At 37.2% G+C, this 142,527-nt stretch overlaps 12 protein-coding genes and 1 long non-coding RNA gene across 23 annotated transcripts; 8 read left to right on the top strand and 5 right to left on the bottom strand.

Annotated features, from left to right (window-relative positions):
- The first annotated feature begins 8,478 nt into the window (after positions 1-8,478).
- Positions 8,479-10,061, top strand: LOC106635797 (protein dj-1beta). The gene is made up of 4 exons (XM_014347941.2): positions 8,479-8,767; positions 9,025-9,180; positions 9,500-9,692; positions 9,773-10,061. Exons 1-4 carry the CDS (start codon positions 8,585-8,587, stop codon positions 9,898-9,900), a joined length of 660 nt encoding a protein of 219 aa, XP_014203427.2. The 5' UTR covers positions 8,479-8,584; the 3' UTR covers positions 9,901-10,061.
- MED24 (mediator complex subunit 24) lies at positions 9,954-14,772 on the bottom strand. Of its 2 annotated transcripts, none has more exons than XM_014347940.2 (11): positions 13,810-14,772; positions 13,599-13,724; positions 13,177-13,513; positions 12,657-13,088; positions 12,388-12,571; positions 11,946-12,315; positions 11,414-11,862; positions 11,246-11,326; positions 10,883-11,173; positions 10,355-10,799; positions 9,954-10,283 (listed from the first exon to the last, which is right to left on the bottom strand). In XM_014347940.2, exons 1-11 carry the CDS (start codon positions 13,936-13,938, stop codon positions 10,137-10,139), a joined length of 2,991 nt encoding a protein of 996 aa, XP_014203426.2. In that variant the 5' UTR covers positions 13,939-14,772; the 3' UTR covers positions 9,954-10,136. The 2 variants fall into 2 exon arrangements, with proteins under 2 accessions (XP_014203426.2, XP_089448991.1); XM_089592865.1 differs by having other exon boundaries at positions 12,648-13,088.
- A 2,816-nt stretch (positions 14,773-17,588) lies between these two features.
- On the top strand, positions 17,589-27,020 carry LOC106635790 (uncharacterized). 3 transcript variants are annotated; one of them, XM_014347930.2, is made up of 9 exons: positions 18,570-18,589; positions 20,341-20,517; positions 20,711-20,828; positions 20,980-21,261; positions 21,462-21,597; positions 21,723-21,842; positions 22,006-22,109; positions 23,331-23,756; positions 24,738-27,020. In XM_014347930.2, exons 4-9 carry the CDS (start codon positions 21,049-21,051, stop codon positions 26,364-26,366), a joined length of 2,628 nt encoding a protein of 875 aa, XP_014203416.2. In that variant the 5' UTR covers positions 18,570-18,589; positions 20,341-20,517; positions 20,711-20,828; positions 20,980-21,048; the 3' UTR covers positions 26,367-27,020. The 3 variants fall into 3 exon arrangements, with proteins under 3 accessions (XP_014203415.2, XP_014203413.2, XP_014203416.2); XM_014347929.2 differs by lacking the exon at positions 20,341-20,517 and having other exon boundaries at positions 17,589-18,589; XM_014347927.2 differs by lacking the exons at positions 20,341-20,517; positions 20,711-20,828 and having other exon boundaries at positions 17,589-18,589.
- Positions 27,021-32,003: 4,983 nt separating this feature from the next.
- Positions 32,004-36,632, bottom strand: Zyx (lipoma-preferred partner zyxin). 2 transcript variants are annotated; one of them, XM_089592676.1, is made up of 7 exons: positions 36,492-36,632; positions 36,237-36,356; positions 35,076-35,281; positions 34,164-34,689; positions 33,599-33,783; positions 33,068-33,483; positions 32,004-32,983 (listed from the first exon to the last, which is right to left on the bottom strand). In XM_089592676.1, the coding sequence occupies exons 3-7, from the start codon at positions 35,214-35,216 to the stop codon at positions 32,734-32,736; spliced, it is 1,518 nt and encodes a 505-aa protein (XP_089448802.1). In that variant the 5' UTR covers positions 35,217-35,281; positions 36,237-36,356; positions 36,492-36,632; the 3' UTR covers positions 32,004-32,733. The 2 variants fall into 2 exon arrangements, with proteins under 2 accessions (XP_089448802.1, XP_014203441.2); XM_014347955.2 differs by having other exon boundaries at positions 32,007-32,983; positions 33,599-33,930; positions 36,492-36,630.
- Positions 36,633-37,391: 759 nt separating this feature from the next.
- Mvl (solute carrier family member malvolio) lies at positions 37,392-50,646 on the top strand. Of its 5 annotated transcripts, none has more exons than XM_089593475.1 (13): positions 37,392-37,665; positions 37,743-37,835; positions 43,557-43,777; positions 44,928-45,050; positions 45,120-45,346; positions 45,966-46,104; positions 46,200-46,355; positions 46,443-46,601; positions 46,692-46,742; positions 46,807-47,189; positions 47,267-47,489; positions 47,588-47,658; positions 50,276-50,646. In XM_089593475.1, exons 3-13 carry the CDS (start codon positions 43,574-43,576, stop codon positions 50,352-50,354), a joined length of 1,815 nt encoding a protein of 604 aa, XP_089449601.1. In that variant the 5' UTR covers positions 37,392-37,665; positions 37,743-37,835; positions 43,557-43,573; the 3' UTR covers positions 50,355-50,646. The 5 variants fall into 5 exon arrangements, 4 of the variants coding, with proteins under 4 accessions (XP_089449601.1, XP_014203537.2, XP_089449600.1 ...); XR_016293100.1 differs by lacking the exon at positions 50,276-50,646 and adding exons at positions 49,121-49,297; positions 49,999-50,030 and having other exon boundaries at positions 37,393-37,835; XM_014348051.2 differs by having other exon boundaries at positions 37,392-37,835.
- An 890-nt stretch (positions 50,647-51,536) lies between these two features.
- LOC106635871 (Acid phosphatase 1) lies at positions 51,537-54,278 on the bottom strand. Of its 2 annotated transcripts, XM_014348056.2 has the most exons (7): positions 53,904-54,278; positions 53,043-53,141; positions 52,529-52,948; positions 52,330-52,453; positions 52,057-52,268; positions 51,804-51,984; positions 51,537-51,721 (listed from the first exon to the last, which is right to left on the bottom strand). In XM_014348056.2, the coding sequence occupies exons 1-7, from the start codon at positions 54,021-54,023 to the stop codon at positions 51,600-51,602; spliced, it is 1,278 nt and encodes a 425-aa protein (XP_014203542.2). In that variant the 5' UTR covers positions 54,024-54,278; the 3' UTR covers positions 51,537-51,599. The 2 variants fall into 2 exon arrangements, with proteins under 2 accessions (XP_014203542.2, XP_089449603.1); XM_089593477.1 differs by lacking the exon at positions 53,904-54,278 and having other exon boundaries at positions 52,529-52,944; positions 53,043-53,102.
- Positions 54,279-58,225: 3,947 nt separating this feature from the next.
- On the bottom strand, positions 58,226-62,622 carry LOC106635754 (uncharacterized). The gene is made up of 4 exons (XM_089592525.1): positions 60,222-62,622; positions 59,628-59,970; positions 58,963-59,336; positions 58,226-58,845 (listed from the first exon to the last, which is right to left on the bottom strand). The coding sequence occupies exons 1-4, from the start codon at positions 62,620-62,622 to the stop codon at positions 58,226-58,228; spliced, it is 3,738 nt and encodes a 1,245-aa protein (XP_089448651.1).
- Positions 62,623-65,587: 2,965 nt separating this feature from the next.
- On the top strand, positions 65,588-66,383 carry LOC149374521 (uncharacterized). The gene is made up of 3 exons (XM_089592526.1): positions 65,588-65,944; positions 66,013-66,090; positions 66,324-66,383. Exons 1-3 carry the CDS (start codon positions 65,588-65,590, stop codon positions 66,381-66,383), a joined length of 495 nt encoding a protein of 164 aa, XP_089448652.1.
- A 1,352-nt stretch (positions 66,384-67,735) lies between these two features.
- LOC149374522 (uncharacterized) lies at positions 67,736-71,920 on the top strand. 2 transcript variants are annotated; one of them, XR_016293083.1, is made up of 6 exons: positions 67,736-68,096; positions 68,228-68,275; positions 68,370-68,486; positions 70,241-70,387; positions 70,490-70,716; positions 70,794-71,920. It is a non-coding gene; the product is annotated as an uncharacterized LOC149374522 (long non-coding RNA). The 2 variants fall into 2 exon arrangements; XR_016293082.1 differs by having other exon boundaries at positions 67,737-68,096; positions 68,247-68,275.
- A 977-nt stretch (positions 71,921-72,897) lies between these two features.
- On the top strand, positions 72,898-74,315 carry LOC149374523 (uncharacterized). Its single transcript, XM_089592527.1, has 4 exons — positions 72,898-73,082; positions 73,490-73,615; positions 73,679-73,908; positions 73,991-74,315. The coding sequence occupies exons 1-4, from the start codon at positions 73,074-73,076 to the stop codon at positions 74,313-74,315; spliced, it is 690 nt and encodes a 229-aa protein (XP_089448653.1). The 5' UTR covers positions 72,898-73,073.
- Positions 74,316-79,261: 4,946 nt separating this feature from the next.
- LOC149374524 (uncharacterized) lies at positions 79,262-81,037 on the top strand. The gene is made up of 5 exons (XM_089592528.1): positions 79,262-79,371; positions 79,828-80,125; positions 80,304-80,381; positions 80,464-80,544; positions 80,978-81,037. The coding sequence occupies exons 1-5, from the start codon at positions 79,262-79,264 to the stop codon at positions 81,035-81,037; spliced, it is 627 nt and encodes a 208-aa protein (XP_089448654.1).
- A 2,237-nt stretch (positions 81,038-83,274) lies between these two features.
- Positions 83,275-85,353, top strand: LOC106635752 (uncharacterized). Its single transcript, XM_014347889.2, has 3 exons — positions 83,275-83,706; positions 84,104-84,564; positions 84,691-85,353. Exons 1-3 carry the CDS (start codon positions 83,325-83,327, stop codon positions 85,351-85,353), a joined length of 1,506 nt encoding a protein of 501 aa, XP_014203375.2. The 5' UTR covers positions 83,275-83,324.
- A 1,159-nt stretch (positions 85,354-86,512) lies between these two features.
- LOC106635749 (uncharacterized) lies at positions 86,513-109,822 on the bottom strand. Its single transcript, XM_089592532.1, has 6 exons — positions 109,722-109,822; positions 96,065-96,122; positions 95,289-95,800; positions 94,854-95,147; positions 88,572-94,686; positions 86,513-88,486 (listed from the first exon to the last, which is right to left on the bottom strand). Exons 1-6 carry the CDS (start codon positions 109,816-109,818, stop codon positions 88,381-88,383), a joined length of 7,182 nt encoding a protein of 2,393 aa, XP_089448658.1. The 5' UTR covers positions 109,819-109,822; the 3' UTR covers positions 86,513-88,380.
- Between the last annotated feature and the right edge of the window lie 32,705 nt (positions 109,823-142,527).

A 142,527-nucleotide genomic window follows, 5' to 3' on the forward strand; every position in this document is an offset into this window, starting at 1 on the left:
AAAAAAAAACAGAAATCTAACTTGGTCCAGCAACATTGTAATATATTCTGAATTATTACTTGAAAAAAATGAATTTGATACCTATTCAAGCAGTTTTCCGTACTTTGGAAATTGTGATCAATCGCATGAAAAATAGTAGGTATTTATTTTTTCTTTGCTCCTGCAATACTTTATCTACCTCACCTACAACTTTCGCCGTTACATGGGGGATTTTACATTGACTTTGGCGTTGGCGAGGCGGAGCGGTCTACACCGGGGAAAATTGGCAGTAAATAATAAATACGTGGAGTGGTGCGTGGCTGATGTGCTTTGTCTGCTCCTCGAACGCCTGCTCCTCCCGCACAACCTCATACAGTACGTATTTATATTATACACCCCTCAAAGTAATAATAAATTGCATATACAGTTATGACACAGCGAATGAATAATAGAAACACGTAAGTACGAGTCCAGGCATTAAATACAAGGAAAATTGTGTGTTTTTTTTTTTTTTTTTTTTTTTTACGTCACATTATACGCGTTAAATATTCGTTTGAAAAGTATCAGCAATGCTGAACGAGCAAACATGATTATAAAAAAATATCGTCTACAGTTTTATACATGATGATGCTTTAAATAATTAACAACTTGACATTTCTACTGTATAGGTTGGTAACAGGTGAAAGGTATTTTAGCGCATACATTTTCAATCTTGTTAGATTTTTTTTCTTTGCTTCATAAGTTTTTCTTTTAATATATAAATAAGAAAATTTTTTTACATTATTCAATAAGTGTTACTATTAATTGAAATATTTTTTGAAAGATTCAAACAAGAGATACCTTTATGATTTTTTAATACACACCTTTTTTTCAATAGCCATCAGTTTATTAGAAATTCAATAATATTGTGAATTAATACCACTTCCCTATAGATGTATATTGTGCTTCCATATAAAGTATGGTGCATTTCTAATAATGTTTCTTATCGACTAGTACACTTTTAAATGCACGTACATAAAATACATCAGCGTAATACGAATTTTGAATATATTTTCGAGGGCCGCGATTTTACGTATTTATTTTTGTAAATAATCATAAAAATCAACGTCAAAAAATTATTATCATAGTATTCATTATTTAAATAATAATAACAATTGTAAGAATGATAAATTAGCCATGTATTTTAAAAAGTTCAATATACATAAACATCCAGGGACATGTTTATAGGACTACAATAATGTGCGACCAAAAGTGAAATATTTTTTTATTAGATCCATCAAAATTTGCAGTGTCACCTCATGTATTTGTTTGGACTAATGAACTCTTGGTTTTTAAATTAAAAGCTGGTCGAAGCCTCAAGACTCATTTAGCAAAAAATTTGAGGTGAATAATAATTAAGTCACAGTTTTATTAAACACGAGAATTTTATACACTGAAAAAAAATAACTTTGAATTAAGAAAATATCTACTGTAGAATGGTTAATAATCTCTGTAAGTAAGATTATATTTGTTTAGTTTCAGGAAACGTTCATTTTCAAAGAACAAGTACTCTCGATGTAAGAAAGTGTCATTTTGTTTTAAAAAAATATTTACTTGGAACTGTACTATTAAATATTTTCTTGATTCTAAGAATTTTTTTTTAGTATGAATAATAAAAAATACAATACAAGAACTTAATTTTCTCTCGGCATCGAAGAAATCCAGATTTCTTTCAATAAAATAGGACAGGTGAAACTTTGGAACAAAATTTCAATTCATTTTCGAGCTTACTTTGATAGGGCGTTCTTTAGCAATCGACTCTCTACTCCAACTGCTTTTGAAGCATCCTGGACTGGTCGACTGAATAACAATGTTCTGTCACTGCACTTTAACGCTCAATTAAAATTACCATATTAATTTCTTTGTATTACCACGGTTTTCACTATTTTACTGACTTCTAATTTTTTAAACTCAAATCAACAATATTCATGTCATCCCATTGTGAGCTTTTTTTTGTGCACCTAATTAGAAAAGTCCCATTTAATTTTGTTTTGCACTGCTATTACCAGAGTCCTCAGCACTTGAATAACCAATCCGAATCTGAAAATCTCTCCGTCTCCTATACTTTCATTGAACGATCCCCGTAAGAGCTTGTGAGAGGTGATGGTATGAGGGTGACGTACGTCGACTCTGAAAGAGAGATATGAGCGCGGACAAGCACATGAAAGGCTCGTGAAAGTGAGTGATACAAGGCAATGACAATTAGTTTGAGATATCATTTCTAACACTTTTTTCCTTTTCAGTTTGAGGAAGTTTGTTTTGGGTATACGTTAATACAATACCACGGTATCACGACGGTATGAAAAAAAAAAAAATAATAATAATAATAATAAAATAAAAAGGTAACAACCAATCATTAGTCGAGTGCCATGTCCACTCAGGCATCCACAATTAAGTCACAATGAGCAACTGTTCCCAAATGTTTTTTCAACAGATGTGGTCCGATGTTTCTTCAAATGATAAATAAAATACATTCTAGACTTAATCACAAGACTTATTTTTGGTTGATCCAATGAACAGATTTTGGTGCGAGAGTGTGAAAAGAGTAGAAAGACATAACGGGGAAGAGGTGGCTGGACGAATAGTCATAATAACCCGTACGTGTCTAAATATAGCGAAAAGCTGAAAAACGATTTTCGATGTGATTTTTTTTTTTTTTTTTTTTTTTTTTTTTTTTTAATTATATCGAGAAAACCAAGGGGTCACATTTGTCATGCCAAAAATAGAGTTGTGCGATTTATACTCTTAATTTGTATATTTTGTATTGGCGTTGGCTCACGCAACGCGCATAAATTACGTATAGCGCGGTGTAAGGTGTATCGTCTTTTTTTCGCGATATTTTATTTTTCGACCCACCTCTGCTGCAAATAACTATACACACGGAGAGAATTAGTATGTGGCATAATAAATAAACAACCACATATAACTTAAAAGGCATCGAAATCATTATTATACTTTTGGAGGTACTCGTGAAAGTGCTCTCATGTTTATTGGGTGTTCCTCGTAAGTTTTTTCTGAAGAAAACTCGTTTTGACGTACGTATATACCTTTGAGTTATCATCAATCAAAAGTTGCACACGTACACCTATGCCTCGAATATACACATTTTTTGTGGAAATTTTAAATTTATTAATTAAAAATCAATAGCTATAGGGCACGGAGAAAAGCACCACTGTTAAAATATTCTTGTTCTAATTATCATTAAAATTTTAATTGTAATTAATGTGAGACGTTATTACACGGAGATAAAGTTATAACTTATAACATAAATTGTGCAAGGGTGTATTACTTTGATAACATCCTCAGTAATTTTTATCGTGAAGCTAAGGTAAAATTGAGACGCCACGACAGTCGCTACAAATTTCCAATCTTTCAAGGGTATAATAATAATATACTGTAGCCGTGGTTTTACAGTAAGGATTTTCGAATTTGCACAATGTTTGCAGAAGTAGCGTTCAGTTGTACATAAAAAATTATTGCGATTTTTTTTCCAATCTCCACAAGTTATATAAATGTAAAAAACAGTGCAGCAACACTTTCAGTAATCGTTCTCGTACGCGTAAAAATTTCTTGGTTTTGATACATTAGTCTACCGAAACATTAAAATTTTCAAAAACAACGAACAAAAATACATTAGCCCGTACATGTGAACGATTTGCATCGGGCAATAATTACTATTAGATATCTTTGACACTCACGAGCAATCCCAGATGTTTACGTTTTTCCTCGTCAAAGAAACAACTACGTTATTTTTGCCAGTATCAAATAACAGTTGTCAAAACAAACCAAGTTTCACAGCCAAGAGAGTTTTCTTTACAAGTGTGAACATGTATACTTGCTGAATTCCTCTCTCTCTCTCTCTCTTGCTGTTACATTTTTGTGCGTTATACATGTGGTAGTAACTAAGTATGTGAGATAAGATTTATTTTTATCGAATCTATATGTGTGTGTCATGTGTGTATTTAAAAGTAAAAAATAAAAGTTACTGTACGCTTGTGTGTTGGCTTCAAGCTCAAACTGAATGGGAAATACCATTTCAATACATAATTATTGGAGCGCCTTTCGGAACTCCCTCGTTTTAAGTTTATAACAGTTTGTTATATAAAAAAAACAAGACCAAATTTTCACGAACGAAGTAGCGTTGGCCATCCACTTAGTGTTTCGAGTGCATGGTGACACAATAAAGAACACTAAGAAGCTGAGTGTGATATTTCCTATCTGAAAAGATTGATTGTCACGTGACTGAAGCCTTTTTGTGCGATTGGATGAAACATGTAGAGTGTGTTGTTTGGCGAAATTTTTAAAAAGATAAATTGCATTAAATTGCAGACAAAATTAAAACGGAATTAGTTTACCATACAAATATAATTGAATGTTGCTTGTTTTGTTTGTACTCTGAAAAAATATTCACATCAAAAACTTTATGTGATTTTAGTTATGATGAAATAAAATTAAATGTAGTTTTCGAATATCCCTTACATTGATTACACTATGTCAACATAGATTTATTTAGAAAAAATATTTTTTAAATAATACTTAACCATTCCTGCCCGAAAATTGCCTTTAAAAAGATTTCTGTAACTAGTGGTAACATAAATTATGCAGGAGTCAAATTTAGAGCGCATGTATTGTGTATACGTTTAGGAATAAAAAAAAAAAAGAACGAAATTCTGTGCTTACTGAATAATATAAGTGAGTAAAAGTAGCCACAATAATTAAGGCAGATTGCTCGAAGTGCAATGCAAAAAGTGATGCGTCGCTGTTTTAAAACGCGACTTGATTGGCCGTCGATGTTTGACCTCATTGGGAAGTTTACATTATTATTGCCTTGCCACATACAGGTATACTAGGGTGTTCTATTAGTGTGGTTACCGGTCACCTACATTATCAAAGAAAAGCCAATTAATATACAATATAAATACTTACCAAAATATTATTATTACTTGGTTATCGACAACGGATGGACATCGCTGCCATGATAGTAACTGCATGTCCTACCGCATGGCGGCACTTGGCCCAACAATCAATGAATATCATCGTTTAGGGTCAACTCCCGCAAGTGGCGAAAAAAGTGTTTGGTTAGTATAAATAGACAAAGCTTTTGAGCATCAATAGAGATATGTGCACACTGGCTCGCCTATGACGTAATCTCTAGGGTCACCCACGTGGCCGGGATCGGTTTGAACGGTTTTCTAAGTTGACAAACGTATAGTAGTAGCCCACCGATCAACAATACCACAGGTAAGTGAGGTAAGTTGAACGTGGGTGACTTGCTAGTGTGTCATATTTTTTGTTTTTATTTTAACAATTTTATCAAACGCCAATACACTACCTTATTATTGCGTGTTTGTAAATTCTTCTCTTTTATTCACCTCCTCGTCTTGTAAAAATTCACTTAATAATCAAGCCATTGATTTTTTAAATAAAATTTTAATGCATTCATTAACAAATTTCATTAGATATTTTCTTCAACATTAAAAAAAAATATATCCAACGTAGTATTTTATTATTTACGAATACTTTGCACTTTCTTTGTCATGGGAGTCCAGAATCAATGCAAATTTCCAATAAAATTTTTCATTATTTTTTTCGTGGCTCCCCTCACTGTCAGTGAATTAAAGACCTTACACTACTCCCTACTCTATATTTAGATCCCCTGAAACAGCTTCAGCCCCCACCCCATAGATATTTTTCATGTATCTTACTAGTGCATTTTTAATGAGAAAACAACGATTTCCGTCCAAAAATTGTCAAATAACATTAAACGGAGATAGAAAAAAAAGAGAGACCTGCTTTGGCCGGAGTTTTATTTTATTACCTTAAATTTCTGCTGATGGGGGATTAGCGCGCTGAGCGTGCAGGGAGACGAAGAAACCCTTATACTAGTATAATATACATACCTATAAAACGAATGGAGTAGAAACAAGTTTTGACTTACATGTGTCTCGTCTTGATGGTCATTTGACATACATATAAATATACATCCATATATATACGTGTCAATAATATGAATTACATGTCGAAATCTTTGAAAGATAAATATGGTCGCGGAAAATCCAAGTTTAAAAAAAAAAAAAAAAAATAACTTTTACGTTTCACATTTTTTAAACTACCAAAGCTCGTGTAGGTACAACGTAATAATTATAGAGATTTATGTGGGGCTTTCCCCGCAGTCTCACCACAATATAAGTGAAAATTAGCTTGATTTCCCCGACATTATAAACGTATATTCAATATAAAGTGCAGGCCACCAATACCTTTTCCCCTATACACAATACATAAGCCCGTCATTTTTTGTTGCTACGCTTTTTAATTCCATTGATCATTTTTATACAGTGTTTTGGGAGTGATGATGGTTGTCAAGAACAAAAGTATGTAATGAAAGTTTTAAAATATTAGTTAAAAATGCACAAAAGAAGATATGGATTAAAAATGGAAAAAATAAATAAAAAATTTTTTTTTAAACTTATATTCTAACGTTTCAAAGATTTCAACGTATACGTATATACGTGTACCATACACACGTAGGTATCTGATGTATTGTAACCCGCCTTTTGGGTTCGGCTTACAAGCTAGGCTATATACGTATTATATGCCAAACAGCAGCTTATCTCTTTCTTCCCTCTTTCTTTATTTCTTCGTGTTCTCTTCTTTTTTTTTTTTTTTTTTTCTTTTTTTTCTTCTCGCTTTTATATATGGCCGGAGATTTCGAAGAGGGACTAGAGGGCGACTGGGCGTCCTAGGCGACTAGTAAACTGTATAAGTATAGGGTGCGTAAAGTGTCGTGTGTCCACAAATTTACAATACGTACATACATACCTAAATACCTACTCGCATACTTTATACATCAGCACGATGGCGTCACTAGAGTGAGGGATGTGTATGTGGTCGGGTTTTGCTCCCATGTGCCCGTGGAATTTTTTTTTTTTTATTCGATACTTTTTTACCCCTTCAACATGATAAACAATTGTTTTTCAATAATTAATTTTTTGTGACATTTCACAAAATTGTGGTTGACGTCAATTTTTTGTCCAAGTTTTTGACTTATTTCACACGAAAATGATTTTCTCGTAAACTTGTCAATTTTTGAGTAAAATATTTCTTAAAGTTAAGAAAAAAAAAAGCGTATTTTTTGTCATTTGTCACTCTATTGTTTTCAATTTACCTGTACCCAAATGTACCTTATAGCGTGTACTTATGGATAAAAAAAAATTTATGACGTTTCGTTCCTAGACAACTACGGTATTGCTGATCAACCCATGGTCGTTTTTATTATTTTTACGTGCCCTGGATATAATATACTTCTGTATACATTTCATATACCTGTGTATGAGTACAAGTGTTATGTTGATCAACAATACTGCAAGCTTTTTTGTCTAAAAGTATACGCTATGGTACAATTTTTTCCTCGAAAACTAACAAGTTTACGAAAATTTTATAGGGAGATCATTTTTGTTGAAATAAGTCAAAGAATCCAAATAATATCAATTTTTATATTTTTTATTAACAATTGATTGTTAAAAAATTAGGGCAATTATAATTTACCGCATGCAGGAAGTCAAAGCTCTTAGTTTAATCTTTCAATAATCAATTTAGCTTAATAACGCATAAGGGTTTTAGTCAACAGAAAACCATAGCATAATTTTAACAATTTTTCTATCTCAGCTATTTACGAATGATACCCATGTTTAAAGATTGAGTATTTTCCACATTATCAAAATTTTTTTCATTTCTTTTTGTAACTGTTTCGACTGTTGACTCCAATATATCAGATATCTTTGCAAACCGATAAACTTTTGTATTAAAAAAAAAAAAAAAAAAAAATCCAATTGTCTTTACAACCTATTTCGTAGACACACATGGTACATTCAATCACGTGTGTGTATTTAACATATTGTATTTGTTAAAATCTATCAACTCAGGGTTATAAGTAGTAAGTAACTAAGGTTCAATGATTAAAGACACGTAGGTTTTTATTATTAGTCGACGCGGCTTCCACTAACTGTGAGTGCCACACCTATATGCATGCACAAGAATTTTGTTAAGCTTTGTAAATGATACATTAGTGGCTAGTGAAATCAATAAATTAAAATACACAAGGTACTTGGCACGTTAAGGTTTTTGTTTCCCTCATTAGCAAAATTTTAACTCTAGAACGTATTTTAAGAGCTTTAAATATTAATGACAACGTCCTAATGTATCAATCAAGGCCCTAACGTAGGGGAGCACCTGTATAGGTACACATTTGCTGCTTCAGCTAAATGAAAATCCCAATATTCAAATGAACATTTTTGACGCTACCGGGTTATCGGGTATCGTATACTCTCAACCAATCCAATCAAAGTGTACCGAGAGTATAGTCTCTAGTTAAGCGATACAAATAAATAGTATTACTTATCCATGTACCTATCTATGTATATACAATTTATACACCACCATTGGTGTCAGTGACAGCGCTTATACCGGCCTGCAGGCGGCCAATACGAAGTTGACAAATAGTAATACACGTTATTGTTGCAACACTACATGCAACACTTATAACTTTGAGTATGTGTTGTAATTGCTAATGCTGCTCAGTTTCACGTTCACCCGGCGAGTGTTAGCTTGTACATCAGTCAAGAAACAGTTATTCCCGTGTAATTTCACATTATTCTCAGCCATGGCAAATAAAACGGCGGTCTGTTTGCTGGCCGAGGGTGCCGAGGAGATGGAGGCAGTTGTCACCGTTGATATTTTGCGGCGAGCTGGGGTAAGGTTGAAATTTTAGAGCACCGCAAACGTAACCTCTGCTTCCGATGTTTATCACCACGTGCTAAATTTTTTTTTCTTTTTTTGTTTCAATTATAAGTATACCTTGTCGGTTTTGTTCTTTTCGCACTTGTTACCTATGCAACCTATCTGTTTTTTTTTTTTTTTTTTACCAAGAGTTAATAAAAAATGGCTGTGCCAATAGTCAACTCGCATTAAGTGGGGCATAACATTTTTCAAGTCCATTTTTGTTATTAGGTCGATGTAACTGTCTCTAGTATTACCGACGAAAAGTGCATCAAATGCAGTCGAGATGTAAAAATTTGCACTGACGCCGTAATCGCCGATGTCGCTAGTAAAAAGTTCGACGCTGTCGTTCTTCCTGGTGGAGTTGGTTGGAAAAACTTGGCTGCGGTAAGTTGTTTTTGAGTTTAACTTTATCAAGTTTTTTATACATCAAAGTCGAAAAATTTCGTTGAGAGAAATGAGTACAAAAACTCATCGATTTTATCTTGGAGGTTTTTCACTGCAAAAAAAAGTATCTAGTCAAAATAACTTTTTTTTTGTACCATGATTTATGCACCAGTGTACTTCCTATAAAATGGTCATTGATACATTGTTTTAATGGCTTCTATATCATTCCCGACTGTTTTAAAAAAAGGGGAGTTCAAGACCATAAAAGCTTACAACCAAGGAATGCAAATTACTCAATAATATTTGTATCCCTTTACAGTCAGCCAAAGTTGGTGAAATACTGAAGGCGCAAGAATCGGAAGGTAGAGTTATTGCTGCTATATGCGCTGCTCCCAGTGTTTTGAAGGCACACAACATTGCTAAAGGAAAGAAAGTTACTTCTTATCCATCGGTGAAGAAGGATCTTGAGAGCGATTACAGCTTCGTAGAAGACGAAATCGTTGTCACAGATGGTAATTACATTTAACTATGAATTAAAAAAACAAAATTAAAAGAAAATCTTGTGTTTATTGAATTTTTTTTTTTTTTATAGGCAATCTAATCACAAGTAAGGGTCCAGCTACGGCATATGCTTTTGGTTTAGCGATTGCAGAAAAGTTAGTCGGCAAAGAAACGGCCAAGAAAGTATCAGATGGTTTGCTGTACAAAGACTATAATTAAAGTTGGAAAATAGAAAAACATTTTTATCTTATCAAAAGTTAATGCATTACGTTTATTTTCGTTTGCCATGTAAGTACTTTTTGGAAGAAAAACCATGTTGAATGTAATTTTTCAATTTTAAAAATAAATATCACACTTAAAAAACTACAGTTAGTATCCGTACATAAGTGCGTTTGGGTATGATTACATCAATCATACAAAAATAGTTTCTTAAACTATAAAAATATTTTAATTAATTACTTGGTGGGCTTCAGTTGGATATTTCTTAACATACATAAATCTCGAGCTATCGCTTTGCGACCCATTATTGTTTGCACATCATACAATCGGAGTAGTAAGTCAGTCGTGAAAAATTCGGGAAGTGCTTTGAGTAAACTTGGAACCTAAAAAGCATGAAATCAGAATGAGCATATAAAGAAAATAAAAATTTATGTTAAAAAAAAATTGCATTTACCAGTGTTGAAGGCATTTTCTGAAGAACGATCCGAGCCCTGTCTTTTCCACATTGTACTGTCAATTGCAGGAATTGTAGAATAAAATGAGTGTGCTGCGAAACTTCCCCGTTTCTGCCAGCCAAAAAGTTGAAATTCGTAAACAGTGTGTTTAGTGCGCTAAGTAAAGGTTCTCGAAGAACAATAGATTTTTGGCTATTTGTTGTTCCTTGAGACTGAGGGGAATTCGTAATAAATATGGGATTTGAATCGTTTGCTTCGTTCAGTCTTAAAATCTTTGCAGCTGGCATTCCAAGGTCCATATCTTCGGTGTCGACGTCTTTTCTAGCGCGCTTTCGATTATGTACTTGCTGTGGACTATTATTACTAAACTCTAAGCTAGAAAATATACAATAAACACAAAGCTTTGCGAGAGCTGATGCTTGTGGTTCGACCAACTTTTTTCCTCTGAAATTTTAGTAACAATAATTACGATTTTGGCTCTAAATGTTTAATTAATGCTTGTTCCTCACAAAAATATGTGTACTTACTGCAAGGTATCATACAAGTATTGCGGGAGGACCTCGTTTATTAGGTCTAATGTGCAATTTTCGATATCTAGATGCAGAATTGCAAAGATCAAATCCAAAGATCGGTCAAGTTCCTCTTGATACTGTATTTTTAATAATTCTTTGACCAAGTTTGAAACGAACCAAAGCGGTCCACCAGTCTTAAGCAGCGATTCGAGTGACTGTGTCGCTTGAATGTTGATCCAACCGCGTTGATAAATTCCTTGCCATATTTGCTGAAGTTGTTGTAAAATTGAAAACTTACACACGACGCTGTAACACACATATAAAAATGTTATTTCTCGTAAACTTGATTAATCGTAAAGTATGAAGCTGACATTTTACCTGTGAGATATTGAGAGTACTTTTGTTTTAGACTGGACTTCGTACTGCATTTTTCGAATGATTTGAGACATCAAATTCGATCTGAAATGTATAATTCAATTGGCAATCTAGTATCACAGAATGAAATAACAATTTAATCAATGTAGTAATGAATAAAAATGATCGTACCTCTCCTTAAAGTTATCCTGCATTTCATCGTTGGGACTGGATGACAACAGGACTTGTATCATATTGTAAGGTTTGACTTGTGCATCCTGGTGGGTGATACTCATGTAACTACAAAGCCACGCCGCTGCGCAAACAGACAAGCAACAAGAGGAGACGCGTAGGCCATTGAGCGTACGCTTGACGTCTGCGTTGCTCAAGGCTCCGCTCTCCCAAGCATTCAACAGTTCCCTTGCAACACCCATGACTGTTTGGCAAGCTACATGCCATTTTGTATTATTATTGGATTTAAGGTCCGGCTCAAGAGAATTTATTTGGGCGAGTAGAAGGTCCACCTTGGATGGATCAACGTTTTGCACCATCTTATAAGGAGACTTGGGCTTATCTTTCAGAGGCATGCACTCGCGCACCCATTGCTCAAAGAATGAATCACCACCTTCCTCCAGAACCACCTGATAACCAGGTATCGTTTGATTTGTAAATAAAATAGTATGTACGAGTACGAGGTATCTGATTATGGGTTGTGATTTCTTACCTCAGGTCCATATGTTTGAACAATTGAGCACAGCATTAAGAATGAAATTTCAAAAAGCAATGCACGGGTCGTTACAGCTTTGCCAGGCACGTCGTTGATCTGTTTACTACACTCATTGCACTTGATTAATCTTGATACGAATGTTTTCATTTTTCCTTCTACAGTTGCAATGGACAGCATCAGCTCAAAACTATTCCCAGTTAATACTTGACAAAGCATACTCAGCAGGGCATCTTGAATTTTTGTGTATTCTGCATTCAAAGTTTTCAAAAAACCAGCCAAAGTTGGTTCAGCCCGGATTATTATAGCCCGAATGGATGAGCTAGTGTTAGGTGAATCAAACTTTTGCATGGAAGTTAATAAGCCATCTCTGTAATGTGGACGAAAAAATTTAATAAGAAAGTCTCGGTGGTATTTTGAATGTATATTAAAAAATTATTACCGTCTACTACTTATTTGCTTAGCTTGTTTTTCCGTCACTAAATTTACTTTTTGTAATTCATTCAATAAAAACTCAACGCTATTACCAGCGCAAATTATGTCCATTTTGTCTAAAAGTGGTGTATACCTAAGTAATAATTCGAAAGCGTCTATAACATCTTGAGAGTATTCAAAATTATCGTTTTCTGTTGGAGTAATATAGCATAATTAATCGATGCTCAATAGATGTAAAAAAAAAAATCTACAAAAAGATTGATCAACTGAACAAACCGTTTAAAGTGCTTGCATGCAATTCCTTTAAAATTTGAGGGAGTTTGAAGAATGAGAATCCACCCCAATGTGATTCTTTGAACGTACCAGTAACATCATGTAAACACATCATACATGCACGAATCACCTCGCAATACAATCTAGCATTGGAATAATTTTTCAGTCTTTGAATACTGTGTAAATGACTAATGTACAATGATGTCTCTGTACCAGGATTGACTAAATTTTGTACTGCCAGCAGAGGTTGCAAGCAATACGTGATAGGCTCGGCATCAACTTTTACATATTTCGAGCTATTCGAAGCTATATTCTCTATTTCTAAATTGCAAAGCTTTTTTAAAGAATCATCAATTGCAATTGAACATTTGGCATTACTTTTTTGTTGTTCCTTTTCTATCTCTTGACATTTCTTAACAATATCAACATACAAATCTGAAAATTCAATACACGCGTTGGAAAAATAATTATACACTACTAAAAAGTTGGTATTTTTAAATAGTATTTGATATCACAATCGTACCTTTGTTGTCGTGCTTAGCAGAATACAGCATAGCACAAATAAAATCAGAAGCTGAAAGTTCTTTCAAGAGGTGAGCTGGTTTATCCATCAATTCCGTTGGTTGAGGAGCTAATGGATTACCATGAGGTGCTTTGGTCAATGCGTAATGATAGCATTGTAACAACCAGTAGACAATTGAAAGACATGCTGCTGCTAATGTGTCCTCTTCTGGTTTACCTCTACAAGTTATACCAGCATAAATCATTTCCAAAAACTCTAAAAGACTCAAAATACAATGCGGTTTGTGAAAAGCATCGTATTTACTGATTCTTTGAAGTACAGCAGCATAAGATACTAGCTGTAAATAGGGAACAATACGTTTTTCATAGTCATGGAGATTATGTCCTCTTTATAAATAAATAGTATTAAACAGCTTAACATACTTGAGAACAAAGTGAATGCTTCAGGTAAGAAAGAACCAGTTCATTAGGACCTGGACCTACTAATGCCTGTTGCAATATACAATCAGCTAAATTATGTACATCTCCGCTCACTCCTCTTGGTAAAATCTGAAAATTTACAAAATCTAACCTGATGAAAGTGGTAAAAACTTGGAACTCTTGAAAAATGAAATCACAGTTTGAAGAAACTTACCGTTTTAATATTGATGCCCCACTGGAGATCGCTCCATCTCTCCCGCCATGCTCTTAGCAAGAGAGCTTTGAGACTGCTTGTTTTACTTGTAACCTTGCTTTCCATGGCTAAGCCAAGCAAATTGCACATACTTCCTCTTAAATACTTATCACCTTTCTTAAACGAGTTAAAATTTTATGCTAGACTTTTTGTTGGTATTTTTAAATGACATATTTTTTCACTTCAACACATTTTTACTGTATCAAAACGTGAACGTATTTTGCCAGTCTTTTCACGGAAATGCACTCGATTTCAGTAAATTTTCACACAAGTAATGAGTATAATTGAAGGGACAGAGATTCAGTATATCATTTAAAGTTCTCTTTTACACAATTTATTCCTTTGAAATAACACAGATATTTAGTGATGTCAATGATGTAACTATAAACACACATCTGTCCAGTAAACTAAATCATAGAGTGTCGATGTAACAAAAAATGTTCACTAATTGTTTGCTAGCTAGGAACAAAAAACTTATTGTTTGAGCCTCGTAATTTTTATACATTATTCAAAAATAAATGATACTTTATTGTCATTTTTAATGATTGTTCATTATGGCAAAAATATAAACTTAAATGGTAAAATAGTTACAAAAAGTATGAGTTGCTTTTGAAGAAAAGGTCAGAGAGAATAATAACCAAAAATTAGACTTCCTTTGATAATTTTGTTTTCACACCGCCTCTTCAACTTTTGTGATAAAAAGCTGGTGTATACCTGTACGCAAGTAACCAACAACTGTTTTAGGTATGCTTGACTTGACGACCATTGGCCATAAAAACATGCAGCCGCTTTTCGCAAAAATTTTGTTGGTCAACACAGCCTCTAATTTTTATTTATCATTCTGTTAAAGAGAGAGCACGGTGTAAGATATACGTGGAGTGTTATGTGTAGTAATTACAGTAATCACTACTAATTAGTGCCATAAAGTCGATTTTACTAAGCTATGTAAGTATCTATACTTTTGGAGGTCGATTTTCGGGTAGAAGATAATTTGTAAACTTGCCGCAAACAGCACAAACAATGTCAACTTATAATTGTCTATTTGTGAAATTAGTTGCGGCTGGTTTATATGTGATAAAAAGACATTACTGTAAATAGCAATGATTATTTGGATCAGCGCCATCTAGCGGTCTTTATTTTTTGGCTAAAAGTGGCTCCTAAAATTCTCAATCAGAGCAATCAGGATTAGAGCTATTTAATCAGTTATAAACCAGCCGCAACTTATAATGAAGCTATAAAATGAAAAAATAACGATACATGTGTTTTTAGCGGCAAGTTAACAATCTATCTTTTGTTCAAAAATTTATCTTTAAAAGTATAAGTACATAGGAGGTCGATTTTTTGGTAGAAAATAGATTGTTAACTTGCCGCCAAAAACACATGTACCATTATTTTTTCATTTTTTACTTTCGTCATGAGTTGCGGCTGGTTTATAAGTAACTAAATGGCTCTAGGGCTAAGCTGCCTAAAGCTCTCCTTCAGAATTTCAGAAGCAATTTTTGGCCAAAAAAATCACGACCGCTAGATGGCGCTGATCCTAATGATTATAACTACTTATAGTAGAGCCATTTAATCAATTATAAACCAGCCGCAACTAATTTCGTAGATACAAAATAAATAGTTAAAGATAATTGTGCTACTTGCGGCAAGTTTGCAGTGTATGTTTTATACGAATATCAACCTCATATATATTTATACTTTTGGGTAATAGATGAATTGTAAACTTGACGCAAACAGTGCAAACAACGTTAACTTTTTATTTTATATTTATGAAATTAGTTGCGGCTGGTTTATAAGTAATTAAATGGCTCTAGGGCTAAGCTGCCTAAAGCTCTCTTTCAGAATTTCAGAAGCAATTTTTGGCCAAAAAAATCACTACCGCTAGATGGCGCTGATCCAAATGATTATTACTACTTGTAGTAGAGCCATTTGATCAATTATAAACCAGCCGCAACTGATTTTGTAAATACAAAATGAAAAGTTAACATTGTTTGTGCTGTTTGCGGCAAGTTTACAATTCATTTTTTACACGAATATTGACTTCCTATATATTTATACATTCGGGTGAAAGATAAATTGTAAACTTGCCGCCAATAGTGCGAACAATGTTCACTTTTTATTTTGTATTTATCAAATTAGTTGCGGCTGGTTTATAAATAATTAAATGGCTCTAGTATAAGTATAGTAATAATCATTTGGATCAGCGCCATCTAGCGGTAGTGATTTTTTTGGCCAAAAATTGCTTCTGAAATTCTGATGGAGAGCTTTAAGCAGCTTAGCCCTGGAGCCATTTAATTATTTATAAACCAGCCGCAACTAATTTGATAAATACAAAATAAAAAGTGAACATTGTTCGCACTATTGGCGGCAAGTTTACAATTTATCTTTTACCCGAAAGTATAAATATATAGGAAGTCAATATTCGTGTAAAAAATGAATTGTAAACTTGCCGCAAACAGCACAAACAATGTTAACTTTTCATTTTGTATTTACAAAATCAGTTGCGGCTGGTTTATAATTGATCAAATGGCTCTACTACAAGTAGTAATAATCATTTGGATCAGCGCCATCTAGCGGTAGTGATTTTTTTGGCCAAAAATTGCTTCTGAAATTCTGAAAGAGAGCTTTAGGCAGCTTAGCCCTAGAGCCATTTAATCAGTTATAAACCAGCCGCAACTTATAACGAAGCTATAGAATAAAAAAATAACAATATACGTGTTTTAGGCGGCAAGTTAACAATCTATTTCCTACCAAAAAATCGACCTTCTGTGTGTTTATACTTTTGTAGATTAATTTTCGAGTAAAAAATAGATTGTTAACTTGCCGCCAAAAACACACGTATTGTTATTTTTTCATTTTATAGCTTAGGCATGAGTTGCGGCTGGTTTATAATTGACTAAATGGCTCTAATCCTGAATGCTCTGATTGAGAATTTTAGGAGCCACTTTTAGCCAAAAAATAAAGACCGCTAGATGGCGCTGATCCAAATAATCATTGCTATTTACAGTAATGTCTTTTTATCACATATAAACCAGCCGCAACTAATTTCACAAATAGACAATTATAAGTTGACATTGTTTGTGCTGTTTGCGGCAAGTTTACAAATTATCTTCTATTCGAAAATCGACCTCCAAAAGTATAGATACTTACATAGTTTAGTAAAATCGACTTTATGGCACTAATTAGTAGTGATTACTGTAATTACTACACATAAAACTCCACGTATATCTTACACCGTGCTCTCTCTTTACCAGAATGATAAAATCAGAGGCTGCCATCAGCAGTGTTAGGTACGTACACTCGCCGTACTTCGATTCGCAAACCGCGAAGTTTAAATTCTTAAATTTTTTAATGACAAATAAACATAAAGTATGATTTTAAGATTGTTCAATAGTTGTTAATATGATAGTTGTTTATCATCATATTTTTATTTTATGGTTATGGTTGTTCCTTGTGTTTTAATACGATAAATTACTTCAAGAATTCAAACTTCGCGGTTTGCGAATCAAGGTACGGTGAGTGTATATAGGTCGTGGTAACGCTGCATGGTCGGGCGGCGCTAGCGTTAACCTGTACTATAACTATATAAAAACTAAAACTGTCATTATATTTTACCACCAGAGCAGTAGGTAATGTAGATTCATTGATGTAGATTCATCCCAGACCAACTGTAAGTATAGTTGGGTGAGCTTGAGTCAGCGTTATCTAGTGAGAGTAGAAGCAAAGACATGGCACAAGGGGATCGAATTAAATCCTAAATCTCGTTCTCGGTATCTCGGTTAACTTCTTGTCTCGCTGATCGGCTGATCTAAGTGATTTTGCATCCCTGGCGCATGTGATTTATCTTTATCAGTGACAAGTTTATCAGGATGTCCGATTATTTTATTCAGTCTGTTTTTCCGTGGAAAGTGCGTGTGATGTGTGCTGTGCACCCTGCATGACAGAGAACAACAATAACAACAACCAGCTCCAAAAGCAACATTAGTATAAATAAAACTTTAGTACGAAGCTACTTGTAAACTCTTGTATTGGCATCTGATTGTGGGCGATACACACAGCTGGGCCTGTCTGGCCTGTTCCTGGTGCACACTAACGCGCTCATTGACTCACTCTGAACAGCTAAACAGCTTAGCTTAACTGCATATTATAGAGATTGACACAGTTGACACAGATGAGAACGAGTCAGCCAGAGGTAGACTGGAGGAAAGAGGAGGACGTCCAATTTAACGGAGTGTTATACATATAGATACAGGGCAAACGAGGACGCGCGCAGCAGCAGCAAAGCATATAGCGCAGCAGCAACAGCAGTGACAGCAAAGATTAGGTGGCAGAGGAGTCCGGAGCGGAGCTGGATCGCCCGAGCAGCTTTCCACCTCCTCCAGGGCGTCGAACGCCCCAGCTGACGGCTTCGCTGCTGCCTCCTGCAGGCGAGCTGCAGCTTGTTATACCATTCGAGTCAGCCAGTCCCCCCCCCTCTCACTCTCTCTTTTTCCCTTCGTCCTGTCTCCTTCTAAAAAAAAAAAGTACTTCCCACTAGTACCCATATTTTTTCCCAGCTTTTGCGCACCGAGGGGGCTACAACAAATAGAATAGCTCTCTCGCTTCGCACATTGTTTTTTTTTCTCAAGCTCCATTTTATCTCTTTCTCTCCCTCGTTACCCTCCATTTATCCATTCTGCTGTGTGCCTCGGCTGCGCGCTCAATGGATTCACCCGCGCGACCGCCCCAGCCAGCAAAGATGGTGAGTCTCGTGCGCGCTGTTGGTACATGATCAATGATGTATGTGTGTGTTTGATTCGAGTGTCCAATGTCCAATTCTTTAGATTGCTTTGCCGTTGCTGTTAATACATAAATTTGATCCTATCCCCCTGTCCTTCTTTTCCCTTATTTTCTTGAGGCTCCATGCATGCAGGTGGTGATAAGTGATGTGATGTATCGTATCCGATAATCCGATGGTCCTTTTATTTCTTTGGCTTGCTGAACACACGCACTCGCGTGTCAGCAGGAAAATTTGGATCGAGCAGTCATCAAAGGATCCACTGTTACTCACTTTGTTTTATTTTTTTTCTTTCGCGCGTCGGTATACCTAATACCTATCAGTCTCTAGTGTCTCTAGATAATGTATGCGAGTGAATGTGTAAGTACAGATTGTGTGGTCAGTACATGAGTAGTGTATATTTATCTAGGTATCTAATCTATACGACCTGTGCTTTACAGGTATTAGGTTTAGTGTACTCTCGTTTTTTTTCTCCTAGTATACTTGTATCCGTACTTACTATTGGAGTAAGTAGTATGGTGTTGTAGTATGTATGCCAATCTTGCGACCTCTCAAATTCTCATTCTAATAAACCATTGCTATTTGTGCTGTTAAAACGCTTGACTTGTCCCTATACTTACTTTCTGCGAATTCTGTATTTTCTTCGAAGTTTTTATACCTATATAGACAACCAAGGCAAGCATGTTATCCGTGTCGTGGATAGTGCATATGCCCTTGCGGTTAGTATACACTTTAATAAAAAATAAAAAAAATCCGTGTTGTGGCACTGCACCAAGTATAAGTTTATGGATCAATTCGGATGACCCGAGTGTCTGAAAGTCTGTAATAAATAAATCTATAAAAAATTTACCCATATGTAACGCATAAGTACAGACGTACCAAATATACACATAAGTACGTTGCACCGCTGCGAACTTTGACCTCCAAGTGATGAATGTGCTGAAAAAATTCCTGTTAGTTATTTACAGTTTTGATGTATTTCATTGGAAAATCTCTTCATGTTATACAGGTAGTTGCCTGTATGCTTACCTCTTTTGTACGACTGTTATACTGTTATAAGTAGCGCCATGATAACAACGAGTTGAAACTGTCACCCGAGTCAGGGCAGAGGTGTGATACGTAGTGTATTTTTTTTTGTGCATACTAAGTACTCACATTAAGTCAAGTTAACATTAAGGAACCTATATCATCACCATATTATAACTTGAGACCGTGCTCGAGACGTAAAAATCATCCTCCATTACTGTATTGGAATATGTGACAGCCGATAATACTCATAATACACATGCATGTACACAGCTAAAGGAGCACTCTTCCATTGGCAGTGTTGTGTCACCCGTCGAGACAGTTTAAAGTTTAAAGGATCTAGCCCCTGCATGCAGTCATATATAAGTACTAAGTACCATCATACCCTATATACCTATCTATTGTAAATTGTACAGCAAGTGAACTACATATATATGCTCGATGACTGCGTGCTTGTGCAATGTGTGCACATATTGTACAGTGTGCACACAAACACACATTGTTAAGTTACGTTTATTCGCTCACATTGCATGCTGATATTAAATTTGCTCTGCATGCATAGCAGCAGCATGGCACGTGAGTTGTTGTTTCCGTGATCATCAAACTCTAGTAACGTATAAACTTATACTTATCCTTGCCAGAGTTCTCGACTTATTTCTGTTTTGTTTTTCTTCTTTCGAAATTCACAGCGTTCAATTTCGCACGAAAGAAATAGAGAGAGAGAAAGAGAGAAAGAGCGCGCTATATAGGAGTCACCTGAAGTGCCCAACGCTCCTCGCGGAAACAACGAGTAGACGAGGATCCTCACGTCGACTGTTTTTCTCGGATTTCGTGTGCATGCGTGTGTAGTTGTGTACCCATAATCTGTAAGCAATTCCCCCGTGACACACCATCACAATTACTATCTCTAAAAATGTCTTTTACATACAGCTTACGGTTATTGTGTTTGTCAGGCTAACGTTTTGCATATATCTCTTTTTTTTTTCGGCTCGGCGTTTCTTTCCTTTCCCTGTGGATGTCGTCTCTGTGCAAATTCTTCTTCTTCAACGACGTCTGCAGTGTGTGCGGAGCAGTGTGTGGGGATCTCTCGCGCTCTCCGATAAGAATATGTTAATCGACTGCGTTTTCACATCGATTTGAATCCAGAAGTGTACAGTCACGGCTTTCCGCTCCGCAGGTATCGATAGGTCTCTCTCGGGGACCGCTCTCTCGCGTCTCTCCGATGTCCATATAGTATTATTTTTAATAAATCGAAAATCGTACAATTGACACACATTACATGGTAGTATTAAATAGCTTTGTTTTCGTCTTTTTCTGACGGATTACAGGCTTCGCCTGGCACAGAGGGCTCCAGTCCAGCCTCTAGTCCAGCTTCAGCTGCCAGCCTAGCTGCAGCAATGGCTGCCCCGAAATTCGGTACCCTCGTGCCGAACCGCATTTTCGTCGGTGGGATATCGGCGAGTACAAGCGAAGCGGAACTGGCCCAGCTATTTTCCGCCTACGGTAATGTCAAGGCCACGAAAATTATCGCTGACCGAGGTGGTGTGTCGAAAGGCTACGGTTTTGTCACTTTCGAAACGGAAGAGGAGGCGAAGCGTCTTCAACAGGAGGTATGAATTATCATCGCTTGCGTCATTCGCTTTGTCGTGATCCTTTTTCACTTTCTTTTGCTCTCTCCAATAACTTTTTTTTTTCCCTGTAACGATAAACTTGTTTATTTACCTATCATACGATAAAGTTACTTTGACCTAAAAGTTCACCTTTACAGCTCGACTAATCAAAGCTTGCGATTTTGATACTTTTGTTGCAGTCCGAGTGCATTGTACTTAGAGAGAGAAAGTTAAATATTGCTCCTGCAATTAAAAAGCAGCCATTTAATCGTTCGTTTGATGGAGGGACTGGATCTCCTCCCGTGGCACCCACTAGTACATATTATTACACAAATGGTAAGTAACTATAAAATGTCATTATAACTTTTGACGGCTTGCAATCGTCTATAAATACATACTTTTATCTTAAGAGTGCTCATTGATAAATTAATATGAATCAATTTTTTTTTTTTCTCTCCTAGGAATGGGTATTCCTTACCAAAATGGCATGACCTTCTACAATGCAGGAGCCACAGCGCCAGGTGCTGCGATAGCTCAAACTGCAGATCCAGCCGCGCTTTATCAAGCTGCAGGAGTTTTCGGTACCTAAAATAATAACGCCGCTTGTCCATTGTCAAAAGCAAGAGTTCAAAAAGCATGCTGACTCACGCACACGTGTTTTTTTTTTTTTTTTTTTTTCTTCTCTCTTTACGGCTAATTTTTCTTGTAACTTGTATGCAACGTAAATACTCTCTCCTTTCCTAGGACCTCAAGCCACTCCGGGTCATCAGACTTACGCACCCATGATGTACCCGGTGCCAGCGCCCTCGCTCTATATGCCGCAACAGTATCAGTATTCCCCAATGCCGGTAAGTTTATCTTTGCTTTAGTGAGTGTTCTTGTGTCTCTCCCCCTTCATTTTTTTTTTTCTTGAGCCCCAAACATATTGGTGATTGTGTCGTTTAAGGAGAGATGTGAGGTGATATAGCGTGTTGGGTTATTTTCCTTTTACACTTGTTGAAGTTGTTGAGAGAGCAAAGAAAAAAAAAAAAAGAAAAAAGAGAATGGTTTCACTTGTATTTGTTGATTTAAATGAGTTGTCGTTACGGTTGCGGTTTGACAGACAAACAGTCTAATGGGAGAAGCAATACCACCGGCGTTTCTGCCCAATCCGCAGCAAATGCCTACTTACGTTCTTCTCGACGCTATACAGTATTGAGGTCTAAAGGTACATGGTTAATGCAGCTACACACGTGTCCAGCATGCACGCGAAGATACCTGCTCTGATTAATTTTGTATATTTCTTCTAACTGCACTTACAGCATGCTCAGCAAATGTCGCATGTGCCCCAAACTACAATGCTATTACTGAGTGTTTTTTTTCTTCTTTGTTTTGATTTAAGGAGTTTTGAGTTTAAATACAGCTTTTGAGTAACTCTAGATGCAGGTCTACATCAACGTTATTTTTAATAATTAATTTTATTTAAGCAGTACCATTTATTCACGTTAATTTCACAAGTTTTTTTACTTGCATATTCGTGTAACTTTTTCTTTCTTTGTATAAACATACACTAAAAATATTATTTGTAAATACACGTTTCTTTTTTTTATTTTCCTTTGTCTATTATGACAGACTTTATTTTTCAATGAATCAAATTTATAAAGTCACGGATGTTTGTACATGAAAACTTATGTGCTGTTGTTAACAGTACGATTTTTTTTAAATATCATAAACTATTCAGTTTTCTAAATTGATTTCTTATAAAAGTTTCCAAAATTTTGTAGTATATTTAGCATCTTTGTTTATTAAGTTCCTTCAACGCCAAGTCATGACACATTTAAACAACTTTCTTAAATTATCGTAAAATTTAAGTATTCGAGCGTACCAAACATTTTATAGCGACTTTTAAGACTGTTGTTTTTTTTTGTTTTTCTTTTCAAATTACGTACACCTTATTTCAACTTATAATTTTTCAAAACAACGTGACAAATAATTTTCATGCTACTGGATGTTTGTTACAAGTATAAGTTGTCCCGTGCTGTAAGCTGAAGAAAAATCAATGATTTACTTTGATCACTTGTTCTGTTTAGTATGAGCCGTACTTCCCAGGGACAACCGCTGCCGGGGCGTCATTCATTTACACGAGCAGTGTACCGCAGTCACAGACGGGCGGAAATGGCTCAGGTAACGGTAGTAGCGGTAGCACAACAGGAGCGGCCAGTTCTGGCTCAGCGTCTGGCCCTCCGTCAATGGGTCCCTCGCCACCTCAGTTCCAGACGCACTTCTATGGGCCAGCTAGTGCGCATCATCATTCAGCAGCCATGGCCACTAGTACACCTCACGGGCTGCCTCCGCCGATGGAGCACATTTATTATTCCTATCCACCACCTCAACCGCACGCTCAAGCACCACCCCATCATGGCCCACTTGCCCTTGCATCTGATCAGTTGCTTGTCTACACCACAGAGATAGCTGGTCAACCTATAGGAAATGATTTGCAAGTCAGCCAGCATGAGGTAGGTTGAATTTTGCTTTTGCACTTGATGATTGGCATTGATATTGTATTTTATGATCAACCTTGTTTTATTCCTGGGACTTGGTGCATGTGAATCGCTGTATTTCGTATGACTACATATACATATATTTATTAAACGTAAAATACATCTATTGAGAGAAGTATGTTCTAATCAAAGGGTTGATCAATCAACGCTGTTTTGAATTGATTGTTCTTTACACGGATGAAAATAATCAATCAGAAACTCACACGTTTTACCAACTCTACTACATTGTATTATTTGATCAAACTTCGTAAATTCATGTAGTTATATTGAGTAACTTATCTAAAAATGTAATTTCATCTCGTTTGTTTGCTTTTAAAATCCTTTAACAATCACACATTACCATACTATCGTTTTCTTTACATACTAATATAGTCGAAACAAATTATCGAGAAATATTTTGTTTTTAAATTGAATCCTAATGTAGTGTAAATATAATTTAAATTTCATGTAGTATTGAGTTAAGCTTTGCCTCAGCGCGTTTTCCGACTGTTAACAGTATCTTTTATTGACACGTTAGATGTAAAAAGTAAGGTTCGGTTGTGCATTTGCATACTTATGTGTACGCTTTGAAAGTTTCTTACATTTATATTACGCAACGTAGAAAGCACGCAAAATTTTTATTTCGTTTGTAATAAAATTAATTTTGTTATCCTCAAATTAAAATTTTTATAACGAAACGAATATTTTGCATGACTATGTGATATTACTTAATATGATAAGTTTATAAGAATAGAGTTATATGTTGGACTTACGAAAATAAAAATCCAGATAAAATTATAGCATACATAAACTAACGGTGTTCCGCATTCCACAAAAAACACATGAACGATGCATCCTATCTAGCTGAATCTCCTGTCATGTGATTGTTCTAGTCCCGATCATTCAAAAACAGCACCAAATCGCACAATTATTACAAGTTACAAACTAAACCCATAGGAATCTCGATCGACATCTAATCACTCGGAGCAGCTACAGACAAGCACAACGTCGGACAGTGGCGGAGGCCCCGGTGGCGGTAGTTCCAATCATCATCAGTCTAGCGCACACTCATCGGACCCCCAAAACCTCACTCACAAATATCCCGCAGTCAATCTCAGTAACCGTTATCCAAATTATCAGAGTATTCCCCAGTCAACAAACACCTCCCTAGCACAACAGCAGCAGCAAGCCATGAACAATGGAGTTTGCACGAGCGACGAGTCGACAAGCGCTGGTGCCCCTCCTATGCACCATTACCGTATCTACTCGACCCCCGTGTACGTCCCACCTCCGGTCACCCAGTACTCCCCCGTCGTTTCCAGTCCTGGCGCCAGTCTCCTTCCCACCCCGCCTCCACCCACGTCTTACGAAAAATTCCGTTCCGACTACTCCCCTGTGAAGCCCGCGGGCGCCGGCCTCGTTGGCAGCAGTCCCTACGCCAAGGGTGCTCCGCTTATTCACCAGTCGCCGACCTACGTTAAGCCATACGGCAGCCTGAACCTCCAATCGTCGCCGTCGTCGTCCACCACGCACAACGTGTCAGGCCACCAAAAGTACCAGCCTCGGTTACCCCAGCAGCAACAGCCACATTACGGCAAATCCCGAACTGGAGCCAGCCATCAACAACAGCAGCATCAGCCGACTTTTTACTACTCGGCCAAGGCCTGCCAGTACTCACCGGCAAACGCGCGATCCGGTCAACCACCGGCCTTCGTTTACAGAGGCCCGCAGCTCTCTGCTTACGCTCTACCGCACATGGGTTCTCCTCACAAGGGCTTTCTGAGCACGGCTGGCGAACACCCGGGCCCCGGGCGTAGGAGTGCCGAGCACTCGGACAAACAGCAAAATGCCCGTCACAAGAACCTGGTCAACAGTTACCGTGGCTCCAATCTCACGATGAGCCCCAAGGCAGGGGCCCCCCCGGCCGGCAGTGGACAAGAACGCACAGCCAGTCCTGCCAACAGCAACAGCGGAGAAACTAGCGCGACCGGGACGACAACCACGGCCACGACGACGAATTGCAGTAACTGCAGTAGTAGTAATGTCGCCGCTACGAGTGGCCTCGAGGTGGCGAACGCGACGGCCTGCAAGCCGGCTAGCGGCGCTCCTACCCCTCCCCCATCCCCGTACTCCCCTACGACGCATCCTCACCCAACTGTCTCACCGTCTCCCAATCCCAACCAGGTCCAACTGTTTGGTTCGAGCGGCCAGCAGCAGCAGCAGCAGCGCTACAACACCCCGGCATCCGGTCTCTCGCAGCAACAGCAGCGCAACACCGGAAGCAGATACCAGTCCTCCTCGTCGGTTGGCGGGCGCGTTGGTGGTGCCGGCAAGTCCTCGGGCGTTGTGCGCCAGTCGAGTGGAGCCGGAGGCGGCAAGTACAAGGTCAACGGTATGGTTCAATCCGGCAAGCTCGACGAAACGCCGACGAACCTCGGCGGTGCCGGTGACGCGCCGTCCATGAGCAACCGGCTGCCCTTGACGCCTCCCGGTACACCTCAACAACAGCAACAACCGCAGGGCGAGCAGACGCAACAGCCGCAGATCGGTGAGGCGTGCCATCAGATGCAAGCGCTCAGTCTCTGAAGCGAGTCCGGATAGTAGAGCCCAGTGGGGCCGAGCTAAATGCGCCCTCGTGTCTTCCTCCCGCGTTTTTCGACCGCTGCTCGTGCTCATTCTCGCCCTGACTTCGAAAGCGCGCTCGCGAATCAAGCGGCTCTCGTCGTGTTGTTACGTTGTTATGCTTGTTACGTTCGATTATTACGCGACGTAGTGAGTCCGATCGGCAAGAGGACGAGCCGCGCGCTCTATATACGTATAAATACTGTATGTGATCTCAGAGTCCTTATCGTTCGACGAGCTACGTAATTATTTATATATAAAATTATAATATATAATATATACATCGTTTACGGCTGTCTGAACAAACCGGTGTTGTTGTTGTTGATGACGATAATGACGCTGCATCGTGCTCAAGCTCACGCGAAAACGATAATTGCAGCGAGGACGACGACGACGACGACGCAGTGACGATTTACGGTGACTTGTTGAATATTTATAGTAAGATAATTTAACGAAAATTATTATGAAAACTTATATAATTCATAAGGTGAGAGAAGTATATCTATATATTAATATAAAATATATATATAAATATACATACATAAAAACATATGTTATATTTAATCTATGAGGCACGATGTATGCAAGAAAAAAAACTGAAAAAATAATGTATGTACATGCGTATGATATATATATTCAATCTCGCGTATGTATTGCAAGGCTACATATACCTATGCATTAAAAAAAAAAATACAAAAAAACAAAAAAAAAATACAACTATGCTATACACATTTCAGAAGAAAAAAAAAAACTAAAATCCATCTTTTTTTGACTTTGTTATGATCATACAAGAGCAAAACAAAAATATCGATTATTGCATTAATTTCAGTACATATAACAATTAAACATTACTGCTAAATAACAATAACCGCGCCTTTACGTGCATGCGTGTAACGACAAACATAAAAAAAAAAAAACTGATTAGAACGATTAGACTCGACATTAATGGAAGTAAAGCATGAATCTCGCGAGCAAGGCTAGAGTAGGAATAGATGGATCGGGAGAAGAAAAATATAAAGTTATCGTACAAATATATGATCGATCTGTCATGTGTTCAAAGGATTTAAACGAAATCGGGGTCTTAATTGAGAATAGGCACAACGAGGTCGGTTCAAATGAACGATGAAAGATTAAAAAACAAACAGTGGCTCAATGCACTGCCATCATCCTTATTTTCTACGTAAGTGGTACATAGTACTGACTATTGATTTTCTAATTCTTTCATCTCTTTTTTTTTTTTTTTTTTTTTTCCTTTTCACAAGAAAGAAAACGGCCTTTTGATTCGAACAGTTATAATTTGTTTTCATTCATTTTCCAAGTGCAAACAAAGTGTTACACATACTTGTTTACTTGTGTTTTGTGATGTCGCTATTTATTGATTTATTATATTATTTATTCCAATGATCGTAATTGGTTATACTTACTGTTATGTTTCGTCACGTGTAATAATTTGCTTAATCGCTCTATAGTTGTTGGGTAAAATCGAGAGACGGTGATTAATAAGAAATAATAATAATAATAATGATAAAAGGAAGCCCCGTGCCCAAAACGAATAAAGGATAAAATATTTAAAAAAAGAAAAAAAAAAAAACAATGGTGAATTAAAATGTGTTGGCTGTGAGCTTCCAAGCAAATAACAATAATTAAATTATTATAATATTGTAAAAGTTTAAATAATAATAATCTACCTAGTTGTTAAAAGTATAAATTTCATTTATCGACAAATGAGAAAATTGTTAAGTAGCTCAGTCGCGAGCATTGTAGCTTCTATTGCTCAAAGGAAAAAAGAAGAGATGAGAAATAGCGAGGCAAAGTTGAAAATGAGCCACAAAAATAGTGCGATTGGATAAGCGAGTATAGAAAAAAAGTCAAGTTAACCGTAGTCTTAGTATAATTTATAAATGAACGAGTATAAAAACGTTGAACGTTGGATATCGAGGAAACGAAAAAAAAAAAAAAAAAAAAAAAAACGACAGCGAAATAATAATTTGACATGGCCTAGAACAAAAATTAGGAAAACCAAACTTGTAAGTTGTTACAAAGATGCTAATTTATTGAAAAAGAAGAGTGCCTTCTACTTGTTTTCGTGGTTGTATTGTTGAACGTTTGTTACGTTACGTTCCAAGAGCCTCTAATGTTGTTATAATGATGAAAAAATAAATAAATAAATAAAAAGAAAGAAAGAAAGAAAAAGTAATATGAAAACGTTTGAAGATTGTTGTTCCTCTATTTATTTATTGATTTATGAGCCCATCAAGACTCGGTGTTGATCAGCTAATTCTCGGAAGTACGCCAAGGTCCGCGTCGTTGTTACTTTGTTGGTCATATAGATGACAGTCGCGAGAAAAGTAGAAACAAAGGTTGATAGACAAGCGAGAACAAAAAATAAAAATTCATTCAAACGGCATGATAATCTGACGCTTTCATGTTAAATAGCCAATCTTACGATATTATACTCGACGGCGTAAATGTGAAAGAAAAGATGGTTATCATTATTATTATTATCATCATTATTGTTGTTATTGTTATTATTACACATCGAGCGTCAGCTGCTCATTTTGGCATCTATTTATATACATGTAATTTGCATTGACTGAGTTCTCACGGACACCGTGTATGGCAACGGGCGATCGACTCGTTGTATACCATTGTTACTAAGTCTACGTATATGTATATTTTAATGCGCTAGAAAAATATTGTTCATCGTTTTGAATATACTACCGTGTATATTGCATATGGTAAAAGCAGCGATGTGGAAAGAGTATTGTTTGACTTTTGACTGCAATATATAGGCGTGGTTGTAATTTAATTGACGATAATAACTAGACGTGCTTTAGTCATCTGTGTCAACTCAGTCAATAGTTGCAGCAATATTTCAATAGTAATACATGCCATTGGGATTTAGGGTATGAACGTAATTTGAACACGTGCTGTGTCGAAACGTGGCGAGAGAAAAATTAAATTCATCGACCCTTTGTGTGTAAGATGCGTCTAATTATTATTATTATTATTATTTGAATGCGGATAGAGGTGGCTGTGACTTATGTTTGTGTACACGTGGAAGAGAATATAAATAAAATGAAACTTGTATGGAAAACCCCTCACGATACAAATGTACATCAGTATGAAAAAAATATGAACTTATGAAACAAAAGCATATACCTTATTATACATATATATATATATATATATATATATCTAATAAAAATGATACTTCGGTTTTCCATGATAAATTTAGCATTTACTTGCAGAGTCATGTCTCCAAAGACATTGACGTTTGTTAATTGTTATACGTGTATGCAAATAAATACGCGAAATTTAACATGGAACTGTATGAATGATAAAACAAAATATATATACATTAAAGTACTTCATAATACTATATCTATAAAGATGCTAGATATACTATAGTGAAATATGAATAATAGGATATTATTAATGTGTTATACACATTCGAAAAAAATACGATTTTATAAGAAAATAGAACAAAAAAAATGATGAAAAAAAAATACATTGAGTATGTTTTATTCAAACAGAGAAACAAAACATCTCAAGAAATCGAACTGACACTGCGGGCAAGGGATAAAGTGGATATATGTTTGAATCTAAAACCTTTGTACAAAACTGCAGATAATTTGAAAAAATATTGTTTCGAGACCTTAATGTAGTACTTATTTTCCGTACATGTTTAGTTCTTTTTTTCTTTTCTTCATTCGCTTGATAAAAAAATCGAAGCACAATGTATATACTATACAAGTGACACAAAGCTCTCACTTGATTATAAAAAAGTAGAGAAATAAGCACATGTTACTAAAGGCACTAAAAATCGTTAAAGTAATGAAATATATACAAAAAAATGCATCATATCTACTTTATCCCATGAACACACTAATAATACATTACTATTACGATAATTATATTATAGTTATAAAAATTGATTATCATATTTATCATGAAACCAAAAATATATTTATTACAAAAAATATTGACGCGTAAAGAGAAATAAATTTTTGAAATTGTACGAATCAAATATGTAATCTGCCTAAAACTGATACAGATAAAAATTGAAAATATATAGGATGCAAATAGAATAATGTAGCAAACATCAAATAAAGATTAAGTAAATGCTATTGAGCAATGATTTTAGCACGAGTACATGAAAAATGGGAGTAAGTGCACGAACGATGGTAACTTTTCCTTTTTTATTATTAATATCGTGATTTTACAAAATATTCAATATTTTCGTCGTTCTTACTGTGATTTGCTAATAAACCGACAAACAGGTAAATTTTGTCAAAATTTTCATACTTTCATTTATTTTCTTGTCAAACTTTATAAAAACCCCATGGTTTAAAGAAAACTTCAAGTCAGATTGCATCAAAATTTTTAAACATTCTTTAATAGCTGATCATATTTTAAAATATTAAGAGTTCAACGAATAGACTGATGAAATATTTACAAATTTTTTAAAAATTTATCATATTGATTCCTATGTATAATATTAATAGTAGAGAAAAATCATTCAATTGTTATTGCAAATGAATTAATGTGTGGAGTCGACTTGACACTGCAAAACGATATGTTATTCAGAGATTATTTAATGAATATACAATTTTCGGTATGTATTATACTTTACGTTACAAAAACTGACCATATTACATATACAAGATAAACTTTTAACTTTAATCAAACTTATTTCACGCATTAAAAAAAAAATTACAATGTTTTTTTTTTAACTGTTTTTGGAAAAGCATCTAGCGCAATAAAGTTATTGTCACTATAAACCATGGATATGCGAATCTAAACGGTATCAAATTCTGAATAATTATACCATAAAATTTATAAGTACCACTTTTTCTTTTCGTGTATTTAACCATAAATTTTTTTTTTACAAATTATCCTTTACATATCGAAAGACTTGAAAAATATTGATAAATAATCTAACATTTATACAAATAAAAAAAAAAAAAATACAAAAAATACAAAAAAAAATAAGTGGATTTTACATCTTCCTCTTGGTGTTTCCAATGTTTAAACAATTATTCTAACGAGAATTTTTTTTGTATCCCTCAGCATTTTTTAAATGCATTCATAGTAAATATTATGAACAAAATAAAATGATGAATGAGAAAATACATGTGAAATCAAAATGTTAATTTTTTGTCTTTTCGTTTGTCCAAACCAAGAAAGTGCATTGAATTATGATGCATCGCTCTTGCACGAAGCTCCAAAAAACATTATTTGCGCATGGATGGATGTACAACTTAATATTAAAAAAAATATGTTATGTAGATTTATAATAAAAGGTCTAAGTGATCTTAATTCTACAATAATAAAAAACATATGATAAGAGATACATATATATCAAATTCAAAAAATATATATATGTATATTATTTAAGAGAGATAAAATAACCAAAATGCATAATGAAATAAATACAGAAGTAAAAGAATTGAAAAAAAAAGGAAAAAAATACGTAAATGTAGAATGTAGTTATGACGAAGCAAAATTGAGAGCTATAAAACAATTGTAAATCTATGGAAAACCTCTGGGAAAAGTAATAAATCTCATCTGAAATACAAAATACATTTAAATCACTATCAAATAAATTTTTTTATCATCTAATCCTACAGGGTAATTTAAAAAAAAACGTACACATTTGTCATGGAATGATTTAATTTTTTTTTTTTTTAAGCTCATAACATTGAAATAATAACGTAATAAGGTATTTATTATTACACTTAGAAAGAAATCACAATTTTACTACAAACAAGTAGCTTAATCACTAAAATACTTAATTCTTTATTTCATATTTTCTTTCTGTAAGCTATATAAATCAATCTACGACATACAGTATAGAAATACCTGAAGTGTAAAATAAATAACGCTATTCTGCACATTCTTTCATTTGCTAAATACTTGGGCATATACTATTTTAGTGTGTATTTGCCGTTACCTTACGTTGCATTTCCCTACTTACTCAGCAGTTCATAAATACTCTTATAAATCAACCAACAACTCATACGTATTTTAATGAAATTGAAAAATTTTATGTTATTTACAAAAATGCAACATACATAAGCTTTTATAAAATTATACAAAAGTTACTCCTTGCAACTTTAAAATATCTATATCAAATGCTTGTAAAATTGTAGATAATTACCACATGCTAAAAATGCATTCATTTCAGTTTGTAAATTTTCCAAAGATTATTGTAGTAGCATGAAAATGCTGAAAAGTTTTTTTTAAATTCGATATCGTTTTCTCAAAAGTTTGTGCATATAATTTCAGTACACCTTAGTTTGATAAAATGCAGTACTGGTAAATTTTTTTACAATTCAGTCGTCATATGAGACGTTAAGGCCTGTACTCTAGCAGCGTTGCAACTTTTACAAAGAACATGGTCGTCCAAGGGATAACATCCGTCTTCCGAATCTGAAGATAGCACGAGTCCACAATCTTCGCACTTATAGCACTGAATGTGAAAACTTCTGTCAAGGGCTACAACGCGTACAGTTTCGTCTTCGCCTGGTTCAGGCATTATTGGCAACTTGCATACGCAACATCTTGGAGCAAATTTTCTAAATACATAAACCATATTGGTGTTATTAATTTATTCTTCTCTTTAAAACTACAGTATACAAAATAAAAACAAAAAAACTTACTTGTGGAAACATTGTATACAATGTATTTGATTCGTGGCGTCAACTGTGAATGGAATACCATCCAAACTTTGGCCGCAAACTACGCACGTGAAACACGACGGATGATACGGTTTTCCGGTGGCACGTAAAATTCTATCCAAAATCGGCAAAGTGCAGACGCAGCACTTTTCTAAAGTGTTCAAATAGTCCTCCTCGCAGTAGGGCTTACCCTCGAGGGGGTAAAACGGTTTACCTTGCAGATTGACGCTGCAGACGAAGCAGCAAAAGCAACTTATATGGAAGACTTTGTCCATGGCTGAACAACCTGTTCCCTCACCCTCTACTTTTTTGCCGCACTGCGAGCAAATTCCGTATATATCGCCGTCGTCGGCATTATCTTCCATTCCTTGCACCAGGAGATCTGTTAAAACATCTACCTGAAATTTCACGGGTAATGCATGTTTCACTACTAATTTAACAAAGTGTATACAAAATCACTCTTGGAACTGATGAAAGTATAAAATTCTAGGTACAGAAAACTGGGTTTCTTACTTCTTTCACTGGCGATATTTTCCCTTGTGGTTGAGAGGCAGAGCCATAGCCGGAGTACACGGAGTAATTGCAAGACAGCTGTGACGGAGGCCTGGGATTGATCGGCTCGTAAATGGATTCATAAGTGGAGCTGGACTGCGAGCTTGGGCCGTAAATGTCGTTCGGGTATGATTCGGATGGAAAATCTGTTTGGTAAGTCGCTCTTCTTAATTCACTATAACTGGATGATACGGGACTAGGTGGTGGCGGAAGTTCTTCCGGAGGGGGAGGAAAGGTGTTACCTGGTATACAAGAAATGTATTCTGAGGGGTCGGGAGGTGGCGGTAAGTCGTCTAAAATAATGGAGGAAACAACAAAAGTTAATTTAAAACAAAAATAAACCAAACGAATAAATGAATAAATAAAAGTAAGAATAACAAATCAAAAATAAAATGTAATGCATAGATGAAACAAATGAAGGGGAAACAAAGTTGATGAAATTACAAGCATTGGAATTGGTGGTATATGGTTCGTGAGGATGTATTGACGATGTTGTTGCAAAGAATCTTATATTTAGTTGATTTACCTGTGTTATGGCTCTGAGAAGGAATGTTGCAGTAAGTACTTTCAGGTTTTGTAGTGTTCCATTGAATATTGCTGTAAACAATATCTTTTTCTTTTTGTACAGGTTGAGGAACAGGTATAGGTATGGCAGGTTCTATGTTACTGTAAACTACATCCCTTGATGACTGATCAGCAAGCGTTCCACTAGTTCTATCGATTATGTTTGGCACTTGAGGTCCTGGCATATTACCGATGTTAGAGTAAAAGTTTTTTTCGTCGTATCTATTTTGGTCATAATTGAACACAGGGTCAAATTTGTCTTGTAGTTGATTTGCATACAAATTTTCGTTTTTCTGGTAAAACTTTGAAGAGTCAGATCCATTTGTCGATGTGAAACGTGCATAATCATTTTTTTCGGCATTATGCGATACATAGGGAGCTGGAGAGTTCATGTACAGATTATTAGCTTTGTCGATGGATCCAGTATTGTTTAATACTGTGCTGTATGACGGTATTGATGCACCCTTTATAGAATAACTTTGCGGTACCTGCAAGAAAAAATAATACGAATTATATTTTTGCAACTTGTTGCAATTAAAATTCCCTTGAATACAGATAAATGTTACAATAAAAGTATAATCTAAAAAGGCTAAAATTTACTAAAAGAGAAACGAAATTATATCATCTAACATATAAATATATATTTATATCTTTTTTCATATTGCCCAGTAATTTAGAAATGATAATAAAACTGTTTACATTACAAAAAATACTCGTAATATTCGTTACTCGAAAAAATTACCATTTTTACAGTTCCATTAAATGAATGCATTTGAAAAAAATTATTGTGATCAGTACAAAAATAGATATGTAATGAAATGAATTAAACTGCCAAATACATCACGTTATGTGTAGAAGATTGCAATTAACTGACCTGTGGTAGTGACTTTTTTGGCTTTGGTGGAACTGCTGGGCCAATTTTTTTCCCAGTCTTCATAGTTTTTCCATCGGGGCTTCCATCAAGCGAAAGCTGCAAGCTTGCAATTTGCTGTTCCAAGTTTCCAACGTTAGACATCTTGCCTAGGTTTCTTACTGCCTTGTATAAGTGATTGTTTTTGCACAATCTTATAAGGAATCAACCTGAAATTTTAATACATGAAAAAAAAAGACATGAAAAGAGAGAATCCAAAAAATAAAGTCTCTTTTTTAACTATTCGAAAACTTAGCGCTTTTTTATCAAACCATCAACGTAGTCTGCAAAATACAAAGAGCAAGGCATCTTATTCATAAATTATTATGATTAGTGATAAGAAGCAGATGGCCCACTCAAGATGATGGAACTAACGACCCTGCACAAAGATGAACAGCTACCACGTAAGTAAAGATTAATTACGCACCCGGTAATACTTGGCCGTCTCTAGACTATCTTTACCATGGTGGCCCTAAAAAAGCTCTGCTTACACTTTTAAATAATGCTTTAGTTTCTACTTGGGTACATGACATATACAATTATCCACATCAGCACAATATATGATCATGATCTCTGTTCTCATTACATAATATCTGATTCAACTCCTTTAACTTTGATTGTGGCTGAGACTGTGAATAAGTGTGTCTCTTATCATCATTTTTTCTCATAAACATCAAGTGGGTAGGTAAAAAAGCAAACAAAACCATGACTCATACACAAACAAGCACGAATGACACATACGTACTTGTTACAATAAGCCAAAGTTTTTTCTTCCTGAATTCTAAAAAACTTAAAAAACACATTCACCTCATAGGTTTATTTTTTTTTCCCAACTCACTCTCGAATAAGCGCGGAACGCATCTTCATCAAATATAATTTTTCCTAATCCAACATAAATCTCGGATAAGATATAAGCACGTACAAACGAAACTAACGAAAAAGAAAAAAAGAAACGTGGCGCGAGAAGATAAGAGAATCCGGGATTTGTCGTGCTCTTAAGCCCGTGTGAGAGACCGAGTTGAAACGTTGCAGGGAGACTTATCAGGGCGTTTACCTTGCGAATATATAAAACAGTGAGACTCCAAACTTCGGTGGGAATGTTTATGATTTTTTCAATGTACTTACTTTATACGCTGTTATCCAGCTTCCAAGAAGAACTTGCACTATGTGGACAATGAATACTTGAATGCGCGGTGACGCCTTCTTGATGACAGCGGTGCAGTGGATGGTGGCGAACGGGCGGAACTGTCGGATTAAATTAAAAGTATTCATGTACTTATTTTCACTGTACTGCCTTTGTAATACGTTAACGTTACTCTCTCAGCTCTCTCTCTCTCTTTTTTTTTACGTACAATGAAATTGAAAGTAATAAAACTTTACCTATATATAGCAAATAGCAAGTTGCAAGCTAATACGTGCTGCAGACTGCGGACGCAGACGTCGCAGACACTGCAAGTGCAGACTATATATATAGTGCAGCAGCACGTCAACTATTAATGACGTACAACAAACTAATAGTACGTGGTGGTGGTATGATGACTAAGTTTTTTTGCATTCGATTCGCATGCCTCATGCCAGTCACTTTTAGGTACAATACTACAATTTAGCTGACAAATAGGTACTAAAGGTCATGAGTGTTGCCATTTACACCTTTTACATTGCGAATGAGACGAATCTGACTTTTGGAACGCACCCACCCGATCCCCATTTAACTCTGATCGGTAATCGGTAAATACTTTTTGGAGTTGACACTTATCTGGGTATGGTAAGGACTCTTGATAAGGTAGAGTGCCTTTTTACCAGACGATAAAAGTCGTCTGCTCTTTTTTTGTTTCTTAATTCTGTTTATTATTGATAAGTTATTATCAGATCATGTAATTATTACGTCCTCCAAGTTAATGACATAACTATCCGTTGAATGTTTCAATTTCGTTGGTGATGACGATAAAAAATAAATGATGCAAAACACGTGCGCGCAAAAATGTCTTCATCAGCTTATACAGTCGTAAATTAAAAAATGGAAAGAAAAAATATGTCATGTACTTACCTGTAAATTCAAACATTTTGGAGCCCACTATTTATTTGAGAAGCGTTTGTACGTTTTATTAAGTATACATACGCTTGCAAATCAAAATCAAGTGTACCGTTAAAACAGACGGACATATGTACACACAACTATAGTTTCATTTTCATGTAATAAAAAATGTTAATTCAGATAAGTAGGTACACGTAAAGAAGAGAGAGCCATTCTTCGCTGGTATAGTGCACAACGCACTGTGCAGTGCGGACGTAGACACTCTTGAGGGAACGAGGGGTGTTCCGGTGTTAGCTCGTCTCGCCTGTAAATAATACCATTACAGTGGAAGCTGTTTAGTTTCATTGTTTACATTTTTATTTTATTTTTTATTTATTTCTGTTCAGTTATTTACGTGTGGTTGAGTGTAAGGGACAATAAACAAGTTGAAGTGTCAAATGTCATAAGTTTACTTTTCACATACCTACACCTCCCACAAAACACTTGTTGGTTAACTTTGTTATTGGATGTTGTGCTACCGTAAGATAAACAAAGAATACGCTTTAGATATGACTTCTGCATAATTGCATAACACATGTATCAATTTACCAAAACAGTACATATACTATGAGGACCAGCTGACAAGGTTTTGCTTCTCTCCTGAGCAGCTTCAAAAAACTTATGCACAAAAAAAATAAGTAAAAGTTATTGTAAGTATTATTTACTTCTACCTATCCTGTAGCGTAGTCTATATTGTACGTTTTTATTGAGTTGAGTACTTCAATACCATTCAGAAGATCAGTCAAATGTTCTATGTAAATGGACAATGCATGTGGTTTTGAAAAAACTTCAGCTGGAACAAACAGTTTGCTCGCATGATGTTCACTTGGTATTTTTTTGTTAATGCTTTGTTCCATAATTTTGCAAGGAAGCTATTAATCAGACAATAGGTAAGTACTGTTTGGAAAAAGCCAAGCTGATATCATCTGCAGCAGAAATATAACGTGTGTATATGTGTATATGAAGTAAATATACATGTTTATGTGTGTGTAGATAAACTTTTTTTACAATAATTTTCAAATGTGTAAAACAGCTTTTCTGTACATTTAAGGGACATTAACGACTTTTATTTATGTGTACTATGATGTTGAATTTTTTTAATTTATGCCCCATGCAATCTACACTTAACATCATTTTAACATTCTATTTAAAACATTTTAAAATAATATAAAATTAATTAAGAGTAGAGAGTATGAATTTACAACAATAATTTTGATTATCAATAACAGCACCACAATTACAAAAATTTTTGTTAGTAAAATTCGTGCTGTATTTAATAGTAGACAATACTAATGTATCACTGTACAAATAAATTACTTGAATCATTTAAATATGACAGTGAGTTCATTGCTTTGAAAAATTTTCTAATTGTGATGTTTTAATTATAAATCATCACATGCCTTACTTAGAATTTCAAAAAAAAAATCCTAATCGAGAATAAAATTAAAATAGGAAGACAACATTTATTTTAGTCATTAACATATTATAAACTACTTAAAAAGTCATTGACGCGTGGATTAACAGCTGGTATAGCGCTTAGTGGGGGCTCAATTGTTCATTAGAGAAAAAAAAAAAAATAAATAGAATTTAATGACTTGGAAGTTCTTTCCAACTGGCCGTGATGCATCACAGGCCTTAGAATTTAAAACAAAGAATCCTAGTCGACAAGAACATTAAAATAGGAAGATAACATTTATTTTAGTCATTAACATTATAAACTACTTAAGAAGTCATTGACGCAAGAACTAACAGCTGGTATGGCACTCGGTGTAGGCTCAATTATGTAGTAGAAAAAAAAAAAAAATAAATAAAACAAAATAAAATTTAATGACTTGAAAGTTTTTACTAACTTATAGAATCATTTGATCTTTTAAAATTAAAATATGATAAAACACATTATTGACTGAGAGGTACGATATTTATTGTGTTACTTGTTGAATTGATCGAGGCGTTAAATAAAGAAGATAAGAGATTAATTGTGATTGATGACGCCATAGTATGCTAATCGAATAAAAGCACAGTAAAACATCGGGTACAATCTGGTTGTCTGTGTGATATAAATCTATTATTATTTTTAAGGAGTATTTCAATAAAAATATTTAAAATACAATGTGTATCGCATAACACGAAAAAATTACAATAATAATTATTTTTATCTGATGCTTCTTACCAGTAGAAAGTGTCTACAGAATTAGCACTATTGCATTTGCATTATTACTCAGAGTTTTCATTTTGACACCGATAAAAACCGGAATTGATAATATTGATTAACCAATAGTTAATTACTAAAAAAATTTTATAAATAACTAGGTGCGAAATTCTTTTATCTTACATATGAGTAAACGATTATATCTTTTCTTCGAGGAAAAAAACTTGCGAGCTCTTGATTAAAGGATTAAAAATATCTAGCTTTATTCTATGATGCATTTTCTTATGCATGTTTTTTTAAATCCTATTAATATTAAAGAATTAGATTAGCAAGTGAATACATATAACTTCGCTATTTTCGATAAAAAATCACTTATTTCAATTGGCATTTTTATGAATAAATTTGTGAACAATAAAAAAATGTTTATTTAATTTATTCAAGCAAAAAGGGTTTGTCGTCATTTTTATTATCAAAAAAGTACAAAACTCAGGAGACTTCGTAGATGTTTTCCTCCACATTAGTTTAATTTTTTTTTTTTTTTTTTTTACTACTAACAAAACCTAATTAGAAGTAAAAGTTAAGCATTATTTTAGTAACCTGTTTTAATAAAAACTGAAACATTCCCAAGGAATCATAACAATAATGATGATTATTATTTTTTTATTATTCAATAAGCCGATCCTGTAGATCCAACAGGGTAAACACAATATGATATATTTGTAGGAACTGTGTATTCTCACGTATATGCCCCTATCTGATTGGATCAGAGTAGATAATAACTACGTGTCGTTGATCATATGTGAAGATTCATCTATCTAGTGAGTCTTTATTTTGAGATTACTGTGATTGAACAACACAAGATACCAATATATTAAAATTTAGATGTGTGAAAAAGGGGGAGATAGTCTCATACATAACTTTTTTTTTTTTTTTTTTTTTTTTTTTTTTTTTTTTTTTTTTTTTTTTTTTTTTTTTTACAACAAACAACTAGTCTTGTCAATATTTTTCGTGTAAAAGTACCCGCTGTTATTCGTAAATAGATAATCGTTTCGTTAACAGCTGAGATTAGAATTATATGGTTTTAATAGCTTCTTTATTATTTTGGGTAGGTTGGTAAACACTTTTTTTTTTTTTTTTTTTTTTTTTTGAAGGCCTTACCAAGTCGAAAAAAATAAATTCCTCGAATAAAAAAAACATTAAAATGTCTTTTAGTGAATTACTTTGTCAAGTATATTTAGTACATCTGCTCTAGGTTATCTCTTCTATAGCTAATGACTTACTGTACTGATTAATTAACACTTACGTGGCATTTATCAATATCATTAACAGAATATGTAGTTTATGTTTTTTTCTTTGAAAAAGCGTAGTTATTTTAAAGTATATGTTTTTATATGTATGCGTCAATTTATAAAAAAAATTTGGTAACGTACGTAACTTTTTTTTTTTTTTTTTTTTTTTTTTTTAATTTAACCTTTTAAATAAAAATTTATTGCTAAGTGATAACTTTCTGGCATAAAATTTTTGTGCATTTAAAAAAAAACAAAAAAAAAACAAATAATACCATTTTCATGAGTCTGGAAAATTTTTCCGTTTCTGAATCTTATTATTATTATTATTATATCATTATTTTATGGATTTTTGAAACGAATTAGTCTAAAATCACGCAGCTCTACATTGTTACACTTATTTTTTTACTAATATAAATTTGCGTTGAACAAAGATTAACGCACGTTAATATACTCTGAATATTTTGTATTGTTCACGCTATTATATGACGTTACAAAATAGCTTCTAAGTACCAACGATTCTTCAAACTTATTTTTCCTTACTCGTGTTACTTACCAACTTATCATTGCAGATGTTGAATAAAAGCAAGCGCAAGAGAGAGAAAAAAAAATTTTTTAGATTTTCCGAATAGAAATAAGAGTTTTTTCCTCATTAGTATATGTGGTTGATTACTCGCGGGACTTCCCCGATCTTTTTCGATACTATACGCATGACTCCGATTAGGCGTTTATTTCTACGATAAATCTTTTGATTTTTCATTCCCAGTAAATATTTGTGTTTATTTTAATAAAGTTATCCACACATATCTAAGATAAAAGAATTATTAACATAAAGTTTTTCGGTGGTCATTTTCTCCCTTGAAATACATATTTTGTGCTCCTCTTGCGCGTAATTTAGCTCGAAACAAGAAAAGAAAGTAAAAATTTGTAAAAATAGTAGTAAAAGGCATATCAAATTTTCATCACAAAATCACGATAGTTACAAGCCAAAAATAACACCATTAGCCAGTAATCTTCAACTTTTGGACCTCCAAAACGATTTCCTCTTTAAATCGCTGCAAAGCTCAACTTGCATCATCGCAATTACAACGCTTGGTTTCCGACGCATCGGCGCGTCCGATTTATTATCTCCTTCCGAATACCCCGGAGGCTGACGCACGGGAAAAAAAGAAAAAAAAACCGAAACAGACACGCTTGGTGTATGTACAGTTCCTAGCACGCGCAGAGTGACATTCAAGCGCGCGGGGGGAAATCGGCGAGTCTCGTTGATCATTGGCCGCGCGTCTGCCGTTTTTTTTTTTCATCATGCATTTATATACACATATATGCACTTGAAAAGCAAAAGTGCGAGGGAGGACGGAGGAAGAAAAAGAAGATCTATCTTCGCTCGCTGGAAACGCCGCTTGTGCTGGTATTTTATACACGCGCGTGCGAGCCTCGTGCGATTAATTCGCGTACGCGTGTGTACGTGTATAGGCACCCTACGTGTATAATTAATAAATCGTCGGGTCCTGAGCTTCGCTCGTCCACTCGAGTGCGCTCAGTCCCGCGGTGCGCGTCGGTTCAATTTTTGCACAAACGCCAACTACACTTGTACCTTTTTTTTTTTTTTTTTTTTTCGAATTCGGTGCGCAAGTGATGGTGACAGCGGCGTTCTCGTGTACGTAGAGTAATATTCGCACGCTTGCGTGGACAATGTCGAAGCAACTCTGAATCATTGGCTCTGTACGTGTGCGCATTAGGTATTTTAGAGTGATATGATAATTCAACAGTGCATACATATATATGTCACGCGTCGATGACGAGCGCTCAGATTTTTTTATTTCTCACGTTTTCTCGCTTCGTGTTTTTTTTTTTTTCTTCCTTTTGTTTCACGTGTCGCGTTCGAAACCTTCCAAAATCATCCATTTCTTGTATATTGATTTATTATTTTCATACATGCAGTAAAAATAATTTCGAGCGGTGTATTACATCGAAATGATTAATTTGGCCCGGTCGATGCAGCTTGTAATCCGAGCGAGCCTCGCGCGACGTGTTTTACGGCGATGTGGATTTAAATTATCGGCGATCGCGTTTGCCTCTCGCACCGACGGGCCTTCGAGCGCGCGCTCGTTAAGTCTTTTGTTCTACGCGTTGGCAATTTCGATGTGTATTTTTAAACACGTGTGCGGTTTTTTTATTTTCACTAACGTTGCTTTTGTTCATTTCTCACTGTATGACTGCATGTACGGGAATAACTTTTAGTTTTGAATTTGCTTGTAGTGTTTCGTTGGGAAATATTTACTATACGCTCAAAGAGTGCATCCATAACTCTTTTTGATAAAAAAAAAAAAAAAAAAAAAAAAAAAAGGTAAATCATACAAAGTATGACATACACGTTGTTCCATTGTGTAATTTTTATAATTGCATCAGAACATAACTTAACGCGCAATTATAGACGCTGTAATTTATGGACATTTGTAAATCATTTAGTCAAACGTTGATTGCAGTGTTAAATACGGTTCGATCAAAAATAATTCTTTCGTAGATTTATTTTTTCAATATATTCACATTAAATTTGAACACTCGTCAGTCAAAGAGGCGAAATACCGGCACTGCTCTGATTCGGCGTGTTTTGAGCTGTACTGCATATTTAAAAAAAGAAAAAGCTTTAGAAAGGTACATCGATTCAACGCTATTCATAAAAAAAAAAAAAAAAAATGGTATACCTAAGAACTTAATCATTATTATTACTATTTTATTTTTTTTATAAAGCGTGGAACCAATATATATATATATATATATATATATAATATACTTAATTTGTTCAAAAAAAAAAATAAATAAAAAAGTTCATTTATAAATATATTTGCGCCCAGAAAAAAGAAAAGAAGGAATACTTAAACTAAAATCACATATAATGTTACACTTCGGGATAATTTATTACGTGTCGACAGTGTGCAATCGTAAAGTCATGGGGCCGGACAGAAAGAGCAACAGAGCTCCTTCGCGCTGGGGCGAGGATGGCACGAGTGCCGAGGTGACGACCAACAGCCATGCCTACCCGGTTACCACTAGTCCGGCCAGCAATAAGCCTACGGAGAGTACCTCGTTGTCGCCCAACTCGAACCAGACGTACTTCGCCGAGGCCAGGGTCAGGATACCCGATGACGACAGTGTAAGTGTGTGGCTTTATCGTTGCGTACATATGTATATTATGGTTTTTTTTTTTTTTTTTTTTTTTTTTCTTTTTTACCACGTTTATTCGCACATAATCGGCTTTTCTTCATATGCGTATGTCGAATATTATTTAACGCCGAGACAACAGCACAATGGTTATTAAAACTTTTATTTCCCAATTGAAAAAAAAAAACTAATAAATAATACCTGTAACTTGACTCGTGTAGTCGTCGTGGCGAATATTAACATGTACATATTTTTTAACGTTTATATTCGATTCCCCAGTAAAACAGCTGAATTCAGTTGTTATCGTTTGATCCGTTTAACTTTTTTTTTTTTTTAACAACTCTAGCCTTTTTTAATCACCAGGTTTACGAATATGGATTTTAGTATGTAGCTCTTATCTGTCATTCTTTGCAGCACTTATGTGGATCATTGTGCCAAAGTTTTATCATTTCACGTTTTCATGTCCCAACCAATTAGAAGAAAAAAAAAAATAAAAATAAAAAACAGCGTTTATTTAAAAGCCATGTCAGAGCCTATGTGTTAATTGTTATTTTTTTATTTAACACGTGTTTCGAGGTAAAACCAAAAATGACATTGATCAGTGCAACGAAGGTGTCTAAAAAGGGTGTCTTAAAAGGGTTCAGTTGTTAGTCCAGTAAATACTTTTCGACATGATCAAAGCATGTAATAGGACATGTGAGAAAAAATGGCATACCAAAAAGAGCGATTCCGTGCATTCGCCGAGTAACCGTGGTCATACCTACATAAGTAACGCGGAAAATCTTTGTTCTCTTTTTTTTTTTTTTTTTTTTTTTTTTTTTCCTCGAAATGAAAAAAAAATACTTCCATGCATGGATAGCCCATTCATTCGTATATGCTGTAACGAAACAACTCTGCCGATCTACCCTATATGTACATGTGTACTCGGTACACGCGTTACTTGATTCATGAAAAAAAATTTCATTATTGTAGTATTCGTTTGCATTTTCTCGTTAACGCGTTTCTTCCTGTATATACACACACACATATCTACACATATCTACACACATAAAAGGTGTTAAACGCGTGAAAAGTTTTAAAAAATCTTCTTTTTTTTCCTCGTGGCAAACAAAATTAACATTTGCATTTTTTTTCTTTTCCAGGGCCGGTTTAGTTTTAGAAAACTATGGGCTTTCACGGGACCAGGATTTTTGATGTCCATAGCCTACCTGGATCCCGGCAACATAGAATCAGATCTACAATCCGGTGTGATAGCTAGATACAAGGTGAGCAAACAATAATTATTATTTAATTTTTTTATTTTTCTCAAAAAACGCAAATTTCTTTGTTTGCAGTTATTATGGGTACTGTTGAGCGCCACGGTATTGGGCCTCGTGATGCAACGACTGAGCGCTCGGCTCGGTGTAGTGACCGGTCTCCACCTGGCCGAGATGTGCTACAGGCAATACAAAAAAGCTCCCAGGCTCGTACTTTGGATCATGATCGAGATAGCCATCATTGGCAGCGACATGCAGGAGGTCATAGGCACGGCCATTGCACTCTATCTACTTACCGACAAGAGGTGCGTGTATTGCGTCAACGAGAAATAAATTGCAAAAAAATAGAGCGAGAGAGATAAAGACAAAGATGCCGATTATTGTGATTGTCATTATTTTTATACGAACAATACGCTCGGGCGCGCGTGTTCGCGTCGACCTCCTTTTCCCGCGTTATCGCGATGTTTGCACGAAGGTTTAGAGTCGCGCGTTATCGTTTCTTCTTTTTTGCAGGTCCCCGAATCATATACAGTCGAAATAATTAATTGGCGCGTATACGCGTCCCTTTTTCGATTGACGCTCGAGATGCAATTTTCGAGTGTGTGAAAGTACGTAGCGATTTCACGACGATTGTGTCCGATCGGCAGACACGTTGACAGGTCTCGATCGTATCGGTACGATAACGTAATTATCTATGGATAAAGTGAGAACTCTCGTCGATATATTGATATCCCGTTTTAAAATATGAAAAATAGTAAGATTGCCCTTAACATTTAAAAATTACAATCTGATTTTTACGCCTGTTAATCGTCAACCCTGCGTCGATTACTGACAACTTTTGTGTGATTTGCAACGAAACGCCAAAAAAATATGACGCACGTGTGGTACATTGGTCCCATGAGTTGACAAAAATTCTCCTTGCAGGCTTCCACTGTGGGCCGGAGTCCTGGTCACAGCAATCGACACGTTCACCTTCTTGTTTCTAGACAAATACGGTTTGAGGAAGCTCGAGCTCTTCTTCGGCTTTCTTATATCCGTGATGGCGGTGACGTTCGGCTACGAGGTAAACAAGACCCAGTGGAAAAATTTAATTTTACTCGCTCATAATTAATTATATAAAATACAGCAATATCAACATTTTTTTTCCACGTTTTTCAGTACTTTGTGTCGGCGCCTCCGCAGCTGGAAGTCATCAAAGGTATGTTCACGCCGTGGTGCGCGAATTGCGACAGCACCGTTTTGATTCAAGCGGTCGGCGTCATCGGTGCCGTCATTATGCCCCACAATTTGTACCTGCACAGTGCACTAGTCAAGGTAAAACCATGAAATTTTGTTTGTACTATTTAAAAAAAAAAAAAATTTTTTTTCTTACACCTTTGTGTGCTTGTGTGTGTATTTCAGTCACGAGACATCGACCGCGGAAAGCCTAACAAAATCAAGGAAGCAAACCGGTACTACTTCATCGAGGCCGCCATAGCCCTGTTCATCTCTTTCATCATCAACGTCTTCGTGGTCTCGGTTTTCGCTCACGGACTCTACGGAAAAACCAACAATGACGTGGTGAGCTGCAGGTTTTTTTCCTTCCGCCGTCACGTTGTCAATTCATTTCTTTTTAAATTACAATATTTACCTGTGTATTCTAATTTTCAGCACCAGCTCTGCGTCGACAACAAGTTCCAGCAAGGAATCGATATATTCGAGGTAAGCGCTTCATGCCTTCGACAAAAACGATCACGTCGTACTTATTGTCCGCTCGGTTTTTCAGACAAACAACGCGACGATCGAAGCCGATCTGTACAAAGGTGGCATCTATCTGGGCTGTCAATTTGGCTTTGCAGCGATGATCATCTGGGCGATCGGTATCCTAGCCGCTGGCCAGTCGTCCACCATGACCGGTACCTACGCCGGCCAATTCGCCATGGAGGGCTTCCTGAATCTCCAGTGGGCCAGATGGAAGCGAGTCCTCTTCACCCGTACGATCGCCATCGTGCCGACCTTTGCGCTTGCCTTTTTCGCCAACATCAACGACCTCACCGGTATGAATGACTTGCTCAACGCGGTTATGAGTCTGCAGCTTCCGTTTGCCGCGCTGCCGACCATCGCTTTTACGAGCAGCGTCACTATAATGGGAGAATTCAAGAATCGATTGTCAGTGCTTTATTATTTAACATGTTGCTGCGCACGTCGTCATACATACGTTACATAAATACGTTTTTCATTTGCAGATTTACCAATATTATCGCTACGGCATTGTCGTTGCTCGTCATATCGATAAACGTGTATTTCGTCTACGACACGGTGTCCAGTAAAATCCAGTATGATACGAGCTACAAACTTGAAATCATAGCGACGATAATCATCTTTGCCATTTTGTACTTGTTGTTTTGCTTTTACCTCTGCATTCACATGGCAATCAGCATGGGAGCAACTTCTCTGAACAACGTTCCGGTTTGTTTGCTTTCTTTCTTTCTTTTTTTTTTTTTCCACTTCTCACGCTCGTGCAAACGAGTTTTTTTTTATTTACTAAAAAAATATTTCGTTTGCAGATTATTGCCAAGTACGTTGGTGGGCCGATTGAACCAACTTTTGGATTGTCAAGTCCGATTGCTTATGCGAGGTAAGGCCAATGAAAATAGCAAAAATATTTCGTTGAAATACTCCGATAATCAAGTCTCAGATGGAGAATTGTCAAAATGACTAATTTTACATGCACACTTTTATCTCCTGATGGTTTATTAAATTGTGTTAAAATGTAATAATTACTCGTTGGTATGGAATTCTGTGCCAAATTAATCATGTTCAATGTCATTGGAAGACGATAATTCGTCACTCTCTACTGTTGTATGCTTCCACTTACAGCAGAAGTTGAGTGAGAATTTAAATCATTTGCTTTTGCTTTGGTATACTTTTACATTCACATATTATAGATATATTTATACCTACATTTTTCTGGTGGAGGTTTGTGGTGCAATTTTTTTTTTTTCGTGTGCAATAACTCAAGTGCAAAGTTTTTTTTTATACAGTCAATGGAAGCACTCAATGCTCTCTAATCGTTTATCATGGTACAAGTCACTTTAGTGACTTGAGGATCATGCGTTACGATATTTTATTTACGTTGCCGAATGGAATTGATGTATACTGTAAATAACAAAGAGCCGGTAAATTACTGTTACAAGTCTATTAACTTCTCTGTAATATAAAGGCGGAAAATAATTTTTATAACGATGCGTTGAAAGTTCTTGCGATCGTTATTTTTTTAGATCTATTGTATTTTATATGAAACTTTTGAGGAATATATTGATAAACAATTTTTGTTTTTTTTTTTGGGTGAATTGTGTACAAAATATTTATTAATGAAATCGTTGTTATGCGATTGTTATGATAAGTTGTAAATAATCAATATATGTAAAATGTATTTTACGAAGCTATTGATTCATTAAATTTTTATATTCTACATGTGCAATCTTACATTCTAGCGCTGTGAAAGTTATTAACACAAAATTTTATTAATTTTACTAATAAATTGTCGACTAATTATCATCGTTCATTCATCAAATTATTCAATTCATTGGAATATGTATATTTAATGCATTAAATTGTGTACTTTTTGTGTCTTAACTAATTATCGACAGTTAAAGTAATAAATTTAATTGGAGTACTTGACTCATCATTCAAGTGAATGAAGAACTGAAAGAGCTGCGAAAAAGTCCTAACAGCATGATACTGCTGTTAAAAATAAAATCTGTTCCTGGCATCCTGTAAAAATGAAATCCTTGTTTTTAAAAATTCCACTCGAAAAATGTTTATTAGAGAGAAATCCTTTTAAACAAAGCAAAAACAAATATATTCGCACAATTCCTTTGAATTTATTAAAAAAAATTTTTTAACAGTAAATCCATAGCATTTTCTGATTAAATGAACTTTTTTCGCTGTTTTACGTTTACAAGTTCTGATGAAAATGCTCAGAGAAACATTTTATTCGTTTACAACTACAAATAAATTTCCGTGATATAGTCGTAAAAGAAAAATCAAATTAACAGTTATAATAATCAACGACATTTATTTGTCCATATGTCCAGTTTCCACAACATTGAAGCATTGTCCGTAGATGCCTAAAGAACGTTCGAAAAAAAACAAAGATCCATACTGCCTCTCGTAATCACGAATCCGACACGCAATCATGTGTAATGTGTAAATAGGATCCCGAAAAATTCATAAAAGTTGTTCGCTATTACATCGGCTTCACATCAACTATGGTACGTAAGTTTGGCCAAAATGTGTGGGCATTTGTGTGCAAAAAAAAGTAGTCCAATATAGTATATAGGTTTTTTTTTATTAGCATAGTTATATTTTGTTAATTGATTTTATGAAAAGGATGCTTGCTCGAAAGTATTTTAAAAGTTGGAGCTTTTTTTTTTTTTTTTTTTTTTTATAGTAGTTGTGTGTGGAAAAATAAGAGTTTTTAAAATTAATAATAGTGGAAAATACCAATTTTCCACAATTTTTTTGTAAAATTTATTATTATTATTATCATTGTTAATATTATTTTTATTTATATTAGCTGTGAATGACGTGGATTAGTATTTTTTTTGTAAAATTGATTTTTATTATTGGCTGTGAATGATGTAGATGAGATTTATTGTGTTTGTTTATCATAGAAACACGAGCTTTTTTTGTTGTTTTGAAACGTTTGCATTGCGTGATTTGCTTTGAGCTGTTGATGTTTTAGCATTCGTCGAAATTTCACAAGATTTCTTTGAAAATTTAATATTTTTATATTCGTTTTTTTGCCGGAAATCGGTATTTTAATTAATGCTGGCTGAATGATAATTTCGACGACGTTTGTCATTATTTTTTTTTATGATCTATTTTTATTATAATTAACTAACTTCATCACAATTAACTAACTAACGTTTACTTTCCTTTTCCGCACACTTTTTTCCGATACTCACAAAAGTATGAGCAAACGTTGTTGAAGACACTCTCAAGGTGAGACTTAATGTTTTTTCTTTTCATTTTGCTGAAAATTGTGGTTGATTTATATTTTTTTTCTTCTTTTGTTTTATCGTTGCTTTTTTTCGTCTTTTGTTGAGTATATATGAGTAACAATAATTTATTGTTGACAGTAAAATAGAGCATGTTACAAGAAAAAAAATTATAGTAAAATAATTTTTTGGTCTTAGTTAAAAAACCGTCGATATGATGATAATAAAAATAATGTAAATATTTTACAGAAAAAATTCAGCATACACCAGTGACAATAGTGTGGCCGGAAGATACAACGCGAGTGATACCGTTTTCACGTTGACGTGATTACGTGAATCATCGGTGTTTCTATTGTTGTATTTGTTTATTCGTGTTACAGCGGTTGTAAAAATGATTCAAGAAAAAAAACAAACCTATTTTTATTACGTACAATAAGTTATATTATAATAAATGCATAATTTAATACTAAGATTGTTGTGTACAGTAAATAAGATGAGGATTTTTTGCCATGAATTCGAGGTAGTGGTAAATCCGAACAAAAACAGCGTGAGGTATGATTATGTAATCAGAAACATTTTTGTTTTTTGTAAAATAAATACAGACATTTTGCTCATAAAAATATATCTTTATTATTGTGTGACAATATATCATTTTTGTATACGTTGAAAAATATTTTTGTTTCAAAAGCAGTTACAATATTATTTTTTTTGTTGTTGTAGTAAATATGTATTAAAATTAATTTTCGGCTAGTCTACTAAAACAAAAAAAAACCAAACTATTTTTTCTACTTTTCATTAAATGTTTATCACAATCGAAACAGAAAAGTGTTTCGATAAGGCTCAATTGAAAATCTATCCATAAACCATAGCAAGTGTACATTCCAGTAACTAATACAAATTTAACACTTGTTCGAACAAAACGTTCAACTTATTATTATAAAGACTAGACAGGCGTTTATACCCTAAAACAATAAATACAAAGTAACGTTTATATTTTGAACTAATTTTGTTACTCTGTAAACTATTATGCTTCACCACGAAACTCTAAACATAACATAAATAATATTTAATCACGTCATAAATCGGACTTATACGATCGGCTTAACTAAAAAAATTAAATTTCATTTAAATTTAAAAAATCGATTTAGTTTAAAAAACGATTGCTTCACTTGTTAAAATAGCGCAAAAAATAATAAAATACTTATTTTTGTCTACAAATTACAATGGCACAATTTTCCTGTCTAGTTATATACATTGAAAGTTACACAATGAATAAAAAATGTATAAGAGTTGTATATTTAACAAATGTACCAACCTTTTTTTCATTATATCACATAAAAATTCTGCAATTTGTGTATATTGTAAGTTTGTAGCAAAAGCTTTTGATATCAGTCAACTTCTGAATAGCATTATTCTGAAGAACAATGAGACGATTCTCAGAAAGTTACAAATGCGTATCTTTAAATTTTTTAAATTAACTTGAATTAAATACAGTGGCTTTTTTTTTTTTTTTTTTTAGTAAAAAGTGTAAAGTAAAACTAGTAGTAAAAAAAAAGTCTTAAACAGTATACATCTAAGTTCCATCCGAATCTAAACGCGAATAATACTGAGCGTCTTTTTTTCGAGTCCATAAAACGAATAAAATGGTTATAAACGATAACAGAACCAACGTGAGAACTGAAATGCTCAACATTACTGTAAAAAATAGAGTCAAATCAAATTTTTTTTTTCTTCACATAAATGTATGGTACACATAAATACATTGAACGATGATTACCAATAAGTGCGTCTTTGTCAACATTGAATTGATATTCTTTGAAGCCCATTAAACATTCCCTCTCCCAGTTTGTAGGCACGACATCTTTTGTTAATTTAATAAATTGATGTAGTGGACAAGCAGGAATACATCCAGGAAGAGTCATTACTTTAGCATCTTCGGTTGAATTTTTGTAAGAAACCTGGAAGTATCATTGAATTGAAAAACTCTGTGTATCTCTGAATGATCTTTTAATTAAAAGTACGTTTTATACCGTAACAAAGTATTCCATTCGAGCATCAACTCGCAATTCTATAAGTATTGTTGCAGCATATGGAGGACAATGAGGTTCAAATACACCAAGCGTGTTTAACATATTTGCTACAGTCTCATCATGAGCACTGAATATCCATAATTTTCTGTCAGGGGTCAAAGCATTTTTCGACTTTAACACCATGTTTTTAATCATCTCTTTCAACAGCGGACCTATTGAGAACAAATATTTATCACATCTAAAGCAACGGAAGAAAAAATTGTTTTGAGTTACCTGACTTGAGTCTTTTGAGAATTTGATTATAAGTTTCGATTTCAAAGGATTTAACTGCTAATGGTTCCATTTTATCTGGATATACTGAAGCGGTCCATTTTGGTAAAGTTTTATTGTAAATTTCCTAAAATAGAAAAGGAGCTTAATATTTTGTTGTAATTTAATTTGTAGAAAAAAATTCAAATTGACAACTTTTTACTTCAATGAATAAAGTGTTGTATAGAAACAGAAGGGTTTCCAATGAATTTATACTACTACCGGACATTTTACTGAGATATTTGTACAACTCTTGATTTTTTTTATTTATTTCAACCATTTCTGGAGACTTGTTTACATTTTCCAGTTCATAGTTGTACCGTTCGCAATACTTATTTCCAGATAACATATCCTCTTCTACTGGAGTGGTATGTACCGGTATTGGCATCCATCTCTTGATATCCCACTCTTGATTGCCAAAAGGTGGGTAAAGACCAGCTAAATTAGATTCAGCTGACATCAAAGTTCTATCTACATCTGTGCTCCTTACATAGATATCGTATACAGAATAAATCTTGGGGATCAAGTGATTGTAGCGTTGTCTTAGCCACATGCCTAACTGCAACTGCTGATGTTTTCCTAACTTTAGGGTAAACGATGGAATAAAATGAACAATAACTAAATTAGTAAAATTGTTTAAAGGCAATTTCAATGAACAACAAACAAGGTGTACTCACATTAGTTAACTGGCCAAAGGGCACAGGCCACAAGTTTTCATTTCGATAGGGATCGTTGGGATAGGATACGACTGGAGTTCTGTCACCATGTCTGAACATCTAGAAAATTGTTCAAAAACCTAGTCGGTACATATTTGGTTTCTTTTTGTGGCAAACACAATTATTCCGAGTAACAATACCAAGAACTCCAAACACCCATCTCTATTGTTACGTAAAAATGTATACATCAAATCAAAAATATGTATATTTTTAAAAAGCATATACGTAATATATTCTAGCAGTTATTTTTATTTTTCTCGGTTCTTGAAACAATACAAAGATAACTAAGTACACGTGTATTGATTTCAGGTGAACGTAATGCGAAAGATAAAAATCTGTAAAATAAAAATAAGAAACCTACTATCTTTCAGTGATCAGAGCCATTGACCTAGTTGCAAAAAAAAAAAAAAAAAAAAAAAGCTGTATAAACATGAAATACAATATCACACATGACGTGTACAGCCATATACACGTTACATTTTATTGAAGTAGTAACCTTATAGGGGTCATAAACAAGCTCTTTATCAATTCAAGTTCGTTTGAACGGTTCGTCATCAGCTGTGATTGTTCTTATCTCAAGAGCTTCGGAAATTGGAACTTATCTTAATGTGTTCACACAGTACTTACACATTGATTTGCAAAATATTGACAGAATCACGTTTGTTTACGAAAACTAAAGTTTCCTTAACAATACACTCAAGTTTTGAGAGACAAAGAAAACTCCGAAAATACTCATGCAATCAGTACAAAGTGTAATTGTTTAAGAGTCGAAAAATAAATAGACATTTTGGTACTCAGAATTGTCTTCTCTTTATTACTTACGATGTTCGCAAAGACAACTTTGCCCAGCGCATCGTCGGTTTCCTGGTCAGGACTATCATCGCAGAAACAGCAAGCGATGCTCAAAAAGAGGAGAAACAAGGGAAACGAATTGAAAATCATTTTGTTGTGTCTTTAACTACAAGTATGTTACTCTCGAAGGTCCTCTCCTCTCTTTGCAGGATCCTGCACAGATGGTCAATTCCTGGAGCTGACAAGATGTGTAGAAAGCGAGAAAAACTGTTTTCCCGTCAGGGAGTCATGAGCAACTGCTACAAATATCGAGGTGTCGAGTGAAGTCTGCGAGGAAATCCTCTTGGAATCATCAGTGTTATAATATGATAAGTACAGCAATTTAACAGTCAACACAGCTGCTGTATATATTATAATATATATATATATACACTGCAGTCACCTCGACTACTGTGCTTCTGCTGTTGTCTGCTAGGAGACTCTGAGAGAGACTCAGGCTGTATTCCGCAAATGCTGCCTTAAGTTATATATATATACGTATAGGTCGTGGTAACGCCGCATACTGCATAGTCTGGCGGTGCTATAGCGTCAACCTGTACTAACTGTCAGTGGGTTCCGCATGTCAACAAACTTCGATATTGTTTGCTGTTTTCACTCCCATGACACCCGATATTTCGGAGTTTGTTGATGCGTTTTTATGCGTATATACCAGCGTTGGGTTAGGCGGATTCAATATCGGAACTTTTTCCCTAGATCGTATATATAGCTATACGATCTAGGGAGAATGTTCCGTCGAGCAGACAGCACAGCAGTGAAGGGGCATTGCCAAAGACGCGTGAAAATTAAAAATTGTAATATTAATAACACAAGTGCCTATCACCCAATGACCCGGGGCGCTAACTGGCCACTCTGTTAAATAAATAATTTTTAATAACACAAGCGCCTATCACTCAATGACCCGGGGCGCTAACTGGCCACTCTTTTAAATAAATAATTGTTAAAATAACACAAGCGCCTATCACCTCATGACACGGGGCGCTTACTGGTCACTCTGTTAAATAAATAATTATTAAAATAACACAAATCTTGGTATGTACGTATTATATAAATTAATTGTTTATTTAAACTATAAAGTTAAAGGGCTGTGCTTCCATGAGTTAATGGTAAAAGGTCCAAAGTATTGTTATTTTGTAAATATGGTAGATTTTATATGCCATATAAGATGAGTGGAATATTTATTTACTTGTAGAGATCGATTTACAGGTAAAAAATACATTGTAAACTTGCCGCAAGTAACATAGAAAATGTCAACTATTTATCGTCTATTTATAAGATTATTTGCGGCTGGTTTATAATTATTAAAGTGACTTAACTGTAAATAGCAATAATTATTGGGATCAGCGCCATCTAGCGGTCTTTATTTTTTGGCTAAAAGTGGCTCCTAAAATTCTCAATCAGAGCAATTTGGATTAGAGCTATTTAATTAATTATAAACCAGCCGCAACTCATGATGAAGCTATAGAATAAAAAAATAACGATACATGTGTTTTTGGCGGCAAGTTAACAATTTATCTTATGCTTAAAAATTTATCTTCAAAAGTACAAACACATAGGAGGTCGATTTTTGGTAGAAAATAGATTGTTAACTTGCCGCCAAAAACACATGTATTGTTATTTTTTCATTTTATAGCATTACTATAAGTTGCGGCTGGTTTATAATTGACTAAATGGCTCTAATCCAAATTGCTCTGATTGAGAATTTTAGGAGCCACCAATGGCCAAAAAATCAAGACCGCTAGATGGCGCTGATACAAATAACTATTGCTATTTACAGCAAAGTCACTTTGATTATTATAAACCAGCCGCAACTAATCTTATAGATAGATTATAATAAGTTAACGAGGTTCGTGCTGTTTGCGGCAAGTTTACAATATGTCTTTTACCTGTAAATGGACCCTAAAAAGTACAAATATTCCACTTATCTTATACGGCTTATAAAATCTACCATATTTACAAAATTACAATACTTTGGACCTTTTACCATTAACTCATGGAAGCACAGCCCTTTAACTTTATAGTTTAAATAAACAATCAATTTATATAATATGTACATACCAAGATTTGTTACAGAAATCTTGAACAACGATTAAATAGATACGTAAAGTAATAAGTCCAAAAGAGACAACTAAAGAAAAAAAGTTTAAAAAAGAAGTTCAGTTACACAGGAAGAGTCTCCTAAAAATGGAGCATTGGATCTCACTTAATTTAAATTGCTTTACAATTTATCTTTTACCTAAAAATCGACTTCCAAAACTATCAATATTCTACTTATCTTATATGGCTCATAAAATCGACAATATTTATAAAATTACAATACTCTTGACCTTTTACCATTAACTAATGAAAGAAGAGCCCTTCAACTTTAGATTTCCAATAAACAGTTAACTTATATAATATGTACATAACAAAATTTGTGTTACAGAAATCGTAAATCACGATCAAATATACACGTAAATTAATCAGTCGAAAAGAGACAGCGGAAGAAAAAAGGTCTTAGGGAGCATCAGATCTCACTAATTGAAAAATACATTTATTACAGAGATGTAAATTTTAAGTGTTATAAGTAAACAAAGAACCCAACCTTCTCTCTGATCAAGTGAGATCCAATGCTCCATTCTTGTATGAGACTTTTCGTGTGACTGTGCTTCTTTTTCAGGCCTTTTTTCATCGGTTGTCTCTTTAATGGACTGATTAATTTGTGCTTACATGATTTAATGGTCAAAGGTCAAGAGTATTGTAATTTTGCAAATATTGTCGATTTTATGAGCCATATAAGATATGTAGAATATTGATGTAGAAACTTGCCGCAAGTAGCATAAAAAATGTCAACTATTTATCGTCTATTTATGAGATTATTTGCGGCTGGTTTATAACTACTAAAGTGACTTTACTGTAAGTAGCAATAATTATTTTGGATCAGCGCCATCTAGCGGTCTTTATTTTTTGGCCATTGGTGGCTCCTAAAATTCTCAATCAGAGCAATTTGGATTAGAGCCATTTAGTCACTTATAAACCAGCCGCAACTCATGGTAATGCTATAAAATGAAAAAATAACAATACATGTGTTTTTGGCGGCAAGTTAACAATCTATTTTCTACCAAAAATCGACCTCCTATGTGTTTGTACTTTTGAAGATAAATTTTTAAGCATAAGATAAATTGTTAACTTGCCGCCAAAAACACATATATCGTTATTTTTTTATTCTATAGCTTTATCATGAGTTGCGGCTGGTTTATAATTAATTAAATAGCTCTAATCCAAATTGCTCTGATTGAGAATTTTAGGAGCCACCAATGGCCAAAAAATCAAGACCGCTAGATGGCGCTGATACAAATAACTATTGCTATTTACAGTAAAGTCTTTTTATCACGTATAAACCAGCCGCAACTAATTTAATAAATAGAAAATTATAAGTTGACATTGTTTGTGCTGTTTGCGGCAAGTTTACAAATTATCTTCTACCCGAAAATCGACCTCCAAAAGTATAGATACTTGCATAGTTTCATAAAATCGACCTTATGGCACTACTTAGTAGTGATTATACTATAATTACTACACATAAGTTCACGTATATCTTACACCGCGCTCTCTTTACCAGAATGATAAAAATTGCTGTAATATGTCTATGTTACTTTTATTACTGCCAATAATACTTCTCATAATACTAATATTTGATCTACTTATAATTGAACTACTAAATAATACTAATACAATCTTGTTTCAAATTATTTGAAATATATAATCATTCATTATAAATATGAACACAATCAGAAATGTATTAAAAAAACCACTTATTTTTGTTCATCAATTTATTCATATATTACTATACATGTACGAAATGTATAACAATGTCAATAAAATGTGATATTTTTTTTCACAGCAGAAAAAAATTACACTTGTTAAATTATTTACATTTAAACTACTTACACCATATCTACTACTAATTTTTTTTTCTAGACAATTCACTGTTTTACAAATACTCGCATAACAAATGGACTTTACATTTATTAAATAAACAATTTTCACATCTAAAATAGAATATTTTTAATATTCTTGACTCTTTCACTTTAATAGCTGTAGATATTATCAAAGTATTTTAGAATACATTTTTTAAAATGGTAAAAAACGTTGTTTAATAATTTTAGTGAAGAAAAACAATTAATTGTATAAAAAAAGTTTTGAACTTTTCACAAATTACTGATATTACAAAATAAAAGTAGTGATACTTTAAAACTTATAAAAAATAAAAAAATGTATGAAACAATTTTTACTTTACTCTAAAAAGTAAATGATTATTTCATTTTACTAGCACATATCAAATTTTTCCAATCTTCTTCATTTAATTGAGCAAGAATAGATTTCATACACTTCTCAGTCAGGTACGGATTTACAAGATTCAACATAGCTTGGGTCACAGGTTCAAGTTGCTTCAATTTTTGCAAAATTTTCCTGTGCTGCAGTTTGAACAGTGGTGACCACATTGGAAATTGTTTGTGTAAAATTTCATATTCCAGACATTTGAGTATTAGTTGACGCTCATTATAAGTTTTTTGAATGAAAGTCATGACTACTTTTTCTGTTAGAAGGTAACGTACGGTATGAAATGAGCTAACTTTTATGTTCATTTTTTCCAACATTCCCTCATATATGGCTCTCTTACATATAAGGGCGTTTGTCTTATAACACTTTTCATTTAGAGGATGAAGATATAAGCCAGCAGCTTTAATTTTGTCCACGTAGTTATGAAATAGTTCACATACTTCTTCTGGCACATAGTTGCCAACTTTGAAACAATACATGTATGGGGTTTCTCCATTGATATCAATAACATTTATATCTGCACCTATCAATAAAAGCGACTCTATTTTTTTAGGCTTTGACGAAAGCACCGAGTAATGAAGAGGCGTTCTTCCTATTGGAATAAAATAAAGATCACATAAAATATTTTAAACTTTTTATAGAAAATCGTTATTTAAACTTTACGTTAGGTACTATTAGATCTTTTAATTTATTAAAAGTAACAGTTTACCGTGTTTGTCTTGAAGATCGAGTTCACATCCATTTATTAACAACAACTCGACATTACGGATAAATTCAGTTGTTTTTATTTCCGTGTAATCATACTCGAAAGGCAAAACAAGATGGTGAATGACATTGCGACGATTGCCATCAACATTGGCTAATTTTGGAATATTTTCAACAGCTTGTTTAAGAGTGGAGCCTGAAAGATATTGGAATATCCTTTTCAAAAGACGAAACTTGGTAGAAAATTCTATATTTCTCGCAGCTCCTCGTCTCAAAAGGTTCAATAAATCAGTACTCGTAGCGGTTTTATTTTCAAGAAATACGTCCATGATTGACTGTCCAAATGAGTTCTTCATACTAAGATCAACTTCGTATCCACTGCAACAGGAAAAAAGAAGAAAAAAGCAACATTAATTCACAAAGTATTTTACACAGAACTTTAGTTCTTCTTTTAGAATAATCTGCTAATAAAATTAGTTCACGAAAATTTAAATATTTAACAATATAAATGGAATTTTTCATTATTTTTTGAAAGTAAACTAGTTATTAAATTGTTACCAATTGATTAATATGTACAAATGTTTTTCAAAATTTAACGTAATTTTGCATATATTGTTATCATTATTATTATCGAACAGATAAATATGATATGGTCTATCATTGACATACCTGGTAAATGTTTCAATCGAGCTTAAACACTTGAGAACAGCTAAAAATATGGGATTATGGCCATTTGAGTTTTCAAGATAAAAGTTAGCACCGTATCTCGACAAAATTTCTATCACATTTTTTCTGCCATGCTCCACCGCAAAATGTAGCGGAGTAAAACCAGCATCAGAGGAAGAAAAGTAATCTTTGGGCAAATTAATATCGGCACCATACTGTAAAAACTTTTGAATGATACTAATGTCATTTCCCATACAGCTAACATGGAAAGCTGAAAGTCCTTCAACGTTGACAAAGAGATACTGATTTTGTAACGGATGAGACATCTTTTGACGTTTGGCCAATCCTATATATAAATAGTGTTCAAATAATTAGTAAAAAAATACTCAAGAAATAACGTAATTCTAAAAATAATACATTGTTTATAGACAATTACACTAAAAATAATAAATGTAGAAATATGAAAGCAAAAGAAGCAATAACGAGTAAAATGAGTGCACCATGTAATATAAAAATTGCTGTTAAGAACGTAAGAATCAAAAATATGTAGAAAGACGTAAGAAAAATGAAAAATTAAAGTTCTTAGAGATACGTTACCATGTAGACCTTGGTCGATTTGAATAGAATATTCATATTTTTTCAAGTAGTATTCAAGCAATAATTTGACTGCGTGATCATTCTCTGGGTATCCATTCCTTATTAGAACGTTGAGCGGAGTATAATTGGCCCATAACGGTGAGTTTTGATTCATTCGACTGTGAATATCTTCTCCATAATCCAGTAAACTCTTTATAAAAATAACGTCATCCAGGGCACATGCGACATGTAATCGCGTCAAGCCAGTGCTATCGTCAATCCATGTGCTCTTGTGGTCGAATTCCATAGCTAAATATTTGATTAGTGGTTGACTACTTGACATCAGTAGGGCGACATGTAGGGGATTCATGCCTTTGGCATTTTTTGCTTCTATGCTTGCACCATGCTTTAAGAGCAAGCTGACTATCGTCTCAGACGATGCTTTGACAGCCAAATGAAGCGGTGTGTCTCCTATGCATATGGATTCGGGGAGAGTTTTTGTGTACCTCATTAAATCACTGTTTAATGGTTCGTTGATATTAGCTGTAAGGGATAGCAGTTTTTCGACTGCTGTCAAATTATCAGCATAACAGGCAATATGTAGATAAGACAGTCCTCCTGGTGCTACAAGATTTCTTGTAGGTTCTTTATTTGGAAACCATAGTAGTGATTTGAACTTGTCAAATTTCTCACTCACGAATGCTCGGTGCACCCAAGTGAAGCCATTAGCGTCAACGATATTGGGATCAGCACCATGATTAATGAGCACTTTGATGAATCCTTTTGCCTCTGTAGTTACTGCAATGTGAAGAGCTGTCGAGCCAGGAGGTATTGTTGCTTCGCTCATTCTATTCAGGCTCAGAATGAATTGCAAAGATGAATCCGCTTGTGTGGGTAGATTGGGATCTTGACCATGGGCCAAAAACAGTTTAGGTATGGTCATACTATTGGCCGTGCAAGATATGTGAAAGTGAGATAAACTGTTATTATCCACTGGATTGACAGCAACATTGCCGTGGTATGCCAGAATGTCAGTGACGCATCTTTTTCTGTTCATACGAAATGCAAGATGTAGAGCAGTCATGCTGTTAGCGTCTTGAATAGTGATGTCGGCACCGTATTTCAAACACATGCCGATTCTAAATCTGTCCATGCCTGGTGAAAATATCACGGCCAAATGCAGGTATGTAAAACCTGGCCAAAAACATGAATTCATGAGAATAGCATTATTCACATTCACAGTTTTCAGGTACTCTTCCAACTTTGACACGGAGTCAAAGTTAGCCAAAACATCAGATAAAAATTCGTTATTTTGAAATCTAACAGATTTCAGTTGGTTCTGGGTTTGTAAAATGACACCTATATCGGAAGGCCTAAACCTTTTAAGACACAAATCAAATGGAGTAACACCATATGTATCTTTGGCCAGAAGATCGGCTCCTCTTTCTAAGAGTAGCATCACTGTTTGGAAATTGCAATTGGCAGCAAAGTGTAGTGCTGTATAGCCAGGACATATTGGAGAGTCAAAATTTACAGTTAAAGTAAGATCAATGCCATTCATAAAAAAAATTTCCCACTCTTCAGCCTTAAAGCTGTGTTTCTTCATACAGTATATATGAAATAGAGACAAGCCAACACAATCTGACAGGTTTATGCTATTTTCAACAGGGCTTAATAAATTTAGTATATTTTCGTTGCCCACGAGTTTCTTGTCACACAATTTTCCAGTTAACGCAGTATCATTGATATGCTTTTCTATGATTAGATGCATAGGACTCATTCCTTTGGCATTTAAGCGATAAGGGTCAGCACCATGTTGCAAAAGTAATTGAACCATTTTTTTGTCTTCATTACCCATTGCCAAGTGTAAAAGCGTGTACCCAGGGTAGATGGGCGAATCAGCATTAATAGCTTCATTGATTGGTTCACCAGCTTTTAAAAAAAACTCCACAAGGTCAAAATTGTTCGACACACACGCAATGTGCAAGTGAGATATTCCATTAGGACAACGTGGATTCACCACAATATTAAAATTAAGGTGAGCAGATAGTAAAATATTTAAGGTATTCTTGTTGTCTCCCAACATTTTCGATGTTTTGTGTATTTCGAAAGCTAAACGCAATGGAGTAAAGCCGTTGCGGTTTTGGCACATGAAATTAGCACCTTGAGTAATAAGCAGCTTCAAAATGGGATTACGATCCTTGGCTTTTAGAATCATTACAGCAAAGTGTAATGCTGTATTACCTGAATATTGGTCTGCAGGATGCTGATTTTGATAATTGAATGGCAAAGTATAGTTTACATCCAAGCCAGTCTTGAGAAACGTCTTTACATCATTTACAGATACATTTTCAGCAGAAAATTTATGTTTTAATTGCGCCAGTTTGGAATAATTTCTATCCATATCTAATAGGCACGTCATAGTGTAGGAAGTTATTAACTAATGTCGAATGTCTTTAAAAATGTTTACACATCTGAAAAGCAATGTATAATAAACATTTATATAGAAAAAAAAAAAAAAAAAAATTATAAAACCGAATCATGGGCTTAATTTAATTAAAATTAGTAGGTATATTGCAAATTCTTAGTTTTATTTATCAAAGAATAAAAGGTCACCATAAAATACAGTTCTCAACGTAAACTTGTCAAATACAGTTTGGTATGAGAGAAATCAATGAGTACTCGAGGGGTTATTTGTAATGTTAACTAGAGTGAGTATTTTCTCAGTATATCTTGCATATACTTTTTTTGTACATCTATGTTCATGCATTCACCTTTAAAATCGAGCACGACTGAAAGTTTGACTTTAGTACTTATAAGTACGTCATGTAAAAGGACTTCGCCCTTTAATTTTGAAAAAACTTACCCACAATTCTCGAGATCCTGTTTTTCTTAGTGTCTCATACCTTCAGTATGTATGGAAATTCATGGATATTTACACCAACAGAGTCAAATATGGACCATTTATCATCATCTGATTTCGTGAAAGACAAAACATTTATGTAACAACAGCTGAGTACACCCAACAACTACGTTGCTTCAAAGAATGGGCTACGTATACTTACTTATGCAACAATGCCAGCATTCGACGTTAAACGAACGAACGAATTTTCCACAGTAATCGCATGTTCAATCTTGGTTATTTACAACTAATTTATCAGCCAGCTGATTCTTTAAAAAAAATAAAATCAGAAACATCGAGTTAGTAGGTAAGGGTAATTAAGTATTTGTTATTATTTGTGTTACTCGAAATAGAACGATTTCACGATACTTACTTACGCGTTTTTTATTGAACATGTGTGAATGCGTATAATGGCGGGAGTTAGTGAATCTGAATAACAATGGTGCACAGAAACTATATATGTATACATGTCACGGCCGGTAAAATGCGTAAGTGAGACGCAACGGAGTATAGTGTGGGTGAGCAAATATCCAAACCAAACTACAATTATTCGCCAATACCTACCAACTTTATTATTGTTGAGTTAAAAGGCAAAAAATTAGCTCTTTCCATTAAAATAGAATATAACATTTTTTTTGGCTCTAATTACGAAAAAAGCTAAATAAATTGCGAAACTGGATAACCTCTAAGTTAGGATGGAGAATGCGTTCATAGTAGACCAAGAGCTGAGGCCGAAGGATGGTAAAAATTTTAACCAGCCGCCACTCTCACCAGAATTGAGGAACCTTATGATTCGCGGAGATCCTAAATATTTTGGTCATATTTCATAGTGGTGAAGAGTTATGTGGTAATTATAGTAGTGCCGAATGGTCTTTTTTTTTTTTTATTGACTAGCCGCAATTTACACGAATTGATAGAAAATAAAAAGTTGTCACCAGGAAGTGCCATTTTCGACAAGGTTAGAATGCATCTTGTACCCAAAAATCGATTTTCCAAAATACAGACTCCCTACCCGATCTTATCTATAATACTCATCTAAGGTAATAGATAAGGTATTCTAGATAACATAGATAAGAATACAATATCTATATTTTTGGAGGTCGATTTTCGGGTACAAGATGCATTCTAATCTTGCCGCAAATGGCACTTACAGTAGACAACTTTTTATTTTCTATCTATTGGTGTAAGTTGCGGGGCTAGTCAATAAAAAAAAAAGAAAAAAAAAGACCATTCGGCACTACTATAATTACCACATAACTCTTCACCACTATAAAATATGACCGAAATATTTCGGATCTCCACGAATCATAAGGTTCCTCAATTCTGGTAAGAGTGGCGGCTGGTTAAAATTTTTACCATCCTTCGGCCTCAGTTCTTGGTCTATAGTTTCATATAAAATATACGTATATACGCGGAATATAGGAACGTGCAAATGCAGAATCAGAAAAAAGCCCATAATTAAGCCACCGTAGAGAAGTTCTTTTCTAATACGCTTGTAAATTATACGTTAAAATATCGATGATTTTATCAAGGACACGCACATTTAATTATTGTAATACGCATACTTGCAGGTACAAAAATTTTATTGCACGATAAAATCATTTTTAATCACCTGAGTACAAATGATATCATTTATTCATTGTACAAGATTTTACGTAAAAAAGTTGACATTCGGCTCTAATATCAGTTGCACCAAGTACTACTCATCTTGCAAAAAATACGCGGACAAAGTAATAGTTTCTTTTTTTTTTTTTTTTTTTTTTTTTGCGAAAATTCGAGTACTATTAAAAAAAGGTCACGTCAATAAATCAGTAGGCTTGCTTGTAAACTATATCAAACAATGAACTTCAGTGTACAACAAAATACGGCAAATAAAGTTATTTCCATCAAAATTATTTACTTTGTTTTCAAAATTTTCGGACTTGGTACTATTAAGTTAAATATCATTAAAGAAACAAACAACAACAAATTTGAATTACACTTCACACAATCCTGGAAAACTGCAATTTACAATTTACTACTACTGAGTTATATTTTAATAGCTAACTGTGTAATACTCTCGGATGCGTTTGAAATTGCCGATTACAAAGTTGCGCACGAAAAAGTTATCGATGTGTCATTAAACGTAACTTACGTTTTCAATGCCGTTATTGTCATTACGAGGTTTGTCGTTGGCAGGAAAAAATTAGCAGAGATCGCCAACAAAATCGTCGAGTTGTACAAAATTTCCAAGTCAATCAATCCCAAAGCGTACGATGATATTAAATTATTTCGTCAAATCATCAAAATCGTCGTTGCAAATACTTTGCCATGTATTTTTCTGTTCTCCACACATCAAGTGAAAAACAATCACTGCAAAGTTATTCTATTTTACGTAAACGTTATTTTCTGTTCTCTCGTGATAATTAATGCTCTACTGCAATACAGCGTCATGTTAACCATGATAAAAAATTTGTTTCGATTCATAAATACGAATTTTCTTCACATGTCGAAGCAACAAGGATACGCGTTGGCGATTCGGGTCATTCGAAACAAAGCGGACAGTAATAATTGCAGGAAAACGTTATTGAGTAAAATTTCACGACTGCACTATCTGCACTTGTCGGTTTGCGAGGTTTCCGAGAACTTGTCGAATTTCTACGCCCAACCCATGATGTTGTGTCTTTTGAGCGTCTACATCTCGATCATACATGCTGCTTATTTCGCTGTAAGTCCGTTCGTAGTGTCGAAAATTCAAGCCAACGTACCGATAATCAAACATTTGCACTATTTGGGCTCACTCCTGCACGTTGTCATCAACACGGTGACCTTGACAAAATCTGTAACGGCTGTGATTTCAGAGGTATGTATAACATAATATATATCCTTACATATTTTTACTTTATAAACATCAACTCTTTTTTTTCACAGAGTAAAGCAAGTGGCAAAATCGTTAATAAGTGGTTGGCTGACCTGTTAGATCCTCGTGATCAGCCAACAGCTGATAAGGTAAAATATTTATTCATGTAATGAAAAATTTTTAAATATTAATTTTACGTTGTATTTACATATGTGTGTCAGTTGAGAAACTTTTTGAATTATTTGTTACATCAGAATTTGAAATTTTCAATTTATGGGCTTTTTACCGTTGACAACTCTCTTTTGATGGCTGTACGTAATTAACTTTTAACCATCAATAACTTTTTTTTTTACCTAATATATTATAATCTAAATGATTTCAGATTGCAGGATCTGTGACGACATACTTGGTTATACTTATTCAGTTTCAAATGAGCGAATAAAAAACAAATATGAAAATAAATTTTTTATACCACTTCAAACCATTAATCTATTTAATTATGTTATTTATTCAATAAATATTGTACGAGCTTTTATCTAATGGGACCAAATATTTACGAATACACACGTACACGATTTCAATTTGTATTTAACTTCCTGGATCATTAAAAATGTAACTCTGTACCTCAAAATAAAGTGTATTTCTAGTCAAGTACGGAAATTAATAAACATTTTTTTTTATGTCATGAATTTGTAAAAATAATATTTGCACAGTTAATAAATTCATGCTTCAAGATTTCCAAACGTATACCACTAAAATTTGTGTAACTGACCGATGTTGTATGAAAATGAAAATAAATTTACATTAAATAATCAGAAAATTTCACAAAAAAGAAAGTAGGTGAAGCAATGATGTATAAATTGGTAGGTTCATTAAGGCTCAAAATTTAATCCTATTTCTAAAAAAAATCGTAAGTATGTTTCAATGAAAATTTTTGTCCAGGGTGGGATGTGAACCCCGGCTATCAAGATCTGTATGGCAGGCACGCTACCGATAGAGCCATTATGTGGTATTATACAATATTATTGTTAATTAACGGGTTGGAAACGCAACATATGTAATAGTATATATATAATCTTTATTACATAATATTTGTTTAAGTCTCTTTTGATTCGGTCCGGTTCTCTTAACAAAATACACCTGTTATTCTGTTTGGTTCGCTATATATATATAGGTATACTTTGCTAAGAGAACCGGACCGAACCGAAAGGGGTTTGAATAAACTTATAGTGAGCTGTAAGTGATGGCTCGCTGCACCTGAACTGCCCACCCGCCGACGATTCGCCTCATAAGTATACCCACCCGCCGACAGTGCCGACACCCGCCGACGATTCTCTCAGTTTTCCATCCGCCGACGGTTTGCGGCATCTGAGCTGCCCACCAGACGTCCGTCTCCGACGGCTATCCGAGAACCCGAGTCGAATGCGTCGGCATGTTAATCGTTCAACTTGCGTAAAAAATCGGCTGTTCTAAGCCACAGGAGTGAAAGAGACAGAGCTAATGACAGTTGACACCTCGGATTCGGATAGAGCGTCGAATGTCGATACAGCCGCTTAAGTATATGATACGCTCCCAAAAATTGAAGAACGTGTGTACGCCAATTATTATAGTGTTGGTATAAATACTGTAGAGTGTAAGTTTAGTGTAGTCGCCAGGTCGCCGCTGTCGGTGTTGCAGTTCAGCAGTTGTCCCGTCATTCTGAGTACCTAAGTAGGTACTACCTACTTATACGACTTACGACAACGGCCGTTTACTTCGGTCCTGTACCCCCCCCCCTCTTCCGTCGATGGCGTAGTACTTATAGATTTATACTATACTGCGACGATTGTGCAAGTGTGAACCCAGTGAATCTGCCAAGCGGCCGCAACCGCAACGCGCAAAACAAGCAGTTTAAACTGTTTAAAGTGTTAAGACCTGACTCATCCCTCTCGCAAATGTTTTGGCCCACTGGGAACTATAGACTTATAGATATACATGCATGTTGAGCGAGAGGAAGAGGGCAATTCTCATTTTTTCCAATCGTATACATCGTCATACGTGCACCTACATTTATTGGTCTTTGTTAGCTCTCGGCTCTCAGTTTCCGTCAGTTAAGCATCGAACGACGTACGTTCGAATTGAATGTCCGCATGATACAGAAGATTCGTAAAGACAGGTAAATATGTGCAGTTATCGAACGACTTATGGTTAAAAATATATACTTTATGGAGATTGATAATGTCTTTATTTGTAAAATTGCCTTTTTTTCATACATTTAAGTATAAAATATTTCAAATATATATTTAGAGTTCTGCTCTGATTGCAGCGCGGGTGTCTGGTACTTTTACAGAGGAAGTAAGTAGCGTATCAAGTATCAATCAGTTACACATTTGTGTATGTGTGTATATATTTCTCCATCGCCATTTTGCCAAATTTTCTGTTTCGAAAGTTCTGCTGTAAAAAACAAACCAGAGGATACCTGTACTTGAATTGAGCTGACAAGGATTTTCGTTGTACGTATATATAGCCATCAAAGAAGCCGTCAACAGCACATAGAGATAATTGGGTAAGTGCAAGAATTTTTTAGAATTATAGTTTAAGAATACGTCTGCTTGCATGACTTTTTTTGTCTCTTGCAGTTTACACCATACTTGTTTACTAATTTGTGCATAATCATTGCCTCAATTCATGCATATTCTCTCACACTTTTTTAAGTAGGCTCATAAATCGTATACCTTTCCATCTAAGTAACTTTAGTAGCTTCACACTTTTATCTTTATCATAGGAGATAGGTATATAAGACTAATGTCCGAGAGCCTTATGTACTCTTGTAGCTTTTAAAACAATTTTATGTCGATTCATATTGGGGGTATTATATAGTAATGATGCCTCAACTGAGTTCCAATAGAAATTTTATATTGGTCTGTGTTAGCGTGTATGTCCTGCTTATTTAAATTTTTATTCAAGTAAATGCTGAATTTAGAAACAGTGCCACCAATCATAAATGGCGACAAAGAGCTCCATGGGGCAAATCCCAATAATTTTAGCCCAAAAAATTAAATTTTTTTCATGCAAATGGGTCAAGTTCGTAGGACTATGTTTTTGTATGAGAAATAAATTTGAAAAACATGCCTGAAAGAAATTCATTCAGTAGCACGTGCTTAAATTATAATAATTAATATGCTTAATAGATAAAGATTTCAAAGCTTAAATTCATTAAACTTAGTTTATTAGACAAGTCTTTATATTTGCAAAAATGTAATGATAATTTATTTATCATAATGCATGAGTCCAAATTTAGGACTACAGTAAACTTTTTTTTTTAATGTAAATTTTGTAGCATAAGCAAATGCAAAGTGTGGCGTTAGGGTCAGGCTGTCAATATGTTTTTTGGTTTAATAAACTCATTGACTTTAATTAACTTTGATTACATAGGTACATCTTCTGGACATCTAAATAATCATTCACTGCATTGACCAGTACACTAATTCACTAATAAACAACAAGTTTCAGGGCTTTTTGGGAGATAAATATTATAAAATCACTTATCTAACTTGTCACACATTGTCTTTTACGTGTTTCATTAATCCAGTATTTGTAACGAACCTGTTGAAACGATTCTCAGAACTAACGAAATATATTTTTTAAGATGGTTAATTAATGCATCTCGTACTTCATGTTAACATCATTAACTCTTTCTACTAAAAAAAAAAAAAATAACATGTCTTATTCTTAAGCACACTGTTTTTTACTTAAACCGTTTTACGGCATGATGTCTGTATTGGTTGAATAATAATGTTTGAAGCTAATTTTTTAAATAAATAATAAGCTTCCTAGCAATTTTTCAAGTCATTGCTATAGCTTTATGTGTTCTCTACTAAAATAAAAAAATCTACTTATGTGTATGAGTACATGTATTTTAGGGGTTTGCACAAAACTTTCATGAGACCTAGAAGAACAACTTCAATGCACTATGAAGTAATTTAATGTTGTTGATATCAATAATAAAAAGTTGAGATAAAAGTTGTAATTTTAATAAAAATTATAATTTATGTGTCGTTACCAAAGTAGCACCATCAGGGCAGACTTTCGATACTAAATTATAAAAAAAAAAAAATATATTCGTGTTGTTTGAAACTATTTTTTCTGCAACTTATTATTTAATACGTTGAAAAAATAGTAAACTTGTTTTAATCATTAAAATTACAACTATTTTTTAAGCTACTTAGGCGTGTAAGTGCTTTTCCTAGGTGTCAAAAAAGTTCTACGCACAACCTCAATGTAATAATACAAGTTCAGCATATAAATATTTTTTTCTAGTGTTTATGAAATATGTATAGATCATCAATGTATTATTCATCAGAGTCAGACTTTCAGTCAGACTCTGAGTCAGACTATTTCAATTATACAGTGGTTTTTTTCGATTTAAAAACTTCTGGCCTCCGACCAGACAATGACATACTTCAAGTAAGTAAATTAATTTTTTAAAATAAAGTTTTTGTATTAACTTAAATTTTAATTTTATTAAAGGCTTTTAAAATATTTGAAGAACTTTTTTCTTTTCAATAGATTGCTGCTTGTACGAGATACGATAAGGTTAACAAGTTTAATGTGTATGTAAGGCCACGGTATCCCGTAAAAAATGTAGAATTTGGATTTTATACTACTAAAGGAGACTTGTATTTCAAAAATCAAAGACTTAACACAGTATCAATAGCGCGTGCTGTAAAGCTGTTTGTAAAGTATTTGCAGTCTTTAAATACTAGTGTTGTTTTAGTGGCACACCAAGGAATTCAGTAAGTATATAAATTAACACAAGTTTTACCCTAATGTATCGCATTACCGTTATGATAGCTTGATTATTAATTTTTAGATTCGATGCTCCCAGAATTCTGAGACAAGTATGGCGGTTTGACTTGTTAAACGAATTTGCAGCTGTAGTACATAGTTTTTCCGATTCTCTATCTATCACAAGACATCATCTGCCACAGCGTAGAAGAAATGGACAATGTTTCCAAGTAAAATCTTTGGCCATGGATCTTCTTTCAAACGGAAATGGATACGATACATGCAACGCCACTAGTACTAATGCAGCTTTAGTTAGAATTTTTAATGTTTTAGGAATTAAAGATTATTATATATTAAACAACTCTAAGAGAACGATGCACGTTTTTCATGACATGTAGATTCCGAGATGATGTATTATAATGAAAAAATACTTCATAAGTCGCAAAAACCCTAATTTTTTCTGATTACAGTTACATTTGTTTAAAAGTATTAGATTTTTAATTCAGAATATTTAAATATTCGATAAATCATAAAATATCCCTCATGACCTGGTTTATATTTTTTGTATTAATAATGGGGTTTCACCCAAAGTAAAAAGTTTTTCACTTGTAAAACTATACAAGTTTTCTAAGCTACAGCAACCATAATAAGTGTAGCATAACTATACCTCACGAGCGCATATTTTTATACATTCATAAAATGTTGATTGTTAAACATTAAGTAAAAGCCTTTTTTTTATACGATACCAAGTGGAAGGTAGTTACTTGGGTTATTGAAAATTCACTAGTAGGCACATTCTGTATGATCAAAGCTTGTATTTTGTAACGAGTAAACGTTTAATTGAGACCACTTATTTAAACTTTGCTGATTGCTGATGGCTTTCACATGATTATACAGAGATGACAGACAACTTTACCTTTTTTGTTAAATCTTTTTTAAGTTTTATGTATGTATTGATAACATGCTTTGCAAGAATTTTGACTACTAAATTCATGAGTAATAAGATTTTACTGCAAGAGTAGATCTGAAATAAAGATATACATTTTGGCGTACCCTCTCGCTTCTTGTCATCTTTAATATTTTCTTAACGAAATGTACTTATGTATCAAATTTATACAAACTTTGGTATCACAAAATATGCTGGTCTTATTTATGCATGTACTTATGCGTCTGATACTATTATATTGACTTTAATTTTTACATTTAGTCAATAGTTACCTCAAAATATTTTATTTTATTTTTCATTTTGGTACACGTTTTGTACTATTTTTTTTAGTGTAGCAAATTAATTGCTACTAAATTAATTGCTATTCGATGCTACGTTAGCTATTTTGTAATGATTTTTTTGACAACTTGAAAAATACACTGTATTTTTTCATAGTTTAATAATTTGTTAATGTATTTCACACAAAATTAAATAAATGAATAATTGATCTGTATATGTACGAGTAAAAATTATTTACAACATTGACGCAATATTACGACAAAAATATTTAATCATATAAATTTTGAAATATTTGAAATTCAAAAATAGGGCTTATCCTCAACTTAAATGCCCATTTATGCAAGTGTATATTCTAAACAATAACTCGATAAAAAGTGCGCAATTTAAAATGAGCAATGTAACTTTGATATTATAGTTTTCACATTTCGAGGATGAATAATCTATAATAATACACTAATATGCTAAAAAAAATAAAAATAGATTTCAGTACTTGAAAAAAGATTTAATTAAGTTGAAATATTCAAATACATTTTGTTTTAAACGATCGGGGCATGGAACAATACAATATAGTAATATACGTATAAATATATATATATATATATATATATATATATATATATATATATATACGTCACTACTGTTTCTCAGCTTCTGTGAGTGTAAGTATGCGTTTTCCCGTGGAAGCGTGTACGGTTCTGATATAACAGCAGTTATTTGAAACGTTATGTAATTTTTCAGTAAGTTGTAATAATTCGCTTTTACATTAATTATAAACATACGGGCGTACGACTCGTAAAAGGCGGACAGCAGTGCCACCAACACTTTGTGTGACGCACTTACAAGTCTTACGTCACGTGAAAGTGTACCTTGAGTTTCTGAAACTGGACAACTATAGGTACCTACTTTGAACGCTGGAAAATAGTGACCATAAAAATGGACCCTTAAATCATCACAGCGGCAAAGCGGCAGTGCCGAATACCTTAACCTACAAACCTACACGCCCGTTTTTCCAAGCTCGTTAGGGACTTGTTATTAAAAGTTACCCAAGTACTTATTTCCTGAAAGAAAAACAAGAATTCATTGTTGAGCTGATAAGGGTTGTGTCCTAAGGGTCTAGCAAATCTTAATTTACAAAGGTACATGATACATGTGAGTAGGAATAACGTTATTTTTATTCATGTTTGTACTCGTCTTGTCATGTAGTTCACCGTTTATTTGGATAGTTACTAAGTTTTTAAATATTAATTTAAGATTGCTAAGGTAAAAAAGTGTGAATTTCTTTTTAACATTATAATTAATGGTACAAATATCTTTCACCATTAGATGAGATACAAAACGGTTTGTTTATGCATTTATTTCACATTGCAATGTCAGTATTTTACTGCAATTAATTGCTTATAGGTGCATGTTTTGTTACTATTGTATGTCCTAAGTATTTAACACAAGTAACTTTTTTTTCAAACATCTAAGTTTAAATTATTAGTTTATTAAGCTACAAGCGTAAGCGTAAAAATTTCAAGTTAGCGAATATGAATAACATATAATGATATGTTTAGTGTTTATTAAAAATGAGTTACTCATCTGGAACTGGTTTATCAGAGGTTGACCGTTTTTATGATCACGAAGTAGTTTTATTTGACTTGAAAACTTCTGGATTCACACTTGAAGATGACTTGCTGCAGGTACATTTATTTACAGCCATTGCCTTAGCCCAAATTTCCAATTAATCAACATTACTTCAACAGATTGCAGCTCGTACTAGATACAATGACAAGAGCAATAAGTTTCAAGCATATATACGTCCTCGCAAGCCTATAAAAAATATGATATTGGGGTTTCATACTGTTGATGGGTGCTTACATTACAGAAACGAACGTGTCAATGCGGTGTCAGCAGCACGTGCTTTCAAGCTATTTCTAAAGTATTTACAGTCCTTAAACGGTCGTATTGTTCTGGTAGCCCACCAAGGAATTCAGTAAGTATACAAACTGACACAAGTTTTGTCCTAAAATATGATTTTTATAACTGCTACAATAGTTTGTTTCTTTTATTTTTAGGTTTGATGCCCCAAGAATAGTATTATTATCATGTCGGCTCAGACAATTTAATAAATTTAAATCATTAGTTCGTGGCTTTTCTGATTCAATACCTATTCTGAAGCTTCATCTTCCTGAGCGTAAACAAAAAAGATTAAGTTTCAAACTAAAATTTTTGACTCTGGATGTCCTTGACAACGGCCATTCTTATGATTTATGGAATGCCTCTGCTACAAATGCAGCTTTAGATCGAATTTTAGATGTATTAGATGTTGAAGATTCTGAATTATTAGAAAAAGCTACTAAAACAATTAAAGTTCTAAAAGACATGAGAAGTAGAAGATAACTTTACAGAGAAAACAGTATTTTTATAAAAATAAGGCGTCTGTCACAGTTCTTAGCTTCCTTGTAACTGTGGTTATTTTTCTTTAAAATTTAGATTATCCCAGTATTATAGGTATAAGTTTTTGACCTTTACATACATCCTTAGGTGTACACTAAAAATTATATTTTTTTATTCCTCGGGTATGCCGTTTACTACAGAAGTCTTAATAAGTATGGGTCACTAATAACTCAATGAAAATAATGAATAAGTACTCGTGATAACTTTCACCTTAAACTTTCTTTATCACGGCAGCTGTCATTTAAAGTTGTCTAATGTTACACGAATAAACTAAGGGAAAATTTATCATCAAAACAACAATGGATCATGGTTTGATTAATTTCTAGAACATGTTTATTCTATAGTTGGTTAATTTATAGATATTGCCATTTTCCTCATCATCATTTGTGCTGTTGATGAAACGTAGTTATTAAGTAGGACATCTGTATGATAATTGCTATTTTCGTATCCCATTAAGTGTGCCCAGTTTTTGATCTTTCTCCTTGCTTTTTGTCAAATGATTAATTTATATTATTTAGATCTTAACCATACAAGTGACCATTTGAATTTTTTTCTGATAATTATTTAAGCACCTACGTGATAACACGATTCATATTCTTTGTAGAAAAATTATTGATATGCTTATAATTATGACTATTTTGTAATTTTTTTAACAATCCATGTTACTCATTACTTTAAAAATTTGTATGCGTATTCAGCTGCCTATGAATAAAAAAATAAATAACTAAATTAGTAGTTGAAGTAATCCACGAGTTGAAATAATTTTTCCTGGAAATATGAGATTATTGCAGGTACAGAAAAAATTTTACATTTATTGACTAACGTTTTTTATTGAATCGTCTCCTTGCAATACTGGGTTTTCTTATACTTCTTAAAGTCAACTTACCAGTATATTTTGATCGAATAAATAGTTACGGAAAAACCTTTTTTTTCTATAAAAGATATTTGATTTAGCCAGATTAACAATGTCACATGTATTATTAGAGTATTACTTATATTATAACTCTTTGAAAAGTTAAGAAATATAAATATTCTGTTTTAACACCCGTATAATAAACGACAAAAAAATTTTCCAACGTAACAATTATTTCTGGTTGCTATTCTTGAGTTTTTTCGAATTTACATGGTTAATTATAGCATCAGTTCATTCCCTCCTCTCTACGAATTAAGACACAAGACAATACGTAAAGTAAATTATGATCCGTGAAATAATGGCTCCACATTTTTTTTTTCCAATTATATTACTGACCAATAGAAGGAGGGAACCATAGACGTAATTCACTATTAATTTTACGAAAAAAATTTCAAGAGGGTTTTTCAGTAAAAAATAGACAAGCTTTCTTAGAAAAGTGTCCAGCCATACAATGTTCTGCCTATCGATTAATAAACTTTAATATTAGCTTATTGTAGTCCGAAACTATTACGTATTACTACAAATGCCTTTTAAATTTTACACTAGTCCAAAAATACGTGTCATTACAATAACGTTTCAGTTAATATTTCATTTGCTATAATCTTTTAGTGAAATCTATGCATTACCAAATTAAAAGAAAGAAGGATAAAAATTTTTCTTTTGCGTATGTACTATTCGTTCTTTTATCAATCACGGTCAATTCATTGATACAAACTACATCATGTAGAATCGTAGAGCGTTTTAACATTGCATTTATCCAAATATTCATATTTTCTACAGCGTAGTAATCCAGTAAAAGTATCGCTTTAGGAATATGATAAGAAAAGTGTTTTTAATAAAAACAATTTATTATGTCTTCAAAACTTTTGGACTCGCTACTATGAAACTCCATGTAACATTAGATAGGAATGACACGTGTAGATTATATTTTACCGATTCGAGGGTTGGTAAAATTTATAATGTAGTTCTAATATGTTTCATCATGTTTGTCGATTACATTGCGTACTCTCGTAAATTACTAAATTTAAAGAGTCAAGCTGTTTCTGAAATCATTATTGGCATTCTACGCATAATACTGTTTATTTTTCTAGCTATTCTGATATTATTTTGGTTTTGTAGGTATCACAGAAAAATAACAACATTAGCCAATAGAATTGTAGTACTGTATGAATTTTGCTTCATGAGTGATTCGGGAGATTATAAAAAATCAAGTTTCGTGCGTTATGTGTTGCTACTTTTTTCCATAAACTACACGTTGTTGATCATATCGTTAGGTACATTCTCTGTTCACAATCGCCAAAAAAGTTATGATTTCCACATACCTAGTTCCATCATCATTTTCTGTGCCATCGTATTAAATCATATTTTCACTCAATACAGTTGTGCATTAAAGTTGATCAAGTGCATGTTTGAATTTATTAACGAGAGTTTCTCTCGAATGTCAAAGAAGCGCAGACACATGGCGGCCACTCGTCACGATAACATCAACGACTTCCCACATAATTTAGTAGTAATCGACGAGATTTCTAATTTACATTATTTGCATCTGTCACTTTGTGAATTGTCCCGAGACTTGTTGGATTTCTATGCTCAGCCAATATTACTTGGCATTATTTATAAATATGTTGTAATTGTTTACTTTGCTTACTACTCCATAACTGTAATAATAGTTAGGAAAGTGAGTTTAACAACGAGTTTATTGGAACATTGGCATTTTATTTCCTCGCTGCTTCTCGCCGTCATTAATTTAATAATTTTCACCCAAAGTGTGACGGAAGTTATTTTTGAGGTAATGGTATTTTCATACAACAAAAGTTTTTGTTATTTTTTTCCTTTTATATATATTTATATATAAATAAATTTTTAGAGTCAAGTTGTTTTAAGAATATTGAATAAATGGTTAACTGATCTACAGGCTTTTCGTGACCAGACAATTGCTAATAGAGTAAGAGCTATCAATTCGTTTTCATATTTTTCCCCATTTTATAAAAACATCATCAATCTGAGCTTTACTAGGTGAACGAGTTTTTAAAGTATTTGCTACATCATGACATGCAGTTCTCATTATATGGACTATTCACAGTTGACAACTCGTTGTTGATGGCCGTATGTAATTTTTTAATTATTTCTATTAAATATAATAATATATTAATTAATTATACTTGATGTAATAGTCAACATTATTTACATCAATTGAATTTATTATGTATGTGTTATGTACACATGAAGAAATCCAAGAATATAAGAGCTTAAAATTGTTTAGAAAGAGTATCCTCCTCGTACTCGTTACGTCAGTCTCTTATGATTTAAAGTATTGTGCGTCTCAAAAAATAAATATCAAAGCTCGAATATCTTAAATCTACAGTGTTTCTGTAACAAGACTGACACAAAGTTGTAATAATTTGATTAATCTTACATTAAAAAAAAAAATCTTTGATATTTATCAGGAATCCACAAAAATACTATGAGACAGCAGATTCCTTTTTGAGGATCTTTATTTAATAGCCTTTTATTGACAAATAATTTTTATTAAAAACTGAGACTCTTGGTTTAATGTGAAATAAGAATCTTGAAAACAATACACATTAACAATTTTTATGTTTTTTTAATACTAAGTTGGGCTAGTAGCAGTAAGCTTTTCAAGTATTGTATTTCATTTTATTATAAGCTTTAAGCTATAAAGTTTAGAGCTCTTATATTTTAAAGTCTCTTTTTGTATTAATTATTACTGGCAAATGATTTTTAAAGAGAAAATACGTGTTTAGATTGCAGGTTCAATCAGTACCTACTTAGTTATATTAATTCAATTTCAACTGGATGACTAAATTTAATCGATGCGTAAAAACTACATATAAATGAAAAAGCATGTTATTTATTATTCAAGCCCATTATGCACCACGATTAATTAAAATGATTGATGAAATACTTATCACGATACAGTTTATAACCATTATTAAAATTTGTAATGCAAGATAACATTTTTAATTATAAGTATAACAGTCAAGAACATATCTAATAAAATGTCTCTACTTAGTATATACTGACCTAATTTTTTTTATTGCATTCAATAATAAGTGGTATGATTATTGGCGTGTATCTCACATAACATGTATTATTGTGATTATACGTACTGTTGTCATTTGAGTGTGAAATTAAACATAATTCATTTAAGAATCTGTTTTGTTTATTCAGTTCTTTTTATTATAAATAATGATATATAATGTTGCTTAATCTAATTTCAAGTAAAATCACTTAAAACATAGTTTGAACGTGCCCTCGATCGGGGATCATATAATTACTTTTTAAATAAAATTTTCATTTTGATTATCATTTGATTTTATTTTTTTTTTTTTTTCTCTCATATTTCTGTTTTCTCTAAAAAATTGAATGACACTCCAGATTTCACAACTCATTGAAAGTATAAAAAAACTTGGTTTTTCATCCACATGTATAAAAAAAATGGTAGTTCTTTATTATAGTATCAAGTAAGTATAATATATACATAAATAAAAATATATTATCTTACTTTTTTTTTCAAAAACTCAAACGCGTGCTCCAAATCTCTAAAACGATTCAAAATAGCAAAAAAAAAAAAAAAACTTCTTTCCCCTTATTCAAACAATTGTTTAGTGGTATTTTTGAAGTAAGCTATTAAGTTAAGAGAGTTAATTTTTTTCTATAACACGCATATACTTATATGCATGTACCGTCACACACAACTTTCATTGTTATTAAGATAATGTAATTAAAATTTTTTTCATTCCAATAATCTTTCGGTAGAATCTTTAAATTGCTAGTTCAAAAAAAGATATAAGGTGTTTGGGCGAGCAAATTGTTTGCTCATTTATTACTTGTGGTTAACACATCTAGTGTATACTAATTGTAACATACGTATGTAATGCTTTGATCACTAAATTTATAATAATTAGTTACAACTTGATTTGCCAGATAAAGTTTAAATTATTGATAGTGCAATATGATGAGTCAAGTGTTTTTCATAAAAACAATTTACTATGTGTTCAAAACGTTTGGACTTGCTACTATGAAACTCAATATAACTTTAGGAAAGAATAACACATTTAAATTGTATTTTACTCATTCATGGGCTGGTATAATGTATAATGTAGTTTTAATATGTTTTATAATAGTTTTTAATTATTTAACATACTCCGATAGATTTCAAAATTTAAAGACTAAATCTGTATCCGAAATTGCAATAGAAATGCTACGCACAATATTGTTTATTTTTCTAGCTATTCTGATATTATTTTGGTTTTGTAGGTATTACAAAAAAGTGACCATAATAGTTAATAGATTTGTAGAACTTTTTGAACTTTGCTTAACGATGAATTTGGAAAATTGTGAAAAAATTTGTGTGGTGCGTGCCATGTTACCAATTTTTTATGTAAACTATACTCTATGGATCTTTTTACTTTGTGCTTTTTATGTTCATCATCGTGAAAAAAGTTACAAATTCCTTACATTTTCTACTATTATAAGCTTCTGTGCCATGATATTAAATCATACTTTCACTCAATACAGTTGTGCATTAAAGTTGATCAAGTGCATGTTTGAATTTATTAACGAGAGTTTCTCTCGAATGTCAAAGAAGCGCAGACACATGGCGGCCACTCGTCACGATAACATCAACGACTTCCCACATAATTTAATAGTAATCGACGAGATTTCTAATTTACATTATTTGCATCTGTCACTTAGTGAATTGTCCCGAGACTTGTTGGATTTTTATGCTCAGCCATTGTTATTCAGCATATTCTACAAATATGTTGCATTTATATACTTTGCCTATTATTCTGTGACTCCAGTGATAATAAAACAAGTTGGTTTACATACGAGTTTATTGCAACATTCTCATGCTATTTTCTCGTTAATTCTCGCCGTCGTTAATCTAACAATTTTTACCCAAAGTGCGACGGAACTTATTTTTGAAGTAATAATTCTAATACATAAACGTTTGTTAAAGTATTCCATTTTAATAATTTTTTACACATTTTTAGAGCCAAATTGGCGTAAGAATTTTAAATAAATGGCTAGTAGATTTACATAACTTTAATGACCTAGCAATCGCTAATCGAGTAAGAGCTATCTGTTGAATTTATTTTTTTTTTCCTTACACAAAATTAATTATATTATTTTTTACTATGCTAGGTTAACAAGTTCTTAAAGTATTTGCTACATCATGACATGCAGTTCTCATTATATGGACTATTTACAGTTGACAACTCGTTGTTGATGGCCGTATGTTGTTAATAGATTAATGTATTATGTATTTGTACAAATAAATTTGGAAATATGGGACCTCAAACTTTATTGTAGTAAAGAGAAAATATATTACATCAAACCCTCATTAGATTTGTCTTGAGGCATCATAGCTCTCACTTCGTAATAAAAACTATTTCTATTGTTTAAAAACCTGCTATATCACACTCTAAAGCGTGGAGCTCAACTTGTTATAATGGCTTAGGCTTTTTACCTCACACTTAGTGAAAGATAAAAATTTTGAATACAATACAACTCAAAAATATTTGAGTTTCTGTATTGCTAAGTAATACATCTCAAATTTTATTGTAAACTTAAAACACCAAAGTTTAGAGATCTTATATTTCTAAGTTTTTTCTGTGAATGTATACCATTATTAATAAATTATTTCAAAGAAGAAATTAATTTCCAGATTGCAGGCTCAATTAATACATATTTAATGATACTTATTCAATTTCAACTGGATGAGTAAATTCAGCCAATGCGTAAATATTTAATATTTTTTGTGGCGAATGTATATTAATTATTATTTATATTTATTATGTATAAAAATGGGTAAATATTATTTATAAGACAGTAGTCATGCCTCAAAATATGAGTATCATGACAATTTGTTCCAATGTTTGGAAATAATTAGCGTATCTTATAAAATCTTATAATTGTTTGATCAGTACGAAAGCAAATATTATAATGTACTTTGAAAGCTATTGGTTATGCTCATTTATAGATGATACCAAATTAAACTGATCAGCACGTATAAAGTTCTATTGATGTTACACTTACTATTTATTTGAATAATACTTACACATGATTGAATACCAGAAATCTATGTAACGTACAAAAATTATAAATAAAAATAGTCTTGGCTATAAAAGTTATTAAAACATTTTAATGTATGTATTACTCTTTTTTAATAGTATTAAATATTTATACGTACATTTGCTTATTTTGATATGAATTTTCATATTTTTTATTTACATTGAGTCCTTGTTTCTTATGAATAAATTTACCGTTAATAGTTATTCAATATTAATTAAAATTTCTTGTACATAATTTAAGTATTTTAATTTTTAGTAATTATATTAATTGGTTAGTTTTCTTCATTCCAATTTTGGATTGCATAATAGCAATCATCACAACACAACGTTTTGCATAATATAAAAATACTATTTTTTTGTTTCACAAAAAATGACGTAGTTAACAAACAACATTTTTAAGACTGCAATATGTCTCGTTCTATGTCGGTTTCAATCACGCTATTTATACGAAATTCGTGTCTTATTTACGCATGTGTATGTGTGTGTGTGCGCTTACATACACAATAGAATTACGTTTCTACGTCATCAGATTAGTACTAATGGGACCTACGGCAACGCCAAGTCATGACTTAAATAATTTTCAATGATGAGTATTTTTAAACATATTGAACCTATCTCTCTAAATTAGACTTAGTGAAAATTTTACTGTTTGCATAAATAAATAAGGCTTTCACTGGCAAAACAATAAAAAAATGAAGGTCTTTTATTCGCACTCAGTCGATATAAATTTTCATTCTAATATTAGTCAGTACGTAATCCAATAAACGATTTCAACTTGAAAGAAAATAAATGTGCAACCCATCCATATTGTATTTAGTGGTATACTAACAATTTTACCAACTATTTCAAATAGTGAAACTTTAACGAGTAGAAATAGTGAATATTGACCATCTCAAAAAAGTTATGAGTACTGAACTTTAAAGTATTAAAATTTCCTCTATGTAAGTAGTGTATATTTACTATTGTGAAAAGTTAATAGTCACAGTTATTTCAACTGTAGAGTAAATATTGCTATGAAAATAATCATATCTAAAGCTTAGTTTGCCGTGAAAAACTAAAAGATATTCAAACTCAATTAAAATTTTCAAAGTTATAATGGATTAGCATTTAAGTTACTAAGTTTCAGTCTTTTATGGTCACTTGGAATACTGTGTCATTCACGAATTTTAAAATAGTCTACAGACTTTATGTACGTTTTCTTTCCCTAGTATATTCTGTACATTAACTAGTAATAAAAACTACCAAGAAGCTATACATTAAGTATTATAAATCTATTAATGCTGAGATATGATTCATACAATGTAAGAAGAGAAATATGTGCAAGTCAGTTCGATAACACACAGTCTCGATTTTGAGTGCACTGTGCAAACATCGTTTTTCTGTGTTACTTGAAAAGCTGTTTTGTTGTGATTTTTAAATATTCAATTGTAGCTCTTTAAAAAATTGTAAAAATTCCGAGTTCAAAGTTTTTTCTGCACTCGATATTGCTGTAAGCGATGGTGATAGAAAATCATGAGGTAATTTTTAAGTTTAATTTTTAAATACTTTTACTGTAAACTTTTTATTGACTTATCAAAAAGTCAAACACGATATCGTTTCTAAAAATGTCGAATGTTATTACAAATATGTGCTGGAAAAATCTCTCGCTATAACTGGCAAAACATAATTTTCTCACAATTTACCTACAAACAGTTTTTTCAAATTAAATGAAAAATTATTGATTATCAATCATTTATTATTAACGATCTAAAAACTCATTAAACGAAATGTATCTACAAAAAGTTTAGTATTGCTCAAGTAAAAACTTCTGTTTACATTTTCATTTGATGAATTGAAAATTCGTCCAACGAAGTTATGAAACCTTACACGTTTTGAATTTTCCAGTGGTTCGATAAGTTTAAATCATGTTTCGTGCATGGAAAAAAAGAAAAAGTGGTGGCTATGTTACGCGAAGCGTCCGACGACGTGAGAACGGAATCGTTACACGTTATAGCGAAAATCGACTCTAATCATAGTATGGCAGACTACGTTGCCCACTATTTGATAGCCTCCGGTTGCAACATTAACTCACTAGACCACTTCGACAATTCGCCATTGACAAATGCGATTGAGTCGAATAGGGTCAGCTTGGCCAAAATCATCTTGCAGGCAGGTGCTGCTCGTAGTAATTGTTGTTACAAGGATGGGTACGGACCCCTCTTTTTAGCTATCAAAAATGGGCACATTGGCATGGTGAAAATGCTTCTGAAAATGGGATTCAGAGTATCCGACAGGAACTTTGAGAATGAAACTCCGTTACATGTTGCTGTTAAGCTCTATTCAGGTAATATATACAATTTAGATATATTTTTATCGTTGATTATTGTCTGGGCACTTTTATAATTATATTGTTCGTCAAAAAATAAACATAATTTTAAAAAGGATTTAAATTATACTTAAAAGTAAGCAGTGTTTTTGTGCGCTCATGATCGAAAAAATTAAATAACCATTTAATACATCATTGGTACCGTGGTGATACCACATGCCGTACCGTAAAGTTATTTAAGAATTTTCGCCGGATTTTTTCGAGGATTCTAAATTATAAAAAAAAAAAAAAAAAAAAAAAAAAAAATGGTTATAAATGGTAAAAACATATGATCGAAGTGATTTGAGTTTACCTTGAACAAAATAACGCTTGGTTGTAAGTACATAATTTTAAGATGTATGTTATTTTTCAACAGGAAACGTGAGAATACTACAAGCTTTAATCGACGCAGGTGAAGACGTAAATGCAAGGAACAAAAAGGGTTGCACACCCTTGCATTTTGCTCAAAACGAAAGTGCAATGGAAGTGCTCTTGAAAAATGGCGCAGACGTCCACGCAACGTCGGACGTGGGTGAAACACCGTTGCATACCATCGTAGCTGGTGACGTAAATCTTAGGGCGTTGAAAACCCTCATCATGGCTGGAAGCAATCCAAATTGTCTCGATAACAAAGAAAGAGGCGTAATTCACAAATCGTTCATGACCTTTCGTCACCACAGACAAGTATTAAAGATTTTGGTGGACAATGGTGCTTCTGTCAACACAATCGACCACGATGATCTCGATCCTCTCACTTTTGGCATAAAACAATTGCAAATTGATACGCGTCATTATGACGATGATGACGACGACCACTTTTCTGCCGATTCAAATCGGGTAAGAATAACTTGGGCCCAAACATTACACAAGATACGAGATTATCGAAATATTTTTAATCATCAGGCAGCATGAATTTTTGAATTTCTACATCTGTACTTGAATACACAATTGATTGCATTTCAGATCCCACTTACAATTGTTTGGATGGAAGAATTAATAAAACTCGGTGTGAAAGTATCCCGGAGAAATTTCAATAAAAGTCCTCTCCGTTTCGCTCTTTCTTACGCTCCCTACAGTGGATTAGTGAGCTTTTTACTAAGTAAAGGAGCAACGTTTGACTTCAAGAACAGATTCGTACTTGATGTATTGAATCAAGAAAAATTACGTAAAACTAGTTATGTTTTAATTAGTCACGCCGCAATTTTCATGATAAAACATGTAAATAATGGACCAAGAAATTTTACTGTAAACATATTGAATGACCAACAGCAGAGTTATTACGCTGAATGCATTCGTGAACTGAACTTTATGAAAAACAAGAAAATACTCGAGACGAACGTTACTTTGCTTGAACTTTTTCTGGATAAGTCTATAGCCCGTTACGCACGAGATGAAATTATGATAAGTGCTATAGAAATTGAGCTGAAAACCACACTGTTGCCGATTTATGGAAAAAGATTGGCCAAACGATTTTTTGACGAGAAAGAGAAACAAAGTCTTACTTCAGGAGCTTTTAGAGGTCTCGAGCGTATTTTAAATATTAGTCGATATTCTTGTATAACGATTTTTGATAATATTAATAAGTATTTAAATGAGGATGACATGGTTGCCTTGTCAAAGATTTGACGTGTTGACAATTTTTAATTCGTTTCCGTGCGTGACTTCGTTTTTGTACGGTTTTCAGAAAGTGCAACCGTACAAAGTTTATTTAATTATTCATTACCATCTGAATTGGGAAGATTAACTTGTCAGTTACTAGTATGTTACCTAGTTTACTGGCTAAACAATTTTTTAATTGACATTGAACTGATGCGATCGAATGTTGTGGAACGCCAATATAGAGGTGCTAGATAGAGACGTAATACATCATCTGGAAAATTTTCAAAGGAATATTCCAACGACGACATGAAAAGTTTGTAATACAAAATGACAATAAATTTTCAAAATAAAATTATTTTAGTTGTTGAATCATTTGCTTAAAACTTTCACGCATAACCGAACATCCATGGTACACGTAGCATTCTGCTCGAAAAGGGCTCTGTGTTCGGTCTGCTATTGAGTATATTACGTAATTTTTAATATTTAAAAATTTTTTTAATGAGTTTTTAGAATTATTTCTGTTGACAAACTAATCATTAATAAGTAGACTATTATCATTAAAAATTTTATGGTGTAAAACATATTTTTTAAGGGACATTATTGATGAGTAACAAAAAAGATGTAACTAAATGCATTTGTGTTGAAGTTGAAGTTACCAAGAATATGGTAACGAAAATTAAAAAATTTGACATTATTTTTTATATTTGTGATTGTCCCAAACAGTATATGTGTATATTTGTAAGATGTTAGATGTTAGGGATGTAATAAAAATACAACAAAAGAATTTAGACATACAAAATCATTTATTCATATAAAAGGACACTTTATACTAGAACGTACTGTCTTAATTCTAGCCTAAGGTCTCCGTAGTCGGAATAACCGAGTTGCTGCCGACTTGCTCATTATTCGACTATCACATATAATATAATATGCCGCGATCAATGTGTACATAATATTAACGTCGTGTAATAAAAAGACGAATTGGTCCTTGTGTTATAAAACATGCTCTTATAATAAGTATATTCTTATTTTTAAGATAATTGCAAATTAGACCAATCGCCTAGACGCACTTCTCGGTGCTGATGTTACAATTCTATTCGAGTACTTTAACGATATACCACGCTAAAACTTAATTTTAATGGACTTGTGTCCTTACAGTACACCGCGCAATCATACATAATTTTTTTTTTTTTTTTTTTTCGTGTTAATTACTTTGATACATTGCTATCTTGACACATTTCCTTAATGTTATAAACCGCTATTTTTATGAGCTTACACTGATATATAAATACTATGAACGATTAATTACTAAGAGGGACGTTACGAGTACGTTAAGGGTAGCTCCAAAGTCAACTCGTGCTACGCATCTCGTGATCGCGAAAGTCGCCCAGGGGACTTACGAGCGACTAACCGGATGATGCGCCGCGAATCGGTCTTGGAGCTTTGATCATGGAAGGCTGAAGATTTGCTGATTGAGCAAAATGTACAAGCGACAGCCCATCCGAGTGTCCAAGTGGTGGAAGCTTCCATTAATTTAAGTCTATCTGATTGTTTCGATGAAAAAATAAAAGGCATAAACATACAACATAATGTTATGTTGTCTAAAGTAAAAAGTCATATTAATAATTGTTAAACGAAAAAGTTTCTACTCGTCGGACGTCTCGGAAAAGTTGTTTCCTTTCACTTTTGGGGAAGGCGAAGAAAAAAAAAAATTTACGGAAAGTACGGATAACAGGCTGTTGTTAATAAAAAAAAAACATGCCGTCAATCTTCGTCTTCTCTCCTATACAAACTGCTGTTTATCTTATGCTAAATAAGTTACTGTATTTTCTCATTTTGTGATTATAAAAAAAAAAAAAAAAATAAAGACACACGACTTTAAATAATATCATTGTAATTACATAATTTCTTCCGTTTTATTATTTAAAATAATCGTCTTGGGAAAAAATTACAAGTGCTTTACTTCAATGCCTTTAAAACATTATTAAAGAGTATAAAGGGATCTTATAAATTATTGCATATTTATATTATTTATATTTATGTATATATACGTGTGCGTAACATACCTACGTCATTAATTGAATGTATTTCTCACAATGTCAGCTTGCCGGAGAAGCAAATTGTTAATTTATACACATGGTCCTCCGTGCGAGCCGCGAATTTTCGTTTTAAGATTTCAAATTGCGCATACGTGTTTTCATTATTTTTTTAGTTCATTCTTACTCAAATCATTCGTTTATTTATTCGCTTGTGGTTCATCTCTATTGCTTACTAAATTTTTCACTATTACAAGTTAAAAAAATATTTACATAGTAAAAAGAAATTTGTTTTAACATTTTCTTTTTAATGTGTTCATATAACTTGATGTATGTCGCTAAACTTGTTACAAGAAGGTATACTGTTTATTATACTGTTTTAAAAAATGATAGAACATTACAACTGATGCTGTTTTTACCTTTATGAAATCGATTTAAAAAATTTTTTTATTTTTATTCCAAACATCATGGCAAGTTGGTTTGATTTTTTGTTGTTTTAACGAAGGCACAGTTGCAAGTCTTTAACATTCTTTACCTTCGTATGATTATGTTTGTGTGAGTGTTATTGATCCAGCGCAAGATTTCCCATCTGTCGATTCGTTTTTTCTTAATCACACTCAATCCTTTTTACTGTACGTTTAGCTGTTATATTTTGGCACCACAAATTTTTACGCTTCCATTCAAGCATTCATCCACATTCTTTATTATATATAATATTTATGTATAAATTCATGTATATATATATATAAAACAATATAATATATAAACGTTTACGTTTTGGCCACTTAGTTAGCGATCGCCTTTTTATTAACTGTCTTTGAATAAGGCGATTTCTATTAGGTAATTGTAATTAATTTACTTTGATTCGTTCTTTTTTACTGCATTCTTCCACATTCATACGTTTTTTATACAACACATGCACTATCATAATTTCATTTGTCGTAGCAATTTATATATATATATATTTTTAACACTTCACGTTAAAGATAAGCGTCTTTTAAAACCACGACTGAATGGCTCATCTCCTTCGTTTTCTGGCTGCAGCATGAGCAATCATCTCTTTAAGCATTGGACTCGCAGAACAAGCTTTGGGTTCACACTTCATTTTTCCATCGCCACCGCACCTAAGAGAACGGTTAAAAATTTATTCATTACTTGTTTATTAGATTACAACATTTTTTTGTACATTAAAAAAAAAATTATTCTTACGTGCAGCCCATGCAAGGTCCTGATTTAGATTTTATATCCTCCCCAACTCGATAAGACCTATTTCCTATTTGGCATCCTCCTCTTGTTGCATTTCCTTTGTATGCATGAGATAAAAAGTGGGGTGGTAACGTTGTCGTTGTTGTCGTTGTCGTTGTTGTCATATTAAGAGATCCTGCCATAGATACTGGGCATTCGTACCTTGGACAACAGAATCCGCCAATTGGTTCTTCATGACAACCGGGAATTGGTGGTGGGCAGCTCTGTTGTAAACAAATAATATCACTGCGGAAACAGAAACAAAAGTCGCACGGATCATCACGAGGTATTTGTTGAGCTGACATGTAGATTTTGCCACCGTATCTACATGTACCGGGTCCATACACTGCCTGATCGTCGTAATCCTCTGCATCTGAATCTTCGTTTTGATTCTTAATATCAGCACCATCTGGAGGGAATATGTGCTCATCATCAGTTTCTGATATTTGATCTGGGAATTTAGGACGAGTAAAAGGATGCGTGGGAGTTGTATGGTGTTCTATCGGTTCTTGACTTTCTGTATCGTGAGGGCTTAAAGGAGTTGGTTCTTCTGTCTGATGGGCATCAGTGTGATATTGGTCATCTTCAGGAGAAATCACTTCAGGAGAAATTATTTCGGATGACTCTGTACTCGTCAATTCGTCTTGTGGGACTTTAGAACTTGATTCTTGGAGATCGTGCGGGATCATTGGTTGTGATTCGTTTAATATACTTGAATCTGATGTTGTTTTTTCCGAAACATTTAAAGATAAGCTTTGTTCTTTTTCATCTGGGTTTTCACTAGGCGTCGAAATACTTGAAGATGCGTCTAAAGTGGGTGCTTCTGTCGACGAACCTTTTTGTTCATTGTCTATTAAAGGTTCATCACTACTTAAGTTTATTGACGTTAGTTCTTTGTCAGGAGACTCAGTGATTTTTTCAGGTGCCTTATCGATTGTGGTTTCAGTTGTTATTGGTACTTGTGGGGAAATTTCTTCATCAGGTTGATTTTTCGTCTGATCTTGAGTCGATGTAGAAACTGTTGTATCTTTTTCGTTACTAAACTCACTTGTCACCTCTGTCTTTTCTACTTCCTGAGTTGTACTTGAAGGTTCTTTTGGAGATGGAATTGGTTCATTTTCTTTAAGCTCTGTGGTACTGATTTCTGAAGTTTCTTTCTTTTCTTCAGAAATCATTGGTGGCTCGCTTTCTTCAGATACTTCAGTTTTAATTGATGATGATTCAGTAACTTCATCATCAGATGATTTTAGAGTTTTATTTTCAATGTCAGTAGGTAATTCTGTTGGTTTTATCTTAACGTCATCTTGTTCTGTAGTCGATGAAATTGTATTTTCTTGACTGGAGGTTTCAGACTCTTTACTTATTTCTGTAGAAATTTCACTCACTTTTTCATCTGATTTACTTGTACTTATTTCGACATCTAGTCCATCAACTGATTCTGTTTTATTACTTTCTGGTGGAGATCCAGTAGGCGTTTCGTTAGTGATCTGGTCAGAAGATTCTGGTTTTACGCTTGTTTGCGGTGAATATATTGACGAACTCTCAGTAGTAGATATTTCATTATCACCAAATGATGTTTCTATTGGAGTCGGTGAAGTTGATTCATTATCCTCTACTGAAGAAGTGGTGGTAACTTGAATGTGTTCTTCAATTATTTTATTAGTATTTTCAATCTTGCTAACTGATATTGTGGATGACGACTCTTCATCAGGTGTAGCAGTATTTATTGATTCTTTTTGTTTGTCGTCTGCTGAAACAGTAGTCAATGCTTCACTTGTAGTAGCATCCGGTTCCACAGATTTTTCAGTCGTATAATTTTGTGGTTCATCGATTTCATCTAATTTTTTCACAGGTTTGAGCGATGTTGAAGTAACTTGCTCATCTGCGGATCCTGTTGAAGACTGGATATGAATTTCTTCTGAAGTTTGACTTATTTCATTCGTAGGAATATATTCTGTTGAAGAATGCACTTCTTCGGAATCCATAGAGTTTGAGTCTGGAGTTGTTTGTATTTCTATTGGAGCCAAGGTTTCTTTTTCTATTAATTTTTCCTCTGATGTAGATAATGGGGCTTCAGAAGAATCCAAGTAAGTCAGTTCAGACTCTCCAGATGTTGATGTTTTTTCAGTAGATTCGATAGGTTTGTTTGTTTCAGCAGATTCTATAGAATAAACTGTCACTGGTTCTGCAATGTCTTTTTCATTTGGTTTTTCGTTATCATGAATTTGTGAGTTTGATTTTTCAGTGCTTGAGTTTTCTACTTCTATTTTGGTTGACTTACTCAACTCTGTAGATGTTTCAACTTGATTTTCCATATCTAAAGATGATTTTATTGTACTTGTCGAAATTTCAACAATCATTAATGAATCTTCACTACTTGTTACTTCTTTTGATACATTTCCTTCACTCTCTGTTGTTTGTTGTGGAGTATAAATTTCACTCTGTGATTCTGGCAACGGTTCAGATAAATTGGGAATTTCTGTTTTATCTACGCCCAAAACAATTTCAGATTCTGTAGTTGATGTTTCAAGATTAGAATCTACATTTTCGTTCTTACTAGTTACAACTTCTTCTACCGACTGATCTGGCATCCCCTTTTCAGCAGAATTTGGTTCATTGTTACTTTCTCCCAGGGGACTTTCAGATTTTTCTGTTGGTTTTGATGTACTCTCCGTTTCTCCTTGAACAGGAGAAACGGGAGTAACAAGATCATCTTGAGTACCTTCACTAGAAAAGGTATTATTTATTTCAGGTTGTATTTTAACAGTTACGTCGGACTGTGTAGATGCTTCCTCGACATGAGTTGATTCTTCGACAAATGTTTTTTCCGTAATCTGAACTTGACTTTCATTAGAAACCGTTGTATGTTGATCAGATTTTTGATTATCAACTTCTAATTCTGCACTAGGGGTAGAATCACACGTGTATATAGGGCAACATGATTCCATCTTGGAGTATACAGGCGTGCAGTTTGGCAAATCAGATGGTGGAGGAGAACATTTGACGACTTCACACTGAACAATACTACTGGCGCATCGACAACTTAATTGGCAAGGATTCGCTGGGGGAATAGCTGAGTTATTAACGTAAGATTGCCCGTCAACAACACAGTTCCCTTCCCCTGGAATATGAGAAGTCGGTCGCTTTTCAAGATTTTTATCCACCGCGATTTCTGTGGTGTAGCTTCCAATAAAATCAGATTCCGTTGTATGACTAGATTCTTCTTTTTTCGAAAAAACTTCACTTGGTATACTTTGTTCTGTAGATGTATTAAAATTACCAATAGATGGTGTTATTTCATTAGTTGGAGTTTCATGATTATCTAATAAACCTGTCATGGGAATTATACTAGACTTATCAGTCTCCGTTTCACTTTTTTCAGTTGGCTTAAATTGTTGTTCTGACTCTGTGATTGAAATTTCTTTCAGTGAATCTTGATCTTGAATCTTTGTTTCTAAAGATGGAACTGTAGATGACTCTGAATGCGTTGGTGAGACAGATTTTTCGTCATCGGAATTGACTGGCTCAGCTGTGGATTCTTCTTTATCAGATACTGTTTTATCCATAGTTGGAGATTCCGTACTTTCTACTGGCACAGTATCTTTTGAATCATCAGAAATTTCTGCTGAAGTTTCAGTAGCTATTTCAGTCAATACGTTGTCATTAGGAAGCTCAGTAGGCACTTTGAATTCTGTAATATTTTCAGTCGATTCATCCAAAATTTGTTGCACTGTAGTGTCATAATTCTCACTACTTGATTTCGGAGTTGTAAAAGTCATTAATTTTTCTACGGATTCACTAGTTGTTTCTTTAGAAGTACTTTCCAAATTTTCTATTGTCATCGAAACATTAGAGTTTTCAGTTGTAATTGCACTTTCTTTAGAAGTGTTATTTTTTATCTCAAACTGGTCGGAAGTAGATGTTTCTACACTAGAAACAGATGACTCAGCATCATCTTTTTTTATCAACTCTTCTGTCGTCTCAGTGGTTAATATACTCAATTCAGAATTATTTGTTTCAGTTTCTTCTGTTACTGATTGCTCTGGTGAAATAGATAACGTGCTATCTTGCGTTAAAGGTTGATCAGTTGGGTTTGCAGATATTTCTGCAACTGCACTTGTATCCTTGGTATTTAAGTTTTCTTCCGGTAAATTCGTATCTATTTGAGAAGTGCTCGTTTCTTTAGTTGGTGATTCTGCAGCAATTAATTCTTTATCTGTCTCTTTACCAGTACTTGTGTCGATTGGTTCTTTCTTTTCATCAAATACTTCATTTTGAGGCACGTCTGCCTTACTGATTGGAGATTTGGGTGTAATAGAAATTTCTGTGGTCAGTCCTTCCATATCTGGTTCCTCTTTTGGAAGATCTTCGTAAAGAGGAGTTGACGAATGATAATAATTTTCAGTACTAGAACCAAGTGGCGGTAAGTATGTGGTTGCAAAATCTGGAACTTCAGTTTTCAGGCTGTCAACTTGATGCGACATTCCACTGCCAGTCGTAAGATATTCTTCAGTGACTTTAAAATCGGTTACAGCGTCTTTGTCTTCCGCTTTGTGTTCAGGAACTCTATCTGGTATCGAAATACCTATCGGGCCTTGCTGTGGAATTTTTTCAATGATAGGTGTAGGTTTTTCGGTGTATGGTGTTTCTGATGTTGATTGCGAAATGATTTCATCTTCTGATTTTACAGACGACTCATCGAAAATCGTAGGTCCTAATGTTGATGATACTTTTTCTTCTACAGTGATTTCGTCTTTTTCACTCGTTTCTGAACTCATTTTTATAGTACTTTCAGTACTAATTTCCGCAGAAACTTTTTTAGTTACATTATCTTCATCAGAAGTTGACGTTTCCATGCCATCCAAAGTTGTTACAGAATCAATATTCTCAGAATATTTATCTTCGCTAGGAGTCACTGTTGAATATTCAAAGTTGTTTGGTACAGTAGCTTCTGCACTTTCTTTTTGTTTGTCATAATCAGTCGCAATTTCAGAAGTTTCTTTACTACTATCAAGTTTTGGTAGAGTTTGTGTTTCGTTTGATTGATCATAATTATGTGGTATATCTGTTGCTATACTTTCTGAACTTGTTGTGACTTCCTCACTTTTTTCTCGTTCTGAAGTTACTTCATCTTTAGTTTTCTGTGAACTTGATTCAATCATGTCAGTATGATCATAATTTGTTGTAATATCTTCATGTGCAGAGTCTACGACTTTATTTAATTCCGTACTAGATGCGATAAATATGCTTTCAGACGAATCCTTAATAATGGTTTGCTGTGTCGTTATTTCACTAATGGGACTAGATGATTCACTAGATTTTTCTAACTCTTCAGTCATAACTGTGGATGATTCTTCAATTTTATTTGTAACAACATGAAGCTGATTAGAGTCTATACTTTCAATTGTAGAAACATGTGACTCCGTAGAAGTTATTTCCGGATTTGCAATCTGTTTTTCTGTCGTTGCTATACTTGTTGAATCTTGTTCAGATACCATTTCGATATCTTTTATTTCACTTGGAACTGTTGTAGGTTCAATTTCCAATGTTTCGGGTTCTGAAGTATCTTTGGTACCTACGATCGACATCGTTGTTGATTTATGTTCGTTACTTATCTGTGAAACATTTTCATCCTTTATTGATGACGAAATTTCAGTTAGTTCCGTTGATGTCGATGATAGTGTATCAGATTCTTCAGAAGATTCTTTCTGTTTATTGTCTATTAAAATTTCAGACGAATTATTAGCCGTGGTCGATTCTGATGATGTTAATTCCGTTTCTGGTTGTAATTCAGAAACTTCTGCAGTTTTTTCATTATCTGGTTTAATAGTGGTATGAATTTCTTCTGGAATATTTACTTCAGTAGCAGTCGATTGTGTGGGTTCTAATTTGGAAACTTCGTTTCCTAACGACGATACTGTTTGTGATTTATCAGTCGTAGATACATGTTGCGAAATTTCTTCAGGAATGGCATTATCTGATCCAGGGAATGTCTCTGGCTCCTTTGCAGTAGATTGTTCGAAATCCTTTTTATCTGTGACTTCAGGTATTTCTGTTGCCATGTGTCCAAGGTCATCTTCTATGAATCAAAGAATCAAAATTCATTAAAAACATTTTTTTTTTTTATTAATGCAACTATATAACAGAGTGTTATTAGAGTGTTATAGATAGCTCAATAAACTGTGCTGCTGTAGTAGCATAAATGAAGATGATGACTTAACGTTTATATAAAGACTAAACGCTTACCACATTGATAGGTAGTTGGACAGCATTCACCTTCTGGTGGTGGTAAAGCCGTACAGTTCTTGTCGTGAGATTCCATTGGCTTACCACATTCCTGTACTGCGCACACGATTTTACCGTGGAGGCAGTAGCAATGCTGGCACGGCTGTATCATGTAGATAAGCTCACCGTCTTCGTAAACCTTGTCTTCATAGTGGCACTGTGGGGGGGCTGTGTAAGGCGTCGTTTCCGTTGTAGACGTCGTAAAGATGAGACCTGGGGTCGTACCAACCGTAGTTTCATATTCTTCATCATAATCTGTGGTACAAGTGAAATATTACGTTTTTAGTGAAACCTGTTTTATATTCTCAATAGTTTTTGAATATGAGCGATCCATCAGTGATGAATAGCAAAACAGACACGATGCGAAATACCTTGAGTAGTACACAGCTAACTTACCGCAGTTATACTTGACTGGGCAGCAGATTCCAGGTTGATAAATTGGTCTGCATCCAGAGACAGCTAATGTGCACTGTTGCATCAGACAGGTCGTCTTGTTCCTGATGCAATAGCAGAGTTCACAGGGGTTATTGGGATCGATGGGGAGTTGGGCACCATCGGCCAAGAAGTGATCGTTTATATTGCAGCCGTAAGTATCGGGGAATCCAAGCTCGGTCGAGTTCGAGCCATCTCCGGTGATTAGGCCACTTGCCGTTGACAATGAGGATGATGTGGATTTTGGTGAACTTGTCGAGGTGAGCAACTGCACAGGGACCTCTGGGCATGTGATGACCGGGCAGCACTGGTCCGGTCGCTTCTCGGCCGTACAGTCCTGGCCTATGGCTTTTGTGAATGGACACACCCTTAGATAACACATTAACATTCGATTGTGGCACGTGCAGTTTAGACATGGCTCGTTCGTAATTATCCGTGCACCCTCTTGGTAGTGTTGGAAATTGTAGTAACATCCGCTGGAACCTAATGTAAAATGTCGTCAAATGCTTGTTGAAAACATGTGTATACTCGAGTCAGTGGCATTGATTTACAAATTATTTATCACGATGCCTACTACGTCATACCGTGCATAAATAATGATTATTTCAATTGAAAGAACTGTAATTGTAAGACTATCTAATTTTTCAATTAAATCTTATTATAAAAGAATTAATGATTTTCAGCTATCAAAAAAAAAATCAAAATCATTAAAAAAAATGAATCAATGTGCAATAAAGAACAATTGTTTACCTGCGTCGTACTCTGCAACCTGTGTCGAGTCAGATTCGTAAACTGGCGCTGTAACATAAAAAATAAACGAATTCTCATTAGTTACTTGTTATAAATTGGGTGAAACTAATATATTGAATATCAGTATATTTCTTTAATGGGCTATTTTTCATGTGAGATGGGGACTAATAGACACAGCAGTAGTAATAGTAGAGTCTGCAACTGCAACTGTGGAGTTTGAACAAAAAGAATATGCATAAGTCAGACTTTGCTGGCGATTTCGAGGGCTTTTTCAATTTTACCGCGTTTCCGTACATCTTTGTTAGTCAAATTTTTGTTCGTACGTGATGTTGTACGAACAGCATGTGTTACTCCTTTAAGTGCTCTCAAACGCTCGAATCTTACTGAATGTATTGCGTGCACGTGGCTGTGTGTACGCGGTTCTCGTCAATCGCGTTCTCACAATTAAAAGTTAGATGGCAAAAATAAAACGACTGGCAGCGCTCCAAAGCCTTTGAGACAATATTTAGCGATTTCTTCGAAATTGAAATGTCTCGCGCAGTTGTGCGTACAAAGTGGAGCTGTGACGTGCATTGTCAAAGCCCATCGAGAGCACGCGTCGACGCCTTTTCCCGTTTCTCCGCACGTTTTTCTTTTCATCGAGTTTTCTCTTCTACTGCCAATGTTCAGCTCCCTTGGTTTTTGTACGAATCGCACCCAAGCTGAGACTCGATTCCACGAGCTTCAAAGAAGACTTTTAATTACGGAAAAGAAATAAATTGCTTGTCAAGTGCTTTTGTTGGCTTAGCGATCTTTTTTTTTTTTTTTTTTTTTTTTCTTTCAAGGCAAGCTCCTCTTAGCTCGAGTGGTTTTTGTAAGAAAAGTGATTGAGATAAATGAACACGGGTATAGCCCAACCGGCTGAGTGCCGCAGCGAAAAAGGATTGCCCCTGACACTCGTACGAATGACGTGTCTTTTAAGGAGTCATTGACATTTACACATAATGACTCGTAAGGAGTCCCGAGGAAGATTTTGTTTTTTTTTTCGTCTGTCGCGTATGCGTCACGGAGTGGAACAAATTAATGTTAAGAATATGCATACATGCAACTTGCAAGGTTTTTTCAGTTTTGTAATTTTCCGATTCTTTCCACACGAATGATGTACTTATGAGTTCTCAGTTATTTCAGAGTAACTTTGCTTCAATTTCCAATCAGAAAAAAAAAACTCGGACACGGGAATACGACCGCCTTGGACTCGCGCGAAAAATTGGCACCACGAAAATTACCATACATAAAACCCCTCCGGTCTCACGCGCATCGACGCTCCAATCACGGAAATTACCCGGCTACATCACTCTGCACCGCGCACGTCCTCTCATCTATGTACACCCAATTAAGTCCCTGCTGGCGCGACGGCGGAAGAGGCGCATCTCACGCGAGCGAATGAAAAAAAAAAATAAAAAATAAAAAAAGGAAAAAAAAGAAGCAGTGGTTGCGTATACGTATCGACAGAGATGAACATGTCAGCCGGTAGCAATATGGCAAACGTACACTGTACAGGTACATCCCGACGCGTGGAAGGGGCAGAAGAGACGTAATCATCGGTATTCCTCGGGAACGCGAATAAGCGACAGTTTCCCGCGAATCGCAAGCTCGGCTACAGGAGCACATACATACATGCCAGACCCATACGGGAATGCACACTGGTGCATGCCTCCACGTATCCCTCGCGCCTGCACGCACGCACAAGAGACCCCGCTGTTGTTACTGCCGGTAAACTTTCTATTGGCACTTGGCACGCTATCCCTTTATTTCCTTGGCTACAGCTACTCGTGGTGCTCCGGAGATGTTGCGGCTCGTAATCACGGGACCTAACGACACAGCGTCGATCCATCGGGTAATTTTTCGAAGCTCCGATTGACTGGGCCAAGTCTGATGATCGACGAAACAAAAAGAATCAAGCCCACAAATCGTGAACGGCGACGCGCGATGGGAGTGATCTTCGAAGCCAAATACCGTTCGCCCGCGGATAACGAGCCTACATACATATATGTATAGTTGGTTCGACTGACATATATAAACCCAAAAAGCCCCAGCTCCCCCCCGTATCTCGATCTTTTCGGTCACAGTCCGCGAACAGAGGAATCTCGGAGCAGCGATTACGCGCGTCGATCCTCTCGCCCCGATATATATATATATATATATATATATATATATATATATATATATATATGTATGTATATCCTTATCGACAATGGTTAACGGTATCTGTACCCGCGAGCCCGAGCACATATAGGTACATGGGCGCTGGACAGTTCGTTTGCCTCGTCTATTTTTCTTATCCGCGCTTTTGTACTCGCCAAGTGGGCGTCTCTGCACGTGTGTGTAAAAATTGCAGGGCGGATCGATGGGCCGGACACCCGTGTAGCTTTCAGCGAGGATCGACTTACGACTCGAACGCCAAACATTCCTTGGCGGATTAAAACGAGTATACGATTCGTTTCGCGCCGGATTTTTGATTAATCGCAGGGTATATGTTGCGATAAAATGGTAGAGCTCGAAGAAATAAAGGAAAAGAGGAAATGAGGAACGAGTGTAGGTGTACGTCGACGCGATAAGATCTGCAAGGGTGCATTGTGTGTTTACCGATCATCCGTATAGACCGCACATTACGTATAGATCGGAGATCGGTAAGTAAAAACTGTCGGGTGACCTCGTTTTTCGCAAGAAGCGCCATCGGGAGGAGAAAATTGTCCATAAAAATGGTTTGAACAATGTGGGAAACCACATGCACCGAGCGAGCATATACGGAATCACGCACACACACACTTGTACGTTGCACATATATAATATATATGGTAGTCGTGTTCTTATCATCCGCGGAATCGTTCCACTTATAAGTTTCCACTCGCATACGTGTATAAATATATGTAAACGGCATCTTTCGGGTCGAGGTATGCGGCTGCGGACAGATTTTACTTTTTTCTTATACCCTCTGACTCGGCCATTTCTTCCTCTCCTCCTCGTGGACTATTCGCATTCAAACGAGAAAAAAAATGATGCCACCTCTGTTTTGCCTTTCAACTTTTACTCGATGAATAATAGCGATTGGCACACTAACGTGCTTTATACAAGAATTAGACGCTGCTCTAATTACGGATTCAACAAATTTATTGTTCACGGGTACGCGGTACACTGAGAGAAAGAGAGAGAATAGGACTATGGGATTCACGTGGTGCAAGGCTGTGGTATTAAATATTTTGCAATATCTTATTGATGCGTATAATATATATTTATATTTTAATTTACGAAGGGACAATCCATACGCTGGTCTATTAAACCGACTGAAATTTTGACCAATGGCCGAACAGGTTATTTTCCAATTAAGGATCTATGTCAATCTCCGTCATTGTACAGTAATTCGCGAGATTATCGTCGTCGACATAGTACACGTATACACGTGTGTACGTATTTAGGCACACTCGTTTGGCCGAAACGAAAAGATGAATTGTTAAGGGGATTAACCGTTGCGGGTCTCGAGAGCATAGTACGCGATTATGCCGGGTTGGAGGTGATTCGGCAGATTCGATTATTTTCATCAACCCACACGTTCTCACGTTCGAGTTTCAATCCTTGTACTTACACATGGAAATATCTTTTTTTTTTCATCTTTTTACAATGAGTAGGGTTTATTGAGATTCGCACCTGCTCCGTGAGTATAGAGATCCGTATTTTACGATTCTACATTTTTTTTTATCCTTTGAGCTGACGCAACGCGTAAAATACACATAAAATCGGTATACACGCGACGCGCGGATTAACATTGTACGTCGGGTGAATTCAATAAGATGATTCACAGGTTGTTCCGTACACACATTGTTGTCTAAACGCAAACAAGACGAGCCTCGATAATTGCACCTATACACCCGCGGTGATGGTAATTCAAAGTTAATAACGCCGATCGATCGCGCAGTCGAGACTAGCCAATCACGCGATCACCCGTTACATATATCCTCCTCCATCGATCGGCTGCATTCTTTTTTCCCACAGTAATTAGAAAATCGCGTCGAGGCATGCGGACGCGTAATGAAATTATAACTGGGAAATCCAGATTACACCAACGGCAGAAAAACGACGACGCATGTATTAAAAATGATCTCGTTCACAATGGGCCGATTAACGCGCCGGTTTATGTACGAACCGCGAGAAGCGCCGATCGATCCGCTCTTAATTATAAGCCGTACATGTACAAAACACGCCTCTTTCGCTGATACACGTACTGCCGTGCGACTACAGGTGGCAGCTTTTATTAATGTGTGTATGTATAACTACGTACCCGCTTTTCAAGATCAACGCTCGCGCGTGAACTGGCTTATATATATTCCCGCGGCGTGTAGTTAACACACAGCGCGCTCTTTTGCTCCTCGTTCCCGAAGATCGAGATATACACCTCTGTAATCGGCCGGAAGCAATCGAGCGCCGTTTAGTGGCCAAGCCGCGGCTAATAACGCGATATTTTTTTTTTGTACAAGCGTCACCTATACGAAGGAGAGTTGCGTAACTCCACACGCTGCGCGTAAAAGTCTTGCGATCGGTTCGTGCGAAATCTGTACGTATGTGTTTCGTACACGTATGCATACGTAGGTACTTGGGTATTCAAGTGGGACTCCCGGGGTGCATCGGGCATCGACGACAGAGGCATCCTAGATACCTTTCCGTCCCTGGTACGCGGTGTCCGTCCGATGTTCGCGTCTCTCGAGAACCGACACTTGACCGCGGGCTATATACCTACATACACGCCGTGAGTCATCGCAAGCTTGACTTTGATGTTACTCTTCCCTCGAGTTTTGCCGATTTTGCCGATCGACCGGCGCTTAATTGGCGGTAACGTGGTTGACCGAAAAAAAAACTGCGTACGTTTGGGTTCTGATGTTAATCTAGTGGCGTTTGGATCATCGGTGTAAAAGTTACGAAACAAAAGCATGTCCAGCGATTTTTAAAATTTTCTTTAGTAAAACAAGCTATAACAAATAAAAATATAGTTACTTCACGTTAGAGCGAGACACTGTCGCATTTGTATAATAGGTACAGAAGATGACACACGGTTGCGAATATATATACTTACTTCCATTAAAAACGAAATCGCGCGATTATACATAGGGACACACCGCGGATCGTATATTACGTGCGAGTATAACAAATATGCCAATTACGCGAGTACACGTATATATACAAGACACGTCGGTCGTCTCATTCCCCCGTTGGCATGGGAAAGGAAAGGCTGTATATAGGGAAGCCGCGAGACTCGAACGATTAGCCCTCGAGTCGTGTGTTCCGGCATATCCATTTATACTCTCACCGCGATGCGTCAACACATACGTATATACACATATACAACGAGTGCACGTGTCAGTCAACTCTCCCTCGAGCACCATGGATATAAATTCCTTGCGCTCAATTTTGCTGCATTACACCATCAACGGCTACCGGCCTTGCCCCCCCCCCCCTTGAACTTAACTTTAATTCACGTATAATACGTACAACGTGTGTGCATAAACGCGTCGCGTAATAAGTGCGCGCACGTGCGGAGTCGCATTCAGAGAGAGAGATACGCAAGACAGCACGCTCACGTTATGAAATCATTTGCCGGCGGCCTTGCCGCGTGTATATATATACGTGTGTAAATAGGTATACAACGCAGCGACGCGAAAGTTCATTACCATCGACCGAGAGACTCTGCTACACACTATATTACGATCCGAGTGAAGGTGCTTGGACGAGACAGCATCTTGTACGTAGAGCCACGAGTGCGTAAATAATTATGCGGAGTGTCGTTTAACGTGCAATTTTTTTTTTTCTTTTATTGTTGCTTTTGAAATATTTTACATCCTTTGTATGTTTCGTAGATCTTTGGGCTTGCTTTTTCAAACGATTTTTAACTGTGTCGAGGGAAAAAATTGTTTTTAACTTGCAATCATTGGAAGATTCGTTTTTACCGATTTTCAAACGATTTTTGTGATAAAATAACAAAATTTACATAGATAATCATCCCGATGAATTGGACGACGGTGTGACATATATGTCTTTCCTATGGGCAGTTCTGTCAAATAATATCCTCGATCGGCAAGGGATCGTTATGCGCTCCCCAAGTGTCAAATGGAACACAGAAATGTTGGAACACGCCATCAGCCACGTGGCGTTGTGTTTTCATTTCCTTGCCAGAACGAGTGAGTTCTTTGTACGGCAAAACTGTATATTTTTCCGGATGAGCGCTCGCTCATGAAGCAGTTTTGCTCGCTGCAACGTGTAACGCGTACACACTTTACTGTAATCTCTCGGGGGTTTCGAGCCAGTGCGGCTACCAGCCAAGTGTGTAATACACCGGGTTGTCCGATTAGAAAAAAAATAGCGTTTGTGTGGGGCACGTAATTATTATTGGCATCCGTTCTGCCTCCACGATCGGTTTCACGAGCGCAGTCTAAGAGAACAAAAAACGTACCTCATCGGACGTTGCTTTACTAAATCGGTAATCTAAACGTGATGAGAAAAAATCCAAGGTGCCCGTGTTTCCATTGACACAATGCCCACGTAAGTGTAAAACTGAAAAAAGTACACGCACAGCATCACGCAGCGGGCAATCTGTCTCGCGTACATACACGTTTACACATTCCGTTACGTCACGGCCTTGTTGCACATCGCGCCACGTGTAAGAGCCGTGTCGTCCTTTTTTTTTTTTTTTTTTTTTTTCTCTCTCCCTCCTGGTCTCATGACCGCCGCTGACCTTACCCGAGTCCGCGAGAGCCGGAATATCGCTCGCCGATCGCGCTCGGTACAGCTGAAAAATCGATATCGGCCGCGTGAGCACGTACACCGCGACAGTGCGCACAACGCGCGAAATGATCAGCTGAACCCATGCACGGAGAAGCCATTGTGTTTTCCGATCAAAATAATCGACAAAAGCTCGATTTGTCGTACATATACCATGCACAGAAGGAGTTCTCGACTCGAACGCGAAACCGTTAATCCACACATGAGCCAGGAAGAATATACGAGGAAGCGCTGGTCGAGGGAGAAGAGAGGAGGAAAAAAAAAAAAGAAAAAAAAAAAAAGTAGAAGCTGCCGAAGGAACGTGACGGATCGGCTAAGCGGCAGCAATCAACATCCAACGTATAGAGCTCGTGGGTGTGTATATATATATATATATATATATATATATATATATATATATATACATAGGTAGAAAGAAAAAGTCGAGAGCCAAGAAAAGTGAAGTGTATAGGTACGTAGCGCGCGCTCACGTTTTCCTCCTCGTCCAGTTTTGGCGATGCGCGTGGCACGTGACGCGACGGACGGGGCTGTACAGAAAAAAAAAAGTTCCCTCTCGGGCGTGTGTGTCTGTGTGTACACGTAATAGCTGTACACTCTGTATCCATCGATCTATCTGTCTATCGGGTATACACACAAAGAAACAGCAAAATCGGTAGCAGCGCAGAAAAATAGTGGTGGCGAGTGTGGAGCCCCATCACCAACAACGGTCACTGACACTTTAACCACAGCCGCTATCCGCGAAAGATGAAGCTCTCCGGCCGATCCGTAATGGCACACAGGTCCGACCGGAATAACATCCCCTGCACCCCCCTCGTGTATGTATATATGTACATATGTGCTTCTTGCTCGTATTTTTTTTTTTTTTTTTTTTCCTCCCCCTTTCTTGTGGATCTTTCGTCGAGCTTGGCGCACTCGTCAGTCCCCCTCGCCTTCCGCGAACAACGTCACCCGCGACGAGGAGAGAGAAGTCGGAAAGCTGCAAGCGGGCACTCGATTTTTCCGGCCGTCCGAGGACGACAGCCGTATATATATACATACACGTACGTGTACCTATACGTGTCCGTTATCTCCCGGCAAATCCCGATGGCTTCGAGAGATTAAAAGGAGGAGAGCTGTATACAGCGCGACACGTGTAAGGTCGCGCCGCTGCTCGTTCACTTTTTTGCCCGCGCGAGCGAAAGAGAGAGAGAGAGAGACCTGCTGGTATATTATACACGTATATATATACTACGAGCTCATACATGTTACGTAGCTGATGTATAGTCCGCGCGAACCGCACGAGAGAGCGTGAATTTATTTATGTTTTAGCACTGATTTACGGGCACCCGCGGTATGTGCCGGTCTTCTCTGTACCTCCCTCTCTCGTGTGTGTGTGTGTGTGTTGCACACGGTAAACTGCACCCCCCGTACCACATGTACGAAGATAAGCTCGTCACGCAAAGTACGACTCGGATGTACTTAAAAAGTGCGTGGACCAACGCATCTCCGACCTCCTCTTGTCGCTGATGAATTATATTCACCGTCAAAGCACAAGCGTGTACTTAAGTAATACACCTGCCGCCGAAGGAATTAAAGAGAGAAGGGCCATTTATATCGATTAACTCATCCGGGGGTCCGTACGCATAACGATTCACTGTTACGTTGGTATAGGTATACGCGTTATTTATCTTTCAATTACCCGCAGCATGAAAACGACACTCGTTCTTATGTATACGAGACACTTGTTGCGATGATTGACGGCACATCGGCGAATGGAGCTTTCAACTTTCGGAGAATGGGTGTGTGGGTGCCATTCTTTTCTAAAGAGTCGGAGAGCCATGGGTATAGTAGGGTGGACTGTTAACGAATGGCGAAATTGCCCGTGGCACCTCGTCGCCTCGAACATGTGTACGCGCGCGTACACTTTGATTAACGAGCGCGAGTGTGAAAGGGATGTGTGGTTTATGTACGTACGTATACTTGTAGGACATTCCGCGGGTCGAAAGTCATCCATCAAAATTAGCCGCGAGGTTCACGGGAACGTATATGGCCAATGTATATAACAGTTATTAGTGGATTGGTGTGCAGCCTCAAAGAGACATTGCTTTGCTTTGTGATGGGGCTTTGAGATACTTTGTTTATACAAATACATAGGGATACAAAAACGGGGGTCATCATTCCTTCACTCTTTTTTGCGTGACTTGTTCCCAAGCGCAAATTTTTTAATTCAAATGTTATCATAATTAAAAAATATTAATTTGTTTCAGATGTGTACATCACCGAAGTATTCTATCACCCTGATGGATCGACGGAGACAACGATTACCAAAAGCTGCTTCTGCTACCACAAGGTGAGTACTTGACATTCTAACACCATTTAATGTTTCAATTGTCCATACTAATTCTTCACCAGACTCACCCTTGTTGTGTAGAGAGTAAGGGTCATTTTGCATGTACAAAATTTTCTCAACCACCAACCATTTTATTTACTATGACACACATTGCCTACAATATATCCATGTAAGTGTTATTGAGGGGCTGTTCCTAGAAATCAAGCGCATCATAATAAGTGCAGTTAGCGCGATGTTATTATACATAATGTGCTGCTGTAACATCAGAGACTTTGTAAATTTTCGTGTTTACCCTTGTGCCACGGGTGTATACATATTCTATATATTTTAGGTAGTTGCGAAAAAATGTCCCCAAATTTAAGGATCACTTCGTAATAATATAACTGTACAATATTGGTTACGATTTTGTAACGATATATTATCCATCCAGCTATAAAGTTGCTCTCAAATTTCCAAACTTTACCAATATTTCATGAAATTTCTTATAGCATCCGTTTTCAAGTTTTTTGAAAATATTTTATTTTGTTTATAATAAATTAACTTCAGTAAACAACGATTACAGTAAAAAAATTATTGATCATCCGTCAATGCACGTACACCGGCTGACCAACCAAATGAAGTACGCGTATGATTTGCAAAATTGATACGTACACACGTAACTGCGTGTAGCACATATAGAAAATGGTTAGATATGAAATTGAGTTTGAGTGTAAACCATGTATGGGGAGGATACGTATTCTGACTTGGAAATTGAAGTTTTCAATCTGCAGTTTAGTAGGTAGGAGGGTGCAGGCGAGAGGAAGTGTATGGAAAGAGTAATTGGAGAATCATTCGAAGTTCCTACGTTTGCACGCACCCTCCACTCGAGTAACTTCATTGCCAGGAATTCCAGCCGTACGATTGCCTGGATCACGAGTAACAAGTACATTTACTCGCCCGCCTATGTATATACTTTTATTTACAGCAAAAATGGTTTTTAATTCACCACACCCAAACGGTATTTTGCGTTTCGTTTTGAATACAATCTATCACTTTTGCTCTGGTGTGCATATGTGCGTCTATTTTTATTTTCTCGAGCTTTTTGACTCATCAGGTCTATTTGTAGCACCCAAGATTTGGTCTTTGCATGAGAAAATATATTAAGCTTGTAAAGTAGATTATCAAAAGAAAAGGGATAAAATCTTTCGTGACTTTTGTTTTCCCACGAAAAAAAGAAAACACGAGCTCAGTATTGTTAAACATTTCACCCAGGAGACTAGAAATGCAATAAAAATAAATGGTATTTTTTATGACACACTTGCACGATCATTTGTCTGATGATAGATGGCAAAATATACAACCCAAGGCAGAGAGTCAGAGCGATAAAGGGTGCTTGTAAAAAAAGCTGCGTTCGTGTACGAAATGATACAATACAAAAAAAAAAAAAAAAAAAAAAAAAAAAAAGAAAAAAATTCGCTTCGTTTCCACGTTTCCTCTCGAGAGGACCCTGCCAACGTACACTGGGGTGCATATATTGTATATACATTCGAAGTCACTACTCGAGTGCACTCGTACATCCACAAAGTACACGTACAAAGCTGTTACATACAGAAAGGAAATGAGGATAAGAAGAGGGAAAAATTGTTCACCCCGTCCCTTCTTGCTGGCGATACAAGCCGAATGAATGACTTTCAGGAAAAAAAAAAAATCACAGCTGCAGGGTATAGCAAGTTTGAAGGGATGTACTCTATACAAAACAAAGCGCATCTCATCATATGTATCAGTGTGTATACACAACGATTGTCAATAACGTAGTTGGCTTTTTTAAAAATCCGTAAAAGCGCGAGGGTAAGAGAAAGTATTGCGTATCATTATTCCAGAGGGCGCGAATGACACGGACGCAGAGAAGGTCCTGACCGTACGTGACTCGATTTCGTGGTTAAATACTGCAGGTATATTGGAGCAATCGAGCCAGGGAGCAAGCCCCTTCGTACACAGAGAGTCCTGAGAGTCTACGTATAGGACGGAAGGACGGCAATATACAGCAGTCGAGATGTCTGCCATGCAGGCAGAGCCGTACGACTGTGTGCCATACGGCAACGGGTCCTTCACCCCAAGCTCCATGCCCTGCTCTCATCTCTGGCTCTTTCCCCCTATAGAAACTATACGTGCGCCAGTCTTTGCTACTCTGTTACTTTGCTTGTAGAAAGAGAGAGAGAAGATGCGCTGGAACTGCGAGGGAGATAGGGCAGTGCACGCGGGCGCGCGCGACGGAAAACCGGCTCCAGACACGTATAGGACAAACGGAAGCGCGATCTGCCCTCCCGGTATACTTACAGCGCGAACAACAAGCTCTCTCTCTCTCTCTCCCTTTCTCACTGTCGTCATACTTTTGCCACGCGAACTCATCGGCCCGACCTTTTCTTCGTGATCGTCTCTTCCACCCTCATACTTGAGCGTCGCTGAATCTTTTGGTTTGGTCCATACGTTATTTAATACGGATGAGCTTGTGCTGCACCCTACGTTAACTTTGTTTGTTATACACAAGTAATAGAAGTGTCTCTTGAGATCCCTCGTGCCACTGCCAAATGCCAATATGACCATCTGTGTAGCAAGCTCATACTTTTCCAGTGTTCTTTGTGTAATATATATCCTGGAACTATAGCGGTTTCCCGTGGCTCGATTTATTCCACTGTTTCGTTTAGTGTGGACATCCAGGTGTCATTATTGTCTACGATAAGGACCAGACAATTTTCGGACTGAATATTTTAATGAGCTTTCACGTGGTTTGGCCAAGGCAAAGGCTACTCGTCTTTGTGAAGATTGAATTAATTACTTGCCCAGACACGTCATACCCCTTGACTTTCAAACCCCCTGCAATAACATTACCCAAGTTGTAAATATGAGCAAACGTGTGATCGGTACCGTTTGGCTCATCGTCCATGAGGGGATAAAAAAAAGCACTCATGGGAACAGAAAGGGCAAAGCACTACCGCTCGGCGTTGCCGGCCGCTGGCCTGTATCATATCGAATCCTCTTTCCTCCCAGGATTCCTCGGAGCTTGTTTACTTCGACACCCGATACGATGCACGCTTCACATGCCCGCGCAGTATACCGCGGTATCTCCTCCCTTTCCGCGAGTAAACATTACTGTTAGCCGGCACGGACAACCCGTGTAAAAATAATACATATATCCGTCGCCGAGGGAAATTCATATGAGTATGTACGTTTGTATACGGACCGCGGTTGTTGCTCCTCGGCGAGAGCAGTGGATATTACACCCCATCGGGTAATTTAATCGCGCTCTTCCTCCTCGCTCATTATGTACGGCATCGGTGTGATGTAATCGCGGGTAATAAGAACTATTGCCCAGATATTGGAACGAACGAAAAAAAACAAAAAAAAAACACCACGTAAGTATATTTCCGCTTCTACTTGTAAGTATATACCTTTGAAACTATATTGGTACGCCCATATCCTTTTTACGCATACGGTCGACAGAGCACGCACGTTACAACCTCGATGTATATAATATATATTCGATAAAACGTTCGGCGTCTCGTATCTCCGAGCGCGAAATCATCAAATTCATCGGGCGCAGCGCGTATATACGCACAACACAGTACCATACATTATGAATAAATGAACAAGCCGGCTCGCTCGCGAGTGTGGAATGCGTGTTAACACCTGATATATACAAACAGGTGAAGATATGTATATGTACGGTCAAACGTAAAGCATAACGCGCAGCGAAGATAAATATAGTGCCAGAGAGAGAGAGAGTAAGAGCGGAGTACTTACACCGCGTGGAGGCTGGATCTTCTGGTTAGCTATTTGGATTAAACAGGTGTGTACAAATAAATTATATCATTGGAAGCATTAACGTTTTTGTTTTTTTTTCACTTTGCTCTCTGGCTGTTTTCATTCTTTGACTTGGCTCCAAAATACATTCTCGCTCGTAACTTGCCGATCCTTGGCTGAAATTTAATCTGGAACCGGAGTGAATAGGGGAAAAAAATATCTCTCATTGCGCGTGCACAAGTCGCGGAGGAAAGACGAAAATGACGGGCAGCTTTTTCGAGGCGCGGCGTAGTAAGCACACAGTCGGAAATAAACGAAGGACTCGGAGAAGAGCGTAAGGTGCCGTATCGATTACGAAAATTAATTTCCCCCGACTCGCGTGCTGCGAGTGTGTATACGTTCTCTCTCGCTAGCGCGCGCCTCATAATTCACAAGGTCCTTTGTCCAGGCGCGTCGTGGGTATAGAGCGAGTCTCTTCCTCTCTCGAGGGGGTTAGTACTTGTACACGCTGATACTGATAAATGCGGCCCCCTCGCGCGCGCGTGAATGGAGCCTCTTGCAACGGACGGGCTGATCCAAGATTAATGAAGACAAGGAGGGATAAAAGGGTGGGTGCATGGTTGGGTGCACACATATGTGGACACAACTCGAGAGCCCAGTGTGTGCTTGTACATGGGAACGCGTCCTCCTCCTTCGTTTTGGATGTAAGCGTGCATGTGTGATGTACTTACCGGAATGCGTGGTGGGCGCGCAGAGGGCGAGGACGACGAAGTAAGCCAGGTAGACAACGATCCCGGGTCGGCAGGGCCCGGAACTCAGCGCCGACATGTCGCCACCTGTGGAACAAACGGATGGTTTTACAATTCATTGTTTCACTTGGTTTATTTTTTTTTTATTTTTTTTTTTTTCCTCTTACAACTAAGCTAACGTAGGATTATGTACTTTCAAGACGTGCGAATACAATGTTGTTTTGCGCGCCCCATGGATGACAATTTTTGTATTTTTTATTGGCATCTACGAGTCTTACTGGTTTTAAAACCTATTCAATGACGATTGATTTGAGTGAAATTTTTCAGAAAGAGGAATCAAAGCCCCGTAATACCAGAGAAACTTGTTCAATAAATGATGACCCATTCAGCCACGGGTTACCTACTTCAAAGATCATATACCTATATACATTTCGAGTTTGCTTTTCAAGTACACCATAGTCAGGCGTTAATTCGTTAAGTGAAAATTCTTACCGTCTGCTCCCGTAACGTGTGACCTATCATCTCTGAACTGATCAATGTCCGACTAGTGTATGATATTCTCTCGAAACATACCTGGATGTGAAATTTAGACAGGCTTCTTTCGAGTTTTTCCCAAAACGTTCGACACTCGAGAGACACGAGTCGCGCACCCGCACGTGTATATGTATGCCGATACCGTTACGGAAATATTGATTTTGAGCTGTTGCCATACGCGATCCTTGTCCGTTAGCCCACGGCTCTTTTAAAATGCTCACACCTCGCAGTGTATTGTATTGCACAAAGGTAAGCCTGTCATGGAACTCTATGGTCATCATCGATTCGCTTCGATGGTATATATACTCGACGAGCCATGGGTACACCTATCGCATACACTTAACCACCTCGACCCCCGGAATTCTTCGGGATCTTGAATTTTCACTCAATATCCCACCCTGTTTAAAAAGCCTGAAAAGTCTCCCACATATGAGCCACGCTCTTGTACATATACAATCTATACATAAAGGAATGCGCCACGGAATTCGCAGCACTACTCGCTCGTGACAAATTATCGCAGTCTGCATACTTGGGCCCATACACCCTTGCAATGGAATATGCTGTGTGTATACGTACACGCGAAGCACTTGGCGCTCCCGGGATTCCAGATTTCCGCGCGAGCGTTAAACGAGCGGTGAGCGCGCACGCCTATTGTGCGGCCGGATCCTCCCACGCTATCTCGGAAAACTCCCGGCTTTTTTCCCCTCCTCTCTCTCTCTCTCTCTCTCTTCCGAGGAGGGTCGGAAAGGGCCGTTTTCGCGATCTTTGCCGCATATACATATATACATATATACAAAACATCGGGCGCGCGTGCAAATGTACGCTCGTTAAGAGTCGCTTTACGAGGCAGTGGCGTGCGCGTGTGTATATAAGGGCAGTAAATAACACGAGTGCGAGCTAATCATAATGAATCCCCGCGCCCCTGCGACTCTACGTGTTATTCCTCTGCCACATGAGCACGAGCTCGGAGAACTTTATTGCGTGTGTGTGTCTAGGGTACACGTACACGTTGGAGAGGGGGGGGAGTTATATTTTTCCGTTTCTTATTTATACTTGCCGAGATTTTTAACGAAAAAAGAGACGAGCTCTCCCTTCCCCACACTACTCGCGTGAAGGATGATCTGCCGGATTTTCGCGCACTCGGTAGTGTACCTACGGTCGTCCGTTCGAGGAAGCGGACTTGCATCTCAAGAGAGTACGAGGCCTCCGTTCGCGGGAATTATTATAATGTGATTTGTCCCCCCTCGGCTAGCTCTGCAGAAATATTTCAAGCTCGCGGTGCGCGATGAGTAATGGACCTGCTGCCGGCGTGCGCGCTTGATGACGAATTCGTTACGGCCGAGCCGAGCTCCGTGGGAGGGTTTTCCTTCTTTTTTTTTTTTTTTTTTTTTTGTCGTGCTTGATTTAGATGTCGTTGTTTTTGTTGCTCGGTGTAACTGGTTCCCGAGGAGGCGCTCGGAGGAGGTGGAGGATGATAAGTGGACTCGCGCTTTTTTGTGTCCTCCTCCCCCTTCTTGGGTGCACCACTGGAATAGAGTGATTAGAATACCGTTACCGTAATGGGAATTTTTTTTTTTTTTTTTCCCGTCTGAAGAAAAATCTCGCCCCGTGGCAGCCCCTGTATAGGCTGTTTTAGTCGCGGTGGAATCATTTCGTGACGATTACGCTTTTTTTTTTTTGCATTGCCGAGCGCACGCGCCCAACGAAGGGAGTGGCTTTCGTGTGCAGGGATTTTTTTCGAAATCCCTAGTTACCCGTCGTTGCACGATTTTCGAAAATACGGGGAAAATTACGGGGCTACATGTACAACAGCTCCATCCCCGGTTAAATTGACGGACGCGAAAATATGTGTGTGATTGTGCACTGAGAGAAAAAAATAATAATTATTGTTATACAGAAATTCCAGGAAAAAATTACCATTCTTCACAATTAATCGAATGTAAGCTGGCAAAAAAGCAAAAAGTTATTATTTTTTAAACGTAAATGTTATTGTTGTAACAGATAAAAATCATGGCCCGAATAGTAAAAATCACCATGCGGGAAAGTACAATTTTTCACATATTTCTAACTATTCCAACTACAATTTTTATTATTAAAACAACAATTTTTATCATTAAAAGTGTTAACTTTTCCCTTTTTTACCAGCTTGCATTCGCTTTACTGTGCAGAATGGTAATATTTGCTAGAATCGCTCTATTATTTTTATAACTTTTTTCTCTCAGTGTGACGTTTAATCAGCGTAACTGAGTAAACTACGAAAAAAATTTTAACCACGTGGAGCCGCGTTGTTAGATGTGAAAAGTCGCTTCGTTTATTGAAACGGACAAAAAATGCGAGCCAAGATATTACATGCCGTATACGAGTGCGAAACAAAGTCGAAACGCGCGCGTCGACCGCCCCCATGAGGTAAACATCGGTGAATGGGCCAGGAGGGCACGCAAACGCTCGAACGTACATATATATACAACTCGTATGCGGTTACAATGTCAAGGCGCTGGCGCGACCCGATTTCGAAACCGATTTCCTCCCATTTATATACGTATATATACGTGTATACTGTACCGATTCACGGACGTGTACACTTTGTCCGCGCCGCCGTACTCGCACGCAAATAATACCGGTCGGCCGCGCGTAATCGATACGCCGCTGCCGCGCTTTTGAATATGCAAGCACATAAGTACCTTTTTATCGCGATATTGCCTCTGTGTGTGTATATACTCGTACGGCCACGCGGTGCGGACTTTTGTATGGAAAGGGAGGGAGAGAGCATTGTGCCTTCGTTGGAGCCGATTATGGGAAGCCGTGCCGCTCATTATGTTTCTGTATATAGTCAAGCGGGCCCAAGATTAAACGGAAGAAAAAAAAAATTGGGGGGGGGGGTGCAGAGCAGCGGGCCTTTATTAGAGAGTTTTATTGGCGGATAAAGTACCGTTCTGTTTATTTAGTTTATCGTGCCGTTGGAGTCTCTCTCTCTCTCTTTTCGCTACTTCAACACGGTGCTCTCTCCTTGCCGATTTATTGGATGCGGGCGCGCTCGCGGATCTGATTTGCTTATTTCGTTCGGGGATTTTTTTTCTTTTTTTTTTTTTTTTATCGTTAGCTCTGTTACCGATCAAGTTTTCTAGGTCACGGCCCTTGGATTACAGCAACAGCATCGTTTGTTCACAAGAGATTAAAGATTAAAGATTAAATTTATTTAAGGCTAAGGACTCAGGGTCCTTAATAGCCTAAGCATTATACAAGGCTCAAAATATGAGCAATCTACTTGTGCTTGCAAGCACTAAACATATAACTAAGTACAGGCAGCTTAGTGTTATTATAGCTTCTTCGAAACAAAAAATAAAATATAATAGAAAAATGTATAAGTTAATTTATCTAAAGGTTAATAATTACACTGGATTAAGAGAAAAATAAAGTCAAAGTAATAACTGCTAGTAAAAGGTGTCAATTCATAGCACCTATGATCACTGAGTCACTTAAAAATAAAGATAAAGTCAGTTTGAGAGGCGAGGATCCAGTCGCTTGAAGTGTGCAAAAAGCTCTCCATGAAACGAGCTGGAAGAGAGAGTAGAGTAGAGTAGAGTAGTTTTATTAGGCTAAGGACCAACGGTCCAAAGTAGCCTTGCAATGTATACATAGCTGTTTCAGACAGCTTACAGAGGTTTAATAAGGAGGGAGTCCTATTACATTGTGTTCGCAAGTAATATCGCATACAAATGAGTAAATTGTTAGTTAGATAATAAATAATAATAATAGTACTTAATAATAAGACAAATATAATGCAAACTATACGTCGTAGATGCTGAATTAATACTGAATATTAAAATTTGAGCTAGGCTTATAAATAATTGATGTGGATAAATTAAAACTAAAAGAAAAATTAGTTAAGAATTCAAGCGGCTGTCATGTTCTTTAATGACTTTTAAGAGAGAGAGAGAGAGACACATCCAAAAGATTAGCAACGAGTCCTCGAATAAAGACAACAGGTTCAGAAAAAAATGGAGTTGAGATTTACGTAATATCTCTGCTTTGCTACGTGTAAAACCGGCACCTGTATACATTAAAGATAAACAGAGGACGGGTCTGCCTATGCGTTGACAAACACCCCTCGCGACGACGACTCCGGAAGTCGTTTCTCGGTCCGCGCGCTCGGAGAGCTTTTCTATGGTATACATGTGCGCGTATATATGTACATGTACAGGTGTACTCGTGTGTGTGCGCAAGCAAACATGTGCCGTTAGCGCCCAAGGGTCTCTCGTTCGGTTCCCTACTCCATTATCGTTCGGCCGGCGAAGTGTGATTAGGAACACTGCAACAGAGGGAAACTGTTCTCCCGGTTTATGGGAACCGCGTGGCCCTTGCTCGTCCCCGCGACTGTCGGGTCTTCCCCTTCCACCCTCCTCTTTTACTTTTCCTCGCTTTGGCTGAAAGCAATGGCAATTACTATTATATACGTACACGCGTGTGTGTATGGTATTTATGCTGATTTATGCCTCCCGGGAGTCTTGGGGTGGATTAATGCCCGCGCCGCTTCTTCTCCTTCTGCTTATTTGTTTCAACAGATTATAGGCACACAGGTGGCTCTCGGGTGATAATCCAAAGTTATGTGCGTCCGCGCGCGCAGCTTTGATTTAATTGGGTGGATTATACCGCAGCTACCGTGAATTTCGCGCTTTAAAATCAATCTCTGCACTTACACGCGGTGTATACGATTTGCAGGTGCATATATAGTTACGAGGTGCGTGTGTCGTACGCATTTTTTTATACCAATCAAATGAGACTGCATCCTTTTTTTTCTTTTTTGTTTTTTTTCCCGAATTGATTTTTTTACTGTGGACCGATGATCGAGCAACGGGCTTTTTACTGCCACAATAACCGGCGTACCCATTTTTTATCGAGAGCCATTAATAATATACGCAACGTGCGTTACCACACACTTTTTTTTTTTTTTCCCATCGATAATGATCGATCATATAGGCTAGAAATATGAACGCGTACATACGCGTCTTTCGATATTACGACGGGCATAAATTATCCCGGGACTTGGGATATTATGGCACGTGCGGTTAATGAATTCGGTATTGAGTCGAACGGGGGGAATATTGCGCAATCGTGCGTTTAATGGGTCGTTTCGCGCGCGCTGTATGTACGTGATTTTGGACACAAGGTAGTAATTTTCGATTTTCCGTAACGGTGCTAATCGAGATAGAAACTTTGCAATTTTTTTTTTTTTTTTTTTTTTTCAAAAAACGAGGGCAGGGGGACAAAAAAAGGACGCATGATTATTCCGCGCTAACGGTCCAGTACAGCTCCACTCCGGAGAAAGAAGCGAGAGAGGAAATAAGAGTCTTTCCGCGCACGATAGTTAGCCATACACACACGAGTAACCGTTTCGTTTTCCTCGTGTCCATACAAATGTAGTGCGGGTCGGCGCGAAAAGAAAGGAAAGCCGAGAAAGAGGGGACAAAACGACACCCGCGGCCGGATAATTGACAACGCCGCCGTATACACACTGTGGAGAGAGAGTCGCACACGCGATGTCATCGGTCTTCTTTTTCTCGCGAGGCGCGGGGAATCGCGACCAAGCGAAGGAAGAGAGTTATAACGGAGATTCCCCCGCGTGCGTCGCCGGCGCGGACCGGTCCGTTCGTTCCGTTCCCCTCCTGACTGTAAAAGGCACGCGCCACCCGATGTATCCCGATCGTAAATTGACTCTACGGCAAGTATATGGACCTTACATTTTGCCGGAAAGTAAGTATACGGACCTCTTCCGCCGTCTTGAAGGCACCTTAAATGTGGTGTTACCAGGTAACTTTCCGGGCAGTCTCCATTTGCCGGAAGCACTATGGACCGTATACGTGCCATAAAGTACCCGTACATGGCCCGAAAGCATGAAAAAATATGCTAGTCAAAAGATTAGTTACAACAAATTAGCACACCAGACCCTCAAAAGCGCTCAAAGTAGGAACATAATGTAGTAAGGGATGACTTAATGGAAATAAATACACTAATTTAAAAAAATAATAGATTTATCATATAAAAAAATGTAATTATTATATAAAAATTATTCATTATTTTGGTCAAATTTTTTCCTTCTATTTCCTGCTGATATTTTTTGACAGCCCTTTTAACTCTGCCTCCATCCCAATCTGAACAGTTGTTGATTACTTGGCCCATAGCTTGCTTTATTAATTTAGGTTTTTCTATTATATTCTTTGTCAATTGAGCATAACTGTTGAGCATGACCGCTAAAGAAGAAAATTTTTATATATTTGTCCTCCATGATTATAATTTATTATATACATCGATAAACATTAGCAACATACACACAACGCGACGTGTTTATTCTTTTTCGGAGCAATCTAACCTCTAGCTACGTATTAAATCATGATTAAGGGCCATGTACGGTCAGTTCATGGGCACTATATAGTCGTTAGACTATAAGTTTCGCACATACTGACCGGAAAGGTACCTGGTAACACGACCCATACGGCCCGTGAAGATTCTTTCCGGTAAACATAAACGGGCCGTATACTACCTTCCGGCGTACGGAATCTTTTTCCGATCGGGATTTCACGCGCCCGTCTCCCGAGGAACGGTTAGACGCGCCGAGGATTCGCAGCTTTGACTCTAAGGGCCCGGAAGCCGCTGGCTCGACTCTGAGAGCGGCGCGTTTGAATTTCTCTCACCGATCCTCTACGTGTCTGTATATATATATACTTGCGTATCGGGTCTCTTAATAACAAGTGGCGGTCCCCCCTTCGTTTTTATCTCTTTCTTAAACTTGCCTCCCTGCTTATTACATATATCCTCGCCCCCTGTGGAAATTGATTTTAATGCCAGAACTTTTTTTTTTTTTTTTTTTACTCAACATGGACTACGGTATGTGTACGTAAGGTTAATGTCATTTGTCTGATTTTTTCAATATAAACTTTTTAAAATCTAGATAAATGGGGTAGTTATTCAGACACTATAAACAATTGCTTTTTTAATACAAATTAACATTTATACCCAATTGAAAATATAACGACGGTCTATGAAAGAAAAAAGTGAGCGAGTACTGGGATATCGACTCTTTCTCTCTTCCCTTTTATTGATTATTAATTGCCGGCGGTTTTCTATGGTCCCGATGTGCGCGCTGCAGTGCGGTTTGGGTACAGGTATACACAACTGCGAGTTCAAACAATTTTTTAATTTTGTTGTTACTTGTACGACTGGCTAGTCTTTTTCGTGTTCTCCTAACTTTTCGCTGTACCAAAATAATGTTACACGCGTACCTGAAATTGCGTTTGCTGTAGAATTTTGCTGGTAACGCGTTGCACTGCATAGTTACTTTACATAGTCGAAAATAATTTATCGATGCCTGACGAAAAACTGCCCGTTACATTTATTGCGCGCAAACGCGGCTCCGTTCACCCCCTGGTTTGTTCACGTAGAGCAAAAAAAATTCCTCAGGCCTGTAACAATCGGAAATTGGTAAAAATAAAAAAAAATAAAAAAATCGAGCTCAATCGTTTCCCTCGCTCGGTTCGATCGTCTACACCCGTTTGCTTTCGTTTTTTCCAAAACAATCCGCAACGAGCAACGTTCGCGAGAAAGAGGGAAAGGCAGTGTATGGTGATTCAGCAGCGCGGACTCAATCAAAACGCAATAAAAGTCCCAGCGGTAACGAACGATCGGATTTCGATTTCGCTCTCCCTCGTTCTGTGTTTCCCCTTGGAAAGTATATAGGGCGGCAACGAGAAAGAAAAAAAAAATATGTGCCAAACGATCGATACAACTTTTGTGATTTACACTACTGCTCGTGGCAAACTAGCTCAGCTCTTATCGATATACTCGCACACGACCGCCTTCTGCCAATAATAAACTCCGAAAGAGCGTCACATGTGATATTCCATTTTTTTTTCCCCTGGTGACATATGGCATATTTTACATGCACACATCACCAAATAAGAAATGACCTTGCCCCTTGCAAGAGGCGCGGATCCATCCCACGGGGAAATGAAGAAGGGAAGAGAGCGACCGAAGTGTGTGTCATTACGTCAATTAGTATATACTAACGCGGTGTATGAGAAGAAGCGAGGTATATAATACCATCCGATGCGCCAGACGAGGATTGTACGGAACGAGCTTTGTGTGCACGCATGCACGCCCCCTCCGGGCACTTTTTTCCTCTGATGTTTGATCGAGACTCCCCCCCCCCCCCCTCCAGAGAAGGATTCGTGAGACCTGTGTGTGCAACTGCTCTTCTCTCAAGGTACACCGGGGACCGATGCCCGAGTCACGCGTTCGCGTGTGCAAACTTTTGCGCTCGATTTAACGGTTCCTACGCTGATTGGCAAGTGCAAATGAAGATTTTCTTCTTCTTCTTCTCCCGCAACGCAACGATGACAACAAAAGACAAACGAACTGACGCCGAGCTTGGCGAGGAAACCAGTTTATTTTCTTTTTTTACCCTCTGGTTGTGGTACGTGCTGCGAACATTATATACAGCGTAATCGAGCCCAGGTGAAAAAGTAGACGCTACCGTTATCAAGCAGTTCCTTGTTCCCCCGTGTCCTGGCGAGATCGGCTCGTTTTTACCGATCTTTGTGATCGTGCACGTATACATACATATGCTCGTTAACTTAACATCGTTGTTTATTATAATTAGGTATATGGTATACGAAAAAAAAATGACGTCCGGTATGGATACCTACCGATCTTGCTCATCGGTACGAAGGTGCAATGACTCGCATAAAGTCTCGAATGAACGTCAACACGATGCGCGTTAGCGACTTGGACTTTTTTGTCGAAAATGTTCTCGCACGTGACTATACATGGTGCAAATCTGAATATAGGCTATTTATAGAAAGACGAGAGGCAATTTGCGCGATCGACTGCTCTCGCGCGTAACCGGTGATGGATAACAACGAGCGTGCACGTGTATAATATCATGACGAATTTTATACAGTATATCGCTTGAATGTTGATCGTCGCTGCTCCTAACGAACATGCAGTGTAAAATAATATCCTGTACTGCCTTCCGGCATAAATATATGTATAGGTGCACACCGTATATAACATAAATATATACTCCTTCTTCGGCGCGATAAACGTCTCGATTGTCGATCGGTGGCAAAACGATTTTATGAAAAACAAACTCCCTCTTGTAGGTGCTCTTTCGATAATATAATCATCTTTGGAATCTTTTCGTTGGAAAATTACGATGCTGGGAGTAATAACTCGCGACAGGTGTATACCTAAGCGTATCCGATTACGGAAGCATTTTAACGCTTTCCCCGTCGTTTTTCCCGATTTTTCACAGGATATTCGACCAAGCCTCAAGCCCACGGGGTTTCTTCAGCCCGAGGGCGGTATGTGATAAAAATCTCATCGTTCCCGCGTGCGTTGAGCTTTCGAAGGACGCGATGCGTCGCTCGATTGATTATTTCATCAACTTGGCTGCAGTGTATCGCGCGATGCATACGTTATTTTACGAGATTGAGTGCCTTCTACACGCTCGAGGTGTTGATTTTGATGTATACGAGCCGAGCGTTATTAGCAGCTGCCGGTAACCGTTGGCGCAACTCTCGATTTCTTATCTTTCTCTCTTTTAAAAAAATTTTATTTATTATTATTCAGTGCTTTGGGCTTCCTTCTTTTCCCCCTCTCCCTCTATCTTTTGACTTTGAAGTGGCCGCGCGTCGAAAGCACGCGTGGCAGAGAAGCGGCCCTCTTTGACCTTTTTGTGTGCTTGCGCGCTTTTCCCGCTAATCGAATGTATTACGCGCTTAGGATGAGTGTATTATATACATACCCGAAGCATCACCAGCAGCAGTCGGGCGTTCATTATCTCAAATGACCGGTAATAAGTCTTATGCCCGCGTGCGCCCCTGCCCACGATAATGTACCCCCCGACCCACGTATGTAGGTACATGTATACATGTAACATGTGTATATATATATATATCAAACAGCTGTGGACCAGACACGTGTTTTTTTTTTTTAAGAAGAAGAAGCGAGAGTGGCTTTTACCGTTAACAAATACTGTAATTGCACTACTTTTTAAATATGACTCGGTACAAGGGCTCCATTAGAAATTACATAACTGTATTATTTCATGCATGTGATATTGTGTGTGCCGGTATTGGTGGTGCTTTTTATTTATTTTTTTTTATAATTTTCTCGAACGATCGAGTACATGTAATATGTGGAGTATTGGAATCACGATATAGTTGGGAAACTTTTTTCATATTAAACGGCACGAGCAAAGCGACTCAGCAAAAATGAGAAGAGGGCGACGCTTTTCATCCATTATTCCCAGAAAACAAGGTAATTTTTGAGTCACGCGCATACAATTCTCCATTTAATATTGCCAACAGCCTACATATTATCCTCGTGCACACACGAGATAATTGTACTGTGTGGGGTGATTGTTGTAGCCGACGCGCACCATTGGGGTGCAGTGAGTATCGGTGTATAAAAATAATAATCGGGACGACGGAAAATGTGCGGTGTATACAGGTACGTCACCTGTAGAAGTAACTCCATCGATTTTGCTTGCTTCTGCTTTAGGATCCCCCGAAGAAAGATCATCGTCCTTTGTCCAAAAAGGTCAGCACCTCCTTATTTTTCTTGCACTAGTTATGTTCTGTTGGTCTCCTCCAAGTATAGTCAAATATATAGGCAAAGCCATCCGGCAAACTCGCAAGCACAAATGCGTGTATATATAGGTATACAACTGGCTGCTTCTTCTTCTCGCGGTCATAGTTCAACCGGGTCGTCGCGAACTGGAAATAAGGAGCAGGAAAGAGAGAGAGAGAGATAAAAGGGGGGTTTCCCGCTCTCTCTCTCTCTCTCTGTAGTCCATGTCCCCTGGCCTCATTAGTATCGCACACGTGCCCATGTCGCTGAATCGCTATTTTCTCTCCCTCTTGGGCTTATAAGATAGAGAGAGTCGAAGAAGCGATGCGGAAGTGCCAATTAGATAAGCCCTCTCCGTACTCATTACCCAGTCCGGCCTTCGCCCCCTAGAGGACACACATACACACGTATAAATACACACCACCTAATTCTTCTCCTTTTGGCTTACACCTTTTATTTTATATCATTTTCTCACTACACAAGTAGACTATACTGCCTCTACTTTGTTTCTTCTTTCTGCTCCACACACGTATAATATATAGCAAAAACAGGGCGGGGAGTTTTCGCGCATTTTTTCATGCGGCGCGAGAGCACGCTCCCACCTTTGTCTTCTTCCTCTGCTCTCTCACCCGTTCCCGGTACATAAGCACCTACGATTTCTGTTGTTGCTCCCTTTACACTCGTTTCACCCCTTTGTGAAATGCCTGTTTTTTTTTTTTTTTTTTTTTTTTTTTTTTTTTTTTTTTTTCCTATATGCACAATGAGCCTTTCTCGACTCCACTCTTAAGCAAACGCACAACCTCCGAAAGCTGCATTTTTACACTACTGCGAAGCTTACATACTCTTGTCACCGAGTGTTGTCCTTTTGTAATTTATTACAAACACACGCGTCCAAGGAATTGAAATGTTGGTGCTCGCCTTTGGAAATACATACACAGAGACGACAAGGTCGCTGTGCCGTACAGTGGTGGAAAAGCTTTTTCTTCGCGAACAATAAATTAGTCGTCGAGTCGTGTCGACGTGTAAATGTCACCCAAGGCTTTTCTGTACATACACGATCTTCCACACTTTCATCAGTATAGCACACGGGTAGATAGACACGCGCGATAAAGACGAAAAGTCATCTAATGAAGAGTAAACCTCCGACTCGGGGCATAATGTGTGTCCTTCCCCAGCTGTGCGTATACAATTAGCTGATTCTTCTTCGTGTATACAGCGCCTTTGCGTCTACGTACGGCACACGCAATGAAATAATAAAGCTCAGTCTTGCGCGTTTCAAGTGTATGCTGCTGTATAACTACGTATAGGTATATATATATAGGTACGGGTGCGAGAAAACAAGGCGATTTATTGTCGCGTTCAGCTGCCGTGCTCGGAAGAAACTTATCGGCCGGCACCTGCTCGCTCGCCCGCGCACTAAGGGATACGCGTGTGTACCGAGGAGGCCTAGACTCGGGTGCACACGCGATACAGATAAGAGCTTCCGCGATCCGAGCTTCTTTATTTTTTCCGCTTTTGCACGAAAGTGGGGGGGGGGAGATGCGTGAAAGATAACAGCACACCTTGGGATGGCCGATGGCTCCAGTCGGGAGTGCGGGCCGATTGAAACGTCCCTTTTACGCGCGATCGAACGACCGATCTTTTTTCTCCTTCCTCTCGCCGTCCTTCCCGCGGTGAGTCGGACGTGCCGACGATGATGAGCGGGGGGGAGGCGCGTCATTTCACTCCATACACGGGTAATAACGCGAATTATGGACGCATCGGGGAAGAGAAGCCCGGCATTACGATATCATCCGCCCGATCGATCGGTTCCCTCTCGCCTTGTCTCTGGCGGGGGCCGTATCCTTTTCTCCTCTCTGTCCCCGAGGGCTACGCAGGAAAATTTACCACTAGATGAATATGAATGACTGGGCGTGAAATATATTACGAGCCGACGATACGCGCCGCTGAGTAATGGTACTTAAACTTTATGGCTATCTTGTCACTTTCAGGCTCGTTCATTTGAATTATGGAAATTTTGCTGTGGAGTCGCTGCGACAAAATATACGACCACGCGAATTCGCGTTTTGATCTATATGTATTGTGATCTTTAATTTTTTTTTTTTTTTTTTTCTGTTCCAGTATCTTTGAGATTATGCGTTTTAGCATCTTTACATACTTATTTTTGTACCATGCTTTTTAAATTGATCATTTCCCGCTGAGCTCTTTTTTTTCTATTATTTTTTTCCTTGTCACTTTGTCTACGTATCCAATGAATTATTTTTGTTAGTTAATCTCTATTTTTCTTTTTCATCCTAATAAGTTGTTCCATTTTTCTCGAGTCATTGTTTGGTTTTACATTTCCTGCCTTGATTCGTTTCCATCTTTCTTTACTTTTGTATCTTTTCAATGAGTAAGTACATCTTTGTTCAAGTAAACTCGTCATTATTTATCCTCCGATTCAATGATGTTGAACATGACCCTATAAAAACCAAAAATTCTTGTTTCTCATCACTGAAAATAATATCTATAAAAACACTTGAGGATTTTTGGCGATGATTGGCAAAGTCGCTCGGGTCTAGTCTCCAAATCCTAGCATCGGTAACAATAATTTAATGCACTAACCCCCGAGCTAGATCAGACACGTGTTTGAGTCTAATGAAACCATTGCACGGCAATTTAATACACCGCTGAATCCAGCCACGGAAACATAAAAACCTTAAATTGTATACACGCGCTCACAACATTATACACCCATCCACGCGTACAATTCACGCGGATGGAAGACATACATATTAAACACGTACAGAGCAAACACGCGGCATAATCTTTGGCGAGCGTGTAATGGACATCGCACGCACCCTGCACCAACCGAGCCAGAAAGATTTTCAAGAGCACTCGCTCGCTCGTGTAATGAATACATCGCACTTTTGCCGCATGAAGAAAGTAAAAAAAAAACTAGGGGGATATCCCCGGATCGTATAACGCGTAATGCTCCGCAAAAGGATAAATGCGCGTGTAGATATAGCCGAGGAAGCGCCGTCGTCGATGATGTACATATACACGTGCAATTAACTCGATATTATTATTATTATTATCATTATTATTGTTACAACACGGCGCGCATACAATCCCTTCGTAACTTGAGAGGAGGTACATATGCATGCCCACGGTAGTCGAGAGAGCGTACGTTTCTCGTGGCTGTATCTTCCAGCACCTATATAATATTTATACAATACACCTTGGGTCTGCGTGAAAGGGCCGTATGATGCCTACATACTCAAGCGCATCCCTTTTCTTCCCTTATACTTTTTCCGTGCATTCGTTTCTCCCTCGCTCACCTGATGGCTGCGCACACTACATAATTACCCACTCGCGTTTTCATCTCTTTTATTTTCCCGTTCCCTTCCGCTCCTCGTATTTTCCTCGCGCTGTATACATGGCTTTTTAATGGAGAGATGATGAGAGGCATAGAGCTTCCCCCCACGGCGTGTCGTGGCCATTACTGTCCATATATATACACATACACCTCTGCCTTCGACTCGTGGATTCTCGGAATAGCCGGCGGATCATAGAGACAGCGTTGCATCATCGTGTGAGCACTTTTGGACATTGGGGATTTTTTGGATGATTGCCGGGTTCGGTCCTTTTTACGAAGGGGTGTCCCAATACAATACAGTACATTTACTCTCCTTAATGCCAGATATTAAAACGTCATTAATTTTCATTTTTTCGAGGTATAGGTATACTGTATGGCGATGGATGCGCTCTTTCCCAAATTACCGATTTATGTCTTATACTTCGGTTTCTCGTTGCGTATTGATTTAGTGGACTATTTTTATTTGCTACTCCCAAAGCGATGGTGCAGTTTTTATTTTTTATTTTTTTTATTTTCATGGCACCTACGAACGCGTTGTACTTACGGGATAATTATAAACATACGCAATGGGCACATTGAGCGAGAAAGTTTTAAATATCGATTTTTAAGGGTCATAAAACGCGATTCTGCAAGGCGTAATGGTGTAACGAAAAAACAAAGCCCCCCCCAAAAAATGGGTCGCATTGACGAGTAACCAAACAACGCGTTCGTGCGTAAATATCATGGATAGTGTCTCTAAAATGTTTATTGGACAGTCAAAAACACTTTTTACGCTCGTTCTTCGATGAGCAATCAATTTTCCGAGCATCTCGCGCGCATGACCCAGAATAAAAAATCGTTGTAAAAGAGGTACGCAACGTGCGCATCTTTAAATGTACTTACAACCGTATGAGAGATTTCGCAGTCGAATTTTCCTGCCGCTGCAACAACTCACCTGAAACATAAATAAAAGAGCATACAATTCGACATTGTATAATAAGGCATATATACGTTTGTGTATTATATACTTAATGGGAGTCTGTATGTGTACACACGCGCGTCGTTAGTGTTATTGTCTTGGAAGCCTGTATTTTGGCATGAACGAGGCGGGCTGTTAAAATAAAAGAGTGTCTTTACGGAGGATTGCGCATCAACTTTGTAACGCCGTCGTTGGGAAGAGCAACCCAGGTCGTTTCGCCTCAAATTAAGTTTGCCGAATTCCCCATAATCTCCCGTTCGATCGCGTACAGGGGCGACCACCGCTCCACTTTCAAAACTGTTTGGAAAATGTATTTCCCAAAACAGGCCCAAGCAGATAATATCTCTCGCAGGTTCTCTTTGTTTTTCTTCTTTCCCCGCTCTCGTCTCGGCTTTGGCGGGCCATCACCTGCCGCCGCAGCCGTGTATGTATCTTGATGAAAAAAGTCTAAAGTACATTTATTTTTTTCATTTATTTTTTTTTTTTATTGAGTTAGCGGTGGATTTGGTGTCCCTAAGTACCCCTTTTTCACGTAACCAAAGACGCAAAAGCTAATTTGGCACGTATTGTCAGGTACCGAGAAGTGCTAACGGGCATAAATCCATTCCTGTAAAAATTGTTCCCATCGAGGTATATATTTATTTGTTTTTAACAAATTTTCGACCCATTTAGTCACCTACAGTCAATTCCAATGGTAAATTTAGTGAACAAAAGGAAGAAAAAAACAAGAAAAAAAAAGAGAGAAAAAGAAAAAGGAAGCAACTCGAGTCTTTTACGACAATGTACGAAATGCATTTGCCTACGTTTGATTCTGATGGTAAATTTAGCATTTGACCGAAAAGAACGCGCAGTTCCCGGAATAAGGACGCAAGTCCATCAAAATCTAAGCGTTTCGCTGCTTCCAGTATATTTCTTCCAACGTTTCAGACTCGCTTGCCCTCGTCTTACAGTTGTGATCAAACATTCAGTTGCGATTTTCTCGAAATCGTTAAAAGTGGACTCGTGCCCTTTTTCCGGGAAGCCACAAACTCCCACTCACCGCCATCTTTCGTATACGTAGTTGTTTTTTCCTCCCTTGTATTTCGCTCGTCGAGTTTTGTGGAAAATCACATTTTCCAAAACCTTATACCAACTACGCTCTCGCACGCAATTGAGCCATAAATTACTTTGCCGTTGAACATATTTTACGTTTATTTTCTCGCTCGTGCCAATTGAGTCGCGCAAACCCAAGACCCCCGGGCGATATTGGCCGAGGAATTAATAACCCATTGCAACCCGAGTGCAAAGGCAATTATAAAACATGCGACGACGACAACATCAGCAACCGATCGAGCAAAAAAACTAGCCCTCCACCTGTTTGTTTTTGTTTCGAACGAAGCAACTTTCAATCGAACGAATCAATGACGATAAATCAGTCGATGAGCTCCGGAGAGAAGCGGCTATACGTGTTCGTTACATGGGCCCGCGATCGGGGATGTACATATACACACCGGGTAAAGAATGTCCCTCGTTAAGACCGACTGCGGCCGCTAATTTTACAAAGTGCCGAGCTTGCACTCGCGCGCATATACACGATCGGAGGAATGCGTTTTACACGCACCATGTGTACATATGTTTGACGTGCATCAGGGAATATGGCCTTTAAAAAAAAAAAAAATACATCGTGCGTGGCGCTACGTGTACTATACGTATACTGCGAGAGTGGCCCGATCGCGATAATTACAGCCTCCGATGGATCGCAATCTTCGGTCCATTACGCGGCATCGATTGGTTTTCGGCTCGTTGGCGCTCGGTTTTAAACGAATTGCAAAGTTACCCTTCCGCAGCGCAGAGAGCTATAGGTATGGGAAGTGGAAATAAGAGCAATCGATCGCGTGTCAACGCCCCTAATAACGTGGATCGTAGCGCACCAGAGAGGATGGCTTTTCGAAATTTTGGTAATATCGTGTGCTCTTTTGGATAAAAATTATAGATATATATATATTTTTTTTTCTATTTACCGAATTACGTATATTTTTTTTTTCAATTTACTCGGAAAAGTGAAAACAACATTCGACAGAATTATAAAGGTGACACGGCGTTTTAATTGAAATATCGTACACGCGCGGAAGACAATGCCTCGAATCACGACCGATTAAGGAGACGATGGATCGTGGAAAGCGAAATTCGTCCCCTTCGCCGTTCCCCCCTACCTCCAACAGTTTGCTCGTGGTGAGAAACTTTATTCAAATGAAGCTGTCGGCCGAACTTTCGTTTTTCTAATTATAATACGATAATCACGACGAGGACGCGACGGGGAGCCAGATGCGCTTGGAGCCGATGCTATCGCGGCTGGTGTCTCTCGTCAGGCGCAGATAAAGCGACACGATCACCCTTACATACAATATATATGTACGAGCCAACGGTAGCTACGTCGTGAGCGTTTGTAGGTTTTTATTTTTTTTTTTATTTCCAAAGCGTGTCATAAAACTAATTCCCAGCCGATTTCTCCGATCGAGCATATACAGATGCGCGATAAAGGCCGCCGATCGTGCGCGAGAGTGTACATAACACATATATTGTAATACCCAACGCGTATATGTCCCCTCCAAAAGAGACTTTTATTATTCTTTTTTTTTTTTTTTTTTTTTTTTTTTTTTTTTTTTTTTTTGTGCGTGATGCGCAAATACACGTATATATATGGCGAAGCGCATCAATTATTATCAGGCATAGCATGTCCGAGTTTAACGCGCCGCTCGTTAAATTACGGATTATCGCCGCGCGTTTTAGGGGATTAGTTCGATAAATTGTGTCTTTAACGTCCCCTGTCCCAGGCTATAAATCTGCTCCTCTGATATTGAATTATACCTGTGCAGGTACATCCGCTCGTTGGGGGCTCTACCTCTCGTTTGTACACCCTTTCGTCATTGCGATGGTTAATGCGATCTTTAATTGGCACTCAATATTAAGGGTTTCTCTTTTCGGCTCTTCGGATATTTGCAACATTTTTGTACCTACGCTATATTCTCGCGATTTTGCGAAACTGCTCGCCAGCGGGATGATGCGTGTAGCGATCAACGCGGGGTATGCCGATGGCGAAAAAGGAATTTTAAAAGGGAGGAGCTGCGTAGCAGTAGATATATAGGTATGAGAAAGAAAGAAATAAGAAGAACAACGCCGAGTCGAAGGCCAACGTGACTCTCTCCCTAACACCGCGAGCAAATATTAGTCGTGGGGAGGGTTGAGGGTTCATTGGTTATTTGGTTTTGTCGGATGTGTGTTATCGAAAGTACACCAGAAAGGAGGTAACTCGAGTCTCGGAGTAGGTGTATGTATTGGCCTTAGGAGGAGTAAAGATGCTCAATATGGGCCCATATGTATATGAGTGTACATCAGAAAACGGCGAATGCCATAGATGCAAGAGATGCTGATCGTATATGTTTCGGGTTTTGCGTGATTTTGCGTCAATTTTACAGCATTAGTACAGTAATACCATGATTTGCTAATTTTTTTGTGCCGAGTTGAATGGTAATCCATGTACAAAAGCATAAAAATTTGCGGTCGCACACGTCAGGTATGAATGAGGGAACATAATGTTACATACGCGTGGGTGAAGGCTATTGACACTTTGGTGTACATGTATATTCCGTGACACCAGAGATGAATAGAAACATCGAGATGGGCTCGCTGAGTGCGTGTACGCATATATAATATACTCGCTGTTTGCCTTGCGCTTTCACACGTGTATGTCTTTCGTTTGCTTTTGCTCGAGCAATCCTTTAGTTGACCTGCACTTCTCTCTCTCTCCCAGTGATGTATCAGCGGAAGTTTGAGAGAAGAAAAAAAAGTACCGTCGTCCCTCGCGCCGTCATGTATATATTTTCTTTGCACATTACGAGTACAAGTGTGTATTGGCCGTACTGTTTGCGTGGATGTGACTTTTTCGACGACCCTTGGATGTTGTAATTTGAATAAGCAAACGATGCCGTACAGGGCGACAGTGCTTCTACAGAGACACTTGCACATACCTCCGCATGGAAGTTTACTCATCCGATCGATGAAAGAGAAGGATATTAATTTCAACGATCCAGCGATTGTTAATCGATCGGTTTTTCATAGGTATTATAATTGTATACCTTGGATGATGATTTAAATGCGTTTGCAAGTTGACGAAGTGGCATTATTCTCTTTTGGAAATAGCCTTTGGCCAAGGGTACAATACATATATTATATGCTCGACGTATCCATAACTACAGCTATGCAACAGAGGAACGCGTCTCGATTTGCTCTTCTTTTCCGCGATTTCGTGCTGTATACCTATAGGCAAACTCTACTCTCTGGGGTGAATTCTGTTTTTTTTTTTTTTTTATATTTCCATCTTGATTGCAAGCGTGTATGGTCTTTTTTTGTTCAAATTCTTCTACACCTGCAGCTCAAGAAACGGGGCGGTGCGATACGCACCTGTAATTGAATTACGGACGCGCGCGCTGAGATTATGATTGGCGGCCTTACCCGGGAATCGAGCGCCCGGTCTCCCTTTCCTTTCGTTTTTCAAGGCGTTACAAGGCTGCGGGAAAAGAAAAGAAAAGAACCATCTCTGATACACTCCGGATGCGTGGTTTTTGTTGACTTTTTTTTTTTTTGGTTGGCGTTTTTCTCTCTGATGTACGGGATTTCGATATCTAATTGTCCCCGGAGAACGGGCCATTACCGTTCCTCGCTACCATACTCCCGTGCGCCCATCTCCTCTGTACCACGTATCCCCCACAACCGTTTTTCGATTCGATATATTAAAACTCGAGCTAAACAACTACACTTTTCGTTAACCGGTAAATGTTATTTTTCCGCTCCCAAGACCGACACTCGTATTCAACGTATACGCCCTCTCGGTTCTGGCACACGCAACGTTCGTGTCTCCTCCGACCTAAGGTGGCCCCGTACGGTTTCCCGCGCGCACTCGCCCATTACGGTCACGAAAAGCCACGAGATCGGAGGAGGCTCCGGAACAAGATGTACCGTAAAACGTCGAAGCGCGACGGGTAACAGCGTGCTCCAGATCCGAGGTCGAATGGCAAGGAACGGTTGTTCGCGTCCGCTACACACGCGCTTTTCTCTCCGCACCGAGTTCGGGACGATCAACACCGTCCACAACGTGGCTTGTGGGTTTTTTTTTTTTTTTTTTTTTTTCCTCTCCCAAAGGGTCGAATGGTCGCTCTTTTTACTCTTGACGCAGACCGTATACTTAAGGGATGCTCCGACGGGTGAAACAAAAAAAAAGAATATACTGTTTAGCCGAGCGGCATCGCCCGGAAAATCGGTGCGCGATTAAAAAACAGGGGGACTTTGGTATACATCTGTACAAGTAAGTTATTATTTCGTGGGTATACCCGCGCTTATTATTGCAACAATCGCGATTACGACGCGCTTGGTTGTTCGTTGGGTGATTCCTATACTCCACTTTTTTAATCACCATCGGGCTCGAAAGTGCAGGTGGAGATACTTTGAATGAAACGGAGGTGCAACTATATCCATGCATTAAATATATTTGCACGCGCCATGCTTACGAGTTTACGGTTAATCGAATCACGCATTCTTGCGTTGTATAGGTACGCGTGAAGAGGGGGGGGGGGAAAGAAAAGAAGAGAAAAAATGGAAAATGACGCTAATGCGAGTAATCTCCCTCTCGGGCGCATCAGCGTGCGTATATTAATGATAGCCGACGACGAAGGAGGCGGAGGAGAAGGAAAACCATATACGGTGGCCGGATATTACGTAAAAGCCGAGTGCGAAGGAAATTGCAATTATAATGAAAACACTGTACATAATATATATTCCTCTCTCTCTGTACGGCCGTTCAAGTACAGTTTGTAAGTACGCGCATCTTGAAATATAACAAGGCCGCGAGCGAGTGCTGCGCGTGATTTTTCAACGACAGCCCAGAGGTGGCGGGAGAGCTATATATATAAGTCCACTAATAACACCCGTACGCACTCGCTAAAAGGACAGTATGGGTGGATTGTGCGCCTTTAACAGTAAATCCGGTCCCTTCTTCATCGGGAAGAGAAACAAAGAGAGCGCGCGGATGGATACAGAGGCACCCCCAGAGCAGCGAATCTGCATCCTTGTAATACGCGCTTAGCTGTGCCGCTTATTAAGTCGTATATGGACGCGTTTCCTTGTGCCCGTGGAAGTATTAGTACTCTGACGGGCCATAACTCCATACGTGTATTATTCAGCCTGACCACCATCATTTATGCCAACGTATATCATTACTGTCGTTGCGTCTGTTCGGCACGTTAATAGCCATGCGTTACATCTGAAACGTATACGTACCTACTATCATTTTCCACGCACATTTTTAATCAGTTCTCAAAAAAATTACAGACAACCTTTTTACCCCCTTCTTTTTTAAAGGTACTTTTAAGGTCATGCAAAAGGATACGATACCTCTACGTGACCTTGACCCTCGATGGTTTTTGGTAGAAACATATTGAGTGACTAAATGTATGGAACAGAAGGAAAAAAACAAGTTTCAGTAGCTAAGTGGTCTCTGAAAGTATTATATCGCATGTCATCATTCATACAAGAGGTTAATGTCCTCTAGGTGATCAATGTCGGTGGCAAATCTAAGGGTTGACTTACTGCTCCAGTTTGACACTCAGTATCCCGGAGAAGCAAACAAGAGATAAATGGACAAGTAAATTATTCGCACAAGTTTATACCATGAGCTTTCAATTGACATCCACCCACCCGATTGATTTTTAGCTCTACATATAGGCCCCCTCGAGGCTTCTTTTTTTTTCCTTCCCTTCGCCCGGCCATCCTCGGTTGGCGCCCATCATGGGGAAAGCGCACACACAGCCCCGTGATTATACTAATTGAAGTAATGACGCAAGATAAATCTCTGAGCTCGCGCGTGCCCGCCTATACGTATACTTACATACTCTCGGATGGCGTGTACATCAAGTATACAATATGGTATACACAAAGAGGTACCGCCGAGCTGATGTGTAACACAACAAGTCGAGAGCTTGTACCCACGTTGCTTTACTTTTTCATGAACCGAGTCGTTTTGATACGGATTCATCGGGATTATTTACTAGGCGCGTTTAACTGATCCGTCGATAAACATCCTCCACATCTGTAACTACATATTAGTTCGGGCCTGTTATGTTTGGCACTTCCGCTCAAACATCTATAGGGTTATTAATTAGTTGGGAAATAGGGTCAGTTGGAGGAAACTGGTAGGTTTAAATAATAGACGACCTTGATATTAATACTTAGTATATTATATGTAAGGTTTAGTGGAAAGTAGTAGTATACAGAGAGCGAGCCTCGTGACTGCGATGCCTCTATCCGAGTTCATCGGGTCGATCTACAACACTCTGTCGAGTCGTCTCGTTGTCTATCGCGGAGACTACACACACACACACACACACACTCGCAATAAGAATAGGCAACGCACATGCGCAACTCCACATACGGAAACTCGATACATCACAATTCACATTGGGCCTACAACTTGATGAAAGTAAATTTCTTCCGAGCCCCCGACGACCGCAACACAAAAGTCGATGCGAGTTGTGCTAATTGCTCCAAAAGTCCATGTACGTAAGTGTATATAGGTACGAGCCAATGGTCCGAGCAATTACTTTCCCGAGTCCTCCATCACCTGCACGTGGGACGGCACGGACATAGGGATGTACCTCGCGTGACGCTCCAGCCACGAGAAAGGTACACAAGTATATAAGGAGGGCCTCGTTGGGACACAATACAAAGGGTGGCTGCACCCACACACAGGCCCGTTGTCGCCTGGACCGCGACATTGGTGCGCGCCCAGGTATGGGAGGGGGATAAAGGAACCAGCAGCTAACATCGGTACAGAGTATCACATATACTCGTATAGCAGTGGGCCCTCGATCGTGCTTGTGCCACACAGGAAGTTCCCGGCCCTTATTACCCTGCGCTTAGTCTCGTATAGTGTCTACGTTACATGTATGTATATATACATAGGGAGAGGAACTTTTCTCGGGTAATGTCGCGTCAAGGGGTAAGTATAGGCACAGCCATATATATATATACATACATCTCTGGCTCGCGCTCCGTTTCCTTTGCCGGTGCATGGTGTACAGGTACATACATATATATATATATATATATATATATATATACAAGTGCCTAGGCGGAGCAGGTATATGGCCCGCGGCTGCTCCCAAGCTCGAGTCCAAGCACCATAATACGTATACGTTGTGTGGTCATCACGGCCAATTGTGGTATATATATGTATAAATGTATATATATATATGTATATGGTGGTGTGTGTGTAGAGCAGCGCATCCCATGGGAGCTCCCGAGCCGGATGTGCCACCCAAAGTACACAGCCGCGGGCTATACGCTCTTTTCCCCTGTGAGCGCGGTGAACCAACTCCTCCTCCTCCTCCCCATTTTCGTACTATACATAACTGCAACAACTACTTGTCGTTGTCTTGCATACACAGACGCGACGTTCGCACGCAGTTGGACAATAGGCCTGTGCGCCTCTGCCCCGGTCGTCTTTTGCTGCACCATGGATATATATACACATACTTAACCGACTAACTCGCCAGGGCCATTTCGTACCGAGACACTTTTTTCCTCCTTCCCCCCAACCCCTACCCCCTTGTATGGCTTTAAAGCTCAAGGCTCTTTTTATATGTATGTACGTACGTGTATGTATATACATCTAGGATTTAATTTCAGCTGTGGGCTATGCCTGTGTACACATACGTACTTAACAAGCGTGCACTTAATCATGGGAAAATGCCGGCAATTTGCAATTTACGTATACATACATATAATGAATAATCAACATAATTGCTACAGGAGGCTCAGTGTATTTATATGCACATGTATATATTATATATATGTATGACGTGTGTCTCACCAAACGGTGATTTTTCTACTTGCGTTTTTGCCAGTCTCTCGTGGTGTCGTCGCCACACTCTACCTAATTTAGAATGCACCCGAATATGGAAAAATAACTCACGTTTTTTTTTTTTTTTTTTTTTTTTCACACAACGATGAATAAAAAATGAATGTGTTTATGCCACCGTTTCCATCATTATACCAAACTCGAGGTATTTTTACAGTAATAGTATTTTTAATTTTCGTGAAGCTCAACTGGATTTCATTGCGCGATACAAAGATCCAAAAGTCCAGATATACCACTTACATCACGAATGATGCTTCTGTTTTTTTTTTGTTTCCGTACACACATACACGTATACGTGGTCATGCCGTTATTAACGACGCCCGTCCATGGGTACACTTACGTTTTTAACGCCGCTACGGTGTACATTCGAGTGGAAGCGTCGATTTCGACAACAACGCGTTTAACCAACTGCCGCCGTACCATAATAATAATTTTACCGTCGTGTAAACGCGACTCGAGCAGCAATTGGAAAATACCGTAAGGGGTTTTAATTAAAGCACACACGGGCAGTTCGATTTATTTTATTTCCAGCGGTGTATCCGATTGTGCGCGCGAGCGGCATCGTATACGCGAGGATGAAAAAAAAAGAGGGGGGGGGGAATGGAAAGGAAACACCGCGGATACACACACACGGTGGTGTAGCAGTGTACGGTAGCGCGCGTGGAATCCAAGAGCTGCCAAGGCGCCGGGTTTATTGCACCGAAATTAATTAATTAAGAGTATAACGCGCCGGCAACGGTTCGCCCCAGTGGCGTGGCAGGGGGGGGGGAGAAAAAAATAAGGTTCATCGCGCGCCTCCATTGTGGCCACGATCCTCCTATTTTTCTCTCCCAAAGCGCATAATACAACGCTCCCCTCCGTGTGGTTGTGTACTTCCGTTCCTTGCGGAGCGCACGCGTGTACAGTAGTTGCGCTTCTTTCGCGAGATTGGAGGAGGAGGACACGTTTTTTCCCATGGACTCTGGTTGTAAAAGAAAAAAAAAAAAAGTTGGAGATGCTCTTGCCGTGGAGGGTAATTACGTCACCCGCGGACACTCATCAAGATCGTAAAGTGGCAGTGCGCCGGTCCGTAATGGCGGAACTCGTTAATCTTGCCTCGGGAAGGGGCCACACGGTGCAGTACACGCACTGGCAGGTGTGGATACATACTCCGTTGCGATGTCTTTTTTTTTTTTAATTTTATTGCCATTTTAATCCCCATGGGGGGACGGAGGGCTCTTGCATCCTCAACTTTGCCGGTGTTTTTGTCTAGTCGTTCCCGAAAAAAAAAAAAAAACGGTTCAATTTTCCTAAATGAAAACGGGAAGGAAAACCTCAGCTTCGAGTGCCGTTTTTTGTTTTTTTCTCCGCAGTGCTCTCATCTCCGACGTTTTTATTTTTTTGGAAAAGAAACAAAAAAACCGTCCCAATCACCTGCTCCTGGCTCGGCATTTTAATTGCGTTTTAATGAATCAGCCAACAACATCTTAATTAAAATATGCCCGAGCTGCACGGCTACCGATGCAAATTCCCGAGCTCCCCCACCCCTTCGACGATCAATTAACTTTCGCTCCCTCGCCGAGAACAAGAAAGCAATTCCAGTCTCCGAGGCGGTAAATCGCAGTGCGGAAACGCGTACGTGAATGCATGTTTATAATTATTCTCGCTCGAGGACGGATTTCGATGATTTGTACCACAGAGATGGGGCGAGCGAAAAATGTAGGTATACCAATAACCAAATAGCTCGGCCTGTTTATCGAAGCGAGAATAAAATACCTACACCCAAAGCCACCCAAATACAAGTTTGTTCTCGCACGGGTACATAGCCATAAATAAGGGGATCAATAATATCCCCATCGGAGCCTGGATAGCAGACGTCCAACGACCTCGGCTGCCGGAGTGAATCCATCGAGTACACACGTATTTTACCGGCGACTCGATTTGTATACCGCAAGTATCACGAGAGCCTTTTCGCGATAGACGAGCCAAAAAATATATAAAAGAGAGGGTCAAACCAACGTCGGGATGGGGGGGTGGAAGAACAGCCCGAAGAGGAGGAGGAGGAAGAAGGAAGGAGATGGACATTGGCAGTGGAAGAAGTAGCTAATTATCGAGCGTGTTACATAATTAACTGTCCCGCTCTCTCCCTCCCTTTCTTCATCGGCATGTATATACGTACACGAGAGAGAGTAGAATAAGAAGTTAGAATAGTGTATCAGGATGAGAAGAAGCACCCACGAGCAAGTCTCTTCCCCTGTGCACGTGTGTATATATATATATGTACGTATACCTGCTGCTGCTGGATGCAGTTGCAGCTTCCTAAGGCGCGATCGGAAAGGTTTTACCGTTAAGACAACCTGGCCGGTAATGGAGATTCGTTCGCGGATAAAACTTACAAACACCACACACATATATACACACGTAGGCACAGAGAGAGAGGGGGGGCAGGAAAGAAAGAAAGAGACACGCGGAATAAGGGACAGCAACGGAGCGCGGCTTATTCTCTCTTTGCCGTTGCTGTATGTACATACCTATATATTTATACTCTCTGTACACTCACACAAACACGTATAAATACACAGCTCGCGAAACTCTTCTCTGCTATATATATGTAGCCGCATGGCCCTCGGATCGGCTCTCCGTTGTAAGTACGGCTGTACGTGGGTATTGTGCGCGCGGGAGAAGCGCTAAGTACGCGGAGAGGGGGACGCTCAATCACGTTCGCGCCACCCCCGGAGCCAGAGATATACCGTCTGCCTGCTATTTCGCATGGCGTTGGCTGCATGCATATATGTGCGCGAGTTGCAAAAAGAAGAGTAGGTATATATAGATACAGAGGTGGATGAGGAGGAACAAGTAAAAACTGTACGTCTGTACGTGTTCGTGTGTGTATATACCTATCGTGGCAAAGAGAGGAGCTCAACAGCAGCTAGAGAGAGAGATGACCGAGGGATAAGCCGCGTCCTTCGCGCGCGCATACCCGAGCTATCATTTCTTCCCTCCCCGGCCACCCTGACTCATCCTCTCTCTCTGCGGCTTTTTTCCCTCCCTATACCCCCCTTTATTTTTCTCATCTCTCGTGTCGTGCGTGCGTGCGCCTTTGGGTACATGTGTATACCCTCGTATATACTGGCTACTGCCGTGTAATCTCCTCCGGTGATGCGGTGTGTGTATGTACGTCTATTGAAATTCTTCGGGTCTCGTGGTGCTTTCTTTTTTTCCCCCGTGTAATCGACGCGTTTGATTTCGCACGGATGAGAGAGAGGGTTACGCGAGTCGCGCGAAACATTAGTTTTGCCGACAAGGAATCGGCTCTGCCTGACTTTTCCGGGGGCTTACACGCTATACGATGAGTATTCTCGGGTTTACGCTGAGTGTATATATACATATACCCGTTGACTGCGAAAACTGCTCCTTGCGTTATACTGTGAGCGGTTGTCCCTCGTTTCGTTTTTGGAGATTTTTTTTTTTTTTTTTCATAAATTTTAACAGCTTCGCCTACATCTTGGATTGTTTTTTTTTTAGTAAGGAAATTCTCTCGCTGTAGCTTTCAAGCTTTTTTTTTTTTTTCTTACTCTTCAAAGAAACGCAATCTCGCGGTTGCCTCAAGTTTTACTTCATGGCCATTGTGTTTTACAGTGGATGAATTGCGTTTTTTTCAGTTCATTAGTGCGTGTGTTTTTTTTTTTGTTTCATTCATCTGATTGTTCTTGTCCCACAACGAAAATTTCAATACACTCGAAACGATTAATCCATGTCTAGCAGGTCTTGTCAAAGCAGACATCATATAAATTGGAAAAAAAAGAAAAAGAAAAAATTAGATTCCAAGATACTTTATAAAGATATAGTTCCTTTTTTTCCATTCCACACTTCCAAGTCAGAAACGAGGCAAATAAAATGATGTCTGCCGGCGGTAAATTGTGCAATGTAATCCTCGCGCGGATAGATGTACCGCGTGGACGCACACGTATATGGTTAATAAAGTACAAAAGCCGCGCGTGTCTCGTCCAAGGTTTTTCCCACAATTGTGTTGTAAAGCGATTAATACAAATAATACTTGGAAAATTATTTCCTGGTGTCATGGTTTTTTTTTTCTTCCATCATCACCCGAGATTTGAAAAGTCAAACAACGACGAGCACATGAAAATCCAACCTCAGTACAGTGCGCTGTACAACCGCAGTATATTTTAAGCACCCGGTTAAACGCGCCGAAACCCGTGGCGAATATACCATTGTGACTTTTGCGCTGAAACCCGACCTGCAGCTCGCGATACTACACACTTCGAGGACGAAAAAGAAAAGGGGAAAAAAGCTCACAGTCGTATCGCGCGCAAATCCAATTTTCAAAGGTCCACTATACACATGCGTACATACGGCCATCAGGATGATTAACTCTCTCTCTCTCTCTCTCTCTCTCTCTCTGTAAATTTTGTGTGTGTGTGTTACCTGTGTGTACTTAATTGTTGCTTTTAAAGACTTGTCGTCTGCCTATTTGGCTTATTTTAATTAATTTATTTATATGGTTAATTATTATTATTTATTTTATTGTTGTTTTATTATTTGTTTTATATATAGTCTCTTTGTTATTGGTGCCTATATGACACCAGTGTTAATTAGCAATTAACCTTACAATTGTATCAAATTATATGTAATGAGCCGAGCTACGAAGAGCGCTCTGCTCTTAGCTCTTTAAAAATAAATTCAATTCAATTCAATTCTCTCTCTCTCTCTCTCTCAGGCACGAGCGGTAAACTCACAAGAGGGTTTGGTTGATGAAAAGCTCCAACACTTGCAACCGAGGGTTTTTTGCCACCATCAACCCTGTGCCGCTGATGGTCGCAGGGTTAGTTCACCATGTACACTTTTCATCCTGCTATATACGGGGGAAGGGGGCGAGAACGAATCAAGCTCATCACGCGTATGTGTCAGCGGGTATGTGCGTATATACGCTTCACGCAGACCTTGTTCGCACATAAATAAATACTACACACGTATCCGAGTGGAGGAACTGTACTTTTCACCTTATTTCTCTCTCTCTCTGCTATTGTCTTTGCGCATACTTACGTACACGTGTACGTACATGGGCGCACGCTTACGGGGCATGTTGTAGGTACGACCTATAGGTATGTATATATGTATTGTACAGCGAGTTGCTCTAACGTGCGAACGCACATTTAATTTTCCCCATCAGAATCGCGCATCAGCGTACAGTGTGTGACCTCTCTCTCTCTCTCTTTCTCCCCGGTTATACGGTATATCTACCTATCATGTATAGGTATGTATGGGTACATTTACACCGAGGTACATACGTCGTGAGGCTAACCAGCCGTGCGCGGACACCATTTCCCAGAACGCGATGCCACGGTGCCAACACCGAGAGCTTTGCACTTGCGTGTACACACTTATTACATAGCTCATAAACCCCTTATATATATATACCGATATGTTACGTGCTCCATGGCCTCCTTGTACATTACGGGCATGCACCTTCTTTCATTCCACGCGTCCTCCTTCTTCTTCTTTTTTTTTTTTTTTTTTTATCTCACACCTATACACATTTATGTATACGCCCTCTCCCGAGGATCATCAAATCGCACGCGCGTGTATTTTGCTCGTGGATATAATATACCGTTGCGTGTGATTCTCAATCTTGTGCTCGTTCATTTGTGTATGAATAGGCGTCGCCCCGCTGTGCCAACCAACTACGCCCCCAATTTTGTAGGTTTTAATTGGGCTTTCGGAAAGGCACAGGTCACCGATGAGCAAAATCCACCCTGTCGTTCGTGATGTATACATCCGTACGCGTATAGAAAGAATACCGGAGTTGGGGTACAAGCTCACATGTATACACATTTGTTTTCAAGTCCCACAGTACCTACCTACCTACCTATAGGGACAAACATTTGGGTTATTGTACTTGTGCGTCATCCGCGATAACAAAGCACTTGGGAACTTTGTCGAAATCTACAAGGGGTGGAAGGAGGGATGGCTGTATTTTTTCCGCATCTCCCGATCGCTCAAAGATCCCTCGGCCCGCGCACGATGCCCCTGCGCGGCAATATACACACTTTTATCGTTACAGGTACATCATAATGGAGCCTCGTGGAGAGTTTGCAGGGATGGGGGGAGAAGGGAAATAAAACAAAACAGGCCTGTATGTATAATATGCCGAGAGTACGCGGCTATCACGCCCAAAGACGCGGACACGACAATGCACGTGTGGTGGCGACTCCTTCTCACGGAATGCCAATAAACAGCGTTCGGACCCCGCGACGACGACAATAAAATAACGCCGCTTCTCTTGCGCGAATAAGGCACGTCTGCGCGTGTGTGCGTGTGTTGGAGAAAAAAAAAAGAGAAGGAGAGAAAAGACGGCAATAGCATCAGCAGCAGGGGTCCAACCTGTTACCTCGGACGCGGGTAAGTATATATTACACGTATATATGTACACCGAGTCTTCGAGGGACTCTTCGGCCGGTGTTTTGCGATGCCTCGATCCTTTCTTCTTCTTATTCTTCTTCCGATATATTTACCTCCTTTCCTCATTCTCCCCGTTGCACCGAGTGCACGCACACGTGTATATACCTATACGCGTGATTTATGACTCTCTTTCTTTTCTTTTTGGATATTTTTTTTTTTTTTTTCTTATACACAACACAAAAGAAAGTGCTACATGCGTATACAGGATACACATGCGCGTGAAATTCAAAAGCTGTCCGCGAATGGGGGTAAGTAATGTGTACGAGCATGACGGTCGCGACCTAGAATGGCACGAAAATCTTAGAGAGAGTCTGCGTTTGTGTCCTACGTTAGATATTCATCTGTGTATATGTATATATATATGGTACGAGCTTGACCGTGTCCCGGGCTAAGGCCTATAGATGCATCGATGCACGAGAGCCCATGCATACATTGCATACACTCGCTAGCTTGATGGTACGAGCATTCGTTTTGCCAAATGTATAGGTACCCAATATATATAGTGTATGGCCTGACTTTTAAATGCCCCATAGGGTTTTTGCGTTCATTACCTGTAGGCTATCGTGGAGTTTGGTAAAAATGGTTATAAGTACAAAGACATCACAGTTGATCAATAGGCAAATATTTTGATGGACAAGTAGTCAATGATATCACAGTGTACACATATGCCACGGACAAACGATTTTTGTATAAATTTCGCTTATACTTAACGTGTCTTTCCGTGGAATGAAAATGTAGCTGCAAACGTTGAAAAAGCTTGCATAGTTTGGATAGCATTGAAACAACTCCATTTGTCGTGAAAAAGAGTTGAAAAAAAAAAAAAAAAAGAAAGAAAGAAAAATGTATATTCTACTTGTAAAGTTAAGCTGTTCAAGTACGATTGCTCGAGTGGCAAAAACGGCGCGGCGCGTGTGATTCTGAAAAGCATTTAATTAGCGTGTATTCAAGTGGCCCGGACGACTCGTCGAGCGTGTGTATATATAAATAACGCGGAACGACAGAAATTCCCATGAATTAAACAACTTCACGAATCACCGTCTCTTTCTCTCTCTCTGGGAGTGCACAATTAGAGCCGCTTGATGTCGTTCGCACGAAACCTTGCATAAACACGCATTATGCACGATTACCACTCGCTCGACTCGCGAAAAACAATAATAGCAAAAAGTACGTGCAATAAATTTTGCCGAATTAAAAACAGGTCTTGCGCGAATATGATTGTCATCTCGACGGCGATTCGACGCCCGCGTGGCTAGCTGACAGAGGTAAATGATTGCCGACTATACCGTGCTTTACCCACGTACGCATACTCGACTCCCCGTGCTTTCATGCATTTTTAATTAATTTAATGTACCTACACCCAACACTTGCTTTTTTTTCTTTTTTTTTTTTTGTAAAAAAATATAACTAGGAGCATAACGGAACCGCACAATTGTAAGCGATCCCAGCCAACCTGGTGTGCGCGGTGACTGAAAAAGCGCAGGAATTTAAAGTGCCGTGGAAAAAAGAGGAGGGGGAGGGGGAAGGAACCTGAACGATGATAAGTAAATAAAAGGTGAAATATGCGACGAGGAGCCCGTTAATGGTATGCAGTCGGGAGGACAATCGTGTGTCACACGTATGCCTAAACCTCCTCCATAAATAGATATATGTATAGACACACACCCGAGGATAACGGACAGGCGAGTGAGTAATATACATAAGTACAGCACAATGAGACTCGGTTGTAATAACCAAGTGTGAAACGGAGGAAAAAGAAGAAAAAAACGAGGCGACGCTCCGACACTCGCGTATTATGTGGTTGACACTCTGTAACGGAGAATGAGAGGAGGAGGAGGAGGAGGAGACGACATCGCGGGCGCACAAGTGTAGATATATTTGAGGTGGTATATACGTTGGTATGATG

Source organism: Copidosoma floridanum, unplaced genomic scaffold (genome assembly GCF_036245765.1).
Source record: "Copidosoma floridanum isolate Cflo_tuat_1 unplaced genomic scaffold, Cflo_Japanese_pri ptg000019l, whole genome shotgun sequence".
NCBI classification, from domain to species: domain Eukaryota; kingdom Metazoa; phylum Arthropoda; class Insecta; order Hymenoptera; family Encyrtidae; genus Copidosoma; species Copidosoma floridanum.

What these genes read in the sequence shown, in the direction of transcription:
- Zyx (XM_014347955.2), bottom strand. Translation starts at nt 35,216, where the DNA reads ATGTCTAACGTTGGAAACTTGGAACAGCAAATTGCAAGCTTGCAGCTT. An exon ending in CAAAAAAGTCACTACCACAG is followed by an intron (nt 34,690 to 35,075) that starts GTCAGTTAATTG and finishes TTTTTCTTGCAG; the next exon opens with GTACCGCAAAGTTATTCTAT. An exon ending in TTCTCAGAGCCATAACACAG is followed by an intron (nt 33,931 to 34,163) that starts GTAAATCAACTA and finishes CCATTATTTTAG; the next exon opens with ACGACTTACCGCCACCTCCC.
- LOC149374521 (XM_089592526.1), top strand. Translation starts at nt 65,588, where the DNA reads ATGTCGAAGCAACAAGGATACGCGTTGGCGATTCGGGTCATTCGAAAC. An exon ending in TAACGGCTGTGATTTCAGAG is followed by an intron (nt 65,945 to 66,012) that starts GTATGTATAACA and finishes TTTTTTTCACAG; the next exon opens with AGTAAAGCAAGTGGCAAAAT. An exon ending in ATCAGCCAACAGCTGATAAG is followed by an intron (nt 66,091 to 66,323) that starts GTAAAATATTTA and finishes AAATGATTTCAG; the next exon opens with ATTGCAGGATCTGTGACGAC.
- LOC106635754 (XM_089592525.1), bottom strand. Translation starts at nt 62,622, where the DNA reads ATGACGTGCCTATTAGATATGGATAGAAATTATTCCAAACTGGCGCAA. An exon ending in AATCGACCAAGGTCTACATG is followed by an intron (nt 59,971 to 60,221) that starts GTAACGTATCTC and finishes ATTTATATATAG; the next exon opens with GATTGGCCAAACGTCAAAAG. An exon ending in CGATCTTCAAGACAAACACG is followed by an intron (nt 58,846 to 58,962) that starts GTAAACTGTTAC and finishes TTATTCCAATAG; the next exon opens with GAAGAACGCCTCTTCATTAC.
- LOC149374524 (XM_089592528.1), top strand. Translation starts at nt 79,262, where the DNA reads ATGATGAGTCAAGTGTTTTTCATAAAAACAATTTACTATGTGTTCAAA. An exon ending in AAGAATAACACATTTAAATT is followed by an intron (nt 79,372 to 79,827) that starts GTATTTTACTCA and finishes CACTCAATACAG; the next exon opens with TTGTGCATTAAAGTTGATCA. An exon ending in ACAACTCGTTGTTGATGGCC is followed by an intron (nt 80,545 to 80,977) that starts GTATGTTGTTAA and finishes ATTAATTTCCAG; the next exon opens with ATTGCAGGCTCAATTAATAC.
- MED24 (XM_089592865.1), bottom strand. Translation starts at nt 13,938, where the DNA reads ATGTGCAATTTGCTTGGCTTAGCCATGGAAAGCAAGGTTACAAGTAAA. An exon ending in GGGGCATCAATATTAAAACG is followed by an intron (nt 13,725 to 13,809) that starts GTAAGTTTCTTC and finishes GTAAATTTTCAG; the next exon opens with ATTTTACCAAGAGGAGTGAG. An exon ending in AGAAAATGCCTTCAACACTG is followed by an intron (nt 10,284 to 10,354) that starts GTAAATGCAATT and finishes CATGCTTTTTAG; the next exon opens with GTTCCAAGTTTACTCAAAGC.
- LOC149374523 (XM_089592527.1), top strand. An exon ending in TTGAAGATGACTTGCTGCAG is followed by an intron (nt 73,616 to 73,678) that starts GTACATTTATTT and finishes TTACTTCAACAG; the next exon opens with ATTGCAGCTCGTACTAGATA. An exon ending in GTAGCCCACCAAGGAATTCA is followed by an intron (nt 73,909 to 73,990) that starts GTAAGTATACAA and finishes TTTTATTTTTAG; the next exon opens with GTTTGATGCCCCAAGAATAG.
- LOC106635752 (XM_014347889.2), top strand. Translation starts at nt 83,325, where the DNA reads ATGTTACGCGAAGCGTCCGACGACGTGAGAACGGAATCGTTACACGTT. An exon ending in TGCTGTTAAGCTCTATTCAG is followed by an intron (nt 83,707 to 84,103) that starts GTAATATATACA and finishes ATTTTTCAACAG; the next exon opens with GAAACGTGAGAATACTACAA. An exon ending in TTTCTGCCGATTCAAATCGG is followed by an intron (nt 84,565 to 84,690) that starts GTAAGAATAACT and finishes ATTGCATTTCAG; the next exon opens with ATCCCACTTACAATTGTTTG.
- LOC106635749 (XM_089592532.1), bottom strand. Translation starts at nt 109,818, where the DNA reads ATGTCGGCGCTGAGTTCCGGGCCCTGCCGACCCGGGATCGTTGTCTAC. An exon ending in CGCGCCCACCACGCATTCCG is followed by an intron (nt 96,123 to 109,721) that starts GTAAGTACATCA and finishes TTTATGTTACAG; the next exon opens with CGCCAGTTTACGAATCTGAC. An exon ending in TCCAACTACCTATCAATGTG is followed by an intron (nt 94,687 to 94,853) that starts GTAAGCGTTTAG and finishes TTTGATTCATAG; the next exon opens with AAGATGACCTTGGACACATG.
- LOC106635790 (XM_014347927.2), top strand. Translation starts at nt 18,551, where the DNA reads ATGGATTCACCCGCGCGACCGCCCCAGCCAGCAAAGATG. An exon ending in CGCCCCAGCCAGCAAAGATG is followed by an intron (nt 18,590 to 20,979) that starts GTGAGTCTCGTG and finishes GACGGATTACAG; the next exon opens with GCTTCGCCTGGCACAGAGGG. An exon ending in TCAAGCTGCAGGAGTTTTCG is followed by an intron (nt 21,843 to 22,005) that starts GTACCTAAAATA and finishes CTCCTTTCCTAG; the next exon opens with GACCTCAAGCCACTCCGGGT.
- Mvl (XM_014348051.2), top strand. Translation starts at nt 43,574, where the DNA reads ATGGGGCCGGACAGAAAGAGCAACAGAGCTCCTTCGCGCTGGGGCGAG. An exon ending in GGATACCCGATGACGACAGT is followed by an intron (nt 43,778 to 44,927) that starts GTAAGTGTGTGG and finishes TTTCTTTTCCAG; the next exon opens with GGCCGGTTTAGTTTTAGAAA. An exon ending in GGAGAATTCAAGAATCGATT is followed by an intron (nt 47,190 to 47,266) that starts GTCAGTGCTTTA and finishes TTTCATTTGCAG; the next exon opens with ATTTACCAATATTATCGCTA.
- LOC106635871 (XM_014348056.2), bottom strand. Translation starts at nt 54,023, where the DNA reads ATGATTTTCAATTCGTTTCCCTTGTTTCTCCTCTTTTTGAGCATCGCT. An exon ending in CCTTTGGCCAGTTAACTAAT is followed by an intron (nt 52,949 to 53,042) that starts GTGAGTACACCT and finishes TTTACCCTAAAG; the next exon opens with TTAGGAAAACATCAGCAGTT. An exon ending in ACAACACTTTATTCATTGAA is followed by an intron (nt 52,454 to 52,528) that starts GTAAAAAGTTGT and finishes TTTCTATTTTAG; the next exon opens with GAAATTTACAATAAAACTTT.
- LOC106635797 (XM_014347941.2), top strand. Translation starts at nt 8,585, where the DNA reads ATGCTGCTCAGTTTCACGTTCACCCGGCGAGTGTTAGCTTGTACATCA. An exon ending in ATATTTTGCGGCGAGCTGGG is followed by an intron (nt 8,768 to 9,024) that starts GTAAGGTTGAAA and finishes TTTTGTTATTAG; the next exon opens with GTCGATGTAACTGTCTCTAG. An exon ending in CGAAATCGTTGTCACAGATG is followed by an intron (nt 9,693 to 9,772) that starts GTAATTACATTT and finishes TTTTTTTTATAG; the next exon opens with GCAATCTAATCACAAGTAAG.